Here is a 144,179-nt window from a genome sequence, read left to right on the forward strand (position 1 = left end):
TGAAAATGATGTTTTTGTTTTCCCAAAAATTGATATTAACTTTTCGGACAACCCAATATGAGTTATCATCATTTATCCTGATTTTTATTTTCATTCTCCCTGATTTTTTAAAATTATAGTTGGCAGCCCTGCCTGGACCATTGTGCATTGTGAATTCAATGAATTCACCTTGGAACCAGCATCCTCACTGTCGCATTCCTTCTCTCCTTCTTCCATCGGCAGTGGCTTCACCACTGGTATCGATTTTACTTTCGTGGTTTTCCTTTCAAAAATATCCCTTAACGTAGACGACTTCAGATCAACAACCACTGACTGGAACTTTTTGTCCAGATTTCCGAAACATATCCACAACATGCAGAATGTCTCCAGTTCTCATCGTCTTCAACGGACAAGCAAGCGCTGAGCGTTAACGAATGTATTCGTATTTTCAACTGTCAAGTTTCTGTAAGGTCAGTTACATTTTCCGTTGTTTTAGTTGTTTTGATCAATTAAATCTGGAAAATGCCGAAGGGAAAAGCCCTCACAGGGAGAGAAGAGAGACAAATCGATGCATTTCACCAAGAAAATGTTAATATCAGAGAAATTCCTCGTCGGATTGGACGATCCAATCAAGTAGTGCTCAATTATTTGGCGAATCCTCTAGTATACGGTAATAAGAAGAAAGCCCCACGTAAATCGAAGCTCTCTGACCGGGATAAGCGTGAAATAGCTAGAACAGGTTCGAAGACCTCACAATCGCATGTGCAAATAAAGCAATATTTCAACTACTTAACTCCTCGGGTGACAATTCATCAAATTTTGGTAAAAAATCCTCACATAAAGAGGGCTTAAAAGGTTGAAACTCCTCAAAACTCCACTTACACCATTTCACTTCGGAAGACGTCTGAGTTTTGCCAAAGCTCACATGAACCGACAGTGAGACATGGTATGTTGTGACAAAAAATGTTTCCAAAAGAATACATTTTGCTATATACCATAACGAAGAGTTCTTCAATGTATAGGTTATCTTCACTGACGAAAACAAGTTCAATTTGGATGGTCCTCATGGTTTCAACGGGTACTGGTGTGATTAACGGAAGAAGGAACAGTATTTTTCAACCAGGAATTTTGGTGGAGGCTCGTGCATGGTTTGGGCGGGATTCTGCGCAACCGGAAAGCTCAAAATAGTTTTCACATCATTCAAGGATTACACACATGTTCTGGAATTCTCTCTCCTACCGTTTTTGCGTGGATATCGTCACAAAAACCAGCAAGTAAACTAAGCAATGGATTAAGGACCAAAAACCTATTTTTCTGGACTGGCCGGCTCGCTCTCCAGACTTGAATCCTGTTGAAAATCTTAGAGGGGATCCTTGTACGCAGAATCTACACTGAGGGAAAACGGTACACCACGATTGAAGAACTCAAGGTCGCAATTTCGGAAAAATGGAAAAATATCGAGAAATCCGTTCAGCAGAATTTGGTAAATAGTATTCCAACACGAATTTTGAAGGTTATTAGTGGAAATGGTAAGGTTAACAATTATTGACATGTAAATCAGCCTATCGTTTTGAATTTTTCATTGATAATACTTATGAATTTTGAAGTGATCTTATAGAAACTGGACAGCTGAAAATATCATATTTAGGCACAATATTAGGCTGACAAAAAAGTCCTGCGGTATTTTTTTTGAATTTTCATTTGTTCATAAAATTATTTACAATCATCTGTTTTAAGTCAAATATGCGCCGTTTTGTTCGATGACTTGTTCCCAACGAGATGCCAACTTCATAATACCCCTGTTATAGAAGCTCGCTTCCTTATTGACAAAAAACTCGGATAGCCAATTTTCACAGGCCTCTTTTGTGGCTAACTTCTGACTACCTAGCTCGTTCGCCATGGACAAAAACAGGTGGTAGTCACTTGGTGCAAGGTCTGGACTATACGGCGGATGCAAAAGAACCTCCCATCCGAGCTCCCGGAGCTTCTGGCGCGTCACCAAAGAAGTGTGTGGCCTGGCGTTGTCCTGATGGAAGACAATGCGGCCTCTGTTTATCAAAGATGGCCTCTTTTTCATGAGTGCTACCTTCAAGCGGTCCAGTTGTTGGCAGTACAGGTCCGAATTGAGCGTTTGGCCATAGGGAAGCAGCTCATAATAGATTATTCCATGACAATCCCACCAAACACACAGCAGAACCTTCCTGGCCGTTAATGAGGGCTTGGCCACCGTCTGAGCCGCTTCAGCGGGCTTCGACCACGACCGTTTGCGCTTCACGTTGTCGTAAGTGACCCACTTTTCATTGCCAGTCACCATCCGCTTCAGAAACGGGTCGATTTTGTTGCGATTCAGCAGCGATTCACATGCGTCGACACGGTCAAAGATGTTTTTTTTGCGTCAACGTGTGTGGCACCCATACATCGAGCTTCTTTGTGAATCCAAGCTTCTTCAAATGGTTAATAACGGTTTGATGACTTATCCCCAGCTCTTGGCCGATGCTACGGCTGCTACTATGCCGGTCTTTCTCGACTAATTCAGCGATTTTGTCGCAATTTTCGACGACAGGCCTTCCGGAGCGTGGCGCATCTTCGACGACCTCTACACCAGAACGAAAACGTTGAAACCATCGTTGTGCGGTGGAAATGGAAACTGTATCGGGTCCATAAACTGCACAAATTTTATTGGCAGCTTGAGATGCATTTCTGCCTTTGTCATAGTAGTACTGTAAAATATGTCGGATTTTCTCTTTATTTTGCTCCATATTTGCGACACTATAACTCACGAACGACTTAACCAAACAAAACACTGTCAAGGACTATATTATACCTTTCCAACAAGCTATAGTATGACTCGATACAATGAATACAACTAGAACTACGCGCTTACAACGACACCTCGCGGAAATACCGCAGGACTTTTTTGACAGCCTAATAAATAAACAAACAACTCTTTTGAACGGAATTGACGTTAAATATACTTTATTCTAAGCAGTCTACAATGTATGAATGTATCTTGTTGAAATTCTAACTATTTGTGTTGCAATGAAATAGAATCAGGGTGGTTTTAACTAGCTAGTCACTTGATTTCCATTTTGGATTTCTCTAGGGTTTGAGAATTGATTAAGTGACCTTCAGCGTGAGAGGTACGGATATTATCACTACGTCAGATCGGAGGCGGAATAAATTTCCTAAATAGCTCAATAATTTTTCAATAACTTTATCATATTAGAAAAACCGTAACTCAAAATTCAGACGTTCGATCATAATATGATCATAATATGACATAATAATGTCATATTATGATCGAACGTCTGAATTTTGAGTTACGGGTTTTCTAGAATAAAGATTAATGATTTTGCATACACAGTTCACAGTATTGTAGCAGATACAGTAGATTGAAATTATTCTACATTCATTAGAACTTACTGCAATATTTGTAAAATTACTGAAATTTTTTTGAATCACTAACGTTTGCATTAAAAAATGGACTTCTTTCGGATGGTGATAAAAAAACAAAGATAGAAAATTGAGTTTGATAAATTTCCCATGGTAGGTAATTATATTAGCTCGCTTGTTAAAAAAAATCTACGCCCTTGCGAGCAGCCTTCCGGCAGTTAACCGGAACATTCGCCATGGCGGACGAAAACATGCGTGTAAACATGTTTCTGAGTTCTTTCTTCGTTTCATTTATCATTTCCTTCTCAGTTTTCGTGACAAAATTCTAGGAGGTTTGCCCAGAAATTTTCGATGGGACGCAGCTGGGGGACGTTGGGTGGGTTCGCCAACTTGGGTACCACTTCGATATTCAGCCGCTCCATCTCCACTAACGATCGCTTCGAGTAGTGGGCCGACGCCAGATCCAGAAATTTCCCCGTTCACGGCCAGTCCGGAGCTAAAGAAGAGCGGCTCTGACATCTCCTTCTCGCTAATTGTCAGCCACAGCAGCAGCTTCTTGGGGAACTTGGTGTGTGAAATAAACTTCACTTTGGAGCTCACTTCCTTCGTGGGGGAAGTAAAATAGGAAGAGCCCTGCTAGTCGTTGCCATCCAGGTTGAGATAGGTCTCGTCGTCCATCACCACCGCCACGTCGCGGAAATTTTCGCCCATTTTTTTAATGCAAACGTTACAAAAAATCAACTTTTGGCACTTTTTGAAATCGGAACAAAAAATTAGAATATTTTTTTTCGATAAAGCAACAAAGTACCCTAATATATCTGTATATTAAAAGTCCTACAAGAACTTTATAAGGATAAAATGAAAGCTGGCTATTGATGTTAAATGAGTTTGCTATTGAGCTGCAAAAAAAAATTTGAAAGAACAGAGAGGAATAGATTTTTTTATCTTCTCGACCAAGATGTGTTCGTAAAATATTCCAAAACATAAAAGTTGAAGCTTCAAAATGATGTATACTTCATCTTCAGAAGGAGAATGAACCACAAACTGGCCACTACGGCGAACCCAGCATCCAGAAAGTTGCCAAGACTGGCCGAGTGCGATGGACAGGGCATGTTGCAAGATTGCCGGACAGCAGCCCTGCAAAGATGGTGTTCGCATCGAATCCGTTAGAAACAAGAAGGAGAAGAGCCCAGCGAGCGAGGTGGTTGGAACAGGTGGAGCAGGACTTGGCAAGAATCGGTACAGCCAGGAGTTGGAGAACTGCAGCCATGGATTGGGTTTATAGGCGCAAAATTGTGAAGAAGATCTAATCTCTCAATGGGATGTAGAATCATTATAAATAAAAAACTTCATCTGCATGCGTTGATTTTTCACAAGTTTCACAGCATTTCAAAAATCACCTAAAAATTCCGATTTCGCATTGTGTTTCTTTGATTTTTTTTTCGAGTGTACATGAATTGAATTGAACCTAATCTAATTTTCAAGCGAATCCTTAACGACTCCAGGAGATGGTCCCGAGAAGATGAAGGTCGTTTTTATAAAAATTCTGAAGAACTCCAAATTTGACAAGGTATTATACAGGCAAACTTTCGACGAAGTTATCGCCTAATTAGTTTTTTTTTTTTTCGATATTTTACACGAATTTCAGTGCGAATAAAACCATATTTGCGTCTAAACTATCCACTTCTCAAATCATACCCATCCTTCCAACAAATGCTCTAATTTGCACATGAAATGATTTCTAATAGCAACAAGTTTCGACATGCAACTAAAAGCACAAAACAGCAACGCGCAACCGAAAAGGTAAACTGTCACATCGCAAAGCAGGGAAACAAAAGGAAATCAAACAGTGAACGGTGTGGATTTGAGTTTTTTTCTTGAGGGAAATTTTTTTATGCGGTCCCTATCTACCGCACAAAAAAAAGTTTTTTTCAAATTGTGTACCGGACACGATTTTTGAAAATTACTGGTGATGTTTTTACGATTTTTTCATCTGATTTTTTGTGTCCACACAAAAAAAAATATCTCCCACACAAATAAAGGATTGCCAATATATCAAGTATATCAACAAAAAAAACATAATTTTCGTTACAAATAAGACCATGAACTCGAATATATGTACAAGGAAGAGTGCCCGAAAGAATGCATCCTACCATACAACAAGGCACAGAGCAAACTTTCGGTCAGATTTTGCTAGATGCCACTACAGCCAAAACATATTTCAGACTGTACTAAATTTCCATTGATCCGGATTTCTGCGAAAATAGAACAAATCCATATTTCCGTAGATCTGGCATCTCTGTTCGCAACACAATTTCATTCGTGATATCGTCAATTTTATACAAGATAAATATTAATGGAACAAATTAAAGTTGAGCGGTCTGAAACAGAGATAACGGTGGTAAAAGAAATCGCTAAAATGAAACTGTGCGTTGTCGAGGACATAAATTATATCATTGCATAGAGGGGGAAAGCGGATCGCCGCGGAGAAGAGAGCAAAATATGATGCATAATTATAAGTTCAAAAGCGTCGCGTTTAGGGGTATGCACGGTAACCGAATCTGCTCGGCCAACATTAATTGTGATGAAGATGAACCCTCAATTAATAAGACGAATCCGTGGCATAAATTATCGTTTGCCACTCCACCGAATAACAGCTTCCTGTGGTTCGGGGTCTCATATGAATACGAGAGCTCCCGCTGATCGACTGTTTACCTATCGAGATCAATGGTTGGACACCGTTGGACAATGAGCAGGATCAATAAACGATTCGGATCGCGTTTTTGTCTGTATTCGCATTAATACGCCCCCTCGCGCTGTCCGTATGTGGATCGATCGGTGGCACCGCGAAACCAGCGTGTGTATAATTGGCTTTATAAATATTAGATTACCATAGTCGATACAAACTTGCGGACATGTTCGATCTAGAAGCAGTCCGATAAGTTCTGCCACCGCTGCTGCTAACTGTCTGCCTCCAAGTTTAGCTCCACTCGGGGGTGTCTAACGATTCGGAATTTATGGCGAAAAATCGATCACACACATGCTGGTTATTTCGGATGGAACGTTTTGCTTGAGTAAAACCCACCCCTGAAAGCCGGGAACTTGACATCAGAATTTATATGAATTAGTTTACTGTAAAAGTAGCTAAATTATACAGAATGAGGATCGTTTTCATCCCCGCGTTTTCGTTTCTGTTCTGCTTGAAATTTATTCCTCTAAAATTTATGAGTACCCCACAAGACTGGACAGACATATCGGTGGATACATTATTAAAACGTCAAAAATACATGCAGGTGTGTTGTATTTATTTTTTTGTTTTGCAGGAGGAGTGCAGATCTACAGTATGTGAAATTTAAGCCGGAAACCACTTCAGAGTGTTATCCCGAAAAGATGCTTACTCTGGATGGTTTTAATTCTGTTCATGACATTATGAGATACGGAGAGGCTGGAAGCAGTGTGGCATCGTTTTTAGTACTTAGGTGATACTTTATGAGTATTGTTAATATATTTAGCAGTGTGTTTAAAAATGTTTTATTCATTCCCTGCTTACGATGGTGGGTATTTGCAGACAACATAGTAATTTGACTTCATGACAATCATACTACTGCGACTTCAGAAGTTAGATTCATTTTAGAAGCTCCAAAAAAACGAGGATATATTTTATAAAATCATACGTTACATCCCTGAGCTTCATAACCTTATTTGGACATGTTTCACTTTTCATATCGCCTTTATCTAGGTTCAAGTTCATGTATATAGTATTTGCTTAGAGATATAGAACTTCAAATTGAAATAAAACACAGACAAATGATAGCAACTGCCTTGAATTTGACCTTATTCTCTATCATTTAATTTGGATATAATTTCCAGCATATAGCTTCCTCGGCTCGTTCGGAGAGATGTTGCAATTTATGCTTCGCCCGTTTTCTATTTATTGAGTATTTTAGCTATTCGCGATTTTACAGCGTTTACGATTCATCATACATGCAGTTTGCGACCAGACGACATCGAGGGGGGTAGTTGGACAGGTTTACATTTTACCTCGATATAACATACACATTTACAACAACATACACACCTTAAAAAAAAGTATTTCGAGCTTGAGCTTGAGCTTGGGTAGACTGTACAATTCGTAGTTGCTCTCCGTGATTGACATGAACCAACCAAATTGCACAAAGAACACACAGAATGACGCTTGGGACTAGCAAATCATTCTCGTTGTGCAATTTTCGGTGATTCGAGCTTTAAATGGTCAATAACGACGCCGGCCACATCCTTACAGTCACCAGGGGAAGGGAAGGAATGTTAGTATGATATTCGCCGCCCGAAGGCCAGAAGGGTCGCCTCTATAGCGTGGTTCCCTAGCGTTTATCATGGAAGGGATAGTTGTTAGTGGGAATGGTTAAGAAAAATCAGGATTCACTGCGGTAAGTGATGTGATTAAGTAAACGCGAATTATCGACCATTCGAAAAAAAAAATCTGAAAATCTTGTATGTCACGACACGCGGCAGAGAAAATAATTATTTGACTTGCTATATATTGTATTTTTCATCCCGCGAACTCGAGTCGCGATGAGGGAGAGTTAACTGTGGATAGTTAACCTGAGAAGGTAACCGGTATAACTCCTCTAAACCTTATCAAACTGGCGATATATTCTCTTATTCATAGCGTAGTGTGTATTTAACCTCGATTGTGGTGAGGTTACAACTGAGAGTTATTCTAGGGAAACCTGAGAAGGTAACCGATCGATCTCTTCTAAACCTCTTCTAAACCAATCGTCGATAAAGTCCGTTAATATTCGTGTATTTTGTATGAAAATTCAATTCTGCCGATTGAGAGTTACTTTTGGGAAACCTGAAAAGGTAACCGAGAAATTTCCTCCAAACCTAATCAAACTGACGATATATTCTCTTATTCAACGCGCGTGTTTATTTAAGCCTAATTACGAAGGCTAAGAGTTATTTTAAGGAAACCTGAGAAGGTAACCGATTGAACTCTTCTAAACCAATCCGATCGTCGATAAACTCCGTTAATAATCGAGTATTCTGCATGGAAATCCAAACCTGGCGACTAAGGGTTATTTTTGGGAAACCTGAGAAGGTAACCGATATAACTCATATAAACCTTATCAATCCAACGAGTTAACCTCAATGGCAACAGAGAGTTATTTTTGAGAAACCTGAGAAGGTAACCGAGAAAATTTCTCCCAAACCTAATCAATTATATATTATATTCTATATTCTTCTATATATAAATTATTTTATTCAACGCACGTAGTGTTTATTTAAGCTCAATTGTGAAGACTGAGAGTTACTTTTGGGAAACCTGAGAAGGTAACCGATATAATTCCTTTGAACCTTATCAATTCAGCGATATATTATCTTTTTCAACCGTAATCGTGGCATCAGAGATTTATTTTTGGGAAACCTCAGAAGGTAGCCCAGAGAACTCCTCTAAAATTGATGGGACCACAACGCAACGGCACAACGGCGGACAAATAAATATAAATGTTACAGTACCAAAGAAAAACATTAGTATTACATACATATTTAAGTGGAGCCAAACTATAAATTGCCATAACTACAGACGAACAGTATCTACAATAACATGTCAAAATTACTCGAATCCTTTTCAATTCAAATTAGTGTAACAATTTATTCTGAATCTGAACATATACCTCCGATTTCCACATATATTACAGATAAAAACAGACAAACACAGAATATTACCAAAACACACACATAATTCAATAAACATCATTGTTATAGAAAGAAAAACCGATTCAAGGAAAAATAATATAACTCACATACACATCTTAAAAAAAGTATTTCGATTTAAAAAAGTACATTTTCATTCATTATTTCAATTTTTGAAGCGTATTTATTCCACCTGCAAATCTACTATCATTTTCATTTCACAAATCTGTACACGAAGCTGCTGGCAAGGCGAAATAAATAAAATTAAAAAAAAATAAAAATTCTTCTAGGCTGCCATTTATATCATCATATACTTCCGGAATTATCTTAGCTATGAATGTTTTCGAGATTCTAAAAAATATATACAACAATCTGAACGATATTCTAGAAGAAAGGCACATCAATGTCATTTTTTAATTTCACTCTTGCAGGTATAGCATCCCTCATGAGTGTATCTTGGCATTGTATTGTATTGAAATTAGCACTTAGAGCTTGACAGTTATTCTCTAGACAAAAACGGTCTTAGACAAAGTTGTTACTCATGATAGAGCGCTTGTTTTTATGTCAAAAATAGGGTGACCAAAATTGTCGATGAAATAAAAAATCTAACTTTCTTATCTTTATAGATAGAGGTAAACATAGTTCGACAATGTTGTAGCTCCAATTATTTGAGAAATCTTTGTAGAAAAAAGTTTTTCTCTATCTCTTAAAATAACCGATATAGCGCCTTTTTTCTATGTTACGTTAGGGTCACCATGAAAAAAAACGGTTTTTTTTTTGCTCTAACTTTTATATTGCAAATTTTACATGCAAACTGTCTTGGAAAGACTTTAAGAGCTTACTAATACAAACAGTTTTCGATGCAGAACTTTTCAATATCTGAATTTTACTCGAAGTTATTGATATTTCTTCCCAAAAAACATGCTCTTTTCATTTGTTTGTCATTCTTTCTGAGGCAAACATAAAAAAGGTTTGTTGACGGAATTTGAAAGAACAGATTTCACTCTACATAATATGTGATTTTCAAGACTATGTTATTTTTTGTGTTTGAGTAAATTAAAATTGAAATCATGAGTTTTTGGATGAAAACCCATCAATAACTTTGAGCAGGATTAGGATATTGACATGTTCTGCATCGTAAAATGTTGGTATTGATAAGCTCTAAAAGTCGTACGAAGACCATTTTGATGTAGAATTTTAAATATAAAAGTTAGAATAAAAAAACCCGTTTTTTCATAGTTACCCTAATGCAATTCAGATAGAAGGCACTAAAAACAACTTTGTGGGAGATATTGAAAAATCTAACTTTCTTATCTTTATAGATAGAGATAAACATGGTTCAACAATGTTGTAGCCCCAGTTGTTTTAAACAACTTTGTACAACAACACTTTTTTCTATCTCTTAAAATAATCGATTTAACGCTTTTTCTAAGTTGCATTAGGGTTTCCCTGAAAAAAGTGTTTTTTCTGCTTTAACCAAAAACTCATGATTTCAATTTTAATTTACTCAAACACAAAAAATAACATAGTTTTAAAATTCACACATCATGTAGAGTGAAATATGCTCTTCCAAATGTGCCAACAAACTTTGTTTACGTTTTCCCCAGAAAGAATGACAAACAAATGAAAAAAGCATGTTTTTTGGGAAGAAATATCAATAACTTTGAGTAAAGTTGAGATATTGACAAGTTTTGCATCGAAAAATGTTTGTATTAGTAAGCTCTAAAAGTCTTTCGAAGACAGTTTGTATGTAAAATTTGAAATATAAAAGTTTGAGCGAAAAACTTTTTTTTTTCATGGTGACCCTAACGTTACTTACTAGATAGAAGAAAACTTTGTTCTACAAAGATGTCTCAAATATTGGAGGTACAACATTGTTGAACTATGTTTACCTCTATCTATAAAGATAAGAAAGTTAGATTTTTTATTTCATCGACAATTTTGGTCACCCTATTTTTGACAACATAAAAACGAGCGCTCTATCATGAGTAACAACTTTGTCTAAGACAGTTTTTGTCTAGAGAATAACTGTCGAGTTCTGAATGCTAATTTCCACTTAAATGTATCTCCTGGACCATTGTGCAATGAAATCCAGCAGTGTTTCCACTTATTCAGGTGTTTTTCTTAACACTGCTCTATACTCTAGAGGATCATCATCGTAGAGTTCTTTCAATATTGTATTTATGGCTCCTTTTTCTTGCATCCAATTCCTGGCTACCTGGATAGTACCTTCAGTTCGAAGAAATTCAGCACAAAGCCTTTTTATACACGGTCAGCGTGTATCTCGCGATAAAATTGTGTAATGATAAATGCAACTGAAAACCAGAGACTGCCAACTGCCAATAGAGAAGTCGATTTCGGATCAATCATCTGTCGAATTCGGACCTGATTGGTGTTTCTGACTATTTGATGAACATTTGAAAAATCATCTGGCATCCCTGGTAAGCCAATGCTGTAGTATCTAGTTTCTCGTCAGCAGCTCGAACTGTATGAACGGACAAGGTGACTCAACCAATTGTCAAGCGAGTTCACCGGCCCAGTAGCTACTCACTGTCAAGTCAGCTACTAGCAACGTATAAATGGGCCTTCACAAAGATTCCAAACTTTATGGAAGGTATCCGAAGAAAAGTACGAAAAATCATCAAAATTGTAAAGGAACAATTTTTACAACGTTTTATTCAGAAAAAACATAAAATTATCTATATTTTGGTATGAAAACATTTTTGTGCTTTTAACCAATATCGGGGTACAACTGGTTTTATGGTTTCGGATTCTAAATGAATCATACTTTAATCAACAGTATGGAGAGAAACATTATGAGAAAGGTTGGGTTCATCTTCTATTTGAACTTTTTCATAATTAAAGTAATGTTCCTGAGTTCTTACAGTTCGATACAACGTAAATTTTTTAAAGTGAAATGTACGTTATATTGGGTTGGGGAAAAAGAAATGTCGTATATTGTCAATATATGGCAACACTTGAACATATCTTGTGTTGTACTTATCGCATCGGGTCATACTATACGGCTATTTAAAGACGACAATACAAGTGTCGTATTGACAGTGTTGTGATTGTCCTTTTCAGTCTCAAGTTATAGTGCGTCAAAGATGGAGTCCACCACGCAAGAAATTCGCCATATTTTACGTTTTAACTACCTGCGAGGTAAAACTGCAACGAAGGCGGCCGAAAAAAATCGTGTAGTTTATGGACCCGATACTGTAACGATTCGCACAGCGTTGGTTTGATCGACTTCGTTCTGGTGTAGTGGCTGTCGAAGATACACTGGTAGGCCAATCGTCGTGGAAACCGATAAAATTGTTGAAATCATCCAAGTAGACCGGCATGTGAGCACTCGCTCGATTGGCCAGGAACTGGGTATAGACCATAAAACCATTTGGAACCATTTGCAGAAGATTGGATTCCAAAAAAAGCTGAATGTATGGGTGCCATACGAGTTGACGCAAAAACATTTTTTAGACCGAAACAACGCCTGCGATGCACTGCTGAAACGGAACGAACTCGACCCATTTTTGAAGAAGATGGTGACTGGTGATGAAAGGTGGATCACGTACGACAACCTAAAGCTGAAAAAATCGTGGTCGAAGCGCGGTGGGCCGGCCCAAACCATCGCCAAGCCCGACCTAACGACCAGGAAGGTTTTGCTGTGTGTTTGGTGGGATTGGAAAGGGAATCATCCACTATGAGCTGCTCAACTATGGAGCAGCTTGACCGTTTGAAGCAGGCGATTGACCAGAAGTGGCCAGAAATGATCAATAGGAATGGTGTTGTTTTCCACCAGGACAACGATCGGAATAAATTTTTGCGGAACGTGTGGACGGCGAAGTGTTAATATCACTCAACCGGCTGAACTAAGTGGTATGTGGTATGTAGGTTTGTTGGTAGAATAATATTGATGATTTGAATTATAGAGGCTTTGTCAGACTCTCAGACTTTCTCAGTTCATTCGCCAATTTCAAAAACTAAATTAAACACTCGAACTTGAAGAAGGTCATTTAGAAAGTCTCGCTGGCGCTGGCATTTGATCGCTAGTTAGATGACTGATAAATCGTGAATGACTTATTGGTGATTTTTTTCCAACGACCAATGATTTTCGTGAATTCGAGCATTGCTTCCGAGTTTAAGTTTTGGCGTTAAACCAGATGTGAAAAAGGTATTTTTCAGTGATGAAAGCTGCATTCTTCGGTGGAAAACTGAAGGTTTGTTCCGCAGCGGTTACTGTTGACGCCCAAAGAGTTTCATTCTTGAATTTCTATAATGTTTGTTTTTCGCCGGGTAAAATTTTGTGGTCCTACGTAAAAAATACGGTCGTGTCATTTTTTGTTTGCGGCCAGCGAAATCATGACAAGCACGTGTTTGCGGCCGATATGGAAAAAATGGTTGAGTACTGCTGGTCTGCACCATAGACGATGAGTTTTTTCCAACAGTTCCATGGTTTTCGCTAAAAAATCTGCACAACTTGCTGGAGTTGTTCAGGAGTCAACCTATTCATGATGAAATGGAGAATCATATTAAGCACTAATTGAGTGAAAGCTGTCGAAATGGTGCATATATCAAAAAGAGTAGCCAATCTAAAGTTCTATTCTTCTATATAAACACCCGTTGTTTATTTGGTTTCATTAATTACACAAGATGTTTCTATAATTTCTCATTCTATTTATTGCAAACAAAAAGTTGTAATTGTATTTTATTGTAAATTCGTAGAAATATGTAGATTCGATAAGTCTACTGATTTACACAAATAAAAACTAGCATCTGTAGTTGTGACTATCACACCCTTCCAGAAAATTACAATTATCCATCAAATCGGCGGTTCGAATACAATGGGAACACACTGCACACAACTGCAATGGAATCTGTCAGCTGTCGATGTTGATCCACAAAACTATTCAAATTTCAATCACTCTGTTTAGCGTTTCAAGTGCCAACTCGCTGTTCACGCATGTATCGCTTTCCACAGCTCTAACATAAGCGCGCACTCTTTCATCGACACCTCATCTCATCACATTTTTTCCCTGTAATCTACCGCCGTTGGTTGGTCATCAACACCTCCGGCTGGGACACTATCCTGGTGCCTGGTGCCCCGCATCCAGGTGTGGTGGCGATCTTTGTTGTGAGCATTACTTGCAGGGTCCCAGCGCGCATTGTGATGCTAATATAATAATAACAGCAATCGAAAGAAAATTAAAGTGGACGTCAAGTGAGTGTTAAGTTGAAAACGATATCGAATTTCATGTGGACCTTGTTATGATCCTGTTGTCTGGGATCGAACTTTTCGAAATATTTCTATTATTGGAAGCGACATGAGCGATGACCAATTGGCGGCCTTTTTCACGGGACTTTCGGTAGAAATCTTAACAATCATCGGCTCGTTGTTTAGTCATCGAATCAAATCAGTTTTCTTGTGTATGCTGATCGGTGTCCGATAAGTATTCTTCCTCTTCTTCCCCCCGTAAAAAAACGCTTGAGCGGCGATCAGTTGTGTTTAGAGTGAGCGTTTGAAATATTTCCAATGAATTTGAATGACATTGCGTGAACGTTCCCACGAGCATCACTGTTACCGAAACGGAGATAGTAACTACAAAAAATATTCCACCGAATTCCGGCTGAAACAATCGTCACAACACAAGATGTTTTAATATATTTTTATTTCAACCGATCGCTATCTGGTCCGGACAATCTTGGCATAGACATCTCTTTTAGGTAGTCCTCAGCTCCGGTAGTCGGTCCGCAGGATGATCATGTAGCCAGAGTCCACGGGAAAAAGAAGTGAACGATCGTCGCTTGAGGCCCGCCACGGATTGGTGTCATAAAATTAAGCAAAAATTTGCTACCCGATTTCCAGAAGGCTGTGCCGGGAGATTTCTCGTTAAGATTTGGTGTGATTAATAATTTTGGTTGGTTTATTTGTTACCTGTTGCCCGCCATTGGGAAAACAAAGTTTGACCGAGAAATAATCAGCTGATCTGTGTTCATTTAACCCTCTACAACCCAACCCCGCCTTTAGACGGGCTTCACGGATTATTCAGACATTATTTTCAATGTTTACCCCCACTAGAACGTCTTTAGAATATTTCCATCTATCACACATACACATTGGTTTTATGCTGGCTTCTTTTTGCTAGGAGTATTTTATGTTGAAATTCGAGATAAAAGTGGAATGGGTTTTTTAGACAAATAAAAAGAGGGTTAAACTACTTGTTTTGACAAAAAATATAAGAATATCATCTAATGTGAAACTTGTTCATATTTATGAAAATGTGACCGATCAATATACCAACAATATTACATGTTTTGTGATAATTTTATTCAAATGGAACATAGAGTCAGATGACTTAAGGGGTCAGTCAAAAATGAATGAGGTTTTTAAATAACTTTTCTTAGAATGCATGGATGAAAAAAATAGAAATAGGAATGAACAGTACACCCAAATTTGATTTTTAGTTCATGTTTTGTTATGCCAATTTATTACATTAAATGAGCCTGAAAATAACAGAAAATGCCATGACTCTCAAATACTGGTAAGGGGCTGTCCACATAGATCGTGGACAGAAAAAGTACGCTTTTAGACTCCCCCCTCCCCCTCCGTGGACAAGCGTGGACATTGACTATACCCCTCCCCTGTTGTCCACGTGGACATTCTTCCATATATTGTAATTGTAAAAAAGGAAGTAATTGCATTGTGCCTATATTCAATTTTAAATTAGTCTTATTTTATATTTGGTATTTTTTAATGATAAAAAAACAATTCAAGAGAAAAACATGTCCTTTTTTGTGAACAAATGAATAGAAATAAAAAAAATGATTTTTTTCGTCTCCGCAAATCACATACACCCAGGTTTTTGTACGCGGTTTTTTTACGAGGTTTTTTTACGCTGATTTTCCAGTGAACGCGGTTTTTTACGCAGATTTCCCAATTAATGCGATTTTTTTTACGTAAAAAAAGACCAGTCCCCCCCTCAGCTCACATTTTTCTCTTATGTTCCCTCAGAGCATATTACGGTGATTAGTGCTTGTAACGGAGCTTAGCGCTTAGTGCCGCACCTTATCACGATTCTTACGTGGATTTTAGGTGTTGGGAAACGGGAGCTCGCCGGGCGGTACAACGGGACGAGGTTTTTACGGGTAGCGATTCGTGAATGTCTTCCCCTGTCTACATAGCTCTGGACGGTCCAACAGTGGTACTGCACGTGCATCGGCAGAAGAGTGTACAAATTCCTAGGGAATCTTCTAGCAACAGCAGATGACCTCATTCGTGTGGAAAACCGAACTATAGCTACCAGTAACCAACGAAATTGCAGGAAAAAACTACGGGTTTTCGGAAGCGAGTAACACTTAACTTTTTACTTCCGTTATACATAAGGATAGTCCCATTTGATATCTATAATTAGGTTACATGGTTTTTTTTACGTGGATTTTCCAGTTAACGCAAATTTTCGAATTAACGCGGTTTTTTTACGCGGTATTTTTTACGAGGTACGTATCCCCCGCGTAAAAAAAACCTGGGTGTATTCAAAAAATGAAGTAGGCAACAGTTCGAAAGCTTCTTAACTGTACTTCATCCAGCTACAGTATCTCAAATTAACTGTTGTTGTCAGCGCAATACAAAACCATTCCCGTCATCGTTTGGAGAATTTACAGAGGACGCGTTTCATTCCATAAATCGACTAAGACTACATCGGCGCTTTGAAAATATGTGTTATTATGCATATGTGCATTTACTTCCATTGTGCTCGTGAGGCAAAATTACACTAGACAATTCTCGTCTGAGGCAGTGCATCTTTCTTTCGATGCAACGCAAACTGCTTTACTTTCTGATTATAATCTTAAATCAAATAATCTTTTTTGAAAAAAAAAAATAATGCAAATGGGCTTCATTAGTAGTAACGGTTGTTTCTTATTCTTTGATTCCTTCATTAACATTGCCCGAAAAGTTATTTGTATCGCGCTTCAGTTTGTTTCAAATTCTATTTATGTAGTATTTCTTATACCACTTCCTACCAATATATTTGAGAATTTGAAAATATGTGAAATCGTTGGCTTCAGGAAACTCTGTTAATTGTATGAAATGGTGAGTTAAAATTAATAAAACCAAAAATTCGTTCTTTTTCATCGCATTTGTTCGAATGCGTATGGAAATCTATTTGATTATTTGTGTAATAATCCCATTATGATAACTGCCCAAACTACTACTTCTTAAAAACGCTTTTCGAGAACATTCCAGAGAATCAACGTCAAATACATATTTGCTTTTCGAATGGTTTTGACGTAGCGATTGTTTCCAAAGCAAAAATAAAAACTGAAATTAGAAACATTTCTTCGGTGGCTTCAAAGGACAGTACAACAGTAAAACTGCACAATCAAGCGAATATTTTTACAATTAAGCATGAAATAACATCTGAGGAAACTTATTTGACAATAAATCATTCGCCTGCAGATAATCTCCGAGAAACGAGTGTCTATCTAAAAGAATTTGTCTGAAGACTTCTGCAATTTTTTAGTACAATTGAATGTTGTTTTATTTGAAACTAATCGAAGTACTATTTAAAAAAATGTTTCGAAAGCATTTACATGAATAAACAACCAATGGATTTAGGCATTCTTCTTTACTAAACTTTGACTGCAAGATACTAGTTCATATATTGAAGCGAAAATTATAACAAAGAAAACAATATTTTTAATGTTTTATTCCATAAAGCATCTTGATAGGGGATTCCTCTTGGCTGTGGTGCAGAATATTCAATCTAATCCCGGATTCAAAGCCCCTCTGGAAAAAACACGAATGTCGTAATAACATGTGCTTATTAACGGAAATTTAATTTGTAACATCACAATCTTTCGATCGGTAGGACAAAATGATCTTTAAAAAACTGATCCCGGTCATCAAATAACGTCGCAAAATGGATGTCAAAAATTCGAGAAATATTTCCTTAAATGTGATCCTTAAAATGATCCTTAAAAAACTGATCCCGGACATCAAATAACGTCGCAAAATGGATGCCAAAAATTCGAGAAATATTTGGGAACGGGGGTACAACCCATCAGAAAAAGTGGACTGAATCTGCTTCTTTTAGTACAGAGTTCTGCATATGAACTTTGTTTTTGAGCTGGTATTATAAAATTTGGATCGCACTCGTTTCGCTAAGTCCTTCTCAAATTATTTGGAAAATCCTATAATATTCCGGTCATTTCATCATATTATTGGGTTGGGGAAAAAGAAATGTCGTATATTGTCAATATATGGCAACGTTTAAACATATCTTGTGTTGTGCTTAACTCACCGGGTCATACTGTACGGCTATTTAAAGACGACAATCTGTGCTACAAGTGTCGTTTTGGCAGTGTTGTGATTGTCCTTTTCAGTCTCAAGTTATAGCGCGTCAAAGATGGAGTCCACCAAGCAAGAAATTCACCATATTTTACGTTTATACTACCTGCGAGGTAAAACTGCAACGAAGGCGGCCCAAAAAATTCGTGTAGTTTATGGATGTAACCATTCGCACAGCACAGCGTTGGTTTGATCGACTTCGTTCTGGTGTAGTGGCTGTCGAAGATACACCCCGTACTGGTAGGCCAATCGTCGAGGAAACCGATAAAATCGTTGAAATCATCCAAGTATACCGGCATGTGAGCACTCGCTCGATTGGACAGGAACTGGGTATAGACCATAAAACCGTTTGGAACCATTTGCAGAAGATTGAATTCCAAAAAAGCTGGATGTATGGGTGCCACACGTGTTGACGCAAAAAAAATCTTTCAGACCGAATCAACACCTGCGATGCACTGCTGAAACGGAACGAACTCGACCCATTTTTGAAGAAGATGGTGACTGGTGATGAAAAGTGGATCACGTACGACAACCTAAAGCGAAAAAAGTCGTGGTCAAAGCGCGGTGAGCCGGCCCAAACCATCACCAAGCCCGGATTGACGGCCAGGAAAGTTTTGCTGTATGTTTGGTGGGATTGGATGGGAATCATCCACTATGAGCTGCTCAACTATGGCCAGGCCCTCAACTCGGTTTTCTACTGTGAGCAGCTTGAACGTTTGAATCAGGCGATTGACCAAAAGCTCGGATGGGATGTCCTATTGCACCCACCGTATAGTCCGTACCTGGCTCCAAGTGATTATCATCTCTTCCGGTCCATGCAAAACGCTCTTGGTGATACTAAGTTAGCCTCAAAAGAGGCTTGCTAAAACTGGCTGTCTGAGTTTTTTTGCAAATAAGGAGGGGGTAACAGTTCGGCTGAAAAGTTCATAAGGTTGACGTCTAGATCAGTGGTGGCCAGGTACAGACGTGGTGCGGGCCGCATTTTTGGCAAAATTATTCGACCATCTCTTCTTCACGCAGAGTCAAAAACGGTAAGGCCAATCGTCAATCGCTGCAGCTTCTCGATGGGTAATTTTAATGAGAACATCCACAGGCACGCTCCTCCAACTTGGCCCAAAGTGAAAAATCCAATGAATAGGCAAATGGCCAATCATTTGCGGAGATGAAGTCTGGTAGGTTTGTAGCTAGTCTCGTTTTTTAACCGTTCTAAGAGTTTTTTGACCGTTCCAAACGTATCCGCTTCAATCAATAAATAACTCACACATCAATGTACGCACCAATTAATTTATCTTATTCATTTCGACTGATGAACGCTTTTGTTTCCGAAGAGGATTGCGTTGAACGCGTTCATGAACAACATACATAATATTGGGCAGCCGTACCGACCTCGGACGTCCCATTTTGGGCCTATCACCCACATCAGAAGTTTCCTTGTACTGTTGTTGTATACAGAACACGAATCGTTCATTGATAGAAAACGGCTTGAGCAGCTCGTAGATCTGTTTTGCCGTTTTCCCGCACTTAAATAACGTGACAGTGGCCACACGCTTCTCGTACAGATCGAACTTTATGTTTGATGGTAAACAGAACAATTACTGATGGAACCACGAAACTTGGTGAGAGTGAAGGGAGACATCGAACTACACGACTGCAGTGTTACCATTTCTCTTCGCTCCAAAGGGCCTGGCCGGGTAAGGGAGTAAAAAGTGCCCCCAAACCAAATCACTAGCTGTATAGCAAATATTGTAAAGGATATTAAATAAGAAATTTTGGCGGTTTATTTGAACCCCTATGTGGTTTGACGTAGGATCTAGAGTGAAAAACGTACTTTTTCGTTTATTTCACGCCATCCTCAAAAGATCCGAGAAAAAAATTTGAAAAAAATACTGAATGTGCATCTTACTACGGTGTATCAAAACAAATTATCAAAAAAAAATTCATCAAAAATGTTAGTACTAAAGAAATATTGAAATTTTGAAAAAAAATTTTTTTGGGATTTAGAGATTCAGTACTACTCTAATTCATATTTTAATGTGTTTCTACGGCTTTTCTAGAGATGTGTGATTTTTTTTCAGATTTTTTTAGTGTTGCGCGGTATCAAAAAAAAATTTTTTTATATTTCCAAAGAGTGGTTAGGTAAGGAAGTAAAAAGTGCCCCCAAACCAAATCACTAGCTGTATGGCAAATATTGTAAAGGATATTAAATAAGAAATTTTGGCGGTTTATTTGAACCCCTATGTGGTTTGACGTAGGATCTAAAGTGAAAAACGTACTTTTTCGTTTATTTTACGCCATCCTCAATAGATCCGAGATAAAAAATTGAAAAAAAACTGAATGTGCATCTTACCACGGTGTATCAAGAAAAATTATCAAAAAAATATTTCATCAAAAATTTTAGTACTAAAAAAAATATTTAAATTTTGAATTTTTTTTTTTTGGATTTAGAGATTCAGTACTACTCTAATTCATATTAAAATGTGCTCTTACGGCTTTTCTAGATTGATAAATATCTTCAAGCTGTTTTTTTTTAAATATCTAATAATAAAAATAAAATAATGAAAAAAATAATACACAGTACAAAAAAATGTTATAGATTTTCTGGCATTTCGAAATTTAAAAAAAAATATTACTTTGAGACCACAAATCCGATTTGTTTTTTTTTTATTCTAATCTTTCAATTGAAAACCACGAATACAATCAAATAATCAATTTCAAAAAATAAAAGTAATAATGCAGACGATGAAGAAAATTATTTTTGTGTCACACAATGATCTTAAAAATTCAGGAAAATATACGCCACATAATTTTTCTTGATACATTCAGTATTTTTTTCAAATTTTTATATCGGATCTATTGAGGATGGCGTGAAATAAACGAATAAGTACGTTTTTCACTATAGATCCTACGTCAAACCACATAGGGGATCAAATAAACCACCAAAATTTCTTATTTAATATCCTTTACAATATTTGCCATACAGCTAGTGATTTGGTTTGGGGGCACTTTTTACTCCCTTACCTAACCACCCTTTGGAAATATAAAAAAAATATTTTTTGATACCGCGCAACTCTGAAAAAAATCTGAAAAAAAAATTTCAAAATTTCAATATTTTTTTTGGTACTAAAATTTTTGATGAAATTTTTTTTTGATAATTTTTCTTGATACACCGTAGTGAGATGCACATTCAGTATTTTTTTTTAAATTTTTATCTCGGATCTTTTGAGGATGGCGTGAAATAAACGAAAAATTACGTTTTTCACTATAGATCCTACGTCAAATAAACCGCCAAAATTTCTTATTTAATATCCTTTACAATATTTGCCATACAGCTAGTGATTTAGTTTGGGGGCACTTTTTACTCCCTTACCATTAAATTGGTCGTTCTTTCAATCATCGAAAGGTTTCTACATTAATTTTAGTTTTTTCAATATAGAAAATCCTCAAATACAAACATACTCCAACACCGTTTCGATTTCATTCGAACTACTTTTCTTAAGCCATTTTATCTAAACCAGCTTGAATGTGAGATATAGCGATGCGACACGTGTTTTCCAAATGACTGTCAGTAATTTTGTCCCTTAACTTTGAATTAACTCCTTTTAGAACTGAAATAATTGCTCACAAATATTTGTGGATTCAAACAAAGAAGTAATAAAATGAACATGTTTTATTGGTTTTCGAAATCACGCTTCTGGAACAAATCTGGAGTAGAAATTCAAAACATCATGGTTTTCAAATTCGTCTCGCAGCTCTTAATCACACTGCATTCCAATGAGTTCCGTCTGCATGTTTTCAGCGGCTTGTACATCATCGAAACTGAATGGGGTAGAGGAAATTGGAGAATTCAGTTGCTTTGAAGTACCAAAATCTGCGATAAAAATCAGCATTAATCGACTGTTCCTAGTTGTCAACACTTTAGAAATCGTTAATTTCTGAAAATGGGTAAAATGAAAATTTCCCATTTTTTGTTTGAACTTGAGTTTATTTCGAGTGAAAAAAAAGGAAAATGAAACGAAGAAAAAATAATGCGTGCGAGTTGATTGATGATTTGGACGATAGCCTTCAAGACAACCTCGAATCCTCCATTCATAGGAAAGAAGATAAGCCAATTCCCCGGTAAATTCGAAATCATTCTCTCATCTATCACCACTAAATAAAATACGTAGTCGTCAGCTCGTTCTTTCAAACTCAGTCAAACTCAGCCAATTTTTCAGCACAGGATGTGGCAACAAACTCGTCCATTTTTATCGCATGTTTTGATTCATATTTTCGATTCAGATTAAACCTTCAAAACAGCAGCAGCTTCATTACAAATCAAATAAACCATTTTGTGATTTTTGCACGAAAAGAAGTATATTTCGGACAATTTTCCCTAGAATACACGTTTTTCGTCAGTCACTTCTCTTTTTTACTAGTACAGACTTCCATTTTGCTCCAATTTAAACTACACAGACCACTGTGATAAAAAAATGGTGAATGAACTCGACTGCCCTCTAATTGCGAGAGCACAGCAAAATTGAATGATTTATCTCCTGACTGACTGATGGTGAATTAGAGAGGTTTTAAACTTTTCAGTTCATTCGCCTCTAATTTATCTCCTAAAACTTCCTCTCTTTTATGTACTCACGCATACATACATTCCGTTCACTCTCATAAGACTCTTGAAAAAGTTTCCACCAGTTAAGTCGGGTTTATACGGTGTCAGTTACTCGGTTGATCCGAATACTAACGAACGTACCCATACCACGAAATTTTTCATTTGATTTGCATGTATGAGAATAACTCCCAATTTCAAAGTTTTTTTGGCTACTCGGTTAAAACTCTACGAAAAATTTAACGATTTATTAAGAGATTTCAAACGCATATTACTCAAAATCGTTTTTGCGACATTACGAAATACCATTAGACAGGAAATTTATCCAGCAATTTTTTGCTTGAAACATGAATAGAAAATATAGTAAAAAAGGTTTCGATTACACTAACCACACTAACCACTCGCTTTCCTCCCCGACGCAACGAGCAATCTTTTTGCCTGCAATCCGGCGTTAGCTCACAATGTGAGTCGCTGTGTATCACGAGTTTTTCGGAGAAACAGGCATTTATAAGTTGGCAGAATCAATGTAGGGATGATCTTGGAACATGGTTTTACTGTATTATCCCCAAAGTTCAATCAATTCGGGGTCAATTCAAGTCTTTATCGTGTAGGTCTTGCTACTAACATTTTATGGCCCAGGATGTCCTAATATTGAGCATGTTGTACGGTGATGTAAAAAAATGCAATTAATTCATTAATTAACTGGCTGCTGATTTAGAAGTTCGTAAGGGTATGCTCACGCATATCAGATTATGATGGCTTGAGTAGTCGCGATCTTGAAAGTATGTTTCCCATATATGTCAACCATAGACGCTTCACTTCCTCGAATGCACTTGCCCATTCTCCTTACCCTTTCCTATACATAAGCAGAGCTTAGCACCCAATGATATCAGTTCACTACAGCAGCTTCCCAAGAGAGGACTCATAGCCTTAGGATACTCAATATATAATACATCACCTGGCTGTAAAGTTATTACAACCCCCTAGAAACAATGTTCCGGAAAACGTGGCAACGAAGAAGAAAATGCTATTTTTTCTGTAGTCATAGATTTATTTGACTTAGCTTTATATTTAAGTAGATCTTAACTATTTAGACTTGTATTTAAAATTTATAAATGACGACTCCTTGTCTTCTTCTGTATAATTGAAAAAAAAACAGAAGAGAAGGGTAGTAATGGCATTAATTTGCATGTTCTTCAACGAAAATCGTAGAAATAGTTCGACCAATCATGAAACTAAATCTCGTCCTTTTTTGGACTTTTCGAGAAAACAAAGATCATCTGCCTGATTCCAGGCAAATTGAGATACGGGGAACCTTACGTCAGTAAAATGCAGGAGCAGTGCATCTTTCACTGAAAAATTAGGAAGTGTGTTCTACAAAGCCTCACCAGTTCTTCTTCGCAATAGCTTTACTCATGTTTCATTCTATGCTGCCATTCTTCCAATTTTTCAATTCATCTCTATGACAGCTTTCAATAAGGAATAGTTTTTTGACGTAGGACTACGTCTTACATTAAGTGTGCCAAATCAGAAAACAGGTCACGTTTTTATGAAATAAAGTTAACGTTAATAACTATTTTTGCTGCGAACGGATTTTAACGATTTTCACAACAATCTAATCGGAAATTGTCTAAGATTTGTTTGCTATACATTACAGTCCCATAGTCTGTATATGGTTTAAATTGATGAGAATTGGAAGCATTCCAATTTCCCCATACATTTGTTCTGTCTATTTGTGTGCTTTCCCGAACAGAGCTGTCAATAGCGGGCATCTTTTGCAGCCGCTAGAATAGAAACAACGAAGGGGGATAGCGAAAAGGGAATATTTGTGAAGTAAACTACACCCTTGCATAGTAAGTAGCGCATCGGCTCTGTTCTGATTCAACAAGCTCCTAGCTTTGTTGGCGGTTTTGACCGAGAGTCGAGAAGCGATTTTTCATAAACGGTCATTCTCGCGATGTTTCGTTTTAATCGCTGCAACTGTGTACATCTATTTGACGCGTGTTTAATGCTTGTTTCTCCCTAGAACTCGAGAGGCTTCTTACTCTGTACAAATTCGTATATGTTCCAAATTATGGTTGTCAATCAGTAATAGGACTACTTAGAGACCTGTTAATAATGTTTCTTTCAGCATGTGCTGTTGGCCCAAGTACATCTTTGAAAACACTATGAACTGGTAATCTACCAGCAACACCTCCTTCTTCAGTTCTAGTCCAAATAGTTCTGTCTAAAGAAATTTCAGTCTGCTGATTTGGTCATTACTTCCACCTTTATTTTCAGAACTGGAAGGTAATCGCATGCATCATCTCGTACGTTTGTTTGAAATAATTTCGCAATCACTGTCACTTGACTGATATATTGTCTTTATCAGGAATTTCCTAAAAAAAAGTAACATGAAAGTCATAAAATGCATTCTCTACTTATTGCTACAAAAATCACAACATCATTTCGAAAAGAAAATGCTATATGTAATAAGAATTTTGAATTGAAATTGCACGACCAGTCAAAATTACTGGTCTGGTAAATCTAGTGTTATTACCATCATGGAACACACTATTTTAAGGTTTTTCATTAAACATCTCATAGCTCAATTTATTGCTTTCTACGATTAGGAAAGATTGGCATTATTTAGTAGTTGTTTTGCACTCTTGTCTTTTCTCTACTGGATCTTTCTCTATTGAATGGACCAATTTAATTCAATGTAATCATATGTTCAATAACTCATTCGATTTGAATAACATGCTACCTGCCGTGGCTAGACATTTTGCTCGATAGACACAGTTCAAACCTTTTTGTAAATATTTCTGTTCGAACTTTATCGTTTCTTTTGCTGACTCATATAAAATAAGTCAAATGAACAACTCGTTTTTTATAGGAAAAAAAAACCGCTGATCCGCAAATTTCCAGCTTTCCAAACACATCACCGCGGGATTCCCACCCTCCGCTGCCACCATTCGTTGCGTAGCGAATTACATTTGTCTTAATTTTCTCATCCCACACGTTGTCAATCACCACGAGCGAGATAAAATCACAGCCAGCAATAGATCATAAAACTTTACAACGTCGAACACGTAGAAAGTGCAATAAATTGACGCAAATCAAGAAAGGTACACCACATTCCCTTTGGTTGGCAACAGTTCGAAACAAATAGAACCCGAGCTGGACAAAGACATCCCCCGTTGTGCACTGAAGTTGTATCAGTCCCAAGAGGATTACCCACCAACACAGTAGCTCGATTCTGTTGACGCTCTATGTGCTCAGTAACAGGCAAGGATGTATAATATCCAGCTAATTCTCATGCAAGTGATGGACAAAAGTGAACATTCGTTTCGGCAAATAAAAAAAATCAAATGTTGCGTGTGGACTGGATTTTACATCGACTATGACTGTCTTGAAAGAGCTAACAAAACATTGATTTATGATTCTCCAATCCTATTGCCGCGTGGATTTATTGCACATTACAGGGATCAAACCGAAAATGACATCCCTGTTACACAATTCATTATTTTTGTTCCAGTTTGTGGGACGATCTTTCGAAATGGAACTCGAGTCATCAAGAAATCCAAGATCCAATGATTCTATTCATAACGAATTTCATGCTGAATGATGGCTCAAACAAATCGTTCTCCGAGTTTAAGATTTCACCACAGTGGATGCAACAAATGGCATTAAATGGTTAGGTGTGTATTCACCCCGTAGTGGGAATAGCAAGCAAACCTCCATTCACAAGTCTCGGTGTTTAGTTGTAGACATTCTTGGAACGACCCGGGATACCAATTCTGTTTCATTCATAACGCAAGCTGGTGATGATAGTGATATGCGTCTGATTTGGCGTAACAGGAATTACATGAAGACGGAACTAAATTTTCCGGAATCTAATCCCACCTTTGGGAGTGCTCAGTTTTGTATTCCACCTTGATTTGTGCATGGGAACAATATTATTTCGAGCACTCCAAGCCAGCTCAAAACTTCCAGCAAACTCATGGGGAGCTAACTTCACAGTGGCCATCGGATACAATTTTCGTTCTTCGAACCAAATTGATAGACTCTACCAGGTCTCGGTCCAATTCATTCGCGAGTTTTACTCCAGTGAATGGCAGCACTTGGAGGCGGAATGCGAGGTGAACAATCCCAAACGGCGGCGGCGGCAAACGCATAAATGGAAAATATTTATGTTATGATTATTGAGATTTGTACAAAAAAGCTCCCGCTGGGGCGCGATTTAAGATTGTAAATTGCTTTTTTCGGCAACCTTCCAAGGCCCCGCCGGCTGCCAGGATGAGCGCGAGGGAGCTTGTGTTGTTAGCTTACGGTTTTCTCCTACTGAAGATTCTGTGAATTTGGCGTTCGTCCGCTCCTTGATCTTCTGGGGTGCATGTGCATGCTTCTTGGATCGATAATTTTATTTATGATTGCCGAAGAAATGGAATCGTTTCGATTCGGTGGGAATTTTAAAAGTTGTACGCACATGCTCGATCTAGAATAATTTTCGAAATATTCACAGCACCTCATCCTGTAAAAATTTAGTGACAAATTTCATGCGTTACTTTTATGTTTTCATTAAATTCCCACCCGAAATTTCCTTCGCGTCAATTGCAAGTAAGTCGGATAATTGGCGATATTTATGAAACCCTCCCGAAATATAAGTGTATGTAAGAAGAAAGCATTATTCCTCTCTTGCTCCTCCTTCCATCATAATTGACCTTAGGATGTCAAAAAATCGCTTTCAGCTCCTATCCCCAATATATTGGGGAAAAAGAAATGTCGCATTTGTGATCGAAATTTGGCGCTTAATTAAGATACTTAAAATTATCCAATTTAAGTCAAATATGCGCCGTTTTGTTCGCAAACTTGTTGCCATTAATCCCGGCATTTTAGTTTTCAAACGGCCGCCTTTTTGTCAAAAAATATATTTTTGACTTTCCGAAGTTCATGCGATAGCAGTATCTTTACTGAATCAGAATCTGTTCGATATTTTTGTTTCAGATAACCAGACGGGCTGGAATCGTGTACGCCATGGCAAATTTTTTTTTTTTTTGAATCCTTTCACTTCATCAGCTCCTAACTATTCTAGTTATGAATATTTTTTTCTCCATTCAATTTTTGTTTTATTGTTAAAAGATAGATGAACAAATCATTATATAATGGATAGTAAAAATATTCTTTGTTTTATTTTTACGGAGCTCGAAAAAACGTCCGAAATTCGTGTCTCTACACTAGAATACACCCTTAATAAAAGTAGCATTCAAGGAAAATTTGGTATACTAAATTATCTTTTGTAGTTTTTTGTGATCCAAAGTTAGTCCATTCTTTGAAATACATATGTTAATTGAAACTTTAACCTTTTTTCGTTTGAACAATGATTGCGAACTGTTTCTTTTACGTTATCAAAAAACGATTGTGTCACATTTCCCCGAAAGACAGATACCAGAGAGACATTCACCCGAATTCCACTTACCCGAAAGTAACAAATACCTGAATGCGACAGCTACCCGAATGTAACATCTACCCGAACTGACACTTACCCGAATGCGACATATACCTGTATGTAACATTTATCCGAATGCGACGGTTACCCGAATGTAACATCTACCCGAATGCGACACTTACCCGAAAGAATTAGGAATTCATTCCCATTCAACAAGTATTTTTCGTGGGTAGTGCAATTTGAGAAATAGTGGCGTTGAATAAAATCCTTTTCAAAATAATGTGAAGTGAACTAATGCAGTTTTATAACGTATTATGAAGTTCATTCATTCATATGGCTGACGCAGCCCGTTTACTTAACACGTTGAGTGCCACGCGGTTTTATAGCGACCTTCCCGTCAGGCCACGCGCTGATATCGTAGTACAGCAATGCGAAGAGCAACACTGGAAAATTAGAATTTACTCGATGGAAACTTTCGAACGTATTAGGGCTATCGTTTCTTATCGTAAGAAGGTATTTCTGCTCGAAAGCAGTAAAATTTCGGCGAAAAAAAAAATTTCTACCTTTTTCATCATAGTTTATACTGTTAGTCACCGATGACTGACGCGGCCTGAACGTGTTAAATGAATGCTAACAATTTTGGATACGTACGTATGGCACTGAAGTGCAATTTTTATTATGTTTTTTTTTCGCAATAAAATTACGAGATAAAAAATAAGATCAAAATACATGATATGCATAGTTAACCGGGCAAACGTAATGCACCAGGTAAACGTATGCCATCCGATGCTCGCTAACGCTCGGTCGGATCTGACTAAAGGATCGTCTCCTATGTTTTAAACAAACCGGGCAATCGGTGGGACACAGGTTTGCTTGCGAGAGGCCGCCGCTTCCTTCCGATTTTTATGGTAAAGTTACCTGCTCAATTTTCGGTAGGGAAGAAGACGGCATGTCAAGCGTGACTACACTAATTTCTAAAAATTGCATGACTTCAACATCTTTATCGAATTTCCTCATTACAATTTCTCATTCTATTTCGTAACAGAAGATTCGACTAAACTCATAATATGATTTGTCGGAATTTTCCCTTCTTCATTCGGGTAAACATTCCATTCGGGTAAATGTTGCATTCGAGTAAATGTTGCATTTGGGTATTTGTTACATTCGGGTAAACGTGTTTCGGGTGAATGGGACACAACCCAAGAAACAGGCATTCATCAATGGTCCATGAGAATCCATTTTTTATGTTACTTATATTTCTTTAAATTATGACTGATATTTTAAAATGGCAGATTCATAATTATTGATCTTTCTTTCAAAAATTGTAACTCAAAATCCAGATGTCTGATTCATCTACAATGTTTAACAAAGTTGTTAGAAAACTAATGACTATATATATATATATATATAATCTAAACATCCCCTCTTCTATATTTTTGTATATTTTTTATTGGAATACCCTTCTAATTTAACAAAGTTTGGTATACAGTGGTGCCGTGGTAAACTCACCAAAATTGGGATATGAATTTTTGAAAATTTATAAAATTTCAATACTTCGTGCAACCGTGACCATTTAAGAAATGTAACATAAAAAATTAAATCTACATGCGATTCCACATGAAAAACTGTATATAACGTTTTGTTCTAGGACTAACCGTTATCGAGGCATCGAGGCGTTATTGTGAGGTTTACTTTTACCGTAAGTTGATGAATTGCCAGGACATAGGAAGGGTACAACATAGGGAGGGTTCAACGTTTCTTCTATTAGAACTTCATCCAGTTGCACATTATCCGCTAATTATTCAGCTTCCCTCATACCTATCTGCTGGTCTGTTGTTGAAAAACATGTGTATTATTTATACAACATTTTCAAAGTATTTTAGTCCAATATATGAATCTACGCTTTGCATCCATAATAGGACTGAAAATTCACATTGCAGTATCACCAATTTCAACGGTCCGAAATAATAATCGCAGGAAAAAAGGTCGATTCAAATTACCGGCACTTTTTTGTAATTTTTTGAAGAAAAAATATATTATTCCTGATTATAGTCAACTACGGAACAAATGCCAAGCAACAACATTAAACTGATAACGAAGATGAGAACTAATGTAATACGAGAGAAATTTAAATGTTAATGAAAGGTTACATTCTACATGTTCAACGAACGTCGAACACAAACGATAATGAGTAGTAGTGTTAGATTTTTTCCTACTTTGTTATAATTCAAATGTAATTCTCACAAATAATGATGAAACCAAGGGGTTACTCTAATGAATCAATTGTGATAATAAGTTTATAGTTATACCCGGCAAACTTCGTCCCGCCCAAAATTTATTTTTCGTTATCACATCCACGTCTTCTTACTGAGCACACGTTCATGTGTCCAATCGAAGAACTGTTCATTGATTGATCTTCTAATCTACCCTTTAAAATTATTTTTACTATAAAATGACAGTACTTCTACAAAAACTCGACATTATAATATCAGATTATATTCAGACACAATTCTCGTGCAAGATTTTTCATCCACTTGCAAATAACACAAATAACAAATAACAAGAGAGGAGGGAGGAGTCTCTAACTACCATAGAATCATTTATTGCACCCTAAAACATCCACATGCCGAATTTCGTTCCAATTTCTTGAATAGTTCCCGAGTAATGTAGAAATTTGTGTTTCATTTGTATGGCAGCCACCCATAAGAGAGGAAGGAGGAGTCTCCAACCACCATAGAATCATTTATTGTACCATAAAACCTCCACATGCCGAATTTGGTTTCATATGCTTGATTAATTCTCGAGTCATGCAGAAATTTGTGTTTTATTTGTATGGCAGCCCTCCCTAAGAGAGGAGAGAGGAGTCTCTAACACATCAAATTGCATCACGGAAAAAACGCTGTAGAAATTCGCCCAGTAGACCGATCCTTTTGAAAATTTTAGACAGTAAAATAAAAACTATTAAACAACTTTTGGCATTTTCTTTTTATCCATACTTCGAGCCCAAGCCCGTATGCTCGCACCTTCCTCTTTACCCCGTCCATAAGGTTCTGTACAACGTCAGGTTGTAGTTTTTTTTAACAGAAATCCATTTTCTCTTGAAGTCCGATTTGACAACTTTTGGGTTCTTCCGGAGGGCCTGCTTCATAATCGCCCAATATTTCTCTATTGGGCGAAGCTCCGGCGCGTTGGGCGGGTTCATTTCCCTTGGCACGAAGGTGACCCCGTTGGCTTCGTACCACTCCAACACGTCCTTTGAATAGTGGCACGAAGCGAGATCCGGCCAGAAGATGGTCGGGCCCTCGTGCTGCTTCAATAGTGGTAGTAGGCGATTCTGTAAGCACTCCTTAAGGTAAACCTGCCCGTTTACCGTGCCGGTCATCGCGAAGGGGGCGCTCCGCTTTCCGCAAGAGCAGATCGCTTGCCACACCATGTACTTTTTGGCAAACTTGGATAGTTTCTGCTTGCGAATCTCCTCCGGAACGCTGTATTTATCCTCTGCGGAGAAGAACAACAGGCCCGGCAGCTGACGAAAGTCCGCTTTGACGTAGATTTCGTCGTCCATTACCAGGCAATGCGGCTTCGTCAGCATTTCGGTGTACAGCTTCCGGCAGCTTCTCAGATCGCGTCTTCCCCACCATGTTTTGCCTTTCGTCGCGGTTAGGAGCCTTCTGAACCTTGTATGTACGCAGGCCCTCCCGCTGCTTGGTCCGCTGGACGAATGAACTTGACAAATTCAGCTTATTGGCGACATCCCGGACCGAACTTCTCGGATCACGTCTAAACTGCTTAACTACGCGCTTGTGATCTTTTTCACTGACGGAGCATTTTTGCCGTTCATCACCTTCCGGTCGATGGTTAGGTTCTCGAAGTATCGTTTTAGTACTCTGCTGACCGTGGATTGGACGATTCCCAGCATCTTACCGATGTCCCGATGTGACAACTCCGGATTCTCGAAATGAGTGCACAGGATTAATTCACGACGCTCTTTTTCGTTCGACGACATTTTTCCAAATTTACGAAAAATTGACAGTGAAGCATGGCTAACGTGATCTATACACTCTTATCTGATTATAAGCGAAAGCTGGAGATATAATTCCTAAGAATTAAATTTCTACAGCGTTTTTTCCGTGATGCAATTTGATGTGACACACCCTTTAGAATCATTTAGAACACCCTAAATCCTCCACATGCCGAATTTGGTTTCATATGCTTAATTAATTCTCGAGTAATATAGAAATTTGTGTTTCATTTGTATGTCATTTGTATTTGTATGATGGATTACATGGAAATTACATACGAGAGTGAGAAGACAAGCATTAGGCCAACAGACGTTCTCCAATCACCAATATGCCAAATCGCCCACTGTAGACCGAAAAAACTGACACCTCTTTGGAATTCAAATTGACAGTGTGATAAAGGCAATTTCATTGCAGGAGGTAACTACTCCGTTCTACAAAAATTGGTCGCTGTGTGACTTAACAAGAACTACAACGGACATGCGAATACAGTCAGAGGGCCGTGATCACCTTGGGCTTCTCAAACCCTTCGAACGCTCCATGGAGTTGTGCAAGGAGTGCTAACTGGCTCATTATGATTGTCACCACTTGGATCCTGATTACAAATTTCCTGGCTACAACATGGACATCGGACATGGTAAGGAAATGAATTAGATTCGACGTTAAGGGCTGAAAGTAATGGAGCTATTCCACGCCGTTTCAGTTTTTAACACGACCCTCTCCATTTTTTTTTAAACTTTGGAGAACATATGGAGGCAGCTTTCTAAATTTTGATTATCAGAAGATCAATTTTACTTACGACTGCCTTTTTCAAAAAGGCGTATCGAGAATCGTTGAACTTTTTTGCAAAAAAAAAAACAATAGTTCGAAATCCAGATGAGTTTGTCAAACTTTGTTCAATTGAAAGAGTTTTCTTGTAAAAATATTTTAACAATATCAAAGGACTTTTTTTCTATTAAAGATGTTTTGAGCTAAAAACATCTTTAATAGAAAATTAAATTTTTGTGTAAAATTTTTTAACAGTGTATTTTAAATGTTGTTTTTCCTAAATAGTTTAATCATTTGTCACTTTGCTCTGCATCATATTTAAATCAGACATATAAGTCTAGAACTATAACTATTTTGCAAGAAAAAAAGTTCAATGATTCTAGTTTCGCCCTTTGAAAAACTCAGTCGTAAATAAAATTGACTATCTGATAATCAAAGTTTTCATTTTAGGTAGCTGGTATCATATATACAAAGTTTCAGAAAAATCGGGGGGATTTGGGGCAACGACCGGCTGATTTACCAATACACGAAAATATTACACCCGATTATAAAATGAACTCCATACAATTCACTGACAAAAAAGTGCCCACATTTTCAATCCCTGTTTACATGAAGAATAATTTTTTTTCAGGCATACTTGATTTAAGAGTGTATCGATGTCTAGCTGTCTTGACGCAAAGTCTTTAATGAAGAATGATAAGATGGGAAGGTTTATATAAACATGTTCATAATTACATAAGTTTATTCAAATATTATTATTGTCCTTATATTAACTATTCAGTGCAATTTTATCAAAATTTGAAAGAGAAATTTAAAAAATAATGTGTTTTTCAGTAATTCTTCTGATATGGTTATTAAAAATCCATGATTACCTTTGCTTTATCATTTACCCCCCATTATTTGTCATTTTTTCCTGCTTTTCGTTCTTTGAACTATTTTAACAGTTACATTTGACAGATTTAAAATTGCGAAAAAATTGCGACGAGATAGAAATTTGTTTTGAAAGAACGAATTGTGGAATATTTTCTCAGCTTTATAATTGAAGTTCTGAGATTATTGAATGACAGATTGAAGTTGATTCATAGAAGAATAAGATATCATTTGATATGTCGATTTTTGAAATCGGTTCAATGGTTGAAAAGCTATGAATTTTTGGAAAAAATCATGAGTTTTATATGTTTTTTTTTTTAATTCTTAACTTTCAAACCATTGAGCTTATTTTAAGGATCGACATATCAAATGGAATCTTATCTTTGTATGAATCCGCAAACATGCCTAGCAGTAACTTGAAAAACCTAACCAAAAAACCACAAAAGTGTCTTCTATTGTAGGATATGTAAAGATAGAAAAATATTATATGATAAAATTTAATTATATATAAAAAATAATGCACTTACGATGGTGATATCCGAAAACATATTTGAAAAAATATAAATATACATACAGTGCACATTCGTTTCTTTGCATTTTTTTAGTTGGAGTGCTTTTTAATTGGCGGTTCACTAGTTTGAGTGGAGCACGCGCCAATCAAAAATAAATCATCCTCCATAATTGTATGTCGGTTTTATTCTGTTGTTTCAATGCCAATTTTTTTAAGGGTTTTCGAATGTCAAACTGAAAAATAAAAGCGCAATATAAAATGTTTTAGTTTTGCAGTTCGTTTGATAAATGTTTCCATTTAAAATATATATAACTAGCTAACCCGGCAAACTTCGTTCCGCCCATTTACTTGATTAATTCTCGAGTAATGCAGAAATTTGTGTTTTATTTGTATGGCAGCCACCCCTAAGAGAGGGGGGAGGGGTATCTAACCACCATAGAAACATTCATTGCACCCTAAAGTTTCCATATGCCTAATTTGGTTTAATTTGCTTGATTAATTCTCGGGTAATGCAAAAATTTGTGTTTCATTTGTACGGCAGCCCCCTCTAAGAGAGGGGGAAGGAGTATCTTAACACCATAGAAACATTTATTGCATCCTAAAACCTTCAAATGCCTAATTTGGTTTCATTTGCTTGATTAATTCTCGAGTAATGCAGAAATTTGTGTTTCATTTGTATGGCAGCGCCCCCCTTTGAGTGGGGGAAGGACTGTCTAACCATCATAGAAACATTTATTGCACCCTAAAACTTTCACATGCCAACTTTGGTTTCGTTTGCTTGGTTAATTTCCGAGTAATGCAGAAATTTGTGTTTCATTTGTATGGCAGCCCCCCCTTAGAGAGGGGGGAGGGGTCTCAAAATATCACGAAAACCTTCCCCGGTCCCAAAAACCCCTACATACCAATTTTCATGTCGATCGGTTCAGTAATTTCCGAGTCTATAAGAATCAGACAGACAGACAGACATCACTCCATTTTTATATATATAGATTATAGATTATATAAAGTGAATTATATCACATACACTATTCAAGGAAGTTAATGACACTTATATCATGTTATGATTATATTACAGCTATTCCATGCCAAACCAATATAGTGGTTCTCAGATTTTTGTCAAATGTTGTAATTCTGTTCTTTATCGCAAATCATTAGACCCGTATTATTTTTGTAATAGGGTGCCATTTACATCTTAGGGTGGCCCGACAAATTAATTTTCGTCCATTTTTTCCCAAAAATGGCTGTTTTCAAAAATTCATAACATTTGAAGCACGAAACTAATTTAGATGATCAACATATCAAATTGAAGCCAATGAGCTAGTCTTTTATCAAAATATATTATTGAATTTTGAACCCACAAAAACTGATTTTAATTATTGATTGTAGTCGTTATTTGTTGTTGGCTTTGGACTAGAGGGCGCTATAAAACGGCTTTTTACGGAATGTGTTCGAAACTGAAAATAATGAGATTTATTCAGAAATCATATTTTTATGTTGTATTTTAAGCGTACAAACATTCATAATTCGTACAATTATTCAATGATTTAATTTATTGTGTTTACTATGATGATGCGTGTTTATCATGATGATACATTATATACAGTAATTTACATTTAATGCGACATGCCGAAGCATCACTCAGTGTCGCATTGGAGGCGATTTTGACCTGTAATTGGACATTGGCGATGATAGTGGTAGAGCGTAGACGTCAAATTGTTTGTTTCTCTTCGTCAGTTATCGCACAATCAAGTTTTTGTACGTACTACGATCCAGTGTCACCTCGGCCTTAGATGTAAAAATGTCCAATTAAACGTGTCGCATTACAGGTCTGTCCAATTAGCAAAATTTCGCATTAAATGCAACTTACTGTACGAACCTTCCACCTTATATATGATGTCTCCCGCCATCTTAGAGACATCTCAACATTCTGTTCAGTTTTTAGAGCATAAATTGTCAATTTTTTCACTGTTTACATTTTCTTTCCACAATTCGTTGCCACTTTTTTCCCTCAAGTTCCACTTTTCTTCTCTGCACAAAGTGTTTCCTGAAAGTAAAACGGAGAGCGTAAACTACGTAAACCTTTAACCGTTTTGCGATAAACCGACACCCTAAGGATTTCCACAAATACTTCTAAGCCTCCCATGTTGCTTCGACTTCAAATCTTCACAGAACCTCTCTTAAGTTCTACATAAACCATTCTACAGCACCTGTTGATCGTTTTTTGAGTAGAACTCGAGTTTTGATAAAATACAAAAATTTATGTTTTTAGGTGAAATAAATGGGAGTGCGGATAACCCTGTCGCCCCGATACCTTTAGACAAACGAATTAAAACTTTAAACAATAACTTCAAAATCTCTTAGTCTATCTATATACTATTTGGACACTTTAGGAGGAAGGTGGAATAGTTGCAAATGAGACGTAATTGCATTGCAATGATTTGGAATGATAAAAAACAAATCAAATTCATGTATTTCGAATGCAAACAAAAAACTGTCCACTGTTGGCTTATCGAAACCCATAGCACTCGATGTTGATGTAGTCCCAGGTTTGCGGAACGAATGGTTAGGATTCCGGTCCAGAAATCTCAGCCAGCAATTATCTCTTTCTTATTGAAAGGGTGTTTCACGTTGTTTTTTCGCCAGTTCAAATACCAGACGACGGACATCGGCAATAAGGATTTCGAAGAAACGGTTCACAAGATCGAGCAGGTAACGGAAGCATCCACCGGATATGTGGCCAATGAGCTTTTTTGTTGGTTCTAGCTGTTTTCAGCTGAATATCATTCCAGCTCTGCCGTTTTCTTTTCCAAACATAATCACGGTCTACAAAAATAAGGACGCATTTTACCTGTCAGTGAAACACAAGCCACGTGTCGATTTTTCCTTGACTGAAAGTTTGGGTTTTTTTCCTCAAATGGACTCGAAATTTTAAAACATAAGTTTTTGAGCGTCGATAAACAACAAGACTACCTTCCGTCTCACGAAATACACTGAACAATGATCTAAGATGAATTGGACTCATAAAAGGTATCGAATTTTTTAATTATTTCCGACTAAAACATTTAAATGTCACTATCTAAGTTTTACCAGAATTGTCTCATGTTTGCTGACAGGTTTTGTTTTGTTGTTTGTTTTGACAGCAAAGCGACTTCCGCAACTGTGAGGTGACTCGAAAGTATGAAATGACAAGTATGTACAGGGGACAACGGAAAATTTGCAAAAAATCTGAGTGTGTCGGTTTTACCCTCATTTCCCCTACCAACAAAAAACATGGAAAGCGGAACAGCGGATGGATCATTCTGTGTGGAATTGCCCAACTATAACAGCGTAAGATCATTGCTGGGAATTTTCTCTAGTGAGCTTAAAACATCAATACCAAGTATAGTTCATATTTGAATTTATTTCATTCATCGTTTTGTGCATTAAAAATATTAACATTGTTGTATACGCATTACATGATAAAATAGTCACTTACAAAATAAAAACGTACAATCTTATTTGCTTCATCACTCAGTTTTTGTGGTTACATAACGGTTCATCTGTACCATTCGTTTGCACAAGTATCAATCATCGTTTATTAAGGACAAAAGCAGCTATCATAGGAATAAATATTTGATTTTCGCTGTTATTTCGATCAGCGACACTCTCAAGTCGAAAAGAAACACTCTCATAAATTACAACCGGGACATTGTTACAGATTGTGGGAGACAAAACTATAGATGCACGGGAAAGCAAAAATGCGCTACCAAGGAACGCAATCCAAAATGCTGTGAATATAATATTCAATAGAATTCAGTGACTCAGTAGAAATCGTGGCTCACGTGCAACGTGCGTTTGGGTGCTTCTATTTCCACTCTTCTGTTTTCTTGTATTTTCTTCTCTGTCAGACTAGAATCTATTCTAAGCTCAGGTTATAAAAAGGAATGAAAAATCAATTGAATCATGAGAAAAATATGCCCGCTTGAGAAAACTTCAACATGTTCACAACGTACTCGAGATGAGCCGAAAAGAACAAAAAGTATCACTTAGTTGGTCTTTCCATGCGGAGGGTTTCGTTACTGCATCGGCTTTGTGTTTACATTTTTTTTGTTAACAAATTTATCGGATATAATCGGCGCGATGACAAGAATCATTCGTAAACCAGTACACGATGACAAGAGATGTTTTGTCACCCCATTATAATTTGACCATTGAGGGGAAGATCGGATGGCATCGTGTTTTGGTTTAGCGAAACCTGTGTAACAGATGATTTGACATTTCCAATGTGATGGGAAAACAATCTGAACGTTAAAGTTTCCTCACAGCAAAAAACTTCCCTAACTTGGAGAAGTTTACGGAGTGTTGGAAATAAATTCGTTATATTGGTTACTTTATTATTAATAATTACAATTTAACTGGGATACTTTTCGCTTTATTTTAAATATATGTCTTCTACCTCTAGTATAGAAGATGATATTATGTTAATAGTTCAAATATAAATTAGTCATACATTCTAAACTTTACTGAAAAGTGACCTAAGTTTTTTTTTGTTTTTCTGTGCAACACCGTAAAGCACTGCATTTTTTTAGTTTTGGTTGTAAATAATGATATAGAAATAGGACAATAAAAACAAATTTAAAGCATTTTTTCTTCACGAAGCTATTTACAATAAGAATAATTATTATTTTTCGTAAAGTAGAATTGATTATGATTGACGGTCTTCAAAGTTTAACTTTAAAGACTTTGCTCGTTTCCTCAATACAGTTTCGTTTCGATAAATGTACAATTGTTCCGTTTATTGCTGTTTTGTGTGCTATCTTCTTCCGCCCATAGAGTATGTTTCGTCTTCTTTACTCTTGCGAATTGGTATTTGTATTGTTTTTTTTTGTGGTAATGAAGAAACAGTGAGAAAATTATAAACGATATTTGTTTATGTGTGTGTTCAGTAGGCTCGGTTGTTGTTGTTACCGTTCATTCCATACGTTTGAATCGATCTGGAAAACAGCGGACAGGAGAGAAAGAGAAAAAAGAAAAAAAAGATGGATTTATTTTTCTATTGATTCTCTTAGATTGCCAATTGTTTTAATTTGGTGGTGTCTTTTTCGCTGGCCGGTCAAACATGATCACATTCAAGCCTTTGAACTGTATGTTTTCCACGAACGAAATAAACGTCATTTACCTTAATTTATATTGCAATCTCGGAAAGCGAATTGAAGAAAAAAAATTACTAAAGTTATTGTAAGCTACGAAAGTCCTACTTGTTTCTGTTTGACCAACACAAGCGAAAAGTGAAAATACTAGCTCTCTTCAAGACTGATCACAATTATTAATATCTGCTTTTGAAAGACAGAGTCTAAGATACAAATTTGTGATAAGACTTGTAAACTGTTCATGGGATTTCACTGTGTATATGTCCGACCTATGATTCCCTATGCTAACAATTTTTTGTACGTGTTTGTGTATAATAAGTCTTCCGCTGAATCCACACCAAGTCGTGTCAATTTTGATTACTGACATTTTTTTCATTTAGCCGATATGTCATTGAAACTTGTTCAACAATGAAACAGGAGAATCGCATCTATCGCATATCACAGCCTTTCCCGGAGATATATGAGGTACACATAAAAATCAGTACAAAATTTTGCATCACATAAACTGGATCTTGAAAAACGTTTCATTGTTGACTTTTACACGATTTTAAATTATTCGAAAATTCTTTCAATGATAACAGCATCAAAATTGACGGACAAATGGGTGGTTCATTGGTGACTAGTGTCCGACTGAAATTTTTCAGGAAAAAACAGGTGATGTCTAGCTGTGTGGTCACGTCTGTTTGCCGAAATAAGAAACCAAATAAAAAATCCGGGGTGTCATGCATAAATTTGGCTCTTCCATTCTTTTTCTCATCCCTTGTGAGTGAGTGTTTGAAAACGATGAACAACAGAAAAAAAATGAACCGAACATAGCACGAAAAACACTATGTCCGAGATGAAAACCCAGATTAAAAAAAAATTAACGAGAAAGTAGAGACTACATATGTACAACCTTGCTTACATACCACAAACTTCTGCTGTTCCTGTGCTAATTTTTTCATCTGTTCTGTATTATGGTTCTGATTTTTTAGGTCTTTTCTCGAAAAATCACGCACACTAGTGGTGCCCCCTCGTGCCAAGAGGGCGGTGTCTTGTTCAAACGCAGTGAATTTTTCTCGCGAAAATAAATGCTCGAAGGCAGCCGCATTTCTAAGATATTATAATATACGTATATGGGGGTACATGTTCTCATCATCGTTTGTTATTATTATTATTTTTCGCTCAACTAATTTCTGTAGTACTTTCATTTTCTTTTTTTTTTCTTCGTTTGCTATCCGGCTCCAACTGTATTTTTCTCCTTCACCTTAACAAAATTGAGACTTCTTCTTTTATATTGTTACATGTATGTGTCTTTCTTTTTTTCCTGTCTGTCTGTATTTATGGTGTACAGTTGATGTAGTGCTTACCGCCAAATACACTGACTGCATCTAGAATGAGAGAATGGGAGAGAAGAGAAAGAAAAGAGAAAGAAGAAAATGAATCAATGGTAGAAATGGTCATCAATTTATGAAATAGAGTACATATATTTGAGTAATGGTCTAGGAAAACCGATAATATGTAATCAATAGTGCTACAATTATAGTTATCGAGGTTTAAATCAAATCATTAAAACTACAAGTTTACATAAGCTACTCTAGATTTTTATGTGTGTGTGTTTTATGGGCTAGACAGATAGAGCTATTTGCGTCACAATATCAACGTCAGAACCCGAAGAAAGTATCGATAAAGTGACAGAAATATTGATCGATAATTGTGAATTAACCATCAGAGATTTGGAAGAAGACGATTTGCAGCAATGTAAATGCTGGAAAACTTGAGTTACATGAGTTTTACATCCTTGGCGTTAATTTATGAGTAAGATACACAATCCCGAAATCAGCACGAGTGATGGGTGAATTTATGATGAACTACACCCAAAGTTAATTTTTAGCACAAGTTTACATTAAATGAGCTGAAAAATAGCAGAAAATGTTCTGCTCCCCAATACATGTATATCATTAGTATAATATATATGCTAGAGCAAATATGAGCGAGCGAAACAGGAGACACATTTAAATGAAATCATATGAAAGCTTTTCGTATAGTTTGCCAAATACACGGCCCAGACAGAGAATGATGTATTCTCGTTCATGTTCTTCTTTCTCCTCTCAGAAAACACTTTCCAACTTCATTTTATGATGAGGTGTAAAATTATCACGCTTCAATATAACAGCGCTGGCAGCTATATGGATAGCGTGGTCCTGTGAGATAGCTTCGCATTACAGCCGGCCTTGGTTCGATCCCCATTGACGTCGTATGGACTTTTTTTTGGCACAATCCCAAATGAAATGAGAAAAGAAAACAGAAAGAGATGTCTGCTCGCATATATACAAAGCATTTTTAATCTTTTAAAACAGCTCATTATTTGCGCATTTGACTCTCCAGCACACGAAATGGCATCATTTCTGCCAAAGATGAAATGTTTTCTGCCAACGCTAGTTTGGGTGTAGTACCGAGAAAAAATGTGGGGTTTCACGCAAAAAATAATCTTGATCATAGGATTCACTGTTCTCATGGACTGTTGTAATCCAACACGAAAACATTATTTTTTGATCAGGTGGTTAACCAGGAGTACTTCTTAGACATTTCAAGACGGAAAATGACTTGTGAAACAATCGACGAATTTCGCTCTACGTCACATCCTCGTCATTTATATTTTTAAACAAATTTTTTTTCAAACATTTCTTTTAAACGTGTATTTGAAAAATCCGAGCGTCCCTCATTTTGCATGTTTGTTCATGCAGAATGCAGCATCTATTTTGATTTTGACAATTTTTTGCTCTCCAGTTTTCGAAATGGCGTTCAAGCAAAATAAGCGAGGCCCACAAATTTTACTCGCGAAAATCAATCCGAACTACACAGACGTCGTGTTAGCAAAATCGTTAAACGTAGCCAAATCGACTGTCACCAACGTAGTAAAGTCTTTGGGGATCGTTTGGGGAACCTTTGTCGATAGCCGGAGAACCTGAATCGAGTGGAAATCGAAAGTCAAGCTCTCAAACAAGCTACCGTTCTCAAAGAAGCCTCGGCTCTGAAATGAATGCTGAAGATAGAAGGAACTCTCACTGGAGTAACACAAACACTAACGAGTCAACACGAACGGTTCTATTGTATTCGTTTGTGTTCTTTGTGATATTTACTTCGTAGCCTACACCGGCAGAGGAACAAAGAGAAAAACTATTGAGAAGTTCGATTTAAACATACGGGCTGAATTGGTGAACAATATTCAACTCATATGTTTTTGTCCGGTCCTGCCCTTCTATCACATGTGCAGTAATGCTTTTGAATCTGGACGCTTTTTAATCCGGACATTTTTTCATTACATTCAATATCATACCAAAACATTTTTGTATGTTGAATTATGGTGACTGATAGTTACTATATTATTAATTTTAGTGTAGTGTCAAGCATTTTACCTAACTGTTGACATGGCTAAAATCAAAACAAATATTTGTGTTTCCCAAACCCGGAATAAAAAGCACATTCAAAATATGATTTGAGATATGATTCAAATCATGAATGAAAAAATGTGCTATGATATGTCAATATGTTTTAGTAGTTGAATTTATCATCGTAAGCGCCTAAGTGTCCAGATTTCAATGCATTACAACAATTTTCCGGGCTTTTCCCTACATCACAAGGTGTGTTCTATTATCAAAGTAATACTGTAAGAAAGTTGCAGTTTATTAGTTATTGTTATTTGTTAGGTTAGGTTTGCTAATCGAAACATATTTAATGTAACAGAGGAACATAAATCCGTGCTCTCAAGTAACTGTGATTGTATAAGAGAACTTCTGTGGTTTCGAAACAAGGAAATATACCCGCAATTGAATTGAGTCCACTCTCAGTGAAACAAACGATGCACGCCATCGATGGACGAATAGAAAAGGCCAACTCAATCGTCAACTTAACTGATTGATGCATTTCCAGGCGCTTTTCTAATTAGCGGTTAGACGCAAAAAATCTTAATAAAGCGATTTGGGTGTGGAGAATGAGCATGCAATTGCATGATATTCTACACATAAAATGTCGATATATAGGAACTCTACCTTACTCGCAGTTTCATCAAAGTCCAACATAATTGTTGCATGATTTGTCCATTATATCCGAGATGTCTTTATGTGATATGCTACCAGCAATATCCACAAAAAAAAACATAAATATTCTATAACACAGTGGTTTTGAACCTTTTTTGCTCAATTACCCCCTTTACGAAAATTAATCCGAGTGCTTCACCCCTATCAGTATTTTGTAAGAAAGTTTGTAGCATATCAGTAAAGTAATGTAAGAATACAAACGGTTTTCGAGTTACATTCGCAACAAATTTGATTTTATACATGTAGCGGAAGTGGGGGCATAGTGGTCAACCTAAGGAATATGCCCATTTCCAGCGTCCACATACCGCTACAATTTCCTTTTTCTAAGAATATTATAGTTCAAAATAGCATACGGCTTTTACTATAAAAATTCAAAATAGTACATTTTCGATATAGTAGGTACATGTATGAAATAACCTTGGTCTATTCACCTTGAGTCTCAATTTAAATTGTCTCATGCATACAAAAACGTTTTAAGAAACATATAACGTTCTGCATAATGAGGCTTGGTTCAGTTGGAGTGGCATATTTTTCCAGGGCAGAGTTGCAATTTGTCACAGTCACTGCATATATTTGGGCTACTATGACGACCATTGCAACATTACCACCAAACGATGTGTAACAAAACATATACCGACAGAACAAATTCCGACCTCTTTGATGCTAAATAGTTTGTCAGAGTGTTTTGACCATCAAAGCATGTTGCAAGTCAGCGCACTATGATCTTCAAGACAAGAAATACCTTGTCACCTGATGTAATGGAAGTGTACACGTTTACCAGGATGCATTTGTTCACGTTGCTACCTGCATACCATTCTTATATAAAATGCTAAAACATCAAGGAGAACAAAGGATATAAACAGTCGTCCAAACTGATGATTTGTCCAACATATCAGAATTTCACGAAAAATTCCTTCGATACCACACGCAAAGAACTACGGCCAAATGTCTATCGACAGAGCAATTTCTGTTTTTATTTATATTTTGACATGCGACATCTCTACTGAAGTACAAGGTGACCCCAAAGTCATTAAATTCTTCAAACATAAGGTGTCTATCAATACGGTGTCAATAGTCAATAGATATACTACCAAACAAGCAAACCACTTTGCCCCCACTACCCTTATCTGATTACAAAAAAAGATATTTAAAGTTTGGCATTATCATGCCGGGTGTTCGGGTTCGACTCCCGTTCTGGCCGGGGGATTTTTCGTCAGAGAAAGTTTCTTCGACTTGCACTGTGGTCACGCGTATTCCAGAGCTTGCCCCTCGGAATACATTCTAGGCGTGTGATTTGGCTTAAGAAGTCTCAACTAAGTATTAATAAACGACGCTAGTTGATGCATACGTTGAGACGGCAAAAGTTCCACAGGGAACGTTAACGCCATTCAAGAAGAAAATTTGGCAAGTCAGTATGGCACCTGCGCCTGAACGATTTCGGCCAAAATCGTAATACTTGAGAACGTTGCCAATAGGCACACCTCATGTCTTCGATATCCACTCTGTTAGGGGCTGTCCACATACCACGTGGACAACTTTAGGGTGGGTAGGGGTTACGAAAATGTCCTCGCTTATCCACGGTGAGGGGGGTGGGGGTACAGATAATGTCCACGTGGACACATAAAACAATCTTTTTTATTTACATTCATATCTGTTTTTAAAAATAAATTTTCAAGAATCTTTAAACTTTCCGCCCATTTTGAGTACTCCATATTTATCCATAAAATGGTGATTATGTCGACTATTTTTCCATATCATCGAACTTCTGAAATATGCATAAAAGGTGAACATACATAAAAGATGAACGATTAGGCTTCTATTGGTAGTAGATGATCATTGTTTTCAACTTCTAAGCTACGTCATATTTGAGCATAAACTGATCGCTGTGTTCTAGGTCCAGGTCTACGTGAGAGTAAATTTGACATGGCGAACTGCTGATACATTTTTATCTGCAGAATACATGTGGGATGTTGATAACATGGATGTTGATAAAATGACCGGTATATTTGAGGGACTTTTCAAATAATTTGAGAAGGATTTAGCGAAACGAGTGCTATACAAATTTTTATAACACCTACTCAAAAACAGAGTTTGTGCGCAGAACTCCGTACTGAAAGAATTCAGTCCACCTTTTCTAATGGGCCCTCTTTCCCAAATGTTTCCCGAATTTAGCTTCCATTTTTTTTTGATTTTTTTTTTTTAATTTCTCACTGGTGAGAAATCACTAAAGTTGGATGCAGTTCTACTTCAGGTGAATAAATTAACCGAAAACATGAATATATTCATTATAGAAGTTCACGCTAGTGTAAACGGTTGATGCGATTTCTATAAATCTCATCATATTTCTTCAGATGAATATATCACTAGTCTAAACCCACCCTTAGGTGTGCTCAGCACCGGAGAGCAGTTTTTTAAGGATCACTTTGTCCTACGAAAAATTAGGATGTTACATGTGAGATTTCTGTTAATTAGCAAATGTTATTACGACCTTTGTGTTTTTTTAAGGAGGCTTTGAATCCGGAATTAGATTACAAATTCTGCACTACAGCCAAGAGGAAAATCCTATCAATACAATCAATCTTATGGTCGAAGTCAAAAGCGATAAGTCTTCCTGCTTTATATTTGAAATTAAACTTGACAATTCTACGTTCTATGGAATTAAACGCATCGAAAATATTTTTCTTCAAATTGGAGCATTTAGGCATTCAAACTATTGTTTTCTTCGTTCTAATTTTCACTTCTATATCTGAACTGGTATCTCGCAGTCAAAGTTCAGTGAAGAAGTATGCCTAAATCCAGTTGTTTCTTCATTTGAATGTTTCGACACATTTTTTTAATATTACATCGATTAGCTTCAAATAAAACTACATTCAACTGCGATAAATAATTACAGAAGTCTTCAGAAAACCTCTTTTCGACACTCGTTTCTCGGAGATGATTTTATTGCCAAATAAATCTCTTCAGATGTTATTTCATGCTTGACTGTAACATTTTTTGCTTGATTGTGCAGTTTTAACGGTTTGAAGTCACCGAAGAAATGTTTCTAATTTAAGTAAGATTTTTTAGAGTACAATCCTAATGTCGGATGGAATCAATGGCTTTTTTGTTTTTGCTTTGGAAACAATCTCCACGTTAAAATAATAAAAAAAAAAGCAAATATGTATTTGTCGTTGATTCTTTCGAATGTTCTCGAAAGATTAGTATTTTTGGGCAGTTATCATACTGGGATTATTACATAAATGATTAACTAGATTTCCATACGCATTAGAACAAGTGGGATGAAAAAGAACGAATTTTTGTTTTAGTAACTTTAACCCACCATTTCATACAATTGCCATAACCGAGCGTTTCCTGAAGCCAACGATTTCACATATTTTTTCAAACTCTCAGATATATTGGTAGTAAGTGGTGTAATAAATACTACATAAACGAAAGAATAAAAAAAACAACCGTTACTACTAATAAAGCCCATTTGCATTATTTTTTTCAATTTAAGATTATTATCAGAGTAAAACGATTTCAATGTTGCAGGCCTCGAATGTAAAGAAGTTTGCGTTGCATCGAAAGAAAGAGAATTGTCTATTGTAATTTTGCCTCATGAGCACTCTGGAAATCATCTAGATATTCAATGCAAAATGGTCGCTGGGAATTTGTTAATAAAACATATTTTCAAATCGCTCTTAGACGATATATGGAATGGAACGCGTCCTCTGAAAATTTTCCAAACGATGACGGGAAAGGTTTTGTATTGCGCTGACAACAACAGTCATGTTGAGATACTGTAGCTGGACAAAGTACAGTTGGGAAGCTTTCAAACTTTTGCCTACTTAATTTTTTGAAAGAATTTTTTCGAAAGATTTTTAGTGTCCATTAACAAAAAAAGAACATGTTTTTTTCTTGAATTATTTTTTTATCATTAAAACACACCAAATATAAAATAAGACTAATTTAAAATAGAATTTAGGCACAATGCAATTATTTCCATTTGTTACGCTATTCGCGTATGCGCTCCTACGTCCCCAGGTCCATTACATTACCAGGTTCAATGCTGAATGGCAAGGTATGGGTCCCTCGGCAGTGATAAGAGCTAAACAAAACAGTAACAAAAACAATGGTTGAATAGTTGTGCTCTAGAAAAGGAAAAAGAACAGATTTGAATTAAGGTATAAAGGTGAATTTAATGAATCAATTCGAAATTGTAGGCGATTGTAAATTGTAAATTGGAGTATTTAGGAGAAAAAGATTTATTGTCCAAATTCAAAGGAAGTCACTAAACGTAAGTGAAATCTATTGTCTTGTTGAAGTTTTATTGATTCAACAATGTATTTATTTTACACAGGAATTAAAAATTTACTTCTTCGAGAAAAAAGGAGACTTTTATTAATTTGGAAATCGTTTCCTGGGCTCCTAAATAGAAAATCCAACAATACCATTTTTCAATTAAAATGCATGGAAGAATGTCCACGTGGACAATAGCGGAGGAGCATAGTCAATGTCCACGTTTGTCCACGGATGGGGAGGGGGGAGGCTAAAATCGTGCTTTTTCTGTCCACGTGGTATTGGACAGTCCCTTACGGTGTTTTGTTCCCATCAGCAGCATTGTAGGAAATCCAGATTCACATAAGTTATACGCAAAAGACAACCACACTCGTAACGCTTATTCCGCATATCAGGCTAATAATCGATCATTTGTAGATCGATGAGTTTGTTCTGAAACTGATCCGAAACTTCCGTCACTGCCTGTCGGGAGGCTTCTCAAACCATGTCCAAAATTGTCCTTTGATATAATGAAAGTATATTCCAAGTTTAACTTGTTGTAAAAAGACTTGACAAATGCTATACAATTTCCTTTTTTATGGTCTTCTGTACTGTTTCATCGTCTGTTCCGTCATCATTCACTGACGAAAGTCTTTCAAACATTGCGAAGTTGTTCAATTGAACATTACATTTCCTCGAGTAAACCACGAGTAATCGGTCGAAACCTACTAAACATAGATTTAAGTTGAAATTCTGTATAAACAAATCAAGGATTGAGTGGCTCCACAAAGCTCATGCAATTGAGCCTTACAAATAAATGAATTGGAAAAAAAACATTACATTTCAGATTTGGAAATGTTTGTAAGTTGTAAATTTTAGCGTATCCAATAAAGTTTCTGTGGCAATTTTTGCTAATCAATGTCATCTTCGAGGCGCAGTAAATATGCAATATTCCCTTGATCAATTCCCCCCTTTTAATGACCAAATTCCCCACCGGTTGAAAATCATTGCTCTAACAGAACCACAATCCTCAAAAATAATAAAACATTGAGTATGAGTTTAAGAAAGAGCTTTCCTGCCAAACGTATTTTTTCTCAGAGAGTTGAAGTTAGAGCATGTTGGAAAAGGAAAAAAAAAATCTGATTACATAGGAATGATTTCGTTAAATGTGTACGCACACCAAAAAAAATCCTGTTTTGACCACATTAAATTTACCACCGTTTTTCCCCGGCACATCTCTCAACCAATCGCACATATCTCACAAACGCGCCAAAATAAATCCCCCAAACCTGACACTGACCAACAAGCTTATCTAATTTCACATAACAACAAGGCGCTTGTGATTGATCTTCACCCGCTGCCACACGAATGTATCACTCCACAAGCACTTGCGCCTGGCCGATAGGGAAAGAGAGAGAACATTGAGTGTGTTTAAAAATAAATTAACAAGAGAATAAATATTTATCAACAAAATAATCATGGGAGTGGGAAAAAAAAGCACGACGACGGCAAAGTACCGACTCGCGCTTTACGCTGGAAAAGCGACGCGGGGTAATCTACAAACACTTCTCGATGCCTCGTTTTGCTTTACGTTCTGTTTATTATAGATTTGTTTTTTCTGTTCTTTTTTTTTCCTATATCCGACTGGCCGGAGCGATCTGCGGACGATCGCTTCACACGGGCTGCCCAAGAACTATGAGACATGGCAGCGATAGCTATCAATTTCCTAGAAGCGAAGCCGGAAGAATAATTTCCATATTTGAGGTTTTAAAGTTTATGGGCAAATGTTTGGGTAGCAATTAGAACCAGTTTCCGACTGATGAAAATGTCAAAGCGCATCCCTGATGGGATACCAAGGTGCGATAGATTTTTCTTATCATCACCTTCCACCGATGCCGTTGTGCCGTGTGTGTATCATATTTCATTTCGTCAACTTTCGCTGCTTTTCAACAGTTCATAGTCAAAACCTGCCAAAGCTCCCAATTTATACAATTAGAAATCAAATCTTTAACGTTAATCATTCCTCACCTGCGCGTCAGTGTGCAGTCAAGGATCATATTACCCAGCCTCGAAGACAACTTCACAGCCCAGCCCAGCCGAGAAGTCGTCCGTAGACACAAGCGTGAGAAATTTATCGCTCGATAAAAATTAATTCATTATAAACATCAAACTCCTTGACGCTTGCTACCCCGGACATTACTCTCGTCATATCATCATCGATGGTGGTGGCGCAATGCTGATCCCACAGATCAGCTCCCATGCCAAGTCATCTCACTCGATCGACCATGATGGCTCGAGTCTACCGTTATCGGCGAAACACACCACAGACTGAGATCTCGCGTCAATAAGCGGCATCTTTTTTTTCCTTTCTCTCATTTTCGGGTTGTCAGTAGATTCGTACTGTGTACCAAGCTGGACTCAATTAGAGACTCGAACGCAAGCAACTCTAGCCTAGAAGATTGCCCAAATCGTTCGATTGCAGGTAGCGTCAAAGTGGGATGAAAAACGACATTCGATCCCTGCCTTCACCAAAGCCCGCAGATCGTAACTTATATCTGGTGGAGGCCAGCCGAAACGGACAAACACGTTTTATTACTCTATTTCCCCCCTAGTCAGCCGGCTCTGTGACAGAGTCCGGAACCATGAAATTCAACCCCGAAAACCTAAAACAAAAACCCAAACGGGTTTTGTTTTATTTTAATGAATGAATAGCGGACCCGAACGACCACCGCGATGGTTGTGAATCGACTCGGACTAGATTAGAATCACAAATTGTGATCGACATTGGGTGGCGTTGAGTTCGATTCGAGCACCAGTTCACCCCTGGTACCCCGGGTTGGTTGCAAATATTTGGACCATTCCGGTGTGATAACAACTCACCGCGCCACAGTGCGGATAGATAGCGCAGATTGCAAACTTGTGTCTATACTGCCGAATGATAATATGTTGATGACGCCTCCAATTAAAAGAGGTTGAGCCGCCAGATTCAACGTTCCAGCGCGCGACTAGAGTGGGTATCGACACCTCAAATGCTGATAAAAGGAGGCAAGGAGGCCACCACAATAGGTATCTCTGCGGACGGACTGCGGTGGCGCGTGTATTTCCGCGACCTATTTGTGAACGATTGCCGCTAATTCTTGATAAAACCTGGTAGCGCGGAGACGTGATCTGCTGCATATGCAGCCTGGTGATGTAGGATGACACAGTTGCGATTGCTCTTTTTGGAATAGAGATATTAGAGTGTAAGAGTGTAAATTATTACATCTCTTCACGAATGTGAACCAAATATAAGTATACTGATTGGCTCGTTCATACTGTATGGACATAACATTCTGATCACTATTTCGAATTTGAATAGAATCAGAATAAACATTTCGGACTGATGTTTTAAATTTTCCATTAACAATTTATCCACTCTGACAGGTTCACAATCACAGTTTTTACAGTTTCAGCAATCATACGAATATTTAACCAATGGTCAGATCCAATCAGAATACACTTTTCCGATGTTGTTATCCACATAATCTGTAATTTCCGATATTGTTCATAATTACAAAAGGGTGATCCGGGTGTGCATTACCTTCAATCTCTTTCAACGATGCAGTCTTTATCTACTCCATCATTGCAAATCTCCGTGCTTCCGTAGATCTCTTCAGTTTTGAGCAGTGCCATAAATTATCAAAATTCATTCACGACAGTAAGAATTAACTTTTTCCCAGTGTCTGATGAATTCTCTTCCGCTGAAACACACCATAATATCACTCATAGTGAGTGTAACGCAAGAGTTTATTTCAATCATGTCAAGGACGCGTGAACTTTGTTTACTATATTGAATGACAACAGCACGAATGAATTTCGATAAACCTGCATTCGCGCACTTTCCTTACTGCCAATAATTTGAGATGACGAAAATGAAGTCGCAATGAAAAATGAACTTCATAGCATGTTCACGATGATGTTCATTCCACTTGATTTCATTGGAAGTAAGGTAAATGATTTTGGTTTGTCCAGTCGAAAATATGATCATGGTTTGCCCAGAACCTTCATGTGCCAAATTCGGCTCCATTTGCTTGATTAGTTTTCGAGTTACGCAAAATTTTGTGTTTCATTTGTATGGCAGCCCCCCCTTAGAGAGGGAGGAGAAGTGTCGATTCACCATAGAAACGTTTTGTGCCTCCTAAAACCTCCATATGCCTAATTTGGTTTTAATTGCTTGATTAATTCTCGAGTAATGCAAAAAATTGTGTTTCGTATGTAGGTAGCTCCCCCTTAGAGAGGGGAGTGGAGTGTCTAACCACCGTAAAACATTTATTGCACCCTAATACCTCCACATGCCTTATTTGATTTCATTTTCTTGATTAATTCTCGAGTAATGTAGAAATTTGTGTTTCATTTGTATGGCAGCCCCCCCTAAGAGAGGAGGGAGAAGTATCTAACCACCATAAAAACATTTATTGCATCCTAAAACCTCCACATGCCAAATTTTATTTCGTTTGTTTGATTAATTCTCGAGTAATGCAGAAATTTGTGTTTCTTTTGTATGGCAGCCTCCCCCCCCCCCCCTCCTTAGAGAGGGGGTGGTGTGTCTAACCTCCATAGATACATTTATTGCACCCTATAATCTCCACATGCCAAATTTCGTTTCATTTGCTGGATTAGTTCTCGAGTAATGTAGAAAGTTGTATTTTATTTGTATGGCAGCCCCCCTTAAAGAGGGGGAGGGGTCTCGAACTATCATGAGAACCTTCCCCGACCCCAAAAACCCCTACATACCAATTTTGATGTCGATCGGTTCAGTAGTTTCCGAGTCCATAAGAATCAGACAGACAGAAAGACAGAAAGACAGAAATAAGTATGGAAAAGTTCATTCGCTCATTTCTCCACACCTGATTATAAATCACCTTTGTATCTGCTTGAAATAATCATGGCGAAAAGAATGCAGCAAACAATCGTGAGATTGCACGATGAATCATTTTACACTCCCCGACCATCTTCATTCGGGACTGATAGTGAACATAACAAAACACAGAGTGGAGAACAACATTCAATGAATGAATATTCCTTTGGAAGGATCGCACGAAACAAAATAACAAGTGAGTCAAAATAGATTGAATCAGCGTGTATGTATGAGTTTATTTTCCCTTGTACTCTTTTACTTGTCAGCATTCAAGTGCACACGAAATCCACCTTCCCGCTCATCAATAACTTGCGTTAATATGGTCTCTTGCGTTGGCTTAGATCGTTTCATACTAGAAACAAAAAAAATGTCATTGCAATAGTGCACAGGAAACAAATCTATTTCAACTCTCTACCTATATTTTACTGCCGCGATCGAGGCTCAATGATTGCTATTTGAGTGAAAAACGAATGATTTTACAGACACTCGCTGGCTGAAGCAAATGAGGCAAATGAGGGAATGCAAAAATTTCTGAGAATAGAAGAGCGGAATCGAGACAGTATTTTTCCGTTCTAATCGAGAATGAACTATGCGAAGAGGATAGGTGAATGTTTTCTGTCTCAAATAAAGTGAGGCATAAACGGAGAATATAGGGGTGAGTTTTATCCGTGAATGAGTGTTGTTGAACGAATTTCGATGCGATTTTGCCCATACCTGGACAGAAAGACAGAAAGACAGAAAGACAGAAAGACAGAAAGACAGAAAGACAGAAAGACAGAAAGACAGAAAGACAGAAAGACAGAAAGACAGAAAGACAGAAAGACAGAAAGACAGAAAGACAGAAAGACAGAAAGACAGAAAGACAGAAAGACAGAAAGACAGAAAGACAGAAAGACAGAAAGACAGAAAGACAGAAAGACAGAAAGACAGACAGACATCACTCCATTTATATGTTTTAAAGGGTTATGAAATCCACCTTCTATTGGTTTCAATGCGCCCCTCATTTGAGCTAACGTTTCAATCATTCACCAGATGATTATTTGACACGTATTCAGATTCTTTCTGGATTATCACACTTACAAATATTGTAAACATCATGCTTGCACACCATTTGTATCAGATTTACTTGGCTAAACCTTGTAATTAATGCATTTCGATGACCTGAAATCTGATCGTAAGTTGTCCGATTCACTGATGTCGTTTTGTCCGAATGATTTCTATGGCAACTGCGCTGCAGTTTGTTTATGGTGTTTTTTTGCGCATAGCAAAAATAAAGTTTCTCTGTGTTGAGTGTGTTGAGGTGAAATGCCCGATAAAAAGCAAAATTCGGAAGAAAGCCTAAATTATGAATGGATCAATATGTTGACAGTAAACTCAAGCAATGAGAAATGCAACATCTGCTTTGAAATTCGATTTTTTCATTCAAAAATAGTGATTTCCTAAAACTGGAAAAAATCATGATCATTTTTCGGACAAATCATGATCAGAGATGGACAAAACATGATCATAATTTCTCTGTGACGGAAATCGGTCAAAAAAATAAACATATGAATAATTTCAAAGCCTTATGACAATATCAGAAACTAGAGACTTAGGGCTTTCCAACAAACCAAAACGTCTTGATTATATGTGGTTTTCATGAAGAAAAATCGATTTGTATTTACTAGTTGCGTGAAAACACCCTAAATTGGACAAACCAACATCATTTACCCTATTGTTTCATCTTTATCGATAATCGCTTGAGCAGTAGGTTGTCAATACAAGGTAGTGTGAAATTCGCCGTATTTGAATGGTGTAAACGTGAATATTTTCGACACTGGTTTTGAGAACAAACAAAGTTGCAAGGGACCAAATCCGGTGAATATGACGACTGAAGCATGATTCTGGTGTTATTTTGGCCAAAAAATTACTCACAAGAAACGATGGGCGAACAGGTGCATTATCGTGATGCAAAAGCCATTAATTTTGTTTTTACGTAGGATTACGTCTTCCAGAAACATATTGGGGGTACAATTCCAAAAACAGAAATCGGTCGCGTGGCGTGGATTTACGAGATGTTTGCATCAATCGATTTGGTCATTCCCTGACAAACCATTACAATAAAGAAATTTATTCCTTTTTTGAAACCGACTATCGAAAAAATTAAAAATGTTATGCATTATCTTATGCAATGTTATCACGAAAACCTTATGCAATCTGTGCTGTTTCAGTTGTTCATCCAGTGCATTTGCACTCTATAGAAATAAGAATACGGGAATGTGCAACTAAATATGCGTTCGATGCTTCATTTCCTCCTGATGCGCATCACAAGGCTAGGTTGTTGTTGTATTGAATAATAGAGGCTCCAAATTCGGAGGGTTCATCCCTAGTTTATCTTTTCCAAATTGTTTTTTTAGGCTAGAGCCGAATGAACTGAAAACGTCCTGAGCCTCTATAATTCAAAACAACATCATCATCACTATCGCCAGAAGCAAGTAGCGATGGCCCTTGTGCTTAATCAAGAGAATATGATTACGCATACATTTGTATACATCGCTAGGTGTTCAGACCCTGAAGGGAAAAGTGTCTACGGAAAAACAGACACGACATACTCAAGCATTCCGTCGTGAAATGATGGAAATAGATAAATTGCCCGTCAATTTGGTCAATTGCAACAAGTGGTACGAAATTGCTTGGCAAATTCCGAATGAAGTTCAGTTATTCTATGAAACCAGCTTCCTGCTGAAATTAAAATTATTTGTTCACGCGAACGGTTGAATCGAGAGATTTGAGACTAGCTAGAAGGCAGAAATTAGAAAAACAAAAAACAGTAGTTAACCATTTTTGAATGTTGTTCCAGAATGTAAGGTGGAATCCCCCAATCTTACATCGTCTCACATTGAGTTTCCAAAAAAAATCAATTTCTTGAGTATTCGTATTCAAAAATGTTACAAAAATGTTACTCGGAACATTGCTGACGGATCATACAACGTATGCGCAGGATTTTGTGTAGTTGGCAAACTCAAGATAGCTTTCGAATCGTTAGAAATGAACAGCAAAGAATACATCGAGGTTTTCACATGAAAACAAGGGAACAAAAAAATCGTGCACTCTCGAAACGAAAATCTCGGTCTATCCATGTTTGGAATTCAGCCTAAAACCTAAAACCCAGAACACATGCGAAAGTAGTGGGTCTCCTCGAGCGGAACCCGAAGTTATGATCGAGAAAAGCGGCGAAAAGGCGAATTTTTCGCAATCCTACATCCAAAAGGCCAAGAAGAGGGGTGGGATTAAGTAGTTTTAGGTGCCGGACAGGGATCCAAAGCAGAATATGGAGGCAGAGAAGTGCTCTAGTAAACATTACGAAAATTTGTTAACAAAATGTTAACAAAATATATCTGACAAATGGCAGGCAAGGCAGGAATTTTACACCTCAATTGAGCTGAAGAAGAAGTCGAAATTCTCTATAAAGTTCCTTGTCTGACAAGCAATCTATAGTTGAGGGCAAAAAAGCAAAATGTCTTTTTTTTGGGACCATGAACCAGGAAATTTGTCAGGAGGAGTGCCTACGGAGGAAACTACACCCAAACTAGCGTCGGTAGAAAACATGCCATCTTTGGCAGAAAAGATGCCATTTCCTGTGCATGAGAGTCAAATGCGCAAATAATGAGCTATTTTAAAAGCTTATAAATGGTTTGTATGTGTGCGAGCAGGCATCTCTTTCTGTTTTTTTTTCTCTTTTCATTTGGGATTGTGCAAAAAAAAAGTCCTTATGACGTCAATCAATGGGGATCGAACCAAGGCTGGCTGGAATGCAAAGTTACTTTACACGACCACGCTATCCATACAGCTGACGTGATAATATTACACCTCATCATAAAATGAAGTTGGAAGGTGTTTTCTGAGACGATAAAGAAGAACATGAACGAGAATATATCTTACTCTGTCTGGGCCGTGTATTTGGCAAACTATACGAAAAGCTTTCATATGCTTTCATTTAAAAGTGTCTCCTGTTTCGCTCGCTCATATTTGCTCTAGCATATATATTATACTAATGATATACATGTATTGGGGAGTAGAACATTCTATGTTATCTTTCAGCTCATTAATGTAATAAATTGGGATGCCAGAACATGTGCTAAAAATTAACTTTGGGCGTACTGTCTTTCCCAGAGCAACACGAGTTGGATTGCCTATTATGGTCGAGTTTGGAATTTGAACATTAAAACAAGTGGGAACAGGACAGATGATGAGCCGCGTACAAGAAAAAAGTTCGAGCAATGACCTATGGGAAGTAGGAAAACTGGAATAAAGGTTTTACAATAAGCATAATACCCACTAAGGTATATTTGTAACAATGAACTATGGAAAATAAAAGGCATTTCTAAACCTCAACAAGATTTTGTTTGTTCGGATTTTGACGTTAAGACAACAATCTTTAAATAAATGCTATTTGAAGTTTTGAATAATGTTTCAAAATATTGACTCATAACACTAATTACATGCGTCGCTATTTAAGATATTGAAGATGTTCTTATAGAAGTAGGTTGGAGTGTATGTCGGAATCAGATAGTTTTTTTTTCAATATTCGTTTGGCACCAAAATAATTACGGATCATGAAATGGTGAAAATATTTTATACACAGCACAATATCGACAGTCATATCAAACCTGGTTACCGTTTCGTGATCGAAAATTAGTAAATTATTATCATAATTCAGATTACCAGATTTTTGTTTAACTTTTGAACAAATAAGGTATTAGGAGCGTTATATCTCTGAATATGAATATGGCGCTATACCAACTGTGCAATACCAATTAAATACAAAAAATGTCATTGAGCTGAAGATACCAAAGAAAAACAAAAATCAAACAATCAACAATCAAATCTATATCTGCAGATAGTCATCAATTTTCCGCGTAAGGAACTATTGTATCATACTTTTTCGGCCATAAGTACCTGCGAGTCTAATTAAAAAAAAATTATCCCACTATCGAACCGATTGATGTGCTTACCTGTGGGAGCGGAGATTATCCTGCCGCTTGAAGTATTTGCCGCACACTTCGCACGAGAACGTCACCTCCGGGCTCTTGTGGGTGCGTTCGTGGATCATCAGATTGTATGGCTTGGTGAACCGGCGCTGGCAGAATTTGCACACAAACTCGCACTTTGGCCGCATCTTGCGACGGAAGTCGGACCTACGGTCGTCATTGTCAATTCGCATCACAGCGAACATTTTTGTGGATGTTTGTTTTTTTTTTGTTTGTTGTTTGTTGGTGGTTGGTGGTTGGTGGTGGTTTAAAAAAATCTGGGATGGGTGTGATGTGTTGGTTGGTTTTTGGTGTGAAAATGAATGTTGGTTTTTTGATAGGTTTTGGTTTTTTTGATAGTCTTCTTACTTCGGATTAGTCACAACCGAGCGGCACCGGCGCGGATCCTTCAAAAACTCGGAGACGGAGACGATCAATACGCGACTGTTGTCTTGTGCGTATGTGTGTAGAATTATGGCGATAAAACACTCCTGTGGATGGAAGAAATGAGGCAGAGTGTTAATATTTTTCGGCTTTATCTAAATTGCAGGAATTACTCCGCGGCTATGACGGCGATGGCGTGAAATATAAAGTATAAATATTTATACGAAATCAGTACTGTTGTGGTTGGGAGCGGAGTGGCGTCGCTAGTGTGGCGATTATGTGAACTTGGCCCACCGTTGTTGAGCTCATGTTCCCACACGTTTCCCCAGCGCAGACTAATGCGTCATCCATCGGACGCGGCATCCGAGACCAAGAGAGCAAGTTACCCCGGGATGAAAGATACGGAGCAATAATAGTCATCGTTTGCTTTTATGGTGCCGTTGATTGGGTGTATGGGAGCAACAGATCGGCCTGGTTGTGAATCATGGGAAAAATTAATTCCGGTTCAAATCAAACTCAACGTATTTCATGGCGAAACTCTCCTGTTATTATTCCATACGTTTTGATTCGAATGTGATTTTACGAATGGCATTTTTGACAGTGCTTTAAACAGAGTTGTCGCTAATGGCAGTATTGAAAGATAACCTTTGAGATCTCACCCACACTTTGTGCAGTGTCTCTTGTATCTTTTATCCAGAGAAAATGTTCCAATCTGTAGACTGTGGGAAGTCTTTTCACAAACATATTTCGCTGATAAAAAATAAGACACCACAGGGTGCAGCGGATTGTTGCTTTGTGTTCGTTTGTTGTGATCGATTTTTTTCCAACTTCAATAGGGATCCAAAAACTGGTTGCCCATCCTGCTTCGGACGCTGCATGGCTTCTGAATTTCATATGCGACCAAACAGTTCGTCTGTCCTGAAAAGGTCATCCAGACGTCTTTGAGTATTTTCCCATTCAGCCAAAAGCACTATCGCAATCCGCAAAATGGTATATTTTATAGCGCAACTTTACGCGGCTAAGTGCTGACTCCCCATCAGAGACTCGTCATAATGTTCATCGCTATCGTACCTTCTGAAGGAGCACTTAAGCTGATGGCAGATGCTGTGCGCTATCTAGCTAGAAGCAATAATCAGCCAAAAATTATCAGACTACCGAACTCGTAAAACCAGTCACCTTCCACCGGCATTGCTGGTGCGGGCGCGCGTGAAAACAAGCTTAATTACAACGCGAATCTAGCAGGAAAATAAGAAACAAAAAAGGCAAACCTTGCGTTTCCTTCTTTGTTCTTCTTTAACATTAAAAAGCATCCGGGTGTTTATCAGAAGAAGCTCTGCTCTGCGAGAGCGGTCTTAACTGTCATCATCTTCTAGAGTGCCAATAAATTGACCTCGTTTGGGTTTTCTGCTTGGGCTGGCCGTTAAATACATATCTGCTGCCAACAGCTCCGGCCAAAAGCTTCCCCTCCGGTTCGGGGGACAGCCGATTGGACACGTTCAGGGTTTAAACACAGCTAATCCAGTACGGCAATTAGCATAAGTCATTATCGTTAAAAAATAGTAACCGTGACGACAAGCAGCCCGTAGTGAGGTAGTGGAACCAGTGTAACGTGTGAGATTATTGCCCGCGCGATGACGATTAGTCAATATATAGAACCAGAACTGAGACACACACACCCATCGGGACAAATTAGAAATCCATAAAAATCAAGTTTGATATTGGTTTGGCCGCAACGGGAGCGTACAGCGTGGGTGTAGACATTCAATGACCGGGTCTGTCACAGTTGCCGGAGAAGGAAAGAAGCCGGTGAGAATAAAAACTAGGAGCTTACGAAAACAAATATTTTCGTATGAGACAATAACGGTTCATACGATGAAAAAAATTGAAGGGTGGTAACCAAGCCACGACCGCAATGTCGACGTAAGACTACGAAATCGTTACCAGTGAAATTGAACATTATAGAAATTTAAGAATGAAGATTTTTGTACGAATATTTGATGGCACTGACAAGGACCGATGGATTCATGCTTGCACTGAGGAGCGCGAGTAAACCGCAAAGTAATAGGAGGCCAATTTGAGCAAATTGTCAAATTAACTCAAGACATTTACTCGTTCCTGTCTAGAGCGACACTAAAACACTTACTTATCGGGGTTTTCGAAAAAAAAAATTTGATGCCAAGTGTCTTAAAATTGCATGAAACGTCGAGATTTAGTGTCATCTCGAAAAAAAAAATTTTTTTAAATCAACACTCTTGGACTTGAAATTTGAGTTTTTTGAAAACCGAAAAAACACCGGAAATCAGGGTTTTCAAATATTTTTTTTGATGCCAAATCTTTTAAAATTGCATTACACATCGAGTTTTATAGTTATCTAAAAAAAATTGTTTTGTTAAAAATCGACTTTTCTGACGGAAAAACGACCAATTGCCAAAAAAAAATTTTTTTTGCAAATTTTTTTTTCCAAGGTAACAGCAAATCTCGACGAGTAATGCAATTTTAAAACATTTGGTATTAACATTTTTTTTTTAAATCCCGATTTTCGGTGATCTTTCGTTTTTCAAAAAAACTAAAATTTTTACATCTGTGACACTAATAAATGAAGTTAGAATGAGCTGATATTTTGCAAAGGGTATATTAACGTGCAAATCAACATTTCGCAGTGTGGAGGCGATCTGGCGTAGTGGTAACATCCATGCCTCTCACGCTAAAGGTCACGAGTTCAATTCTCACTCCCGACATTCTTCCAAAAATGGAAGTAAAAGTGACGAACCAGCCAAATGAGTTGAAAGTCACTATAATACAGTTAAAAAAAAAAAAAAAAAAAAAAAAACATTTCGCAGCAAGTTTCGAATGAAAAATTGAGATAACTATTTTTATTGGTACCCAAAACCATACGTTTCGTTTCGTACCCAGAGTGCCGATTTAAAAAAAAAAAAATTTCGAGATGACACTAGATCTCGACGTTTCATGCAATTTTAAGACACTTGGCATCAAAATTTTTTTTTTCAAAAACCCCGATTCCCTTTACTCCCCCTTGGGTGATTTTTCGATTTTAAAAAAAACTCAAACTTTTACCGTTTTACGCCACTCTCGGACTTAAGGCGATTGAGCTAATATTCGGCATAGGGTGTTTTTTTGAAATTAGAGATGACCATTTTCATTGGCACCCTAATATACACACATTGATTGTCAGGATAAGTTTATTTGTTTACATTATGACATCACCGGAGCAAGCATGTCACGATTCGATCCAGCACCTCCGAAACAAAAATTCCGGTTTATCCGTTCGGGATTTATAAAAACTTTTTGATTGGGCAAGGATTTTATGCCACGATTGATCGGGAGTGTCCCTCGAAAGAATGTGAAATCTAGAAGAAGTCAGGATATTCCATAAAATTCCTTGTTTGGAAATCAATCTGCAGTTGTGGAAACTTGTTATGTCTTTGGAAAAGCGCTTTCTGGAGCCGCATGAGATAGATTGCTTATTCTGACCTGGCTTGGCAAGTTGTCACTACTCAAATTACACCGAAACAGAGAATAAAATGTGTTATTTGGGATTTTTACATGTTCAACTTTTGTGTGATCCAAAATCGGCTAGAGTCTACTTGGAAATTAGGAAAGATTAGGATTAGGAAGTTCCATGGTTTTGAAGTCTGTGTTAGGGAAACATTCCAATTTGCAAAAGCGCGAACGAGTAAAAAAGTACCCGCTGATTGCATCTGATTTGCAATGCCAGTATCTCCAAGCTCCATGGTTTTGAAGGCTGTGTTAGAGAAACATTCCCATTTGCAAAATCGCAAACGAGTACAAAAGTATCCGCTGCTTGTATCTATGTTGAAATGCCGATTTCCCCTAGCTCCATGGTTTTGATGTCTGTGTTAGGGAAACATCCATTCATTTCAGCGATGGTAGCTCACTCGTTGCGCAACTGAGATAACTGAGAGGATTTCCGCTTTTATACCGATTGGTGTGATTTCAATAACCTGTTTTGAAAGCAATTTTAAGGCTATTGAAACAAGTTTTTGGATCAAAAAGTAACAAGCATAGAACGCGTAGACATTTTATCTTTCGAATGAAGTGTCTATCATACCATTTCGTCTAGTTGTTTTGGAACTATTAACGCTCAACGTAACGCTTAACGCTTTCGTTTTCGAAACTTTGAACTTACACCCCAGTATAGAAATGAAAAACGTAGTCTTACGTCAAAAAAAAAAAAGAATAAGGAAACTAAACGTAAGTGAATTAGGGATAACATCTTCCAGAGTTATTAATACGAAATATTGTCTACAGGAAATTTTTAGTTTTATCAGCTATACATCATTAATTATTCGGATCCCGTCTTGTTCTTTCGTCTGACGAGTAACTATCTTTTGCGAAACGTTGAGAGGAAGTTATAGCATAGATTGAAGCACCATTTCATAAGATTTGTTTTGATTGATTTGAGTTTTAAATTAACGTTTGTTTTTTTTACGAAAATTTTATAGATATATTTTTTTATATTTTTTGATAAAAATAAAACAAAAAAGAAGAAGGAAGAATTTGCACCATTATTTTTACTGCCAGATTAATGTTAAATGAATATAATTTTGAAACCACATGCTCTTATTGCTTTTTCTCCCTTTTTTGTTATTCATCTTTCGAAGTAGAATTATGTCTTGTGGGATCATACAAATTGAGAAAATTATAGGCTATTCAAATAGAGTTAAGTTTATAATAACATCGAACAGAGTAATATTTGTACAGATGGCAAAGTATTTCCCTAGTACGGACTTCAAATTAAGCAATGTTACAAAATTGTCCCCGATTGTATCAATTCCGATTTGGCAGTCATCCAGCTAGCAACTAGTAAGCGGCAGCAATGGTGGTGAAGAGTGCGTCCAAAATGGCCTTTCTCAAGGCTGAAGCTTATATTCAGTTTTCTAAATTGTCCTTTTTCAAGGCTCAAGGGTAGTGATCTGCAAAAGTTTCACACGTCTATAATTCAAACAAAAAACAACAACAACAACAAGGGGGTCTTCGTAGCCTAATTGGTTGCGTGTCCGCTACTAAGCGAACAATCATGGGCTTATAACTCAGGGCCCTCAACTGACTATGTTTGTGTGTTATTCTAGCTACTACGTCCATGCGTCAATCATCATGTGATGGTGATCCCAGCCTCTCACTCCACATGCGATCGATCTGCTGCATCGGTAATTGGTGCTATTTATAAACACAACAATGGAAGCCTCATATCAACAATCCCGCTGTGTCAAACTGTGAACATTCGAACAATAGGAATATTCTTACGCCGAAAAATGCGATATGTGTTGGGTATCGATAAAATAGGAATACTCTAACGCCTAAACGGCTAATGTGTAATATACAACATGAGAAAAATGTACACGATAAATTCGGCTCTGTTACAGCTGAATTGCTAGATGAGCTCAATAATAAAAATAAACAGATGAGATAAAAAAACAACAACAACAACAACTGATGATACGAGCAGCCCCGAAGCTCCGAGCAAGAGAATATGAACGTGATTATACACCAACTCTGCGTTCGTATCTCGGACACAACGCATCATTTTTTTTTGGGGAAAAGATTTTCAGATTTTCCATCGACGAACTTCACCCTCTTAACGCATTATTACTTGTGTCTTTCTCATTACGCTTACATGAGATTGCTAGCTTGAGCTTGGGTAGACTATACACTTCGAAGTTGCTCGCCGTGCTTGACCTGAACCAGCGAAATTGCAAAAAGAACACACCGAATGACACTTGGGAGTACCAAACCATTCTCATTGTACAAGTTTCGGTGATTCGAACTTTAAATAGTCAATAACGGCCAGGTCCTTACAGTCACCAGGGGAAGGGAAGGAATGTTAGTATGATATTCGCCGCCCGAAGGCCAGAAGTGTCGCCTCTATAACGTGGTTCCTTAGCGTTTATCATGGAAGGGATAGTTGTTAGTGGGGAGAGGTAAAAATCAGGATTCACTGAGGTAAGGGATATGATTATGTAAACGCTAACTATCGACATCGACCGAGGAACTCGACAAAACGAGACTTCGAAAATCTTATGCGTCATAACAAGCGGCAGACAGGCAACCCGAAATCACGATTATTACTCCACTGTACATATTAAATTACATTTATCGTTAAAAGGTTACATTTTTTACTGAAATAAGTAATATTTGAAATATTAAAAAAAAAATATTTGGTTCAAACTGTATATAATCGAATCATATATAATCGAATCTGTATATAATCGAGTCCGACCTGTGCAGATGACCAGATATTTTGTTTAATCTAAGCGATTAATTCGCATAGAAACTACTTTGAAGTTTGGGGGCAAAGTGTTCAGTGGTGGATAACGAATGATAGTGTTCTGTTTACAAAACTGATATACCTTATCACATTCTGCTCTTGAAAAGGTCTCTTTTGTGGCTTTGAGTCTGGAAAAATATTCCGTTAACGTTATTTGTTTCTTACTACGTATTTGCATGCATCAGAAAAATTTGATTACAACTCTAGGTGAGTGGACCAAGCTTATTTCATACATGTACCTACTATTTCAATAATGCTTAAAACAGATTTGGACAAAAAACGCATAAATCTATCTCATTTAGCATGATATCTGCAAGTGACCACTTTGTCCTCACTAGGTGACCACTTTACCTCCAGGCCAAATAATTTTTTCGATTTTTCATCTTTTTTCCAATGATAAAAAATGTACTATTTTAATTTTTTTCTAAATAAAACCCGTATGCTATCTTATAAGTTGAACTACAATATTCTTCGAAAGATGGTTATTGAAGCAGTATTTGGACGCAGGAGAAGAGCACATTCCTTAAGGTGACCACTATGCCCCCATTATCCCTATACAATTTTCGCTAGAGGCGGGATCATGATCATACGGAGGTTCCTGATTATTCTTTAAACATGACATTCAATGTTTTATCAAAAAGTATGAATTGGTTTTAGTGATCGATGAATCAAAATTTGTCCAATACAATCGTCTATCATTACTCATGAATGTAGTTTGGAGGATCTCTAAAGGATGATATCATATACGGCTTAGTACGGGTATCCATTATACAGCACTCGTATATTTGAGGAACTCAATATGGAAAACGTGTCCGATCAATTACGCACCAAAGAGCAACGATGAAGCCTAACGTACTGCCATTGCAGCTACATTAAGATACGGAACTTGGTAAAAATTTATTTGAAATGCAATCCAGTGTAAGTTTCTAGCATCGTTTATCAGTGTATGTATCACTTCTGTTCCGCGTTAAACCTATGCATTTCGCAATGGTTACATACGTCGCAAAGTACGGGCTCACTGACAGTAGTGTTTTTCACTACGCTTGGAGAACAAAGCATGCAGCCGCCTCGTTTCAAGCCGTTCGCCGTTCAAAAAGCCTAATTAATCATGTGTGCGGTTTGCCATTAATAACAATGGCACTCAGCGAGGCGACGCGCCCTCTCCCGGTCGTCACCGTCTACCGAAACAACGGTCAAGTTTCAGGGTTGAGTGGTTGGCAGCAAAATGAGAAGGTTGAAGCAAACGGCGGCAGCACCTTTCAACTACTACAATTGGCTGCAGCTTGTTGCATTTGGTACAGCATATTACCACACGCCACAAACGTTGTCACCAGCCGTTGGAGTGGGTTGATTTTACGGTACCACTCCATTTCGCGAGAGGACACTTGGAATTTAGACATGCGTTGAAAGCTTCGTACTTCCTGTGGTTACCCAGTGAACTTTTTGGGGCTGTGTATTTTACACAGGGCCCAATTTAGTCGCGTTAGCAGTCCACAAGTAAATTGATCACATTGCATAAATCAGCTTTATACAATGTTTAAGTTTCCCTGCTGTCCGCCATGGAAATACGTTGCCGTGCGAGAAATTCGATGCCAACCCGTACCAAGCGTGTGCATTAATTCGCCACTTGACGACGACCACGACGACGACATTTGCATTGATTTGTGTTGGGGCAAAGTGAAATCGGATCGGCAAGCTGCAGTTGAGTCCGGCAGTCTGGTGAAGGTCAATCGTTCGGTTCCTACCATCGCACTACCATCATGGTCGACAGGAATTCGCAGAAAAGCCACCAATCCACGAGCGAACGGTGGTTAATGCACCATTATCCAAACTGTCAGTCACGGATGCAGTTCTGCAAACAATCGCAACGTCATCACCATCATCATAATCGCGACTGAGCGAGTGAATGTCACATTATTCGATCAATTTGGGACAACTCAAAGCTGTGTACACGATGACGTCCACAGCGCGGCATATTTCTAGTGTCAATTCTTGCTTTCCGCTGAAACCGCAACGATTTAAGCACAGGGAAAAGGAGATGGCTACGAGGCCATTTATACTGTTCCCATTCGCGGTGAGAGGGCGAAACCGCAGCACTTGTGGCGAACCATGGTGACAGCTACAGGTAAAATTAATGCTGGTCACGTCGTCACATCACCAGACAAATGTTTGGCCTAATTGGTTGAGCTATATTCGATTGTACGTACCAAAAATCAACGTTCTACGTTCTACACACTTATCAAGCTGATTTCAATTCACTCACTATTCATCCAAAAAACCAAATGCCACTTCAAAAATAATCACAACACGTTGAATCGGGACCGCAGCTGGTTTCACGCCTTTGCAATAAATTCACTAATCTCCCGTCTGCAGACACAACAAACTTATCGCAGCACACATTCAGTTGCTTTAGCTTAACTCTCCTAAACCCACAAGAGATGTTTCGCTTTCAAGCGCAAAGCCAAGAAGTGCCAAAAATAACCTCCTAAATAAAGGTCCTGATGCGTGTGATGTGGTTTAATGTTTATCTTTCCCCCTCTGTCGAGCTTTTGTCAGGATCTCGCAATCGACCAGAACCAGCAAGCAAACGAAGGACGAAGGACGATGAATCTGTTGCGTGTGTGCGTGTGATGCCCAATAGGACACACCTTCGGAGACTTCGACTCCGGTGGTGGCACCTTGAAAGTCCATCGTCGAAATAAGAAGAAAGAAAAAGAACAACCGGCCGTCAGTTTCTTAGCGTTTCAGCTTGAATCGAAACGAACAAGAAGACAATTCCGGTCGTGTGTCGTCCGCAGGATTAGAGAACCGCTGCTTCCAGCCAGGTAGAAATACCGCCTGAAATGCCGACCAAGCTACAATTAAACTTTATGACCAATCATCGCTCCGCTCGCATGTGGGAAATATGTATCCCGCGTGCAGAGTGCTCGAAAATCCTCCGAAATGGTAATTGCGCCAAACGGCAACCCCTGCAACGGTTGCATCTCACTTCAGCGGCGCAATCAGCAGCGTTATAAATAATTGCTTTATTGTTCATATATTGTATCTGCAAACACACAAACTCTCTCTCTCCCGAACATACGCACATGCAACGAATAAACATATTTAACACGACAATGGCTCCGACGAAAGATTATTAGTGATGGAGTGCTCGCGAGAGGAACGAGCGTGCGCACGCGGTCCACTTCAATTCACTTTGGCCGGGAGCTGGCCGGCGTACGCGTCACTCTGCACTGGCCAGCCAACGTCCAACAGTGCGATGTCCATATACGGCCCAGATTGCCGCCATAATTCATTGATATATTTATCCTAGGATTTCACGCGGAGCGCGGTAATAAATGCCTCACGCTGATGATCACCAGTGGTGCCATCAGCATTTTTTTGTTGGAACGTTCCCTCCAATTGAATCAATTGGATGTTATTCAAGGAAAACATATACTTTTATCAGAATGAAACTATATTTGTTTGAAGTTCTACTTTTTTTTTATCCCATTTATTTATTTTAGGCTCATTAGCATTTCAGCTGTAACAGAGCCGAATTTTAATCGTGTACATGTCACATGGTTATCATATCTATAATTAGCACATTACACAGTTGCCGTTCGCCAGTATTCCTTCTATACCATTACATATGGTACATTCACACAGTAGCCATTTAGGCGTAAGAGTATTCTGTCTGTTCTTCCATTATCCAGTTGGACCACCGGACAGCGGAGACAGTTGATTGATAATTGTTGAGTTGTTTATAGAACAGCAGCCCGATGTGTCTTGCAGAGCAGAGCAGTTGTATGGATGAATCGATCTTATTTCGACCGTGGATCGATCTCCATCGCTGATGATTGTTGCGTGGACGAAGCTATTCTGTAACAACACAAAGATGGTCAATGAGGGTCCTGAGTTTTGAACTCACGATCGATCGCTTACTAAGCTAACGCGCAACCAATGTGGCTGTGACAATGTGACAAAACGAAGTAAATTCGCGTTGACGGCATTGTGCTTCATTTGCTCGTGACGGCTTCGTGCACCCGATGGAGCTTAGACTTCGTACACCCGATGTGGCGTTCACATTACATAACGATCCGAATATACCGTCTGGTACAGGCCGATCGGCAGCATTCGGCATAATGTGGACGCGTCTCAATAAATCGTCAGGTTCATGTTTGAATGTCAGTGTTTGGCTGAGATTAATTCGTCGAATCACTGTAAACAATGAAAATTGCGCCTGAATGTTAAGGCAAGTCGTTCCGAGCATGTACAGTAGAACCCCGATTATCCGCAAAATAGTCGGGCAACGAAAACCGCGGATAACGCAATAAGGGACAAAAAATGAAGTGCAAACGCGAAAACAGACATTTCAACATGAAAACTAAATTTTATCAGTAACCCTTTAACACGTTCGTCGCCCAAAGTGATTTTATTGATTTTCTTGCGGAGCCTAACTTACGGATAAATGATTAAATGAAGATCAAACTTAGTTTGTATACAACTTGTACATGATCTAGCAATATTTAATTTATTTTGAAGATGAATTGACAACAATAACACATGCCGAAGTCGTATTATATGGATTTCGCAAAAAGCTGCAGTACAAACCATCCGCACTAGAAATGAATGAAAAGTATAGTATAAACATTATAATCATATGGTTATAATTTTATTATTTTTCCACGTATCCTATAATTACCCTTAGGTGCCTATTCTATCAAATTCCAATTAAAAATCATATTCATTTTGAACGAGGAATGTGTCACCCATATCTGGATGACGGGGCGACGAAAGTGTTAACGGCCAAGCTGTAAAAAAAATTGTTTAACGAAAACCATTAGTGTAATTTTGATTATTGGCGATATAGAAATCCCAATCTTGTAAAATTAATTTTTTCCGTTCTTCAGTTTTCGCAACAATCGCAACACAAAACCATTGGCCAATACCTACATTTTTATCATGTAAGGGGTTGAATCCGATGGTTTTCCCTACAACACAATGTGTGTGTTTATATCAAAGTAATACAGGGTTTTCCAACTTTAAATTCCGAAAGTAAATTGAAATAAAACACACTTAGAATTCGAATTTCGATGAAACTTTTATATCAAATTAAAGTTTGGTTAATGCCATTATGTGTGAAATACAACATCATTCAAATGTCCACCTAGGGCTTCCTCGCACACCTTGATCCGGAACAGGTAATTTTCGATGACTTTTCGGTACATATGGGGCGGTATCTCGGTCATAACTTCACGAATGTTGTCTTTCAAATGTTCAAGAGTTTGCGGAGAGTTGGCATAGACACGGTCTTTCGCATAACCCCACAAAAAAAAGTCTAGCGGGTTCAAATCGCATGATCTGGACGGCCAATTGGCATCACCAAAACGCGAAATTATGCGTCCCTCAAATTTCGTTCGCAATATGGCCATGTTCGGTCGTGTTGTGTGGCACGTGGCGCCGTCCTGCTGAAACCACATGTCATCCGTATCCATATCTTCAATTTGTGGCAAAAAAAAATCGGTTAACATGCGGCCATAGCGCACACCATTCACAGTTACCGTCTCACCGTCCTCTTTTTCAAAGAAATACGGCCCGATGACTCCACCAGACCATAATACGCACCAAACAGTGACTTTTGGCGGATGCAATGGCCTCTCAACAATCACATGTGGATTTTCTGAGCCCCATATACGGAAATTTTGGGTGTTCACATAGCCACCGAGCTCGAAATGTGCCTAATCGCTGAAGAAAATTTGATGCGAAAATTCAGCATTTTGCTGCTGTTGTTCGTTCACCCAATCGACGTATACCCGACGCATTCCATGGTCACCACGCTCTAATCTTTGTACCAGTTGGACTTTATATGGATGTAGGTACAAGTCCAAATGCAAAATTGGCCAAAATTATGTGTTTGACAAGCCCAATTGCTGAGCACGCCGTGGAATCGAAACATTCGGGTCATCCTCCACACTGGCAGCAACAGCAGCAATATTTTCGACCGAACGCACATTATGATGATGCACAGGTTTCACAATATCCGCTACGGATCCAGTTTGTTCGAATTTACGCACTACATTAGCGATTGTGTGCTCTGTAGGCCGTCCATGACGACCAAAATCCGTCCGTAATGCTCGAAAAACATTTGCCGGTTTTTCATCATTTATAAAAATATACAAATTGTACTATAAAGTACAATTTAACAAAATTAACACGGTGTGCGATGCTAAAACGATCCATATTGTAAAATGGCAGACATTCAACTAACGATATGACGCTTTGGTTGACAGCTATGTCAAACAGTTGTCAGCGCAGGGCTGTATACTTTCGAAAGCCCGAAATGGAAAACCCTGTACTTTAGATAAGTTTACATATTTTTGCATTTTATCCGGTTTTGTTTTTTTTGTGAGGTTATGTACATTCCGCACATAGTTACTTTGAACCGATTTTTTCACCCAATAAAGTTATACAAGATTGAATGAAATTGATAGTAAGTGGTAACTAAGAAACTAAGCTATCATTTGATGCCAAAACCTTACCATATAGTTGCTTTCCAAAGCCATGAATGATTATGAGCAATTCCAAATGGAATCGACAAATGACAAAACATTTTTGATTCGAATGAAAGTTTGTATTTGGGTTGAAGGAAATATGAGTTTTCCACAGCAATTGGGATTTTTTTGACTCAAGCGTAACTTTTGAAACGGGCGTATCGATTTTAGTAGGAGAAATTTTCGATAATTTATATCTCAAAACCTTTGAGTCGTACCGAAATAGTGTCTTAGAAAGAGTTATAGTGTATTGATGTCTAAACATGAAAAAAATATACACTGAGAAAAAAAATAGTACTCTTCTTCTTATTTACAAAAAAAATCTTTAATTTGCAATATCCAATATACATATTTTTATTTATTTATTTCATATAAAATAGAAGTCATGTAGAAAATTTAAAAAATGGGTCCAAGTTGGTAAAACTATTTTTGACGAACTTTGTGGAACATCGAATTTTTATGAATTTTCGAAACTTCGAATTTTTGTATGTTAACAATCATTTTTAGCCACAAATTATGATTCCTGATGTGATTTAAAACAAAAAAGCTCATTATAAATCTCTTTCTAGATGTAGCCATTCTCGAGATATTTTGAAACATATTTCTAATTTATTGTCTTTTTTATAGTAAATATTCGCTTTTAATATGTTTGTCGTGTTATACCATCATGTTCATGAAATTTTATGAATTTGCTTACAATTTCCAACAACTTTTCCAAATACATCATCATGGTAAAAATATATGTTTAGGTGTTACGTTGAAAATCATTTGAACACATGTGGGTTAATATACAACGTAGCGATATTAAAACATATTTTTTTTTATCTTAATACAAACTTTTATCATGTTATACATGTTGCGCCAACAGAACACAGCATTTATAAAAGGAAAAAATATAATTCTCTACAATTTGGTCATAAAATTCCTATATTTATCGGAGTTTAAGAGATAATAATAATAATACTAGAATTTTTAGCATTTATTTTTTATCAACATTTATTTTTATCAACTAACAATTTTGTTGTATATAATTAATTTTTTTCATTATTTTCTTATATTTCTATATACATTATGATAACTTGCTGCATTGTCGTTAGAGTACAACTTTGCTACTACTTCATTCTCGGATACAGGTACAAAAGAATGATACTTTTGAGTACCTGGAATTTGTATGGTGTTATCATACATGCTACTCAACTCTTCCACACCCTAATCATATAATTCTTCTGACATATATGAAAATGACAATTTTGCACCATCCGACATGAATTTTAGAATATTTTAGATTTAGAAATAAATACTTGCACAGCTATTGTGTCATGACTTGAAACTTCAGATATAACTACAAAGCTTAAATTTGCCAGAGAACCTTTTTCATCTCTATAATAAACAACGAATGGATGGATTGTTGCTTGATCATTGTTCCAGTGATGACTTTGAACTTCATCTTGAAGCACAAATGAATAATTTTCGGAATTATTTTTTGAGACTATGAAGCATAAGATTTACATTTTCATGGAATGTACTCAGCAATTTGCAATACTTCGGACGCATTGATGCAAAAGATCTAAATCCAATTTTGCAATTTATATTAAGTTCCTTAAATCTGTTGAAAGTTTCCCGTAATGATGTTATTAATAACCTTTTTTGGATGTGTTGACGCTTCCCATCTTTGGCTACAGAAACATAGTCTATTTCTCCAGGTAATGATCGACTAATATCGTCGTCATTATAAAATTCCAAAACATGATTTTTAACATCTTCACTTAAACTTGATCCATATTTGCTATGTGGTGTCGACAATACACCTTTTTCATTTGCCAGTGTTTTTGGCTTGAATTGCCATATATTTATTAACGCCAAATTCTTCTTCCATTTATTGCACGGACCAAGACATAGGTAAAACTGTTAAAATTCTAACTTTTTTTGATCTTGTTGTCTCTGTGTGGTCAAATTTCTCTTTGAGCTGATTGATAATCTCATCAAACTCTTTTGCATTTTGTTTAAAGTTCGACTCTTCGTCTTTTTCACGTGAAAAGGAAAATAGATTTCTTTTAATACCTTTAGAAATTTCTTTGAATTTTTGTTCGGGGTAACTAGCCTGTCCAAGTGTTTCCGTCATTATTGGTGAAACGTTAATACCGGCGATTCCCTTGTTGACTAGCTCAATGTTGTACGCTCGGGAATACTCTGGTATATTGCTGCTTTAGGAATCTTGCGAAGATGCTGAAACGACTGAAACTATTGATGGTACTTCTTCTAAAGTATTTCCTACTACTGTACTGATCTGCTCCTCAGTATTACACTGCTTTGGTTTGGAAGAGTATACAGATGAACGGCATGATCCGCAAATTTTTAAAGATGTATCTAAAAGGATACTGCATCCCATTGACTTAAGTTTCTGAAACATTGACACGGTTAAGAAACGTTTTTCAGATGAACATTTCTTACCGTTTTTCGGAAACGGTCTACAACTCGAAAAACAATTTTGTAGTCCATTGTGGTATACTGTTATTCACTCTATAAGGAAGATTGTTCGACTGATGAACGATGTTTGAATATGAGTAACTTTATATACATTATAGAGGTACCTTAAAGGTACCTGACTTTATACACCTGTACAGAGGTAGCTTAAAGATACCTGACTTTATATACCTATACAGAGGTAGCTAAGAGATACCTGACTTCAGGTATAATCTAGCCATAACGTAAACAAGCTAATTATATTTGTACCCATAACGTCCAGTTGAATTAACAAGGTGTATTTGTTGTTGAGATTTCAATTCTACTGTTCGTGTTTTGATTGTGTAACACGAATAATATGTTAAAAGTTTGTATTAAGATAAAAAAAAGATTTTTTGATATCACTACGTTTTGTGTTAACCCACATGTCTTCAAATGTTTTTCAACGTAACTCCTAAACATATATTTTTACCATAATGATGTATTTGGAAAAGTTGTTGGAAATTATAAGCAAATTCATAAAATTTCATGAACATAACGGTATAACACGACAAACATATTAAAAGGGAATATATACTATAAAAAAGACAATAAATTAAAAATGTTTTTTTAAAATACCTCGAGAATGGCCACATTTAGAAGGAGATTTATAATGAGCTTTTTTGTTTTAAATCGCATCAGAATTCATAATTTGTGGCAAAAAATGATTGTTAACATACAAAAATTCGAAGTTCCGGAAATTCATAAAAATTCGATGTTCCACAAAGTTCGTCAAAAATAATTTCACCATCTTGGACCCATTTTTAAATTTTCTACATGACTTCTATTTTATATGAAAAATTAAATAAAAATTAAAAAATATGTATTTTGGATATTGCAAATTAAAGTTTTTTTTGTAAATAAAAAAAAAATACTAATTTTTTTTTCTCAGTGTATATTTTTTTCATGTTTAGACATCAATACACTATAACTCTTTCTAAGACACTATTTCGGTACGACTCATAGTTTTTTAGACATAAATTATCAAAGATTTCTCCTACTAAAATCGATACGCCCTTTCCAAAAGTTACGCTTGAGTCAAAAAATTCCCAATTGCTGTGGAAAACTCATATTTCCTCCAACCCAAACGGAATACAAACTTTCATTCGAATCAAAAATACATGTTTTTAAAATCTGCATTTTTTGGTGATTTCATTTGGAATTGCACTTGTCAAAGTTGCTGTTCGATTTTTCGAACGCTCGGCATAAAATGTGTTAAAGATCTATCGAGAAACATAACTCGCTGTCGCATAATCGCTCAAAAAATTTATTTTTTCGTCACATGCTCACTTGATAGACTTTCATTCCACATTTCTACTTTTTTGTTGAACGTGGTTCTACGTAAAAAAAATCACATAAAATGCCATGATCATACAAAATGAGAATTGTAAGAACTTCACTCAAAAAACAATACTAACAATAAGCACATGAAATATGAAAAAAGGAAAACTAATTATGTTTGAGAATGAAAGTGAAATGAATAATAGCATAGATCGAAATAGTTCAAAATAGACCAAGGTTTTTTTACGCGGTTTTTTTTTCAACGAGGTTTTTTACGAGGTTTTTTACGCGGATTTTCCAATTAACGCGGTACCCGCGTAAAAAAAGTAACCAGAGTAATATTACATCTCTCACTACGCTCACATTTCGTCTTCATGCTCCGTCAGAGCATATGACGGTAATCAATGCTTGCGACAAAACTTAGCGCTTATGACGGAAATTAGTGCCGCACTCTATCACGATGCTTACGTAGATTTTAGGTGACCTGGTTTTTACTCGGATTTGCCAATTAACGCGGTTTTTTTTACTCGGATTTTCGAATTAACGCGGTTTTTTTATGAGGTACGTATCCCCGCGTAAAAAAAAACCTGGGGGTACGGGAGTTGGGTTGCACAAGCAAACAATCCATGCTATCAATTACGAAGAGATACGAAAATATTGTGGACTTTTAATTCCATACAATCGAACGATCTCCAAAATTAGGTGGAGTGCTTGATAGATGAGATGGATTTTTATTCCACCCCGGCGAATGCGCGAAGTCTCAGCATCACGTTCGAATTGTCCGTATCATGTTTGAAAAATGTATAACCTCCGACCTTAACATATATGATTTATACAGAACAATTCTTCAAATGATGGAAAAAGAACAAAATGGTCATTGACTTTCAATCGTTCTTTCTCTCGATAAGGCTTATACATTATACGAGAGCGGCACCTCAAAGTTACACGTGCGTTGACAAAAGGTCAACAAATAAAATGATAAGTGTTTGACTGATTAAATTTTATATTCATGCAGAAAAAAAATTATTCTATTTACGCTAAAATGAATGAAATTGCTCTCTTGCTAACTCAATAATTAGTGTGGTAGATTCTTAATTATAGCAGGGCATAAGGTTTGAAAAACGCTTCCCGGTCGAATCCTTAATAAACGCTTGGCAACACCATGCGATCATCACCGGATGCCGGATGCCATCCGACCAAAAGGCCAACTCCCGAGTGCATCCCATCGAGTGTTCTAATAAAACAAACAACTACTCGCCGGGCATCACGGCTGAAACGGCACAGACGGCAGATAAATGGCCACTTCGAGTTGGCGAATTGGCGAACACGGAACGGGGCGAAAAACAGCAAGGATGAGGGGATAAACCGTATCTTAAAGGATGGTCGTGTCGTGTTAAAATGTCAAGTGAAGGTGGTGGCAGTAGTGACCACATAGTAGTAAATGGCAGCCAGCTAAAGGTGCGAAAGGAAGACCCGTGAGATAACGAACACGAACTCGTCCGGCGAGGAGACGTTCTCGAGCAAGACTAGCACGGTTTGGCGCGAGGGCGCGTCCATTCTGGGGATGTAAGGCAGCGTGTTTTACATGCGGTACTGCTGGTAACACTTATCAGGTGGAAGCACACGTAGATTGCACTGGGCGACTTCGGAGGAATGCGGTTCAGGTCGAGATTATACGTCTGAGGATTCCAAATGTGGGAGGAGAAGCTCGAATAATGCAGTTTTCTCCTTCTCTTAGAGGTGGTCCCTTCTCGTAACGACGATGCATGAGTGACCTATTCATTCAGTGTGGTTGGAAATGATAAATGATAGCCAACGCCGGTTGTAGGTTATTACGAGCCGTGAACAATTTCTGACTTTCAGCTGCTGTGCTTCCATTCATTATTCAATGATCCTACGTGATCGTGATGGTGTCTCATTTATCCGAGCTACGATTGGCTCACCTTTTAGGATTCTGCGACCGTAGCGTGGAATCTTCCCACTGGCGGACAAAATTCTCACTACTCCCAACAGTCACACCTAATTACTGAAACCGGATTCTGGCCGTGGTACAAGACTCGAAATTGGTTTCTCATTTCCCACGAAAACCACCGCTACATGGTCTCTCTCTCTCTCGTAATTAATTTGCATAAACCGCAGAAATTGCTCGCTTATTAAAAATAACCAAACAAAATTCAACGAAACGAAAACAGCGCGATGGAAGGCCTAAATGGGGGATACAAATTCGTGTAAATTATGTACAAATCACCACTCATAAATTTCACTCCGTCTTTCACTGTGGTCGTCGATAAATCAACCGTTCCGAAGGTCTTCCCCCAGCCCGTTAAACACCTCTCTACCCTCCTCAATACAAAAAATTGAAAACCACCACAACGCATCTCACTCTCTCCCGGCGGTGTCCGGCGCATTTAAGCGCATCTATAAATTAACGATGAGTTTGGGCCATATCCCAGGATCAGCATGGACTTTGGTAATGTGACGAACGTAAATCATCCACTGCGCGTGCATTGTTATGCAAAGTGCGCCCACTCGAGCGCGCACATCTCTGCCGTTTTCGAGCCGGGCTTTTATTTCTCAATTTGGTCCTCTTAGCCAACCGGTATTACACACACGACCAATTAGAGGATCATCATTCTCGAATATGATTCTCCCTGTCTGGAAGTTCGGATTGAATGGAGGGTCGATTGATGTTTTGCCGCCTCACAGATACGTGTGAAAGTCGCGTCCCTTTCCACCACCCTTCCCCCTTAAAAAAAAACCGCAACCAAATCACACCACTCGAGAGGGCCCAACGGTGATGTGTGCGGAGGGAAAGTAACAAACGCATTTGTCGGCTCGTTTCCGATGTTGATTATTTGTTTGCTCATATCAATATCTCTGTGTCCGTGTCGCTATTCGTCGTTGTCGTTTTAGTGTTATTTTTTTTCTCTCTGTTTGTATAGGTAAACGCTACGCCCTCCGTCTGAAGTGTGCCGACACACTCCGGCACTCTGTCCGAAGTGAGGGGTAATCATCTAAAGCGGAAACACTACCGGTGTCACGCATGTCGTTCTGTGAGTGGTTGTGTGTGGTCAGGACCAGGGGTGGCATAATGGAATATGTGTTTTGGGCTAACCTTTTTCTCGAAAAATTTGTATTGATGTCTGTATTCAAGCCCAAAAAAGTAACAATTCAAAAGTTGAACAGCTGTCAATACATAACACAAACATAAACGAGACATGAAATTGCAATGAAGCCACGTGCTTGGGGTAAGGACATTTTCTTAAATAAATGTCTTCCTTGTTTGAATTTAAACTGATTAAAACGCTTTTACCATTTATTTCGTATCGACCTTAAAAGTAGTACAGACTTAACTATCTTATTTGTCTTATTCTATTTCTAAATGTATTTTTTACAATATTGAAGTCAAAAACGTCTGTCACTTCGTTGAATAGCCTACTGCTGGTGATCAGAGGCTCGAAATAGGCGTACTGAGTACGATGAGCAGGAACCCACAAGAGGACTCGATTCCGGAGATTTCGCACAGGTGCATGGAAGTTCAAATTCTCTACCAATAGCAACAATCCAGACGGCCGGTGATCAGATCGAATATAAACAGCCTGCGCAAATTTATCCGCCGCTTGGCTAACGTCTCTAAATCGATCAATTTACATCGATCCTCATATGCCGGTAATATTACGGGATTGGTCCAGGGTAAGCGGCGCAATGCATATTTTATGAAAGTTTTCTGGACGTTTTCGATTCGAGTAATTTGCTCTCTGTGGTATGGTGCCCAAACTTGTACTGCATATTCTAATGTGCTTCTAACTAGAGAACAAAATAGGGTCTTCAAAGCGTATACATCGTTAAAGGTTACCGTGTTGCGTCGGACGAAGCCCAGCAAAGCGTACGCTTTAGCAGTAATCGCGGAGATGTGCTCGTTGAATTTCGCTTTGGAGTCTATCAGTATGCCTAGGTCTCGAATTTTCTCAACGCGTTCCAGGTTGCTTGTGCCCATTGTGTAAGCGAAATCGATTAGAGAGCGTTGACGAGTGAAAGACATGACTTTACACTTCGAAGTGTTCACTTGCATGGCATTTGAAGAGCACCAATCTAGTAGTGAGATTAGATCCTCCTGAAGCACACAGCAGTCCAGCGACGAGGACACGGTACGATAGATCTTAAGGTCGTCTGCATACATCAGACAATCGCAGCGAAGAAGACTGCAGATGTCGTTGACAAAAATGTTGAAAATGAGTGGTCCTAAGTGGCTGCCCTGTGGCACTCCAGAGGGGATGTGGAATGTGCCAGACATGGCACCATTGAACTTAACCTTCCTTCCCTCGCGACTTGTTAAGTAAGAGTGCGTCCATTTAGTGATCCAATCCGGCAGGCCTATGCCTCTCATTTTATCAACAGCTGTCGCGTGCGGAACTTTGTCGAAGGCTTTGGCAAAATCTATATAGACTGTGTCGATCTGTTTCCGTTTCTCGAGCTTCCCAATCAGTCCATGCACAAACGTCATCAGGTTTGTAGTAGTTGAGCGACTTTTCATAAACCCGTGCTGTCTATTTGATATAACATGTCGAACGGAGCGGTAAATGACGTCATGTACCATTTTCTCTAGAACCTTACCTACACAATTCATTATTGAGATCGGGCGATAGTTGGCAACATTGTGGATATTGCCGCTTTTGTGGATTGGTGAAATCGATGCGATCTTCCATGCCTTCGGGAACACTCCATCAGATAACGACCTATTGAAGAGAATCGACACGGGGAGCGACAACGATGTGGCGCATTGTTTTAACAGCAATGGTGGTAGGCGATCAGGCCCTGCGCCTTTCGATATATCTACAGATGAAAGCGCCGTCTGAACGTCACTAGGTGACAATGCAAGGCGAGGGAGATGAAGGGTGTGAGAAGAGTTTAGTTCGCTTTCAACTAGTGTAAACGCTGCTGAAGAAGTCAGCGAAAAGGTTCGCAGACTCACAGTGATTGTTGGCTTGGTGCTCGCCGTAGAACAAATCCGAAGGGGATCCATGGTTTTCCTTCCTACTCTTGATGTAGGTCCAGAAAGATGACGGATCGCGCTTAAAATTTCTTTCCAAACGGTTGATGTGGTTGGAAATGCAGCGTTCTTCAATTCATTGTAAGTGCTTTCCGCGCTCTGGAGAGCTAGCTTGTTTTCTGCAGAACGATTCTTGAAGTAACGTTTGTGAATTTTTCGAAGTCTGTTGCGATTCGTTCCCAATTCCTTACACCACCAGTGGCATTTGTGGACAGAAGGAGTACCCAGTCCACATAAGCCAAAGCTTCGTCCAACAGCGCAGGATCACATCTTTTGAAGTCGTAATAAAAGGCGTCGTCTTGGTCTTCATTCGAAATGGAAGAAACGTCACATGTTAAAACGAATGGTCTATGATGTGCGTCGACTTTAAGCAGCGCAGTGGATGGTTCCAAGATTTGAAATGGTTTAGTGTCATTTATGAAAGACAAGTCAAGCAGGCGGCCATTGGCGTTGAGGAAATTGCAGATTTGAGACAATCCAGAGCCAAGAATCGTCTATGTAAGGGTGATTTCTGACTCAGAGGAAGCGTTAGCGGGTAAATAGCTGTCCAACTGTTACGAAGTACCACAAAAAGTTCAGTAAGTTATAGTCTCTCAGAATGATAACCGCGTCGGTTTCGTTTTTGCGATCGAGAAGATACTGAACGCTGCTACAGTGTTTCCTATACATCTCTGGATCGCTATTGGGTTTCAAGTAAACACAGCATACAAAGATTGACATATTTGCGAGACTTACTTTGACTGCAATTTGTTCGATTTCGGTTGCATATGGAACTTCGATGATGCTACACTGTAAGCATTTTTGTACTCCAATGAGAACACCTCCGCCCCGAGTCAGATTGCTGGTCGAAGAGTTGCGGTCGCAGCGATAGAGTGTGTAATTCGAGGCTAATTCAGCGTTGGAAATATCTTCGCGAAGCCATGTCTCCGTGAAAGCGATGATATCGTAGTCACACGAGCACAGGGTGAGATGGAGAGCATTTGATTTTGTTCGAAGTCCCCTAACGTTCTGGTAATATACGCTTATCGATCGGGTTCCGGCGCGAGGTTGGAGTGTTTCGATATGTATCAAGTCAGTTGGATGGGGTTGTTCGTCGACGTTGATGCTCCCGGGTCGGCTATTGGCGCTGGCTTCCAAAAATGCCGTGAGGTGGAACCATTGTCTTCAAACTCGCGAAATTCAATCCCTTTCGGCCAAGTAGAGGGGTCCATTGCTTTTGTTTTTAAGCTTTGGTTGATGCCCACCTTGAACGATACAAACGTCAACGTGTTCAGCGGTCGTCCCCTGGGGATGAGTGATTTTGCAACTACATCATGCGTCTGCAGACATTCCTTGGCGAGGTTTTGGATGTCCGCTTCCGAGACTTCGAGAGAAATTTTTGATAGATACATCCAAAATCTACTCTCTGTCCTTACGGCGGCCGCGATAGTGGTAAGTGGCAGTGGTAAAGGGGAACTGTCTAGGGTGTGGTGGGATGAGCAATAAGGCATTGCCAGTCCCCAAGAAAAACCACAAAAACTCGGAAACACTCCTTTAAGCGAATTGATGCCGCTTTAAGCGTCTTCGCCCAGTCCTGGTGGTACTCGGGACGTAAAGCAGCAGTATCACGATGGTCCTCCTGCGAGATAGTGGGGTTGGTCGCAGGCCTTGCAAGCCGCACCACTAAAACACCAAGCAACGAACGATACACAAGAAAAATAGTGAATCAAGCCATGTTGTAAACACGTTAAGCCAAAATAAATAAATATACAATGTATATTAAAACGCCATCTCTGTATGAGATTGCTTATATTATGAACAATTAATGGAACAATGCTATCTGTCAAATTTCATATTATTTTGACCGTAGGCGAACGTCAAGTTTCATTGACTAGTATTTGAGTGGAACAAAATAATAGGTGTTTTACTATACTATACATCGTACATTTTGAAAAAAATATATGTAAGTAGCCCTTAAATTTTCCAACAAGTTTTCCATATATCGGACGATGGGCACATTTACATGGAAAAAGTTTTTCAAACAACAACTTTTTCAACTTTTTGAAAAAATACAATTTTATACATTTTATATATAAAATACATTTTTATGTATAAATTATCGCAGTTGACATGCTCTGCTAACTTTTCTCTATTTAGAAACACGTCAAGAACATGTCAAACGTGAGAATTTACTCACAAAAATGTTACGAGCAAAACCTTATTTTTTCAGGAGTCTTTATAGAGAAATGACTTATATTCCAAAAACTATAAAAGATAGAAAGTTGAAGTCTTCGACAAAAGTTTATGTTTAAACAAGATCCAAAACTTTGTCGAATCCACTATATCGCTATCTTGACTTTGAACAAAACTAGGATAAGTTGTATTTTTTTCAAAGAAAATATAAAAAAGTAGTTGTTCGAAAAACTTTTTTCCTGTAAAAGTGCTCATCTTTCGATGTATGGGCGACTTGTTGGAAATTTTAAGGGCTATTCATATATATATATATATATATATATATATATATAAAGGGTGTGTCACATCAAATTGCATCACGGAAAAAACGCTGTAGAAATTTAATTTTTAGGAATTATATCTTCAGCTTTCGCTTATAATCAGATAAGAGTGTATAGATCACGTTGGCCATGCTTCACTGTCAATTTTTCGTAAATTTGGAAAAATGTCGTCGAACGAAAAAGAGCGTCGTGAATTAATCCTGTGCACTCATTTCGAGAATCCGGAGTTGTCACATCGGGACATCGGTAAGATGCTGGGAATCGTCCAATCCACGGTCAGCAGAGTACTAAAACGATACTTCGAGAACCTAACCATCGACCGGAAGGTGAAGAACGGCAAAAATGGATGCTTCGTCAGTGAAAAAGATCACAAGCGCGTAGTTAAGTAGTTTAGACGTGATCCGAGAAGTTCGGTCCGGGATGTCGCCAATAAGCTGAATTTGTCAAGTTCATTCGTCCAGCGGACCAAGCAGCGGGAGGGCCTGCGTACATACAAGGTTCAGAAGGCTCCTAATCGCGACGAAAGGCAAAACATGGTGGGGAAGACGCGAGCCCGGAAGCTGTACACCGAAATGCTGACGAAGCCGCATTGCCTGGTAATGGACGACAAAACCTACGTCAAAGCGGACTTTCGTCAGCTGCCAGGCCTGTTGTTCTTCTCCGCAGAGGACAAATTCAGCGTTCCGGAGGAGATTCGCAAGCAGAAACTATCCAAGTTTGCCAAAAAGTACATGGTGTGGCAAGCGATCTGCTCTTGCGGAAAGCGGAGCGCCCCCTTCGTGATGACCGGCACGGTAAACGGGCAGGTTTACCTTAAGGAGTGCCTACAGAAGCGCTTACTACCACTATTGAAGCAGCACGAGGGCCCGACCATCTTCTGGCCGGATCTCGCTTCGTGCCACTATTCAAAGGACGTGTTGGAGTGGTACGAAGCCAACGGGGTCACCTTCGTGCCAAAGGAAATGAACCCGCCCAATGCGCCGGAGCTTCGCCCAATAGAGAAATATTGGGCGATTATGAAGCAGGCCCTCCGGAAGAACCCAAAAGTTGTCAAATCGGAGGCGGACTTCAAAAGAAAATGGATTTCTGTTCAAAAAAAACTACAACCTGACGTTGTACAGAACCTTATGGACGGGGTAAAGAGGAAGGTGCGAGCATACGGGCTTGGGCTCGAAGTATGAATAAAAAGAAAATGCCAAAAGTTGTGTAATAGTTTTTATTTTACTGCCTACAATTTTCAAAAGGATCAGTCTACTGGGCGAATTTCTACAGCGTTTTTTCCGTGATGCAATTTGATGTGACACACCCTTTATATGTATATATTTGGGAATTTAAAAAAAATATGGCTTTGAGAAAAATGAATTTTTATTTTTTAAATAACTTTTTTGTCAGCAATATTTTTTTCCAAAATTTTTTTTGTATTTTTTTGTAAAAAATTAAACAATTTCCTACATTTCATTTTTTGACAGAATTTTGTAGGTGTCATAGTTTTTATGTTACAATTTTTTGTAACAAAATTAAGAAAAAAGACTACTTTTTCCAAAAAGTAGCCTAAATCTTTATCAAATATTTCAAGTATGCAAAGTTGCTTCAATGACCCATGTCTTCACACCCACAACGTTTTACTGCTATCTGAGATGGTGCTGCCAACTCCTAAGACAAGTTGGCATGAAATTCGTCAACTACTCAATTCCTATTTAAAAATATTCCTAATCAAACCTGTGTATTATAACAAAGGAGGTTTTGTATAGTAAGTTTGAAAAATGTTGCCGTTTAGTATTAATTGAGGTTGGAAATCATAAAGCGAGGATTCGTAAAGATTGCTTTCTACATAAGCAATCTTCATATGTTCATAAATCAATTGCTGAGTTCACTTCAAACAAGTACTCAACGATAGCTGCGGCATATCAATCGAATATTTATTATTGCTTTCGTATTCCGCACTAACAATGAAATGGTTGTCCGGTTGTCCGGACAATCAGGAAATGAAAATATTGTATGGTTGGAATAACAGATTCATATTCCATCTGGTTTGGGGAAAAATCGAGCCTACGCACAGTAAACATATATCATAAGTGTTGTTGATTCGGATAAGTATAGTTCAGACGTGAACTGTGATGTTCCATGACCGATGAAAGAACAAAAAATATGAAAATTAGAGAAAAATGGAACTTTGAACCTTTGTGAAGTATTGCAACAAATGTTCCAAATGGACCAGATACAGCTAGAACAATAATAACAAACACATCGATCAAAGGCGACGCATTCCATCAATTCAACGCAACGCAAGATAAAATCTCACCATCCCAAGAATCGTAGCAATTAGCGAAGGAACAAGTCCTTTTGTCCCCAGTGCGTCGTCTAAAATTACCGCCGGCACACTGACTCACATCTACAACCACAGCGAGACACTCAACATGTGTGAAATGATGTGGCACTTTTCCTACGCATCTAATGGTTTCATCAACCTTCCGACTGAACATGTATCTCATCGTCCCGAATCGTCGTCATCATCATCATCACCATCAATAACCGCTTAAGGGTGCCTTCTTCGTCAAGGGCATTTAGGTGAAGAGACACAATAGAAAACGGGCCGAGATCGGTCTGATGAATGAAAGTGAATTCCTGCTGCTTGTTGGTTCTTCGAGGGTCCTTTTTATTTCCACAGATTCGGAGCAGTTTAAGGGAACTGCTCGTTACGGAAAATTATACGTATCTCAACAAGTTGATCACACCACTCCAGCCTCTGTGTTAAACGCACTCCCCCGAGTCCGCGTCAGGCTCGGGCTCTCACCCATCGAAGGAGAGATGGGAACAAAGTCAGAAAAGTCACCGAAATGCATTCAGGATTCCTGGGGAGGATGGAAAAATGTACACGAGATTCCATCTAGGCCGATCAGTGGAATAACAAATCGATCGAGACGAGTGAACATGAAAAATGAATCCAATGACTTGGCGAATTTGAATTGTTTTTGCTGTCCAGAATTGTGGTTTTTGTTTATGGATTGAATTCAACGGGGTTTTTCGGGAATGCAGACAAAGATTGCCCGGAAAAGATATGTCTTTATTTGAAGCATAAGCACTTGATAGCCCATTGTGTGGGGGAAAACGGAGAAAAAAATCTCTATCGCCAAAAAAAATCAATTAGCAAAGAAAAGTTATTAATAACACTGCGACTACCTCGTTCTGTTTCACGTATTTTACGTTCACATTGTGGAACATCAATGAGTAACTATTCTATTTTCAAGATTTAGAAACGATACTTTGCGTGAAGCTTTGCTGTGCAGTCAGCTTATTGTCAGGCTATCTGATATCGTTTAGTGCACGAGTGTGACTTCACGGATTCATAATATGAGGCGAGTATCATACTGTTGTCATCAGGTTGAAGTTGGTAACACATTTATTTGAAAGATGTGTACTTCAGGTTCAGATGAAGGTACAGTTCATCTAATTAAGTTATAAATAACCATATTTTTATCACATTGTAAATGTCGAATTTCGTATCGGAAGATTTCAACGCTATTTCCAGGAAGCATTCATTGCAATATTTTTCATCTAAATAGAAGTGCAGTTGATAGTCATAAGTTGCTTGTCGAAGATTACAAAGAATATGAATATGAAGAATTTTTGTGAACATGTGTAAAAAGTAGTTTTAATGATTTTGATTTAAATTATTAAGAACACAGAGAGCCTCATCGAAAAAATACCAAGACAAACAAATGGGAACATCTAGAGGAAAAGGGGGGAATTTGAACCACCTAAGCAAATCACCTAATATTTCCAAACCAATAAGGTCTAAATAAAAAAGGTCACATTGTATATTAAGCTACACTTGTTTTCTCTCAATCAATAATGTTTAATCATTATATTAAGCTTTAAACTACGAAATATATCATAAAATAAAAGAGATGATTTTTGGACATTAAAATTTGATGCGGGGTTATTTGGACCATCTGTGGGGTGATTTGGTCCAGTGTGTGTTTCATCGAAAAAAACATACTTATGTTTATGTAAAATGTTTTGGAATAATATTACAATCAATAACAGTGTTCTGGGATCGATACCAGGTGTCTTGGCCATATTCCAGACCAGAAAAATTGGTCTGAGATCATCTCGAATTCTGCATGGATTTTTTCACTGTTGTTCGAGAAAGAAACAGTTTCGATGCTTGGTCAAAGAAAATCCGTTCTTGATGGCCTGCGTTGCTCTTTCAAGCTCCTCTTTCTTCTAACGTTGTCTGTCCATCCTTTTTTTGTAATTCAGCGGCATCTGGAATCAATTAAACCAAAGAAAAACCTCAAATCTGTAGGACCAATTCACCCCACAAAAACGTGTCCATGTCACCCCACACAACATGCAAAAATTAAAGTGCAATTAATTTCATTTATTGTTATCCAACTTACAGTTTCGCTGCATTAAATTGTTCCTCTTCTATAGGCTAACAGAACTTTACTGCCCAATACACGAAAAACCTTAAAACCACGATCGGGAAATTCACATTTTTTGACAATCAAAGTGCTTGCTGTGTTCATACTACCATATCCTTCCACCTGTCGAATTTTACCAAAGTTTTTTTACGTTAGTTACATACGGTTCATTAATGAAAGAAGATGACATTATAAAATATCCGAGTTAAGTCGTACTTTTTGTGATAATGGGGTAGTCCAAATCACCCCGTATGTCCAACTCACCCCATGTTACCCTACTGTCTGAAACTATCACTGGTAAACGACTACAATTAATACGCTCTATTCACTCTGAATGAAAAATATATCTCGCATACCTCAGACATTTCTCCGTAAAATTACTATTTGGTTCGGTCCATGGCCGCGCCCCTTTCTGAAGAGCGCTTCCGATCTCATGAAGCAATGAAAAATTTACGAGACATGGATCGCTTCAAAATAACCAGTCTTCTACCAGGGAGCGATCCGTGTATTACCTCAAATATGAGCCAAAGTTGTGGCTTCCGAAGAAGCACACTTTGAATAAAGTAACAAATAGTTTTATGTATCAAGCGAATGCCTTTTTTATCAACGTGAAGCATTATTTCATTAAAGGAACTCATTGTTTTCAATCAACATAGTACACATAATAATAGTTTAGAAAAATGTTGCGAAAAATTGTTGCGACAACGAAACAAACATGAATTGAAATAAGAAAGTTGGTGATCCAATATTATAAAAAAGATAAAAGTCAGACAAAAATAGCACGAATGGCCAACGGAAGTCGAACAACTGTACAGTCAAATATGAAATGCTTTTTTGAACCGAGAACTTGCTCAAAGAAAATGTTTCGACAATGCTGACGAGCAATTGCCAATATTTTTCTGTCTTTGGCAGGATGTGTGGTGTTGGCCCTCGGGTTGCTGCCCACGCGTTCGCTAGTGCAGTGTAGAAAATACGTCAATACGAGGCTGACTTCTGCTTAATTGGACAGTATGTACTCAGCAAAGTGAGATTGTGCGATAAAAGATCCGTGATGCCCTTAGATGTTCTGGGCGTACTTGCATTCAGAGCTTTGGGAGATACGTACTTGCATCCAGAGCTTCAAAGCTTGCAGTTGAAGTCGAAAAATATTTGTAAAGAAGTAGATGTGTCTGGACCTAGGGGCACGGGCGGGAACTTGACGTAGGACTGTGATTGTTTGTAGTAATAGCATTTGAATTGAGTTTTCTTCATTGTTCAGAAATCTGTGTAGCAACTCTTTTGCTACATCAAATGGAGGTCCTGGAAAAAAAAGTTTCTCATATCAACTTGTATCCTTTAAACGGGTAGGATAAGGTAGAATCCGGAACCACATTCTAACTTGGACACGAGTACCTCGACACTATTTGATTTGATTGTGCACAAACTACATTGAAGCCATTACCACACTTTTCTTCTATTTATTTAATTATGCAGAAGAAGACAAGGAGTCATCATTTATCAGTGCGTTTTTGAACACAAGTCTAAATAGATTAGATCTACATAGATATAAACCTAGGTCTAATAAAACTATAGACGAATTTCACGCCAACTCGTCTTAGGAGTTGGCAGCACCATCTCAGATAGTAGTGAAACGTTGTGGGTGTAAAGACATGGGTCATTTAAGCAACTTTGCATACTTGGAATATTCGAAAAAGAATTAGACTGCTTTCTGGAAAAAGCCAAATTTTTTTCTTAATTTTTTTACAAAAATTTATAACTTGAAAACTATGATACCTTCAAAATTATTGTCAAAAATGAAATGTGGGAAATTGTTTAAATTTTCACAAAAAATACCAAAAGTTTTTTGGAAAAATTAAAATTCATTTTTCTCAAAAACGTTTTTTTTTTAATTTACAAATATATATATTTGAATAGCCCTTGAAATTTCCAACAAGTTGTCCATACATAGGAAGATGGGCACTTTTACAGGGAAAAAGTTTTATATATTCCAAAACGAAAACAAAAATGACAGATCCAGACAACCAGTGAATATGAGTAAATGAACTTTTGTGGTTCAATATGTTTTGAAGTTTATTTTTCCACCCAGTGTCATTTTCATCTTGATTATTTAAGATGCCATAATTGAATTTCATTTTAGCCAAATGAATATCAGCCGACCGATTATGCTTTCTCCATACACGTGACCATCTTCATAGAACAGTCGCTACTTTGCTACACTACTGCAAAGAGCTGAATAATAAACTCTAGCAAACCTTGTCAATTAGGGGTACTGCTTAGAGTTTAATGACCACCAAACGTAAGGAATGTGACTGCGATCGATTCGAAATGTTTTCGCATAACAGTCGATTTCGTTAGCAAACGGGATTTTTTTCCTGCACGCGACTATCCTTTTCGTTTGCCACTTCGTTGAAACTGTCCCAAAAGGTGTCGTGAACTTCGCGTGTAAGGTGTAATTTATGGCTTCGTTAAATTTGATTTGTGGTGAAGTAAGTGTACCTTTCCTTTTTTCCCTGAGGAATGTTTTTTTCTGTATTATAGAATGTTCCAAGTTGAATGAAAATAATTGCCATACTCTTTCTCGACTAGTACTAAAATTATTTCAATAAATTTTAATATTCAAATAATTTTTCCAAAAATCAACATTAATATAAAATCGACATAAAAACATAATTTTCAATCGAAGCATTATAATTTAATTTTATATCCATAGTTATGTTTTACAATCTTTCACACAGCTTAAATATTCTATCCTCCAAGAACATGTTTGCATCCTCGTTGAAAACTGCTGCGAGCCATACATGTGAGAAACAGATTGCTTGGTAGTAGCTCATAATAGAGAATCCATTCCAAATCCCACCAGAAACAGTGTATATCTTCGTTCGGACGAAGACCGGATATGTAAATCCATGGTATAAATCCTCGCATAAGCGAAATTCTAGTGTTTCGCCTGACTTTTTGATCGTTTATATTTTTTCCGAAAAATCTACAGCATCACTACAGTCAGTTACAGAGAAATCAATATTCAAATAATTTTCACTGAATTCATCATCAATGCTTTGGAATTGATCTTTACTCAACAAATGAGGAAAGCATATCAGCAGTGGAAGACTTGTTGAATTTTTCCTAATTTTTATGATATTCAGTACAGTAATAGATATATTTACCATAGTCCCATCATTAAAGTTGATTCTACTTTGAATCAGACGAACAAATTACATATCAAATCTTTTTATATTGACTGTTGATTCAAAACTTTTCTCTTGAGTAATTTTATATTCTGAAATGTATTCCTACATTAATAGCGCTGTGGATACATCTACATACACATTATCCTCAATAAAGCAATGTTGTTCCTCAAACTTAATCTCGTTGTGATTCATAAATTCGTCAGACAATCTGGTTTCATGAAATTTTCTAGCACTGTTTTGGGAAGCCACGAAACAATTGAGGGTAGAGATAAAAAAGTATATTTATTACGAATAATGTAAAGAGTACAAAAATCAGGAAAAATTAGCATCATTTCAGAAAATTCAGGATAAATTGAGTGTTCGTCAGGATATCAGGGAGCGTGCTAAAAAGTCTGGGAAATTCTGAAAAATCAGGAAGGTTGGCATCTCTGCCCGTAAGCAACAAAATTGCTCGTTGTGTTGAGGGAGGGAGGGGGGGGATGATTGGTTGTTCGAGTGGCTAGTAAAATCGAAAAAACATATCCATTTTAACCGTCAAATTGTTTACTATTTTAACTATATTCACTTTTCATGTTATAATCAAAAAAATTGCAGGTTGAATTTCTTATCTAATGGTATATAACACAACATCGATTTTAAGTAATATGCGTTTGAAATCTCTCAATGGATCGTTACATTTTTCTTAGAGTGACCCCCTTTATAGAAATCAAAGACACAGTCCTATGTCAAAATATCGAAAACCCGCTATATTACGCGTACAAAAGTACATTTTACATACTGAAAACAATTTCAGTTCAATCGGTCGTGTAAATGCTGAAAAACGAGATTTCGTGTTTACGCTTTTAGAACTCGTCTACACTCTGGTGCTTTGCAATTAATGAAGATTGAAATCTCAAACAAACACGATTTTTGTTCAAGATATTTTACCATCTGCCGAAAACGTGTTACTCTACACTGCGTTTCACAACTATAGAACCACTCATTTTTTCTGAGTTTTCAGAGATATGTAAGAAGTCGATTAAATTGAATTATAGAGTGTAGAATACAATAACTATATACATTTATAAGACTGGCCATTTGAACTTTATTGTTGTGTTCAGGCGCGAAATATTAAAAAAAAACTAAAATTCCAGTGTTTCATAACTATAGAACCAGATGGAAAAACTCTCAGTCCTTTACAAAATTAACGTCAATTTAACATTAATTACGAAAAGTTTCTAATTCGTAGGTCATCTTTAGTTCTCAATCAGTTCAAATAATCCATTCGGGTGGTTACGACCAAGCTGCGCCATGTTTGTAGTATGTATCTCGTTCTACGCAGAGGATACTGCTCGTTTATGCTCTTCAAATCACTCATACTGCTTGTAAGCTGCATCTACTATTCGTACGATCACTCCTCATAAGTTCGTGACAGTTTTGATTTGGTAAATAAGCTGACCAGACCAGAATCTTCATTGAACCATGCATAACCTTCCGGATTTTATGAATTGATGCCAAATTACACAATTATCACATTGTTTCTGATGCAAAACCAGCAGTAAATGATTCTTAAGTACACCGTTGCACTTCTAACTATTCATTCGTGTTGATGGTATAGATAGCTTACCAGGCCTTTTTGAGAAAATTCTCCTCAAACCATCAAATTGCCGCCTGCAAAATGATAAAAATTGTGTCTGATAATGATTTTATATTTGAGATTTGAGATGAGATTTTAGTGAATGTGTTGTGAAATTTATAAAAAATTGTAGTAAGAGTCAAGACAGAATTCGCATTCAAATAACATTAAGGCAGTATTCTAGTCTAGAAAATAAAAATAAATAAAAATTTGTTTTCTTCATATTTCTGATGTTTAGGCATACAAGAATATACTCTAGAAAGTCCCATTATTCACCGAGTTATAGCCATTTTAGTGATGCGGTATCTCATCTAGTTCGGCCATAATTATCAACTTCGAACGCGTTTGACTCGAAACTAGTACTTTCAAACTGGCGTACACGATATCTCAAGTTCTACTGATCCGATTTGAATGAATACAATCTGTATGCATCTCTCTATGGCATGAACCAATAAAAAATTATAAATTTTTAGTTTAACTATTTTTAAAAAATCGGGAAGCGTGAAAAAACACGTATAAACGGCTTTTTTTTTGTCAAACGGCCGCCATGCGACAGCGACATCTTCACTGATTCTGAGTCTGTCCGATTCTTTCGTTTCAGATAACCAGAAGGGCTGGAATCGTGTACGCCATGGCACAACTTTTTTTTTTGAACCTCCTCGCTTTATCAGCTACTAACTATTCTAATTACGAATATTTTTTCTTCGTTTAGTTTTTATTTTATTGTTGAAAGATAGACAAACAAATAATGAATGATACAAAATCCTTCGTTTTTTTTGGGAGCTCAAAGAAACGTCCCTGTAGACCTGGAAAATATGAAACTTCGGATTTTTCATTTCTACATTTTCGGATAACTTTAAAAGTTTTGATGTTACAAAAAACTGTTGGGGACCGTAAAAACAAAACGCAGTTTATTTCCAAAAAAAATCTTCATTCATTGCAACGCACCAGAGTATAGACGAGTTCTAAAAGCGTAAACACGAAATCTCGTTTTCAGCATCTATACGACCGATTGGACTGAAATTGTTTTCAGTATGTAAAATGTATTTTCTGTCGCGTAATGTAGCGGGTTTTCGTTATTTAGACTTACGACTATGTCTTTGATTTCTATATAGGGGGGTCACTCTAAAATTTGTTTCAAATTTTTTCAGATAAATGTAACGATTCATTAAGAGATTTCAAACGCATATTACTCAAAATCGTTATTGCGACATGTGTTGTGTTGTATACCATTAGACAAGAAATTTTTCCAGAAATTCTTTGTTTGAAACACGAACAGAAAAAAATAGCTATAAAAGTGAAACAATTTGACGATTAAAATGGGTATATTCCTTCGATTGCACACTCGCTTTCCTCCCCGACGCAACGAGCAATATTATTCAGCGTAAACGCATAATGTGAATCGATGCGTATCGCGAGTTATTCTCCATTTTTCGAACAAACAATGGAGGGATGATCTTGGAAGCTGGTTTTATTCAATTATCTCCAAAGTTCAATGAAATCGGGCTCACATTTCTATAGATCTTAACTATTTAGACTTGTGTTTAAAAATGATAAATGGTGACTCCTTGTCTTCTTCTGCATAATTGAATAAACAGAAGAAAAATGTAGTAATAGCTTTAATGGTACTTTTGTGTACATTTTTGAACACAATGTGGTTCCAGATTCTACCAGGTTATCTAATCTTACCCGTAAAGGATACAAGTTCATAAAGGAAACGGTTTTTTCAGTGCTTCCATTTGATGTATCAAAAGAAAAAAAATACAGATTTTGAACAATGAAAAAACTCAATTCAAATGCAATTACTACACACAATCACAGTCCTATGTCAAGATCCCGTCCGTGTCCCTAGGCCCAGACCCATAAACTTTTTTTAGTATCTTAAGCGGAGATTTTTTGCCTAAGAAAATGAAACAAAGCATATCACCGCCTTCTTGGATTTTTTTTAAATTTTAAAAATCGCTACGCTACACGTCAGCGAATACATTTTGACGTATTCTAGTCGAATTTCAGATAAATCGATCGTGTATCGATAACACATACCAGCGCCTGGATGAACAATATTTTTATTACAAAATTTTCCAAATATATCTTCAAACATATCCCAAAAACGCCGCCAGAAATTCGAACACTTCACTAAATGTCAAATGGCATAATAAAATGTCATAAGTCGTGTTTTGTTGCCCCTCAAGTCGGAGGTTCCCCTTAGAAAATAATTTTCTTCAGATTTTACCCATTCTGAAATGCCTATAGACCAGCTAATTTGGAGATAGAGAGTATCTTTGCTTCACGCAACGATAGATATCTTCACAGAACCTACGCTATCGCGAATAGCGGCGGTCGTTGCTCAAAAGTATAATCCAGTAGCCATGCTGTTTTCAACCACTGTCCCCCATAACCAAAACCAGCCTACTTTCTCTAATACAAACGACTAGCCCAACCTTTGTACAGCCAACGCGCCAAGAAGGCACGCGCGACCTGCGGTGAGCGAAAAACATAAACTCCAGTAGCCGAAAATAAACCAACAGAAAGAGTGTAGCCAGAGAAAATGAGCACTAACTGCATATGTGCGCGTGTAATACCGGTAGCAGTGGAGTGCAGTAGAAAAAACATCCCACCAGCGCACCACCGCGCGAAAGACAGAGACGGAATGCAGCAACAGAAAATAATTAGACGATTGGTTTGTGCCGACTACCGCGTTACGGACACCCGAAAACGGGTTTCCACGAGTGGATCGCGGAAAAAGGGCGGCGCAAAAACCGGTAGCAGTGAAACATTTCCTCGATTTCTCATTCGCTCGTTTTCTTCCTCTCTCTTTCTCTAAGCCCCCGGATCCGTTCCAAAAACCACACGCGACCATTTTCGGAGTTTGCGTGTGCTACAGAAGCAAATGTTCGGGGATTAATCCCGGTGAAAAACGGCGTAATTGGCGAATATTAAGGTTCGCCGTCGGCGGAATGAGTGATTTGGTGGCCGAGCGAGCCGACGGTAGCTTGTATGACAACAACAAAAATCATGCAATGCGGGATAAAGTTTGCAGCCGTCGAGACCATCGCGCATGTGTTGGTGAAAGCGCACGACCGGTAGCCCGAACAGTAGCAATTTCATAAAGATATGAAAAGAAGATAAAAAGTGGGCGGTGTAAAGACCAGTAGCTCGATCCACGCCCGGCAGTCGGCAGATCAGTCGATTGCCGTGGTTTCAAAATGACGGATGACATTTTTTTTTGTGTATAATTGCAAGGTTTACACTTACCCGTGGAGTTCGCAGTGAATGTTTTTGATGATCCAGTTATTGGGCAGCTGTCCAATTTCGATTTTTAATTCACTTGTGGTCGTCTTCTCAAATTCGAACACTTTTTAAGGCACTCTATCACGGTTGGTATATTTGCCTGTCTGCAAAATCTGGACTATCGGTCCGATATCACTTTTTCTGTATAACGGTAATTTTCTGTACTCACAACACGGATGGATGTTAACAACGATAGTGTGAGATTAACGATTTTCAATAAATCCTGCAAAACTACTGCAGTCGAATGCACGTTCTAGACTCCGACACAGTTGACCAGAGTGTGAGAGTTAATAATATCGCAGATGTAATATAACTTCCGAACGCTTCTGTGCGTATCGCTATTATGACTAAATTGATCTTCCGCACTTGAAGGCAGGAGTGGCGTAGCTGCACAGCAGACGATCCCAGGTTGTAGCAAAGATGATGTTGATGAAACGAACTCTCTACAGAACACAGCAGCGCGCAATAATACACACCGAAATAACCACACGACGAGAGTCGCCGACCAAGTCAGCACAGGAGGCGAACGCGTCGGATCCGTGTGTGTATGCCCCCGCACACCAATCAACGGGCAGCCCGAAAAGTTTAAAAGTTATGACGAAGAATCGTAGAAGGTGGCTACCAAAAAACGGCCTGTTTAGTGCGCTGGACTTGGAACGAGTGTTGCGAGCGTTTGCTAGTAACAGAAGTCAAAAGACTTTCTGGCATAGTAGCTGCGAACTGGAAACTGCAGACATCTACTGTACTTAACCGTGTTGTCGTTCGGGATATATGAGCCCGCGCAAGTGGAAGCGAGATAGCATCACCGCTGATGCCAGGAGAAAACCTACACTAGTAGCTGCTTTATTGATGCCCCCCGTAGCACCGTAGACCCCTAGAGTGCGTACATTAAATCTTCTTCTATATACACAGCTGCCGTTGCTGGTTGCGCCTTGACTGTTTGACTCTCGGTTATATGTACCATCAAATTTTGCTGCTGACTTGACTCTTGCGCCTAGGCTCTCTTTATGTTCCATGTTCTCATTCATGCTCGCTCGCACATGGCACGACTGGCAGCTGCTCTCTCGCTCACACCGCGGCCAGCTCACGCTTTCGCCGCTGATTCACGCTTTGGTTGCAACACGTCCTACGCGCGCAGCGCCGTGCTTCAAACGTATGTGTGCCCCGATCTAGAAAAAACAGTGCTGCCAGTGGTTTGGCTCATATGCATGGAAAGAAATTTTGAAACATTATTATTATTATTATTTATGTGTGATCCATCTGAATTGTAGCCTACATGAATATAATTAAGATTAAGGTAAACAGTCAAAAACATCAAGTAGACAAATTAAAATGTTTCAAACGACACTTAAATACATCCACAGAACAACAGAAATCGAACAGGTGAAACACATAATTAAATTCACGACACATTGATACAATTGGTTCATTTCTCCCGTATTCGGTTCGCCTGAAATCTATCCGCAAGAATTCCCTTGATCGTAGGACCAAAGCAGGTGCGTTCAAATTAATCTGCCCAAGAATATGGGAGGAATCCGTTTTTCCTAGCAATACCTTTGCGACAAATAAAGCTCTGGCTGAGCTACGCCTTTGACGCAGAGTTTCTATTCCAAGCAGGCGGCAGCGATGCTTATACGGTGGTAGATCAGCGGGATTGGTCCATGGAAGAGACCTCAGTGCAAATTTTATAAATCGAAACTGAACAGATTCAATTCTGTTTATCCAGACATGCGCATATGGACTCCATACAACAGAAGCCGTCTCCAGAACCGATCTTACAAGAGCGTAGTACAGTGATCGGAAACAGTAGGGGTCTCGAAAATGGTTTGCAGCTCTCATTATAAAACCTAAGTTTCTGCCTTAGCGATTATGCTAGAGTAATGATCTCTGAAAGAGAGTTGTGAATCGAGGTGAACTCCAAGGTCCTTCACCACGCTGACTCTCTCGATGGGGCATCCTCCAATGTTATACACCCAGTAAATTGGAGATTTTTTTCCGTGTGAAGGTGATGACAGAGCATTTCCGAACGCTGATGGTCAGATGATTAGAACAGCACCAGCTTTCAAACTGGCTAGTGAGTCGTTGCAGTGTCTTACAATCCTCAGTGGATCTGACATTGTAATAGAGCTTAAGGTCATCCGCATATACAATTCGACAACCGGATGGGATGAGCAAGCACACATCGTTGAAAAAGATAGAAAATAATAACGGCCCTAGGTTGCTTCCTTGAGCAACACCTGAACAATTTGTAAAGGTTTAGGACTGCGATAATCCAAGCTTCACAGTGAGTGGTCTGTTGATCAAGTAGGAGCTAAGCCATCCAGTGAAGTTCGAGCAAGAACCTAATCGCTTCATTTTAGCTAGTAGCAGTTGATGATCCACACGGTCGAATGCAGCCTTGAGGTCAGTGTAAACTGTGTCGATTTGCGCACCGTTTTCGATAGCTCTGACGCAATATGATGAAAAATCCACAAAGTTCGTGTTGATCGACCTCCCTTTGAAGAATCCATGTTGATCTGGCGAAATGTACGATTTGACAGCATTGAAGAGCACGCCACCAACAAGAATTTCGAATGGCTTGGACCCAGCGCATAGAGAAGTTATACCACGATACGTAGACACGTCACGTTTATCACCTTTCTCATGAATAGGAAACATTACTGATTCTGTCCATTTCTCCGGAAACTTCCCCTCTGACAGTGACTTATTGAAAACAATTGCTAATTTAATTTACGAATCGCATCAAGAACGTTTTGTTCTGAAAAAGTGAAGTTTCCTATTTCAATCACGTCCCTAGGCACATTCTCTAGTGCCAGGCTTGTAGCTTGATCCGTGATGTGGTTCGTTTTAAACACGCTGGAGAAATGGTTCACGAACAGATCATAAATTGCAATACGAGACTCGGCTTAGTATTGCGTTTGAGATCATTCTCTTTGCGCTTAACGTACCTTGAGTAGAGTAGTCGATTGAGGGTTCGATATCTTTGACTGGCAGCATTGAACTGATGTTTTTCCATCGGATTTCGGTGAATGGTGTATCTTCTCAGACCAGCCGCTCTCCGGCGTTTCAATTCACGGAGCTGGTGATTCGACCAAGGAGGTTTACTTCTAGGGCGCGGTGGAGGGAGCGATGGAATAATTGGAATGATTGAATAAGTGTGCTGGTAAGCTGTGAGACAGCAACGTCGGTGTCGTGATCAGTGTTGGAAAAAATCATCTTCGCTAAGATCAAATGCATAGATTTTCGGGCTAGATTGCATCGAAAACCTATATATTCCAAACGAAAATTAAAATGACAGATCCAGGCAACCATTGAATACGAGCAAATGAAGTTTTGTCCTTCAATATGTTTTGATGTTTATTTTTTCCACCCAGTGTCATTTTCATTTTGATTATCGGAAACGTCAGAACTGAATTTCATTTCAGCCAAATGAATATCAGCTGTTCTTAACTTCTAACCTGAGGCTGCTGTGTGTGGTTGGGTTTTGCAGTTGCCGGATGCCGTAATCGGAAATATCTTATGAAATTCCCGATGTCGCAAATGACTTGACGGTAGCTAGAACCACACGTTGTATCCATTCTGCATATGCCGTTGCTGCCGTCTCGCCAAATAAAATTTATTTAGAACTTAAATTCACTGCCAGAACGAATATCGTTTCGGATGTGATGAATATCAATTTGTTGCTTTTGATATCCAAAGTATAAATAACAGCGAAGTTATGAACCCCACTCAATGTCGTATTCATTCATTATAGCAAATTTGCTCATACAACAGGGATATGAACAAAATGAACTCGTTTGTTATTGTCATCAAAATAATGAGGGCAGTGTGTTTCAAGCTGAAAATAAGTCATTTACACTGGAACAAAATCATATTCGTTTCTCGTAAATATTTGTTGATATTCTAAGACACTGGTCGTGAGCTGGACCCAATCGTAGTTAGCAATAGCACGACTAATTTCATCGAAATTTGCTCTGTGAAAATCAAATCGCATGTCATCGATGGAATCATCATAAATTACAGGTTCTGGAAAATGCACTCTGGCGACAACAGCAGGATGGAACACGTCAGCTTCAATCAGAGGTTCGGAAGGCTCTACCACGGTACACGTTGAAACAGCCACTGCGTTGATGAATATCAGATCCAAGGTACGGCCTTTGTTCTTTTGACGTCATTCATTTGTTTCAGGTTCATTGTAGACATTCCATCGACGAGATGAGCGCTAGAGGTCGAAAATCTGGACTCCAGAGGATCAGCGTACAAAAAACCAGCAGCAGAATTCAACCAGACAAGGTTAGGTTGAATTTAATCTGCAAAAAAATATGAGAATCGCTCGGCTTCAATGATTCAGTGACATTGGAAACGGACTCAAGAAGCTTTTCGATGATGTCGGCATCACCTGCATTATTATTATTTATTTCTATTAATTTCATCTGACTGTAAGTTGTCACATTGAAAATGGTAAAAAAAGAACACTTAGACGTTATACATTGTACGAAGCACATTAAAACATGCAGTAGTCAAAACAAGGAAAACTTCTTCTTCTTCTTCTTCTTATATGGCACTAACGTTCCTAGAGGAACTCCGCCGTCTCAACGTAGTATTACTTGCGTCATTTTCATTAGTACTTAGTTGAGATTTCTATGCCAAATAACACGCCATGAATGCATTCTGAGTGGCAAGCTCTAGAATACGCGTGACCACAGTACAAGTCAGAGGAAATTTCTTTGAAGAAAAATTTCCCCGACCAGAACGGGAATCGAACCCGAACCCCCGGCATGTTAGGTTTGACGCTAACTACTCGGCCACGGGAGCACAAACAAGGAAAACATCAACAACTTAAAAAAAGTTTTAAAAAAAAGTTCACATAGTACATCGCAGGAAGCGTCCGGCATTCACTCTTGATCCAGTAATCCTCGTTGAATCCGAAAACGAAAAGCTTCAGCAGAGAGGTTGAAGTCGAAGTAACCATAAAATTCATTGAACCGGACTGACATGTAGCGAATTGGGTCATGCAAGCTGTAGTTTGCAAAACGGAATCCAAGATGAAAAAAAAACTTCTTGAACGAAGTACTCTCTCAGGTGCATAAATATTAAGCTCCGCAAGAACACCAGGACTATCAATTTCGTCCAGTAACACCTTAGCTGCAAACATTGCCTGGCTAACCTTTCTTCTAGAACCAAGTGTTTCCAGTCCTAGCAGCGAACAACGGGCCTCGTATGGTGGTAGATTATGATTATGATTTTAACACGTTGAGCTTTTTGGTAGGAACGCTGACTGACTGGTACTAACAATTATAAAATGAGAAAACAAAATATGTACGGTTTGTTTCCGGATGTTCTACAAAATATGACTACTTTCTAGACGAATTTCTGACTATTTTCTATTTATACAATATCTATTTATACAGTATCTTTGGAAACTGGCACCGACACTGATATTGTACAAACGCTCTTGATGTGGGCTGAATGGAAAGCGCGCAAGAATAATTCGTGGCTCAACGTGTTAATGGTCCATCACAAATCCACCATGATTTTTTATCCCAGTAGAATTCAGTTCATAGCTCAAGCCGGCGCTAGACGATGCTACGAACACCCCCGAATGTTGGACGATCGATGATTCGACGCATCATGTAGTCGATGGACGAGCTACGAACCTCCAATGTCGAGCGTCGAATGTTCGCGTTGGAAGGTAATCCGTTCGTTGTGGGTTTTTTGGCACGAGTCAAAGCATTTTTGTTATTCGTTCGATTCGACACTTGACAGCGTTCGATACACATTTTTTTGACAGATTGGTTTGATTACAAGTTGTAGATAAAGAAACTATCGAATTGATTCGTAAAATTCAAGATATGCGAAAAAACATTGCAGTTTAATAATGTTGATTTCAGGTATTTTTAATGTTTTTAATATCAGTCGCACCGAACATTCACTTCACCGTGTAGCAGCACATTCCCACCATTTGTCGATTCATTGAGTAAAACATTCTAGTCAAACGTTGGATGAATCGTGTAGCGCCGGCATCAGTATGGATATAATGAACAGATTCCGAGTTTCAATCAAGTACATTTAATCCTTTGTGATCGTACATTTACTCTTAACCACCATAACTTTTGGCGTAGGACCACGTATTTCAATAAATGTTCCAAATCAGAAAACAGGTCTGTGCAACTTGGTTCCGCCGCTGGGAATCACCCATTGTACCCGGAGCACGAATACACGTCTTACCTTGTTGGCTGTTTGATTCTCTCTGACGCGGGGTGCGGTTGTGACAATTCATCGAGCTCGAGACGGCATATAACATATGGTGGAATATGAGACGGCACGTCTTGCCTCACACATCCTCCTTCCTCTCCGGAAAAAGGATTCCAATGCCATAGAAAAAAAATTGCATCTAGGACACGACCCCATATTTTCGGTGTAGAACTACGCAATTATATTATGCAATTCACTTGTTTACCACTTCGAACATTATTTTAGAATACATCGAAATTTTTGTAATAGATTATGTTCTAATGGTGATCTTTATCAGACTTCATTGTTCTCGGGAAGCCTACTTGATCAGCACCCCACAGCATCCAACACTGTACTCTGATGCTCAAACTTTGTATATTTAACAGGTCTTGCGATGGTGCACCTGATTGGATGATCTATTATTTGTTTACCGACATTCTAATATTCCGGTTTTCATGCAAGCTTCTTATATGGTCCGGTCATGCCAAGAGCAACGGTTTCCATACGCATTTTGGATCAAACTGTTTTACATTTCCTTTCCGGTGATTCATTACGGAACAAATTGCACATTACTTTACCCACTTCTTTGCGTCATAAGCCATTCCAGTTCACTACACCTGTCAACGGATAAAATTCTCCAACTTGGCTTTAAGTGGATGTTTTGCGTGAGCTATCCCCAATGTTTATGGGGATAGAACCGGCTGGAATGCAAAGCTATTTTACACGACCACATGGCTAATGATGCTTCAGCAGTTGTTCAGCAAATACGTGATAATATTGCAGCACCTGATTATATAATGAAGTTGGAAAGAGTTTTCTAAGAGTGAATAAGGAGCGCATGAAGGATAACAATATCTATGTCGGTCTAGGCCGTGTACGTGGCAAAGTATGCGGAAAGCTTATTTGTCTTTTGTTTCGTTCGCTCGTATTAATCATATATTACTGTACCATGTATAAAATACAAATGCTTACCAGTATTTGTGAGTCATGACATTTTCTGTTATGTTATGTCTCATTTAATGTCATAAACATGAGCTAAATATCAATTTTGGGTGTGGAAGCGTCCTCATTTTACCATAAAATTGCTCTGTTCATTTTGTGCTATCCATGCCGTCAATAACAGGTAAGTAACGTACTTCTTGGATGGCACTAACGTTCCCAGTGGAACTTTGGCCTTCTCAACGCAAGTATTAAATACTTGTGTCATTTTTATTAGTAGTACTTAGTTGAGATTTCTATGCCGAAAAACACGCCTTGAATGTATTCTGGAGTGGCAAGCTCTAGAATACGCGTGACCACAGTGCAAGTCGGAAGAAATTTCTTTGGCGAAAAATCTCCCGGCAAGAACGGGAATCGAACCCGACCTCCGCCATGATAATGTGGGACGCTAACTACTCGGCCACGGGAGTATATTAAGTAACGTTACGATGGTTATAAAAAGGAACAGATCACGATTTTGACGTAGGACTAGGTCTTTGGTTTTTATATAGAGTTTTATTTCAAATGCATATTACGCAAAAGCGTTATTGCGATATATGTTGTACTATATACCATTGGATAGCAAATTTATTAAGTTCTTTTTTTATACTGAAACACAAATAGTGAAAATAGTAAAACAAGTAAATAATATATCGAACAATGTATGTATGTTTTTCAGACCACTCGCCGCTGGTGCAACAGCAAACAACAAACAACGTATTTGCATACGATGCGGTCGTCAGCCTCCGTGGTAGAGATGGGCAAACGTCTCGCAAACGGTACGAATCACTAGTCTGGCTAGCTCACCGCGGATAACAAAAATCGCGGATAATGCAATAAAGAACCAAGAATGAGGTTTAAACTCGAAAAAAAAAGATATTTCAGCATGAAAACTATGTTTTATCAATACAGAAATTATTGAACATCTATAAAGTCGTGTACACCAGTGGTCAGATAATGTGCAAGTCATGACTGAAACAAAAGTGCATCAGCCTCTCCCTCACTGAAAATTTTCGGGAAGGTCTATAGATTTACTATGGAATTCGCTGTCGCGAATAATCCGCACCGCAGATCATCCGCTCGTGAATAATCGGGGTTCCACTGTAGATCAATGCCAGAACATGGATAGCTGTGAAGCTGCCTATGTTTGTTGGGTTTCAGCTACCATATATGTTGTTCTTGATCCCGGTGTTAATACTGAGCGAAAGACCGATAGAATGGTACAAAAGAACAGGCTCACTTAGGTGAACAGTTAGTGATTGTGCTCTACTCCAATATTCGCTAGCGATCACAGCTCGAGGGGAAACATAAAACACAAAACGAGCAGATTGAGCGATTAAGTGAGGGGATACAAAAAGTAAAGATGCCGCTATCGCATGAACCTCGGACAAGTTAAAAACATCTTTTTTGACAAAATTGCGGCAGTTTGAAAAACAAAATGCTGTTTAGAACATTTTTTCTTATGGTTCCCGATTAATTTTAAATAGTAAAATTTTAAAAATATAATTTGTTTTAGAGGTTCATGCGATACAGAGATCCATGCAGATTGTATTCATATAAATTCGACATGAATCGATTCAGTAGAACTTGAGATATCATGTACGCCAGTTTGAAAAAAACAACTAGTTTCGAGAAAAACGCGTTTGGAGTTCATTGTAATGGACGTAGCAGGTTAGATACCACATCACTATCTCTGTAAATAATAGCATTTTCGGTACTTACGTATTAGCGTCACCGGAGACGAAATTTGATAGATAGCAATTTTATTTTTCGCAAGGGTTTTCATTTTTTTTGTATTGTTATTGCCTTGTTGTTTGCACTGCTTTGTTATTTCTAGTGATAGAAAAATGCCTATTTACGTATGAACGTCACCGGAGCATCAGTTATATTTCGAAGGAAAAATTAACCGCTCGCTAAAGCTCGGTCGGACCGAACTGGAGACGATCCTCCTATGTTTCAAACTAGCCGGGCAATCGGTGGAACAAAGAGTTTGCTTGCGAGAGACTTGGGGCCGCCTCGGTTCCTTATTTTCGTTAGATGGAGACTTCGTCACCCTAACATTGACGCTAGAATGAATTTCAATATGAAAAAATAAATTTATAATGAAAATTGCGCTCCGATGGCGTTCACACGTAAATACCGCAAATCTCTAATACGCATTTTCGTAGCACTCAAAAATGGAAAAAACACTGCAAACAACAAGGCAACAATAATACAAATGATAACTGAGTGCCCGTGCGAGAAATAAAATTGCTATCTATTGAATTTCGGCTCCGGTGACGCTAATACGTATGTATGTGTATTTTCGATAAGTCCTTTCTATGTTATATTCTTGAATGCCTAAACTACTAAAATATGAAGGAATTTTTTTTCTCAAATCTCTAAACTAGAATACTGCCTTAAAAAATAATTCCTGGTATATATTTGACAGAATGCATAGGAACTATTCGAAACCACGATATGTAATGATTATGACTAGGACTAGGACTAGGGAAACTTCGATATAACGTACATTTTACCTTGATATAACGTACACATGTTCAATGTGTAGAAATTCACTCCAGAATCGATACTTAGAGTTCCATGCACAATCAATTAAATAATCATGTCGATCTTACAGTTCCACACAGGTAATTTAGTGGCCTTTGGGCACTGGAAGTTTCATAAAAATAATCTCGTGCTTTGCAAGGTGCAAATTGTGGAGGAATGTTAGTGAAGTCAAGGAGTGTTAGTTATGCCAATTATGCGGCAGTACAACATCAGATAGTGTTAAAAAGTCAGCAACATTAAACGCGCCAGGAAAGACAATTTTAATTCATCAATTGTTTTGCAGTAAACCAAAAGTGTTTCAAAAAGGCCTAGCATTCGCTGCACGCTGCACGCTGCACATCTGCTGAATATTTTGAGTTTCCTCAAAAACGCGAAGGTACTGCAAAGTTTCGTTCTAAAATGGTTCGTGGGTACGTTGACAAATTTATCAAGCAGTATGGCTTAAGCCTACTTATGATAAACCGGGAATAAGTTTTCTAGTCGTATTTGGGTTATTGGTAGGTATGTGGAATACTACTCTATGGAAATGTGGAGCCCGAATTCCTAACCATGTCAAATATTCAATGCGTACGAGAGCGGCTTATGCTCAAGTTATTCCGTCGTCAACATACAGTGACTCAAACTCGTAATCATAGCATACAGATCTTGTTTCACTACGTTTGAAAGTCGAAAACAAACTTTCGAAACATTCTATTAAGATAATGATATATACATCATTTTAAAGCTTAAGCCTTCAGGTTTTGGAATATTCCCCGAACATATTGTTATCTTGGTGTTTGTAGATGTAGTGTACAAAAATATCGAGAAGTAATAAAAAATCGATTTCTTTCTGTTTTTACAGGAATTTTGTGTATTTACGAATTCAATTAACCTTACAAACCAGCTTCCCTTTGGTTAGTATAACGTTCATGTAGGACCTTTCCATACTCAGATATTTTTGTTTGAATGAAAAATTACCCCTACATATTTGATGATTAATAGTTCAAAACTTCATGATCGCACTGCAAATCGAAAGGTAGTTGCAAGTTTAATTTGTTACTTTGACGAAAACAAATTTATTTTATTTTTTTGCGTTTTTAAAAACTGCCACCAATATTAATTAGAAAGTTCTACAATCATCGGATTTTTAACAACCTTAACGATCTGCCTGTATACGACAAAGCATCGATAAATCCGCGGATGGTGCGAGGTTTGTTCACGGGCTGGTTTATTAATCAACTTGTCTCTCGGATGATTCATTTTTGAAGCCTGATTAAGCCGCCATTCTTGTTCTCAACAAACTCTCAGATAAAGATCCGTAAACCGAGATCCGACAGTGCAGAGAAACTACGAACAATTGATGGAGCCATATTTATAAGTTTTTGAATTTTGACATAACTTGGCCCGGAAGATGAAAATCTCAATGAAAATGTTGTGGTTAAGGACGATGAAGAGCAAGTTGGTCTCTAAATGTGCGGTTTGCTTTGCGAAAGATCAACCTGACTAACATTGCATGTAGAAAAACTCGAGAAGTGGTCTGATAACATCATTAGGGATGGTTGCTTCCATTTATCAATTCTATGAATTGATTTACTTGAAGTCGAAAATTCTTATAGAAAAAGGTTTTACTTTTTTGACGTAGGACTACGTCTTTCATTCCTACACTGGGGTGTGAGTTTAAAGTTTCGAAAACGAAAGCGTTACGCCGGAGAACGAGATTTTGAGCGTTAATAACTCCTAAACAACTGAACGAAATAATATGATAAACACTTCATTCGAAAGATAAAATGTCTACGCGTTATATGCTTGTTACTTTTTGGCCCAAAAACTTGTTCCAATAGCCCTAAAATTGCTTTCGAAACAGGCTATTGAAATAACACCAATCGGTATATAAGCGAGTGACGCCCGGAAAACCATTCAGTTACGATTGCGCAACGATTGAGGTACGATCGCTGGAATGGGTGGCTGTTTCCCTAACACAGACTTCAAAACCATGGAGCCTGTGGAAATCAGCATAGCAAATTAGATGCAAGCTGCGGGTGCTTTTGTACTCGCTTGCGTTTCTGGAAATTGGAATGTTCCCTAACACAGATTTCAAAACCATGGAGCCTGAGGAAATCGACATTGCAAAATTGATGCAAGCTGCGTGTACTTTTGTACTCGCTTGCGTTTCTGGAAATAGGAATGTTTCTCTAACACAGACTTCAAAACCATGGAGCCCGTGGAAGTCGGCATAGAAATTTAGATGCAAGCAGTGGGAACTTTCGTACTTGTTTGCGTTTTTGTAAGTTGGAATGTGTTTTCCCAATACAGATTCCGAAACCAAGAAGTTGGGAGAATCGGCATTGCAGATACATTCAAGTCGGCAATACTTATATACCCCCAAATATTTTAACACTCCAGAATTCGTTTTGCTATCACGGTCTACAAAAGCGGGTACAAATGCAACGCTTTGGCTCGGTTTGTCGAGACTGTATATACCTTCATGCCGCCAGCTCACTGAACTTCTATGCATACCGTTTGATGATTAGGCAAAACGTTAATAACTGTTTACTGCGATAACTACTACCATAATGCATAAATTGACTTAAATTGAGATTTGTTTGCAATTGAATCCGTAAATAGCTTCATTCATTCACTATTTTAATCAATAATTTAATCAATGCACAAAAGATAGCACTGCGCAGCGACAAAATCGCACCCAATGAGGATCATCCAAGGTGGGATTATTGCTAATTGAAGAAATACAATTGATTACTAAGCCAACGGCAGTCCTACGTCAACCTTACGGTTATATCGTAGGTATAACCCATCCATAGTTTTTGTATATGATAAATGGAATTAATTTTGATTTCAATGTGTTTTTTACAAGTTTATTTTTTAGTTACTTATCGATTTACCTTCAATCAACTGTATGAAGGAAAAATGACGAGAAAAGTTGGCTTCACCTAATAGTTGCATTTTATCACAATTTTTTACTAAACATACTCAAACATCTTCAAAATATAGTATATTTTTGAATTTTTTATGCTTCGAGATAACGTACAATTCGATACAACGTACAGTTTTGAAAGTAAAATGTACGTTATATCGAAGTTTCCCTGTAAACGTTCTTCAAAATGAGAGACTATGACAAGTGTAATAATTTAATTCTAATAACGAAGCTTCAGTTTTTAGTATATAGGATATAGATGTTATTTATGCCGCTCAATACATTAATGCTATAGAAACCGTTGCAAGTGTCAAGAACTCAAAAAAATGCGAACTCATCCACTTCTAATTCGATTTTTCGTTCCCTAAAAAGAATTGCATCCTCTTCTACACAAAATAAGATGGCCACACTGCTCTGCAGCTTAGGGAATCCGTCGAGCCAGCAGCTGCCTACTGCGTTTTACGCTTTACCTTCTTGATTGTACCGCACTCCGCCTGAGTCAACAGCGCACCTCGGTGTACCTTTCCTCTGGGCTTGTTTAATCCCAATAAGACGCTATGCTCAAACCCCACCCATTCACAAATGATCTGGCAGAAAGCTGCAGCAGCAACGATAGCTTTATCTCCGCCCACTTTTCTCTGGTGGTGCTCCGCTCTTTCTCACGCTTACGCTTGTGCTTGGTTGGTAGTTGAACGGCTTCTCATTCAAATTGCTTACACATCGCAAAGAACTCAATGAGGTACCTCTAGCTTCTTTGTTTAGCACAGAAAGCAGCACACCAACACAGCGTCCGAAGCCGAACCAACACAAGGCGGGTTGCTCTTCTTCGAACTCTCTCACGATTTCCTTATTCCCTATAAGGCACACAAAAAAAAGCACATATAGTCTCCTTTATAACGTTATTAATTTTAATTCCATTCTTCGTCATTCATACTCGGCTTAGTTCCTTCTCACCGCACGCTTTCCCATGATGCACATAAACTGTGATCATTTCTTTCTCCTTGCCGCGTAATCTTCACCTCCTCTTGATACATCTCACCTGAGAAGCGATCTTCAACATTCCATTGTATACCGCTGCGGTTCCTAAGCGAAAGATCTCTTTTCTCTCTCGCCCATGACTCGGTCTAACATTTCTCATTCTCTTTATTTTATGTTTATTGTATAAATTCTACCGCTACCGTCGTTACGCGCGTCAAGATCGTTTTCCTCGGAACAACCGAGCCGTTGAAGATTGCAGGAAGCCCGCGGAGGAGGAAAAAGACGAACCGTCTCGTTTCTCTAGCGGCCAAAGCGGGACAGAGCATTGATTAACACGGGCAGCTCGGTTGGCAGGTCACGGCACGTTGGCAGCATCAATGTTCTCGCGGCTGCCTGTCTTTAGGTTGAGTTTTGTACATAAGCCACCAGAGGGAAAAAAATGCACCAACACCACTTTTGACCACTTGCACGGCGATTGGAGGCCTCGATTGGGGTGTGTGCAGTGCTGCACATAACCACCCGTATCGGTTGGATGGGATACGAGAGTGTGCCGAAAGGGCGTCAGCACATGAGAGCGATTGCGCGGGGAAGATAATTTCGTTTCGTTTTAGCCCCCGCTGCCAGTTACGCGAAAAGGCCGCGCTACCCGCTCCGAAGTGCGGCGTTAAAATATAGCCACTCGTATCATCACTCTCCGGTGGACCGTTCCGGGATACGTTGGCAATAGGTTTCCAAATAAAACATTAATAACGACTCGGCACGAGAGGATTTGGATGAGTCCAATTAGAGAGACGCATTCAAGCGTTTTATATTTTGTTTTCTATTCTTATTGGGACTTGCATGTAATATTTTTTTATTTTGTAGAAATTGTGGAAAAGTGAAACGCTGTGCAACAAAATGTTGTTTTTCCCACCGTCTTAAATTCCCGCAAATACATTCAGCTTCTTATAAACTATAAACATAGATATTTAAAGAATTGTACAAAAACACAGTAAATCAAGATTCGATTTGCCACAACTGAGATCGATTAGCCCATTCAGATACAAATTGAGGGTCTCAAAATGAAAGAGGTGTAGGTGACATCATCGATTTCTCTACATCGACTCTCTCTTTTGGCCATAACTTAGCTGCAAATACCCTCTATTAATTTTGATTATAATAATTTAAAAATATTTGTTTTTAAAATTTTCACCATAGTTTCCGAATGATGGAGTACCAAACATTTATGATGTATACATTATTATATATGTAATTAAAAAGCATCGTTCTCTAAACTAATACAATTTATGTATTTTGTGTACAGGCTCTTTCAAATTAAGCGCTCACGCAACAAATTTTAATAACTTCTACAAAAGTGAACCGCCTTTTATTTAAGAAAAAAAAGTCATAGAAGGATTGTGTCCGAGACACGACCGCATAGTTGACGTAGGATTCCGTTAGGCTATCTGTTGATTTTGGATATGTTTGAAGAATTATATCGTTAAACTATTTGATGATGATTTGGTGGCCCTGAAAAAGGCCGTTATGTTTGGTTGTTGGGTATTGTTTGTTCACTCCACCAGTGTCTACCGAGTGATGATGACAGACGGATGGTAAATAGTTTTTGGATGGTGCGTATCTGATAAAAGATACCGAAGGGGAACGAGATATGAGGAAAACTGCTCTCTGTGATCCTAGACGAGATGCCTCCTGTGTTATGTATGGATGAAATAAAGAAAAAAAAATCACCAATGTAATATAAGATAATTATCAATACCGAACACAATTATCAATTTTTCTCATCAGTAAAAACATGTTACTTTAATATGCAGAAAACATATTTGAAACGGAAAAGATAATTTTCTTTTATAATTTTTACTTTCTTAGTGTTTATTCAACCCAATACGAGTTTTAATTGGAGTAACAACAACTAATACTATATGTAGAGCATATGAGAAATCACTTTTTATAATATTACTTCAATTTTTCAATTTTTCCTGCCGTATAAACCTCCCTTGAGTGAAAATGAACACAACAAAAGAGAGAGCTTAAACCAAACGACCCGTTCTCAAGCGGGAACACACCTTGATTTTTTTTTATGAAAATTGAAATAAATCGTGTCATATCAAGTCATTTTTAACACTACTGTTACCATATACAATTTTCCACTTACACTTGTGCTAAATTTTTCACAATACACGATCGGCCATTGATATGAAATTTCACGAAGCAACCAACATTAAAGTTCCAAATTACAATTTTATTTGCTAGAATTAATCGTATCACTCACCTTACTTGCAATATAAAAATGCCCCCGACTAGCATATATTTGCAATGTCGATTTTCCCGGGCACCTTGGTTTTGATACCTCTGTTAGGGAATACATTTAGGTAGGAACAAAAGCTTCCCCTACTTTCATGTATTTGCAATTCGCATTTCCCCCAGGCAGCAAAAATTCCCCCTACTTTCATGTATTTGCAATACCGATTTCCCGCAGGCAGCTAGGTTTTGATGTCTCTGTTAGGGAACACATTTCAGTGGGAGCAAAAGTTCCCCCTACTTTCATGTATTTGCAATGCCGATTTCCCTCAGGCAGCTTGGTTTTGATGTCTCAGTTAGGGAACACATTTCGGTAGGAACAAAAGTTCCCCCTACTTTCATGTATTTGCAATGCCGATTTCCCTCAGGCAGCTTGGTTTTGATGTCTCTGTTAGGGAATATATTTCGGTGGAAGCAAAAGTTCTCTCTACTTTCATGTATTTGCAATGCCGATTTCCCTCAGGCAGCTTGGTTTTGATGTCTCTGTTAGGGAACACATTTCGGTAGGAACAAAATTTCCCCTTACTTTCATGTATTTGCAATGCCGATTTCCTCCAGGCAGCTTGATTTTGATGTCTCTGTTAGGGGTCCGCCGCATGTGTCGTCAATTCAACCAATCAGAAGTGGGTATTTCCGATAGGATAGGAGTTGAGATTTTTCAATTGTTCGATAGTTAGTTTCATGACATATATTATTTTCTTCAATATAATTTTTTTTTATGAAGTACCGAAATCGATTGACGCAAAAATGTAAACAATCCATCATGAAAAGACTGAGCAATAAGCGTTTGAAATTGGACAATTTTCACGATGTGCTCGATTTTCGATTTTTAATTTGTACCCCAATATGTTCCCGAAAGACGTAATCCTACGTCAAAAAAGAAAATAAAGCTTATTTTAGGACATTTTCGATGTAACCACCAGGGTTGCCATAAAAAAATCTGTGTTTTTGGTCTCAAAAAATCTTTTTATCTGTGTTTTTTCGCAGGAAATCTGTATCGAAATCTGTATTAACTATTTGCGGTCATTTGTCTGCTCTCAGCCAACACAGCAAAGAAGTATACTAATATTAAAATTTATGCAACAATGTATCAGTTCACACTTTTTTTAACCGACTTTTTATGTCTTGTGAACTTATCCACGAACCAAAACGGTGCTACTATGAATAATAGATAACGGTACTCAGTATAAACAAAAGTTGTCATCCGTGCTCTGGGAAAGGATTAATGGAAAACTCCATGTAATGCGGCACTGTATAGATGTAAAGAGCATTGTTTTGTAGGTTCAAACAGAAAGATAAAAGGCGAAAGGCGACAAACTGATTATTTCGGTGATACATGCGACTGATATCACGCGCAAAAGAATTATACCAAATATTTTTTTAAAAAGCTGACTGCCACGTCAGTCACCGGAGACTGACACCGAGTTTTCGCTCAGGCTGCGTTAGTCATCAGACACTGACAGTATAACATGTGATAATAAAGGTAACTAATATAAGCATATAAGTTTATAAGCATTCCCTTTCGAACAAAAATACCTTTCACTACGATAAGAAACGATGTCCCCAATATGTTTAAAAATTTCCATAGAGTCGCTATAAAACCATGGCACTCAACGTGTTAATCATAAACATAAAAACATTGTTTAGTAAATACTTATCAAAAGTTTACAAAAACAAAAGAAATTTTATTCATCTTACACAGTTTTACATCACTGCTTCTTCAGGTAAAAATAATTGCGATCAGTACGACATACATGTAGAAATTTAAGACCACCGCAAAGGGTTAAATTTATTAGTTCATTTAGCTGACCCGGCTAACTTTGCCCTGTCCAAAATTGGTTTTTTGATATGAATACTTCTGAACATTCACGTTCGAACGCTCGTGGCTTGAATTCCAGAAAATTAATTGAACAATCTTTCAATTGGCATGTGTTACTGCTAGACACGAATGAATTTTAAAGTCTAAAATTTTATAATAGAAAATAAATATCAATCTCTAATTTGCAATTAACTCTATCAGATTACCAAGCTCGAGAGCATTTTCAAACTGCTCATTTTTTCCGATTTTTTTCCCTTTTCCTTAAAAATTTTCAAAAAAAAATACAATTTTTCTCACCATTACATAGATCTACGAAGGGATCTCAGCTCAAATCGGACAATCTTTACTCGAATTTGATAACCACATTCAATTTCATTTTCCACCTGAAAATCCATTAATATTTACAAAATGGTGAATCGTAAATATCAATGTCGTCAAAATAAATTCCATTTAAATAAATTAATTCCAGTCGGACAATCATTGCAGAACAAATGCGTAATCATTTTTTTCGATTTCACTTTTCACTGCAGTACATATGCGTAGCCCTTCTTATAAATTTTCCCTTTTAAAAATATTCTTCGAAGCATTCTATCATTCTAATTTGAGTGGAGACAGACACAACAGTATATAGACGACTCAAATCTGATCAACCGGTACACAGGAATGCCAAAATGACTCTCATTCAGACTGAATCGAATGTTATAGGAATAAAATTGGTGAGTTGGGAAAAAATATTATTGTGATCAAGTCATAACTGATATTGGATCGTTATTTTGAAAAATCTGTAAATCTGTATGGAAACCTAAAAAATCTGTAATCTGTATCTACAGATTCTTGCTTTCAAAAAGACTTAAAAATCAGTATAAATACAGATTATTCTGTATATATGGTAACCCTGGTGACCATGGTGACACCCCTTTTTTTCGATAACGCGTTTCAAACGGTGAACAAAATTCTTCATGCACAACTCTAACATTACCATTTACGACGAGAAATGTTTAAATTCCTACCATAAGAGGACAAAGTTTCATTGAGGCTTCGGTTACTCGAGTAATACGATTTCACTAAAAATACACGTTCTTGTAAATTGTACATCTTGACACTAAAAACCATCCGATCAGACTGAACGAGTACACTCATACCTCGCTATACGGCCGCTATTTATACGGCATTTCGCTATAACGGCCCTCTTCAATTCAGGCACATTTTCGATTTTCGATTTCGATCAAAAATCACTTTTGTGCAGAAGTGAAAAAATATTTACGAGACAATAACTTAAGCAACAAAAAAAATTAGGTATGTATACATACACATATTCCATGTAACATGAAGTTGATTCAAATAAAATAAAAATAAAAAGATAAAAATTAGTGGGTTATATCTATGATATAACCGAAAGGTTCACGTGGAACTACCTTAGCTTAGCTATCATTCGTTTGTATTGATTAAATTCTTGATTGAATGAAACAGTTTCCAAATTCAATTGAGTTCAATATATTTGCTCTGTGAGTGAAAAAAATGAACAAATGCCGTGTAAAGTCAATTCATTTATTGTGATTGATTGTTCATCGGTACAAGTAAATTTAATGACGGGCCTTTTACGTTTGGTATGATGACTAGAACAAAATATATATACGGAAGAATTATCAAACGTTTGATGAACCAGCCTAAGGCTGAAAATCTTTCCAATAAAGACAAAACAAAAATTATCAAACGATTATTTTATTTTACATTTCCCTCTGAAGTTTACATCCCAAAAGTGTACATACTTCTCGAATCTCGAATTTGCTTGAAACTGGGAAGTTCATTCGCTTCTAGTGGCTGCACGATTTTCCCAGGTTCCTAAGTTTAGAAGATCATGTTAGGACAGACATATTCCACTCTGCACAAAGGCAAGCGAGGACAAAAGTACTCGCAGTTTGCATTTATTTGCAGAGCCGATTTCCCCAGAAACCTCGGTTTTGAAGTCTGTGTTAGGGAAACACATTTCAGTCGGAACAAAAATACCCCCGACTTGCATGAATTTGAAATACCGATTTCTCCAGGCACCTTGGTTTAGAAATCTCTATTAGGGAACACATTTCGGTGGGAACAAAAGCTCCCCCTACTTTCGTGTGTTCTTTTTCTCCTTTTTGGCTTTAAGAGGGTTTAAACTTTTCAGTTCACTCGCCTCTAGGCTCTTTCGTGTGTTTGCAATGCCGATTTCGCTGCTTGGTTTTAAAGTCTGTGTTAGGGAACATTTTTCGATGAGAACAAAAGTCCCCCTACTTTCATGTATTTGCAATGCCGATTTCCCCAAGGCTGCTTGGTTTTGATGGCTGTGTTAGGGAAACTGTAAATCGGGCCAATCAAAACGATGCAGTTAGGGCGTTTAGATAACGCCTAATATTTTATAGTTATTCAATTGTTTATCTGATGAAAAACAACATTTTGTTAGTTGCGATAGATGCGTAGAAATATTCCCTATCAAGTGATGCAAACATCTCTCCTATCCAGTACGAAATGTTCGAGCTATAAGCATTCGAAATCTTTCATTTTTTCCTGCATGTTCTGTGTTTAGGTTTTCATTTTACCCTCCATATATTCCGGTTAGACGTAGTCCCACGTCAAAATGCATTTTGAATGATAAACCATGTTACATATTTAGAAAATTTGGAACCGATCTGATTGAGTTTGTATGAATTTGTATTAGAATAGTTGATTACTTTATACGGCTTTTCGCTTTGCGGCCAAATTTCGTGGAACGTATCTAGGCCGTACAGCGAGGTATGGGTGTAGTCGAATATCATCGTCCCAAAGTAGGGAATGCAGTGTTACCACCGGCAGAGCGAAAAAAATATTATAAGGAGCTATTCGATTTTTTTGCGTGAGTGTTTAATCTGAGAGACCCTGTATATAGATATAAGAAATGTAATTTGGACAATTATTTTTTTTATTTACTTTTGAACTGTCTATCGAATCGTCTTGCTGTTCAGAATAGAACTGTGAAAAAATATCACTCACAGGGCCCGAAATCTTCGAAGGTGGAAAATGAAGACCAACTCTACTCTCAGTAGCTTCGCTTCGACTAGAACTGCTTCGGCAGTCGCCCACACCAAAAAGTGACTTGACTAGAAAATGAATTGACTAGCGAGGATGACTGGTGAACTAGTCCAGTCAGTGGTTATTTTAACTGACTCGACTAATGAATACAAATCTGCCTCTTCATTAATCTGACTTCAATCCACACTTCTACTCCTCTAGGAACGAATTGTATATCTTATTTTTGCATCCATATAAAGAGGAACGAAAACATGATTTATGATGCAAAAATGAAGTTACCCCGTCAATGGACGGGTTATCGTCTACCCATCGTGAACTCAAGCCAACGAACTTAGACATTTATCAAGTATGCTTTAACGGTCCTCGCGTTAGTATTAGTAAACAGCGTGCAAAATAGCGCACACACACTGCACGCTGTTTTATACGTGTGAGTAATTTTCGTGTACGATACAAAAGAATGTAGCTCACCTGTAGCGTATGTCAAACCACGTTGAACTCAAACATCGATGCATGCACACGTACATGGCAGAGGGAAAGAGAGGAACGAATTCGTTTTGGGGAAAGTCACTTCAAAATGCAATGAGGACAATTTGACTGGGAAGAATGAAATGATATAGTCGAGTCGGTAGAGGGAGATAGCGACTAAACGCCCGACTGACTGTTTAGTCGTTTTGGCGGAGAAACTGCGCGAAGAAGCCAAAAATGATTACTAACTGAATATTGATATAGTCAGTCAGATAGTCAGCTGACTATCCTCAGACTATGCACTATGCAGAGCTATGCAGAGCCTTGATCACTCATTTCGAAAACCTATTGTTATTGCTAGAGAAATTCGAAATATTACACTATCGAAATACGTTTATTCTTGAAATAGTTGCTATTTAAACAATGTACTACATCTGCTTCGTTGATGACGTAGACATTGTCGGCAGAACATTTGAGACGGTAGCTGAACATTACACCCGACTTAGGCACCAAGCAGAAAGAGAATGAGAATCAATGCGTCTAAAACCAAATACATGCTGGTTTCCGGATCCGAGCACGACAGGACCCAATTAGGTAGTAGTGTAGTGATCGACGGCGATGGGCTCGAGGGAGAGGACCAATTTGTCTACCTTGGCTCAATGGTAACGTCTGACAATGATACCAGACTAGGCTTCCGCACAAATCTAGTCTAGTTGCATAGGAATATTGAACGAAGATTGGAAAAGAATTTTATTTTGAAAAATTATAACTTAAAAACGAAGAAAACACCTTTGATTTTTACAGGTCAACAGCACGAATACAACAAACCTTTCTCCATGGACGAGCTGCTCTGGGCCCTTAAAAGGTCCAAAGGTAAGTCAGCCGGCCCGGATAATATCGAATACCCGATGATAAGACACCTGCCCCACCATGCGAAAACCCTGCTTTTGCAGATTTTCAACGAGTGCTGGACAAACAGATACTTTCCAGATTCATGGAAAGCTGGCATGGTAATCCCGATACCCAAAGCAAAGGAGGACAAACGTGATGTGAATAGCTATCACCCTATCACGCTCCTCAGCTGCTTAGGGAAACTTTTTGAAAGGATGATTAACCGAAGACTGATAACAACCCTCGAAGAACAACAACTACTAGACCCCAGACAACATGCTTACCGTCGAGGAAAAGGCACAAGTACATATTTCTGCCATCTCAACCAATTTCTTCATGACTCCACACAGAAGAGACAACACAATGAACTTGCTTTGCTTGATCTTTCCAAAGCATTCGATACCACCTGGAAGCATAATATCATAGATCAACTCCACCAATGGGGATTCGAAAGTTACCTCTTCGAAATCATTCAAAGTTTCCTCCTCAACCGAAGTTTTCAAGTTTTCTTCGGAGGGTCAATATCTGAAAGCCGAGTTCAAGAAAACGGAGTACCACAGGGCTCTGTTCTTTCGGCAACTCTCTTCTTAATAGCAATGCAATCAGTTTTCGATGTTATTCCACCAAACATCGAAATACTGGCATATGCTGACGATATACTGCTTATGGCCCGAGCATCATTCACTGAACTTGCACGCAGAAGACTCCAGACAGGAATCTCTGCTATCAGCAGCTGGGCAGATTCAATTGGTTTCAAAATTTCAGCACAAAAATCCAATATACTTCATTGCTGCAGTCTAAAAGGTCACAAGAAAAAATTTAAACCATGCATAATTAATGGTGCACTTGTGAAACGAGTTAAATCAGCTCGAATTCTAGGTGTTATAATAGATAAAAATCTTTCATTCACAGACCATCAAAAAGACAAAAGCAGATATCAAAAAGACAAAAGCAGATATCAAAAGCCGTATCCGGTTAACGATGGTAATAAGTGGTCGCAGCCGCTTAAGCGCGCGTAAAACCATTTATAAAATCGGTAGAAGTATCGTCTTCACAAAAATGCTATACGGGATTGAACTCTTCAGCAGTGCATCCTGGAAATCAATTGATCATTTAAAACCTTGCACCATAGCGTAATCAGATATGCCTCAGGAGCCTGTAAGTCCAGCCCAAGAAAAGCTTTGCTTGCGGAGGCTGGCCAAGTTCCCTTCGAAATGTTCATCACCAGAGCCTTGGCCAATCGAGCCATCCGAATCTCACAGAGATATCCAAATCTCACATCAACCACCACGAGAGCTAGCAAATGGCTTCAAGACATTTGCAATATCACTCTCCCGGGAGCCGCTCCTCTAACTAGAGAAGGCCCTCGACCATGGTACGACCAAGGACCAAAATTTGACTGGACTATTAAAAACTCTGTTAAAGCTGGTGAAGCCAACAGTATAGTCACAGCTATCTTCAACAATCACATACATAAACAGTTCCCCTTCCATCGCAAAATCTTCACAGATGGATCTGTTGATGGTGATAAAGTAGGATTTGGCATCTTTTCCGACAATGCTCAGATAAAATTCCAATTACCATCCATTTGTTCAATTTTCTCAGCAGAAACAGCTGCCCTCCTCGTTGCGATATCACTATGTGATGATAACATGAAAACGGTGATTTTCTCCGATTTCTACAGCTCCCTGCTTGCACTCCAGAGTGGCGAAAATAAGCACCCCTGGACCCAAAGCATTGAAGCTGGAATCAAGGGAAAGGACATCATTTTCTGTTGGATCCCGGGACACTGCGGAATTCAAGGAAATGAATTAGCTGATCGTCTTGCCAAAGAGGGAAGAAATTCTGAACTATGGACTGATATCCCCCCGTCCGAAGACATCATCAGATGGGTTGATAACAACCTACGATCGTGTTGGGATATAAATTGGAACAACACTAATGACTTCTTTCTAAGAAAGATAAAGAATACCACCCATCCTTGGATGGACAGTACTAAGCGCCCCATTCAAGTATGCCTGACACGCTTGCGTATCGGGCATACTCTCTTAACACATAATTACTCGATCGCAAATCAACCGCGCTGCACATGGTGCAATGTAAGGCTCACAGTAGGGCATTTGTTAATCAATTGCCCAGTTTTTAACATCTCTAGAACAAAATTTCAGGTTGGAGACAGCATCAGAACTGCATTAGAGACGACATCGAAGAGGACCGGACCATAAAATTCTTAAAGGATACAGGTTTATTCGACAAAATTTAATAATATAATATCGAGATGAATACACATTAAAAGTATTTTCCTTTTCTGTTCTTTTCTTTTCAGCAAAAGATGAGCAGGTTTTTACGCCCATTTTAGAAGCAAGCTCTTCAAGCACACTAAAATGGGCTTTTTCCCTGCTCCAATTGTTTGGTTGTGTTTTTGGCCCCAGAGCCGTGTAGGGTGCGGCGATACGACATACATCCATAGCGGTCACTAGGACTGAGTCGAGCGAGAATAACGAATTTTGCAATAGTTTTTCTTAGTTTTCCTTCAGTTAAATTTCCCGCCCTCAAGGGCAAGAGGCGAATGAACTCTCAGAGTTTAAAGTCTCTCTAATTCAATACCTTCCTTCCTTCCTTTGATTTTTGGATTTGTTATAAAGAAAATCCCCAGCTTTTAAAAAAATATAAAGACAGTATGGCGCTCTTTATCTTTACAATGTAAATTATAAAAAAAAGACGGGTGGGTAATGTCGGGGACATAACCGGAGTGACGTAGGACTATACAAAGGGGATAGCTTTTGTTAAATATATGTTTTAAATATATTGTTTTATTTTCTTCTCCTACGTGAATACCTACCTATCTACCTGAAAAATGGATTAGTTTACTGTTTACTCTTTATGAATATGTTGATGGTTCTGAAAAGAACCTTTGGTGTTGTGTTTTTGTTATCACTCGATATTCCCATCTTGTTCGGTTAAACCTTCCTGTTTAGCTATTGCGTTTGCCACTCGCCACAGCTTTCACAGTTGGAAAATTTCTTCCCATCCAGCTTGTGACATATTTTACAGTAAATTACATTCAATGGCACGTCGCATTACCACCACTCAGTATCGGATTAGAGGTAATTTTAACCTGTAATTGAACATTTGCGATGACAGTGGTACAGTGTCGACTTTCAATGTGGGGTCATAATTTGGACCCCGAACTCTATGTTTACAAAAATGTCCAACTAAATATGTCGCATTACAAGTCCGTTCAATTAGCTAAATGTCGAGATAAGTGTAAATTACTGTACTTTCAATCTAGAAGCAATTTAAGAATTGGTGAAAATCAATAAGCTAAGAACAACTGCCAAATTCACATACTCATCATATCCTGGCAAACAAATTATGAAAAAATCAATTTGTGTTTTATTATTATTTTGGATATTGTTTTAGAAAGCATTGAACTGTATTTCCTAAACTCTTTTTTGCAAGGTTTAATGGCCCTGAAAAGCGCCTTGTTTTATGGAATGGTTCCAATTTAGAAAACTTAGTACTCGTGGTTTTGAAAAAAAACCATTTCGAACGCCCTCGATGCCGCCTTGTTCTGGATTTGCCACCAAAGCAGTTTGTATAAAGAACAAACTTTTTTCTTCTGCTACCTGATGCCGTTTTGCGATTGCGTTTGCCACTCGCCACTCGCTGCAATTGCCTGTTGTCTTGATGTCCACCGAACCGAATGTGTTCTGTTCTGAATGCGGTTTTTCTTATCGTCACGAGCAGCTTTATCAGCCAACTCGATCGGCCGAAACGGCGGCCGAAACTATATAACGCCGGCTAGGTGGACTGGTGCACTGGTACTAACGCGCTCGGCCTAGCTACCCTTGCGGGGAACTCCAGATCAACACGGTTCGAGCGGGATTTTGCCTTTCCCTTCACTTTTCCTCCTTTACCATGTCCAGACATGGCTGCTTGGGTTGGTTTGTTGATGTGTTGTGATGCGAACCGATGTGGTGTACGGTTTGAATGAGAATAATCGTTACGGCAGCGGAGCGGGGATTTTTAAGCTGACTGGCTGGCTCAAGAATTACGCATGTGTGAGACTGCGACCAATGTGTCGTTCATATTTTTTCTTTTTTCTTTCCAATCGTGCTTCATTCTATTTCGCTGCTGCTCTGGTTGCCCGTTTTGGTCGGTACGATTTGAGGAGCACAAAATGGACCAATCAAAAATGGGCACATAGTGCATTTTGACAATGCTTGATATTTCACAATTATTCAATTATTTATCTCAAGAAAAATGAAATGTTATTCGTTATGATAGATGCGTAGATATATTTCCTATCAATTGATGCAAAAACCTTTGCGATCTATTGAGAAATGCTCGAGTTATAAGCGTTCCAAATCTTGCATTTTTTCCTACTTGTTCAGTGCCTAGATTTCCATTTCACCCCCTATATCTTCCGGTTAGACGTAGTCCTACGTCAAAACAAATACAAATCAGAAAAAATCAATAATTTCGAAAGCAAAATCAATTTTTTCACAAGTGCAGTATTTTGACGTAGGACTACGTCTTTCATTTCTATACTGGGGTGTGAGTTTAAAGTTTCGAAAGCGAAAGCGTTACGCCGGAGAACGAGATTTTGAGCGTTAATAACTCCTAAACAACTGAACGAAATGATATGATAAACACTTCATTCGAAAGATAAAATATCTACGCGTTATATGCTTGTTACTTGTTAACTTGTAACTTGTTTCAATAGCCCTAAAATTGCTTCCGAAACAGGCTATTGAAATCACACCAATCGGTATATAAGCGAGTGCCGCTCGGAAATCCATTCAGTTACGATTGCGCAACGATTTCGGTACGATCGCTGGAATGGGTGGCTGTTTCCCTAACACAGACTTCAAAACCATGGAGCCTGTGGAAATCGGCATAGCAAATTAGATGCAAGCTGCGGGTGCTTTTGTACTCGCTTGCGTTTCTGGAAATTGGAATGTTCCCTAACACAGATTTCAAAACCATGGAGCCTGAGGAAATCGACATTGCAAAATTGATGCAAGCTGCGTGTACTTTTGTACTCGCTTGCGTTTCTGGAAATCGGAATGTTTCTCTAACACAGACTTCAAAACCATGGAGCCCGTGGAAGTCGGCATAGAAATTTAGATGCAAGCAGTGGGAACTTTCGTACTTGTTTGCGTTTTTGTAAATTGGAATGTTTCCCTAACACAGACTTCAAAACCATGAAGCCTGTGAAAAGATGCAAACTTTTGTACTATATACCCCCAAATATTTTAACACTCCAGAATTCGTTTTGCTATCACGGTCTACAAAAGCGGGTACAAATACAACGCTTTGGCTCGGTTTGTCGAGACTGTATATCCCTTCATGCCTCCAGCTCACTGAACTTCTATGCATACCGTTTGATGATTAGGCAAAACGTTAATAACTGTTTACTGCGATAACTACTACCATAATGCATAAATTGACTTAAATTGAGATTTGTTTGCAACTGAATTCGTAAATAGCTTCATTCATTCACTATTTTAATCAATAATTTAATCAATGCACAAAAGATAGCACTGCAAAGCGACAAAATCGCACCCAATGAGGATCATCCGAGGTGGAATTATTGCTAATTGAAGAAATACAATTGATTACTAAGCCAACGGCAGTCCTACGTCAACCTTACGGTTATATCGTAGGTATAACCCATCCATAGTTTTTTCGAAAAAAAAACACTAGATCACATGATTCAATTTGATATGCCGATCATCTCAATGGGTTAAGTGGTTAAAAAATTATATTTTTTTCATTTTTGGAAAAAAGAGAAAATTTTTATTTTTTTCAGCCCATCGGTTAACCTCGAAAAATCAAATCATAATATCATAATAACAAAAAAAAGTTACATCTTTGATTTTTGGATATGGTATGTAAAAAAAACCTCAGCTTTCAAGAAAAAATATTTAAAAATATAGCGACCTGCAGTCCAAAGCTACGAAAACAACAAAAAACAAATACAATCCATAATTACGAGAACAAAATACAATATTTGTGGCAAGTGTAATATTTTTCCAAAATTTTTTTAATTTGATATGTCGATCATCTTAATCGGTTCAGTAGTTCAAAAGTTATGAACTTTCGAAAAAAAGGCATTTTTGGTAAACAGACGAAAAAATTTACTTGTAAAGCATAGTCGCGTAATATATCGCAATGCATAAATTGACCCAACATTGGATTTGTTCAATCTATTTACTTACAAAATAAATATGTTGAATTCAATTGAATTCGGAAATTGTTCAATTCAATCAATAATTTTATCAATACAAACAAATGATTACTAAGCAAACAGTAGTCCTACGTTAGCTTTGGGGTTATATGATAGATATTACAGCTATCAACTTTTACCCCCTTCATAAACCATAGTTTACATGCTAAATTACCTTTTGTTCGTGTATGTACCTCATTTGCGGATTAGTATTGCATTATCCAGTCGGAGTTCCACTGTACATCAAATACACTTTTACCCAGCAGCGTAGTGTGAGGGTGGCAAATCTGTCATTTTTCGGGGGAGCTGACCCTTCGGGGCGTCAAAATCCAAAAATCCAAGAATTTTCAATAACTATTTTTTTCTCCCTATATTAAGGTAAATGATTTTGGTTTGTCCAGTCGAAAATATGACCATGGTTTGTCCATTTTGTTGAATGCTCTAATTCAGCACACCTTTGTCAAATCAGATATTCGAATGTTTCCAAACATATAAATAAAATTGTCTTTTTCATGATTTACAGTAGTTTTATAGTATTCAGACACGTATTCAGACCTTTTCTGGATTATAATACTTAAAAATATTGTAAACATCATGCTTGCACACCATTTGTATCAGATTTACATAGCTAAACAATTAAATTAACGCATTTTGATGAACTCAATTCTGATCACGTTTGGCCAATTCAATAATGTTGTTTTGTCCACATGATTTCTATAGCAAACGCTTGGCGCGCTGCAGTTTGTTTATTGTGACCTTCGCGCATAGCAGAAATAAAGTTTCTCTGTTGAGGGTAACACTTTTAAAATGCCCAAGAAAAAACAATATTCTGAAGAAATCCTAAATCATGAATGGATCAATATGATGACAGTAAACTCAAGCAATGATAAATACAACATCTACTTGAGAATTCGAATGTTTTCATTCAAAAATGGTGATTTCTAAAACCGGACAAAGCCTGAACATTTCTTGGACAAACCATGATCAGAGGTGGTCAAACCATGATTATAATTCTCTTTGAGGAAAATCGTTAAAAAAACATAAAAATTTGAATAATTTCAACGCCTTATGGTAGTAATAGCAACTAGAGGCTTGGGGTTTTTCAAAAAACCCAAACTCGTATCGATTATATGTGATTTCCATGAAGAAAAATCGATTTGCATTTATTTGTTGCGTAAAAACACCCCAAATCGGACAAACCAAGATCATTTACCCTATTCCAGCTTTCAATTGAGAAAAAAAAATCCATCATGAAATAGTTGCTTCTGTCCGAACATGGAACCAATAACCTCTCTTCGGTTTTCGCGAAATTGAAATACCCAACATCACATTACAACCAACTTACTAAGCTTCGTATCGACTCTGGTGGACAAAATGAAGAAACGGCAGCAAGTCGACGCTATGTATGTTGAATTCGCCAAAGCATTCGGCAAAGTGCCACACATGCTAGCTGTTGAGAAGTTCAAGAGGATAGGAATTCCAGAGTGGCTAACACGATGGATTCAACGCTAGTAGAATGTTGTGCGTTGCAGTCGAACGCCGACACGATTTTGGAATGGTGCCGTTTGAACGGAATGGATGTTAATGTCAGCAAATGTTGTGTGATTTCATTCAGCTGCTCACGTCCACCGATTGTCTTCGACTATAAAATGGCGACAACAGGATTGGAACGTACGAGTATCGTAAAGGATCTGGGAATTCTCGTAGACAGCAAACTAAGGATCACGGAACAGATTGCTTCAGTCACTGTGAAGGCATACTCCATGCTAGGTTCCATCAAACGAAACACGAAATGCTTTGAAGATATTTATTGTTTGGAAACGCTGTACTGCTCATTGGTACGTAGCATGTTGGAATACGGGGTACAAATTTGGGCACCGTTCCATGTAATCCACATAAATCGGAGAGAGCGAGTCCAAAAACATTTGATTGGATATGCTCTTCGGAACCTCAACTGGAACGACAGGACGAATCTGCCAGTGTATGAAAGCCGTTGCTTGCTGATTGACCTGCCAACATTAACAAGCAGACGAGTGCTTCTTCAGCGATTACTCGTCTTTGACGTCTTGACAGATCCCATCGATTGTTCAGACATGTTAGCGAAACTACGTTTCAACACACCTCTTCAAGTGACGCGGCAATCAGAATTTCTCCGCCGATCGAATAACCGCACCACCTATAGTATGAACAATCCGTTGGACGTCTGTTGTAGCAAGTTCAAAGAAGTGTCTTATATGTTTGACTTTGGTATATCAAAGAATGTGTTTAGGCCTACACTTAAAAGTTAACACTAAACCTACCGATTTTTCATGTATACCTATTCCTACCACAGCGGGTCATATGACCATTTATAAATAGTTAGTGAATAAATGGCTCGATTTATATAGTTTTGTTGAGAAACGTGGCACACCATATGACATTTTGGTATAACAATTATTAGCAAAATGATGAAATTACAATTTTTGATAGCAAAATAGCACTGCAGCTTGGAATGGTTACTGTTAGCTCGCTTGGATAGTAAGCAATACAATCAATTCTGATCATTCAACCACACATACAAATCTTTCTGATATCATATGAATGTTTGCAAAGGTCAAATGACCCGTTGCGGTAGTTAGGGCAGGTTACATATATTTCTCAATAAAAAAAAATAACAAGAGAGGAGTAAACACTGAAAAATACATTCGATGAATGTTTTAAAAAAAGTAGTGTAGACAAATGATGTTGTGACAATGTAATTTGTAAGAACATTTGGGCTAAATGTTCAAAATAGGTCATTTGACCCCTCGTGGTAGGTTTAGTGTTAATTATATCGGTACGATTTTTATGTCGAAGATAAACAAACAAACAAACAATATATTAGACCAATACCCTTTTGATTTTTCCGCTACGAACGCCTGGGCACCGTACCATGCTATGCGATGTTTCATACCAGTGCACTTAATAATTTTAATAAAATTTATAGTTTACACCAGTGCACACATTATCATGCCGGGGGTTCGGATTCGATTTCCGCTATGGCCGGGAGACTGGCGTCAAAGAAAATTCTTTTTACCTACACTAGTTCACGCGTATTCTAGAGCTTTCCACACACAATACAATCAAGGCGTGTTATTTGGCATACGTAATCTCAACTAAGTACTTATAAAAATGACGTTAGTTGATACCTACCATGAGACGGCAAAAGTTCATTTGGGCACGTTAGGGCATTTACGATTTTCATGCCGTCTGGTGTTCTGTATTTTTTGTACCACATCATTTCTACATCTGTACTGGGATGTAAAAATTTCAAAAACTAGTGCGTTACGTTAAGGGTGCAAGGATTTGAGAGTTAATCCCTTTGTGTCGGCTGAACGAATTGGTATGCCCATCACTTTCAAAAGATGAAGGGTGTATGAGTAATGTTACTTATGTTACTCATTGACTAAATAGAAAGAAAAAGAAGTAGTAGAAAAATATTCTTCCATAGCTAAAAAACTGCTTTGAGAGTAAACTATTGAAATCACAAAAAATATGAATAAGCTTGAAAGACCATTGAAGAATTATTAGTGTTGCAGACCTAAAATTTTGAGTTTTTCGAAAACCAAAAAATCACCGGAAATCTGAGTTTTAAAAAAAAATATTTTGGTGCCAAATGTCTTAAAATTGTATGACACATCGGAATCTACAGTTATCTCAAAAAATGTTTTTTGTTAAAAATCCACTTTTCAGACGGAAAAACGAGCAAGCGCCAAAAAAAACTTTTTTACAAAATTTTCTTTCCGAGATACCAGTAAATCTCGACGAGTAATACAATTTTAAGACATTTGGCACCTCAATGCGGGTATGTAATGAAAGGACTTGACTAGTAGGACACAATAATTTATGTAAAATGGAAATCCAAGATTGCGGTCGTTAGAAAATGACAGACTATTAATTTCGTCAAAACCCCATCAATATGGGTATCAAATGAAAGGGCTGGACTAGTAGATCACAGTTATTTATGAAAAATTTAAATCCAAAATGGCCGCCACCACAAAATGACGAAATATGTATTTTTTTTTCGAAACCCCTCAATACGGGTATGTAATGAAAGGACTTGACTAGTAGGACACAATAATTTATGTAAAATGGAAATCCAAGATTGCGGTCGTTAGAAAATGACAGACTATTAATTTCGTCAAAACCCCATCAATATGGGTATCAAATGAAAGGGCTTGCCTAGTAGATCACAGTTTTTTATAAAAATTGTAAATCCAAAATGGCCACCACCCTGAAATAGCGAAATATGATTTTTTTTCAAAACACCCTCAATATGGGTGTCTAATGAAAGGTTTTGACTAGTAGATCATAGTTATTTATGTAAAATGTAAATCCAAGATGGCGGCTGTTACAAAATGGCAGACAACTGATTTCGTCAAAACCCCATTAATATGGATATCAAATGAAAGAGCTTGACTAGTAGATCACAGTTATTTATGAAAAATGTAAATCCAGAATGGCCGCCACCCCAAAATGACGAAATATGTATTTTATTTTCAAAACCCCCTCAATACGGGTATGTAATGAAAGGACTTGACTAGTAGGACACAGTAATTTATGTAAAATGGAAATCCAAGATGGCGGCCGTTAGAAAATGACAGACTATTAATTTCGTCAAACCCCCATCAATATGGGTATCAAATGAAAGGGCTTACCTAGTAGATCACAGTTATTTATGAAAAATGTAAATCCAAAAATAGCGAAATATGTATTTTTTTCAAAACCCCCTCAATATGGGTATCTAATGAAAGGATTTGACTAGTAGTACATAGTTATTTATGTAAAATGGAAATCCAAGATGGCGGCCGTTACAAAATGGAAGACAACTAATTTCGTCAAAACCCCATTAATATGGATATCAAATGAAAGGGCTTGACTAGTAGATCACAATTATTTATGAAAAATGTAAACCCAAAATGGCGAAGTATGTATTTTTGTTCTAAGAGTATCTAATAAAAGTACTTGACTAGTAGGACACACTAATTTATATAAAATGTAAATCTAAGATGACGGCTGTTATAAAATGACAGACTTCATATTTTGCCAAAATCTCATCAATATGGGTTGCAAATGAAAGGACTTGATTAGTAGAACACAGTTATTCATAAAAAATGTAAATCCAAAATGGCGACCGTTACGAAATGACAGACTACATTCCTTCTGAAACCCCCATCATATGGGTATCAGATGAACGGGCTAGACTAGTGAATCACAGTTATTTATGATAAATCCAACCCGCATATGGGTATCGAATGAAATGATTTGACTAATATAATATAGTTAATCATGAAAACATTCCATTCGAAATATTTTAAAAACGTTTGGGATATAAAACGGGGAGAAAACAGTGTCGTTATCGAAAACTGCTATATTCTCCCGACTGATAATTCGACATGATCAACATTATATGGATCAAGTGAAATCAGTTCTAGTGATTATAAAAAGGTTCGTATGAATTGATTTCGGATCTGATAAGCGATCTATAAATCTTGAGTCAGACGAATTAGTATTCTAACAAATACTGCTAGATCCTCGCTTCAAGCAGAAAGGTTTTGGGGATAACAGAAAGTACAACTATGCACACCAGCCATTGATAAGGATGCTAAAAATTACATCCATAGAATAAACACCTACGAAACTACCACAAATCGTTGGTGATGAAGCGCTGTCATTTGCAATGGAGGAGTTGGATGCATTGGTTGGTAATCTTCGATCTCCACATGATCCAGAAGCTGCTGCAACATCTATTGTAGATGAACATTTAGCGAAACCACATTTGCTGAGACTAAGCGACCCTTCGTTCTGGTGGAATGAAAGGAAATCTATCTCTCCGCGGCTCTATCTTTTTTTTTTTTTTTTTGAAAATATTATGTATTCCGGCGGCTTCAGTACCACGTGAGCGAGTTTTTCCGAAAGCAAGACAAGTTTGCAGTGAAAGATGTAGTAGACTTTCATCAGATAACATTGAAAAGATAATGTTTATAAATAAAACAAAATAAAGAAGATCATTGTGATGGAAATATACACATATCCGAATAAACCAGTTCTTGAAAAAAGACGTCGAGCCGATCAAATGAGCCGGCTCTTTTTATTGAGCGCACGGCTCTGAGCCGCTCACTGAAATGAACCGTTTTGCCCATCTCTAGCATAGGGTGCTTTTTCGAGGTGGTGAACATTTTTTATGAGCTAACATTTTGAAATTAGAGATGACCATTTTCATTGGCACCCTAATGAGCACCATAAGAAAAGATGTCACAAAATGAAGGTTATAATTTATTCATTTGCTTAATTATTTTAATGGGACATCTGTATTTACTAACAATTGAACCAAATATTTGAAACAACATTCATAGTATAATTGATGTATTATGGTACAATCATTTCTCATAATAGATTACTCAAACATGATACACTGATTGCCGATTTCACCGCGTTGGCAGGCCATATCACCTGATGCGTTTCCATCCAATGACCCTATCATCCCCGCATTCCGAGAAAGATGAGTGGACGATCGCCCGTCCAGATATTCAAATGAAGAGATTAAGACTGTTAATGGGAGCCTCTCGGAGGAATCGAGTATGATCCAGGCTGCGAGTTCATCGTTAAGTATGATAAAATTCTGAAACAGGGGTAACTTGATCCCGAAGAAGCTATTATAAATCTATTTCAACAACGCTGATAATATTTATGAGTAATAGCTTTTGTCCGTTCGCTAGCTTCCGATGCTTCTGGAGATGGAATTTCTGTATAATTTTCATATTGAACAAGCGAATGGTATAATAATTTGATGATGAATCGATCGGTATTGTAGGGAAACTATGACATTTATCATATAGCTGGAGGTGTTGCCGAGCTGGATACGAGTCAACATATGCACCGTGATATCAACAAATGCTATCGATTTCAGAAGCGTGAGTCATAGAATATGCAGTGAGTAAATTGAGAAATAAATTAATCATTTTATGGTGTTTATTTTATTTCTAGAGGGTATCAGAGACAATTATATGACATATACTATTGAAGATGTCTGAAGAGGATGATAGACAGCAGTGGAATATTCAGGCAGCAGTGAAGAAACGTTGAATATAATCACAGGAGAGAAGTGCAGTTGATTCCAGTAAAGATCACCAGTTCTGTTTTATAACATCATAAAGAGTGGATTATTTTATACACGAAATCGTACTGAAAACTGCGTGATTATGTCAAAGCTGACGTACAATGTCAATCTAAATTTTAAGTGTGGAATATAAGAAAATACATACTTTTAACATTCTTCTTCTTCAACGGTACCAACATTTCTGAAGGAACTGTGGCATCTCATTGTAGTCTTACATTTTTTAAGACATCTTTGAGATTTCTATGCAAAATAACATGCTTTGTCTGTATTCTGAGTGACAGCCCCGAGAATACGCGTTTCGTCTCATCCGATCAAAGTATATTTTGCCACTGCTTTTCTCCTCACGGACAAGTTCAGCTCGTCCCTGATCTTTTTCGAAGCCTTGAAGGGAGGTTCGCTTTATGGTAGAGTCATCCTTTGCGGTCGTTTCGGATTTTTCGCGGTCGTTTTAAACACGAAGGTTTTGAAGTACTCTGCTATTTCGCGTTGGTTGCTGTCTGCATTGGACATTTTGCAGATGACCATCCGCTGTGTTTCCGTGCAATTATGCGCGCGACTCATTTTTCGTTGACTTGAACTAGAATTCGAGAATGAAAAACTTACATACTTCTTGTTTACATGATAAATGCTTACTAGGATCCGAAAAACACAAAATACCACCGAGAAACAATCAATTTTTTTCAAAAATCGGTCGAAACAACACTCGAATTCCGAAACGAGGAGCTGGTACTAATTTTGGTGGCGTCATTTTAGTTGTTAAGTATACTAAAAACGCATTTTTTAATGAATGACTATTGTTTTAACTACAGATGTAATAAATTTCTTCGAACAATGCAAATAAATTATTATAAATGAATTGAAGCACTGGATTGTATTATTTTTTCTCAAAGTTTTGTCACTTTCTTTTTTTTTTGCTTGATCAGTGGTCTTAATGTTTTGTCCGACACTGTGAAGGGATGAGTACATACTCGTAGGGTGTATTGATTAAACATGATTATTGCAATCGAACTTATATAAAATAATGAAGGTACCGCTTCATTCTCCTACATAGGTTTGAGTTGGTTGATTATCTAGTTGATAATTATTGAATACATAACCAGTTTTACAAATAAAAACGAACTGATTTAATTTGCAGATATGAAATCACCTCTTTGTGATATCGGTATTTCACTAAGCTTCGTCTATCCAAAAGTTTCTTCGGACATGTTTGTAAGAAGTAACAGCAAATCTTTCAGTTCCGTCAAATCTCAAGAAAAACGCTTGCTGTCAAGCTAATCCCATAGCATCTTCTGAGTTCACTGTAACCTGACTACCAAAATTGTCGAACTATTAACTCTTCAGATTAATCGAACATTTGACCCGTTGGATGAATTTCAGGTTGTAGCCCATCCCTTCATTCTGACGGTTGTCTGCTTGATCCTTCAGAAATCGCTATTGAGCCTTCTTTACTCGACAACATTCGTTCTCTCGATCTTAAACAAACCCCAATCATAGCTGTGCTCCTTTTTAACGAAACTAACATATCAATTCCACAATAAGAACAAACTCTACGATGTTCCAATCGCTATCACAATCCAGATTTGTCATGGCTGGATTATCTCGCGCGTGCTCAAACTTATATAGACTACTTTTTTTTTCCTCTTTTCATTTCTATAAACATACAAAAAATCCTTCATTATAATTAAGACGAAGATGGAAGTTCTTTCTTTCATACACATACACAAACACAATTCGTTAAAGCACAACTTCGTTAATTACAATTTAACCACTTAAATTACATTTTTGATATATGAAATACACTGTCGTTTAAAATCCACTAATGTGGTTGCTCTTTTGATGTGCCTAGGCATCGAATTGAAATAAGTAACACATTTAAAAAATAGGGAATTCTGTAACACTCTACTTAAGAAGTTAGGAGTTCGTGCTTCGTCTGCATTTCTGGTATTATATCTACGAATATCACTTCCTCTTTCAATTCGATCACACAAATATCAAGGCAGCAATCCATTTATAATTTTGAAATCGAACACCATGGTTAAATATATAATCCTTTGCTTCACAGATAGCCATTGAAGCGTGTTTAGCATGACAACTGAGGAAGTGAATCTATTGCAACGCAAAATTAAGCGCATTACTTTATTTAGTAAACGTTGTAACCTCAACATTTGTGGTTAATAGCAAAAAAAATGAATGAACAGAAGTCTGTGTGGCGATATAATGAAGCTCATGATCAGGATTATTAGGTGGAGCAGATGGCAGAATTTGTGAGTGTAGTGTGCGTGTAACATGCGCTGCCATAGCTATTTTTCACATTGTGACGTCAATATTTGTGTTTACACTCAATTGCCTTCCCCATCCATGTGAAAACGCTTTTTTCAGCAAGTTTTTATCAATAAAAAACAGATCTTTCCGTGGAGTTCCCACTGAATACGCGTATAATGAGATAGTGTGCAGTGGGTATTTGTGAAATGATGTCGGAAAAGACGAATCAAAACCCTTCATAGAAACAAACAAATTTTCGTTATTTTCGCGATGATATGACATTTTAAGGGCTTGCGGTACCAATGTATGTGATTTGAGAAAAATAGTGCACAATTAGGCATTTCATTGAAAATTCCGCTATTTTCAAGGACTAAGAATACGACTGTTCTCTGGACGTTTCTGCTCCTCAAAAGGTGGACAGTAAGTCACAATACAATTATCATCTTTTAAAATACAATCAGTTACAAGATTTTATGAGCATTGGCATCTTCAAATTGTGAGTTATTTAAACATTGTTTTGTTTCTTCCATATATATTCCATATTGATAATGACGAATAATGACGACACCATATTCTGTTTACCAATCCAAATATACTCTGCCTACTGCTCCACCTCATATGGATCTCATTGTAATGAAGCTATGAAGATACACTGAAGTAACATTTAATGTAAATCCTAATTTAAATTCAATTCGAACTTTACTTCTGAAATCCAATTATCGGTTCTGAAATGAAACCGATGCCATTGGAGTGAAGCAGTGAAATAAATCGAACAGTCATAATTTCGCTCAGCGTTGTTGTATATAAATCGGTACCATCTGGATGCATAAAGAAGCCAAACATCGGTGGAGCTCACCCAATCTGCTAACCGGCGGTATAAAATATTGCTTTGTATGTTAATGCGGTCATTACTATTTATAGAAGTATCAAAATATTCACCTTCTTCTGCTTAATTAGGTTGATTTCGGATCCCCCTTGATTTTCGCCGTCATCTCCCCCCGAACGAGAAGAAGCTGTGTGCCCTCGCCAGGGGGTGGTGACGTGTAGCGACTTGTTAGGAACTTGTTGTTTCAAACGGCCCGACCTGCTCTCGCCAGTCGAACTGTTTTCGTGATTCTGGATCAGCCCAAGAAATCCAGCGAAGCCATCGAATTTCTTCGGTAAAACTTTGCGCGTTTGGTTTCCCCGCCACGGCCGGGGCCAAAAACCATGCGTTCACAATAAGCACCCACCTTAGAAAAAAAGAGAAGTCCTCGAAATTTGAGCCAAATCACGGTGGAGCTTTTCGGAAATTAAATATTATTTACGAGCGTTTCGGCTGATTTTAATGTATCAATTAGTTTGAAAATTTTATTTTTATTGCCGCCTGCTTTTCATAAAACGGAGGGCACACAAAGAAACAACAACAAAAATTATTGAATATTTCTAAAGCTTGTGTTTGGACGCGTTCTTGTTCGCTTGAGATCTTTTTTTCTTCTCTTGTTTCTCGTTTTGTTGATTGTCATTTGACCATTCTTGTAAATTTCAATTATTTCAAACGATTATGTAAATTTTCCGTTGCCAATCAACCGAAATGAGAAAAATGAGAAGGGGAGGCACAGAACAATAGGGTGCACTCCTTTTTTATTGTCGGCTTGATTGAAGGAACATATTCGACTTTGAACTCGGATGCCGTCCTCTGTGGGTGTGTGGAAGACTATTACCAAATTGTTGAAAGGCTGAAATGTCAAACGATCCTGCTTCCTAATGAGCTCTCCGCTCGACTGTCGTTTGTGTAAAAAAGCATTAGCTAATTTTGAATAGTTTTTTTTTCAGTGCTTTATATTAAATCCGTGAAACAACTCATCGAGAGTACTCGACAGTTCTCGGGAATCGGAGTGCTCCAACCACTCCCACAATTTCAGTAAATAAACTTGCCTCAGAATGTCGTGGTAATACAATAAATTTGCTTTATGATAAACATGAAAAAAATAATTTTACCATCAGCACGGTGAAACAAGCACTAACGACATTTCCCATAAGGACGCTTAGCGCAAACATGTCCATTATTTTGCCAAATTGTGTTCATATTTTCGTTGCCATCGTCGTCATTTTGCTCCATCCAAAAACCATTAATGATCGCACAAGGTCCAATTTTGGCAACACGACAAAAATTGTGGAGTGAACGTCAACCGCCGGGCTACATGGGAGAAATGCACATCTCTATCATCATAATAATCATAAAGCGGACCTTACACGGTCAACTTTATTGTAATGAGAATCTGGGGAAGATACAGTTACAGTAGAATCCCGATTATCCGCGGAATAGTCGGGTAAACTCACCGCGAATAACGAAAATCGCGGATGACGCATTAAATGACCAAAAAAGAATAGCAAACACGAAAAAAGATGTTTCAACATAAAAACTATGTTTTATCAATACAGAAATCATTAAACTATCCATCTATAAGGTCGTGGCTAAATAATATAAAAGCCATGACCACAACAAAAAATCATGGGTCTACCACTCACTAACAAATTCCGGAAAGGCCTATTGATTTACTATGGAACTCGCAGTCGTGAATAATCCACACGGTGGATAATATAACTTGCATATATTTTCGCAAACTAAAATAATCCGCCATCTCTGAAACTGAAAGGAACAGTCTGTATTTGTGAAGCGAGTATTGACGAATTTACGCAAAGCTGAATCAGCTCATGCGACATCTACCTTAGAGCTCAGAACCACAAAAGTGAGGGTGTTTGTTTATGTTACGCACTGAAAAGCAAGATTCGGTGGTGATTATTAATTTTATTTCAATTTAGATTCATTTCAGTCATTGAATGTCGTCAGTATATGGTAAAAACATTGGAGTTTTGTATATTTACGATGGTTTCAACACGCGATTTGACCAAAGTCATAGATAATCTTCGAAAATTTTAAGTTTGATAATGCATACCGGTTATTGATACTATGGATAATTGCGATGAAATCGATATTACATCAAATTGGCTGATATCATTGACTATACGAGAAGGATTTGCAGTATTTTTAGCGCAGATCACCCTATTCATCGTTTACTTAGTTGAAAAAAAAGAAAGTTACCGTACTTATTGGCGATCTAACGTACAAATCTACACCTAGGCGGCGCTGCGGTGGAAGTGATGATGATTGAAAATTTTGCAATGTGAGTTTATGGAAGGTTTGTAGTTCTTTCCATAAATACCAATGTTCTAATCATTAAAGATTATTTGATTGCGATGAGTTTGGAAGAAATTTAATTCTGCGTAATTTTATATATAACATGTTATTTATTTACCTCTTTCAGTAGTGAAAACTATAAAAATGATGACAATGGTTGAATTAAAGAAGGAAATTCGAGAGCACAATCAAACATAAGTAGAAAAATGCACGATTCCTGCATGTGAGAAATACCCTGGAAAGCCCGGAAGTAAAATATACGTGATTTGTTTTTGAGTTTTAGGTTACATTAGCATCATTTTCTTAGTTCAAAAACAAAATTCAGATGTCTTACCGATCGTTTACGTTTTGCGTTAGATCGCCAATTGACGAATTTACGTTGGATTTACAACCAGATGGCGCAGCGAGTAAAATGAGGATGTTTTGTTTTTTTGATATGAAATTCGTTCAATTTTTCTAGACAAATCAGAATTTATCTTCAAATTTAGATTTAGATTCATTTCAGCCATTGAATGTCGTCAGTATACGGTAATAAAGTTGGAGTTCTGTATATTTACGGTGGTTTCAACACGCGATTTGACCAAAGTCATAGATAATTTTCGAAAATTTTAAGTTTGATAATGCATACCGGTTATTGATACTATGGATAATTGCGATGAAATCGATATCATATCAAATTGACTGATATCATTGATTATGTAGGGGCCGATACGAGAAGAATTTGCAGTATTTTTAGCGCAAAACGCCCTATTCATCGTTTACTTAGTTGAAAAAAATTAAAGTTACAATACTTATAACAAGCCATTCCTCGTAATAATACATAGCACATTGTAAAATGATGATTTTCTAACCTTTTCAGCGTGGAAAGTATACATGAAACCGGGAAATTTGAAGATAAATTCTGATTTTTCTAGAAAATTTGAACGAAGTTCATACCGAAAAACAAAAACATCCTCATTTTACTCGATGCGCCATCTGGTTGTAAATCCAAAAAATCTCACTATATGTAGAGTTGAGTATGCCCTTTCAAATGCCGTCAATAAACATTTTTTTATGTTTGCCCCAGAAAGAACGCCAACCGAATGAAGAGAGCGTATTTATTGGGAATAAAAAGCAATAACTATATGTAGAATTGAGATATTGACAAGTTCTGCATCAGAAAAAGTTGATCTTAGGAAGCTCTAAAAATCTTTTGAAAACAGTTTGTATGTAGAATTTGAAATATAAAAGTTAGAGAAAGAAAAATATATTTCTTTCCTGGTAACTCTATCGCAATTTTATCGCAACTTAACGTTGTATCGGTTATTTCAAGAGATAGAAAAAAAACTTTGTTCTCAAAAGTTGTCTCAAATAACTGGGGCTACAACATTGTCGAACTATGTTTATCTCTATCTATAAAGTTTTTTTTTTATTTCATCGAAAATTTTGGTCACCCTATTTTTGACAACATAAAAATTAGCGCTTTATCATACACTCAAAAAAATCTACCCGTTGATGTTACGTGAAAACGTATGTGATTTTTCTCCATCGAACTTTTCACGTAATACTGACGTTAATCAGAATGAACACACAAAATGAACTCATGAAGTAATGAATTTCACGTTGTAGTTACGTGACTTTTACCGTACCCAATACCCTTTCAATATGATCGGAATTTTATTTAATATTGATTTAATTTCATAATTTTATTTATATTTAAAAATTGCATTATTTTCCAATATTTCTATCACTAATTAGGATGACTAATTGAAAGATAATGCAACTATTATAATAAACATATATAAAGGCAATAGAACAAACAATGCACAACATTTTATTACATGTTATAACTTAGCTTATACATTAAAACTGTTTTTAACTCGGAAATACATGCTAGACTGAGAACCGATTTTATGTACTGAAACGGGAAAACTATCAAATAAGTCGACTTTCAGCACATCTACTATAAGTAAACATCTTGTTACTTCATATGCCAGAAAATGTTCGGAATAATTTCCAACTTGCCAGTGTTGGCATATAACATGTAACTCGGTATTGTGCTTGATGAACTCAATTATTTCATATAAGTACATTATATGATTGTTGAACAATGTCATGAAATATCCCGCCCTATAATGAGTTCCTTTGTATTCAACACTACTCGCAAATAGCATATCAAAATTTGAATCTATATTCAACGGCTGTAGTAGTTTGCCGAAATAATTACGCAGTCTCAAATCAAACATTTTAAATACTCCAGAGACGGAATCTTCGAAAAAACTTTGATGGAAAAAATCGTAAGCAAATTGTAATGACGCTTTTATGCAAAGAGTATAACACACATTTCTCCTCGAAGGCGTGATATGAGCATACTGCTTGAAAGCCCTATGTTTAGATTCATATCTAAAACACATCATATCTTCCACTGGTCCTGATGCAGTAATAATCGAAGGATAATGCACAATAAAATGATGCTTCGGTTTAAGTTCTTTCTTAAATAGATCAATGTACATACTGTGATGCACGTTAATCAACCTTCGCAATTGATTAATTATATTTAGTGAAAATGAACTCCTCAGACAGAACTCGGTTAATTTAACTAGCGTTATGCAGTACTTCCAAACCATGTCATCGTTGGGTACATATTTGCCAAGGATTAAAGTAATGTAATGCATCAATATACGCATTTCATTAGAAGTTACTCGTATATGAACGGTTTTTTGCTTTTTCTTGCTGTTATATCCTTCCGCTATATCTGGCATTCGAGATAATTCGCTGTCTATACACATTTTCCCAAAACATTTTCTGTGCATATTGAAATCATTGAGAGTGAAATACTTTTTGCTATAGATACAATAGTTTAAGATTTCCACTAAACCAGATTTGCAAATACCTGAACTGTACAAGTCGTGCATCGCATCAACACTCAAATTTTCCATGACATGGAAAGATGGAAGTTCGTTGAAAACCGTGTTACCACATATCCCTGTTTCGCTAGGCTGTCCTATTTCTAAATCTAAAGCGTAGTCTTGACGCCGACGAAGGCAATCAGCATGTTCTTTACAATCCGATTTTAAAAGTACATTAGGTCGTCTGCAAAACCGGCAATAAAAAGTAGCATTAAATCCATTTACGAAAAGTAGCATCGAGTGGACACCCAAATTGTCGCCTTGTATTAAACACAGCACAAATCTAACTAGTGTTGTTTTACCATCGGAAACAATATTGATTCCTTCACTCTCAATTTTTTTGAATCTATCGACTAGAGCGCGCATAAACTTATTCATTCCTACTTCTTTGATATCTGATTTCTGCGCCATTCCGGCTACAAAAATGTTGCATAATCTGGATTGGTATTCCTTGGGTATTGTTGGAAATTTATAATATATTCCAAAAATACTGTGTCTATTACTATGTGAACTTTGCGAATCATTAATTTCATATTCGTCGGCATATAACCATACTGGGACAATGTATTCATTTTCATATTTGTGTTTAATACCTTTCCATGTACTTCCATTTATGTAATTTGAAATTTCGGTCGATTTGTATAGCTGTTCTATATTTTGTAATGTGGATTTCAATACATTAGTGCATTCAAAAAAGGCTTTGATTTGAAATTCAATAGGCATTATTATCAAGTAATTATTTACATGGACGCTTTCGTAGTCGTTTTCGCCTTCTAACAATTTAGAAGCAATATCGTCATTTTTGTCTATGGTGACTATGGTTGGCAGTTCAAATCCTACACAACTTTTCATATATTTAAAGAACTTATGATCTGTATTTATAAAATCAAATATGGTTTTCATCTTTTCGATTTGATTCTGATAGTTGAAACTGTTCTCTGAATCAGTTACGTATTGTTTAAACTTTTCTAAATTATTTGCTATCTCTGAAAACATAAGGCTTATTTCATTTTGAATTTGATACACATCTTTTCGGGTAAAGTTATTATGTTTATGCATGTACAGAGTTAAGTTTAGCGCCATTTGATTAAGTATATTGATTGGTTCTCGGTTTACGTGTTCAGATTGATTATCACTGCATTCAATACGCCTGATTTTTGACGAACAACCTTCGGAATAGCATGATGAAGCATTTGCTACATCTAGCGAAATAGATAAATTCTCCTGTGATGACATATCATGCTGAGTTCTACTGCTGTCATTGTGCAATCCGGTATGATGACTAACATGTTTTTTGAATGGATATACCTTAGAGAACACTTGGTGACAACCCGATATCGTGCATCTATATTGATAAACGGATGGAACTTGATGGTAATCCTTAAGATGTGTAAGGTATTCTATTGGTGATGCAGAGAGAATCGTACATCCAGATATCATGCAGGTGATCCGAGTCATGTTCACAATGTGCTATTTGCCTTTTTCGTCTCGAGATAAGTCCGAAGTCTATTGATGGAAGCATAAGACTCTTGTTGATTTATGCCGTAAATGTAACCACTGAGAAAGTGCCAAACCAATTTCGAAATTTTCGAAAAAGGGAGTCCAAGGATTGCAGTCAGTTTAATTAGTACATCAACTGCTCTTGATGCCGATTGAAGCTCATAACACACATCGTCATACCAGACAAAGAATGTTCCCTGCAATTGGTCCAAGTTTTCACCCACTGCAACTAATTTAGGCACGATTGGAAGATCCAGCTCTGTGTAACTTCGGTAGATTTCATGAATTTTTGATTGAGCTAACTCTTTAGAATCAACGAAAATGAGTGTATCCTCTTGCCCAACTAAAATGGTAGGTTTAAAATGAGGTGCGGCCGTAATTGGGGGCAGCACAGTGTTTAGAGCAAGCAAAAGTGTACAAATTTGCTTATCTGTAGAAGAAAATAACCACATTTATATCAATTCATAATATATCTAACAGCTGAGATGCTCTTTACCGTTATTTGTTGTATCATCAGTCAATCTTTCAAGTAAAGATACGGCCGATGGGTCCACGGCTTTCTTAGAAATATATTCTGTAACCTGTGGTGCCAGCTGTAGTAATTCCTTCAATCCATTCTTCGCGTTGGGAAAAGCTTTCTGAAAATCTATGTCGATCTAAAATTGAATTAGAAACAAATTTTATACACCACGTTATTTTGTGTGTGCCGATTCAATACGGCATTATAGACAAACAGTCTATATTTTAAACATTATTTAAAACATTAATTAAAACATAATTCAAAAACTCATACCAGTTGAAAACCATGCTGACATTTGTATTGCGGATATGTTGTAAAAATCTTGGTGATGCACTTCCGTGACAATAAGTGCCCTTTGCGTGCTTCGTAGCTAACTCTCCACCGTTCTAGGACAACAGACCATGGCTCACTATTCAGCATCAACCACTCAGCAGCTTCTTCGGCAGCAACATCCCGAGTAGATTGAGAATCGATTGTTGTTTGTGTGGATGCTTGGTATGCGTTCTCTTTAGCTTCACATTTGCGTTTTCTTTGTTTTAAGTTACCTATTTTGTTGGCAATTTTTCCGCCATGGTTCTTCCGATCCCCGCTCCTCGGTATGAAATAATTCTCCTGTCAAAAGAAACATGATTTATCACTGATTGATGTTTTCTTATTGTTCTATCTTTAACTTACCAGTCGTTCAAACTTAAAAAGTGACGTCACTGCTAGGGCGTATGTTCGAAGGTCTTCAGTTAAAAGCTTTTTTCTGGTATTCAAGTGATGCTTTGCAATAATGCTTGATAGTACTAGCTGTCTGGCCTCGGAAAGTTCCGTTTTCGAGGCGTAGTGTAAAATTTCTTTCCCTTCTTCAGAATGTATCAGCAACTTTTCTAAGAATTTCGCTGTAAAAACATTTCTGTCGTGCGCTGGAAGCGTGAAAGTGACAGAGGAGAATTCAGTGATTCTGTTAAAATTTATCTGTTCAATTGATGGAAGAGTACCTGAATTCGAAGTACCTGGGTAACTTTGCAGATATGGTTCTGCTTTGTCCAATCTGTTTTCAAATTCTGCCGAACGAGAACCGTTTGTTGACAGTTCTTCTAGTATACTCGTATTGCTGGTGCACGATGCATTGGATTCCTGTGGGAAAGTAAATACAGAACTGAGTATTTTTTTCCGCATGAACAAGGGATTCATGTACTTACGTTTTGCGTTGATTTATAGCGTTTGTTTTGGTTGGATTCTATTGATCTACAGGAAATCTCGTCTAACGTATCAGTTTCACTGATAGCCGTAGGTGTTGTGGTTTCGATTGCAGCTGTTAGTTGATAGAACTGAATACTTGAATCTGTTAGCAGCTCTTGCTGTTTGTTTTCAACAGACGCCATTGTTGTTCACATCCGATTACATCACATAATGAACACGAAGAGCAACTGTCAAAATGAATGCTATGGAGTACGGGATTTTCACGTAATAGAGATGGGACGACTGCAGTGAAAGTGATTGGTGCCTAATTTTATATTTACTTTTGTCATATAACATCGGCTAAAAATGAATTTTTCGAACTCTACGTGACTTTTCACGTAGCATTGACGGGTGGATTTTTTTGAGTGTATGTTACTTCCCTGGGGAACTGCTATGTCAATTGGGCGCAAGCTACTGCGAACACCGTTGATTATAACCGGCCTTAGGGCATCCATATACTAATACACAGCATTTGACAGCGTCAAACATGTCCGGGTCGCAAATGCAATTTTCGTTTTGTTTCGAATATGTATTCTATGTAATACAGTATTACATAATATTGAACTGGAATTGTGTCTGATGATGATTGTATATTATAGTGGCGAGTTTTTGTAAATGTTTGTGTTCTGAAATATATAACCAAATGGTTAAGAGAGCGTCGTGTTTTAAGTAATCGAATAACTTAAGAATCTCCATTCAAATTTTAAGATTGCAAAACGGCCTTCTTTAAAATTTCCGCGAATTTGACGGTTGTTTCGAGTAAATATGATTAGCGAATAAACGCACCTTGTTCCATAGATCTGCCTTGAGCTCACCGAGTAGTTTAAGAGTCCCCGCACACTGCAAACTTTTTTTCAGCCGATAGTTTGATCGGGTTGTGTTGCTAGTGCGCACACTGAGACAACCAAACAGACGAATTGGAGAAGAATGCGCACACTCGCCAACTGTCGGCCGAATATTCTCGAAAGACTATATTTGATTCGTGTTTGACAAAGACGAAGAGGACGGTGAAGGAAAATCAAAAAGAGATTCAGTGAGCGTTGGGCACATCCTATTCTCAGTGATTCGCACGGCACGTATATCGGATGCTAAAATTGAGAGCGAATTGAGAGCGAATCGAACTATTGGCCGATAAACAATCGTCGTGTGTGCGTAGATCGATGCTAGCCGGTACAGATTAAACGAACGGCCGATAGTTGACCGATCGAATAGTTTGAATGCAATCGGGAAGCCTAACAAACTTTTTAATCGGCCGGTACTGAATCGGTGTAGTGTGCGTATATACATATCGCTCCATACTGATTAAGTCGTCCGGCCAATCTATCGACCGACAAAAGTCTGCAGTCTGCGGGGGCTCTAATAGTTTGGCAATGACAACTAAATTTGCAACACATCTTGACTCGTGGATCATATCCTCTTGGCCGGGGCCTGATTATAACGAATTGTTTTCGATCACATAGATAGCTTTTTATCAGATCATTGGCAACTCCTCTAAATATTGCTACCGGTCTGAACAGAACGGAAAACAGAGAGCGGAAAACGACGTATCGATGATAATTTTGAACAAAGCGACTATCCTATCGAAACTGCAAATTGTGCCATTGGCGATAGAGAATGCGGACAATACGAGATGTTTTATCATTGTTCGTGGTAGAGAATAGTTTACCATGTCAAAGAATCCGTCGTGATTAGGGATTGCATTACCGTGCCAAAATTTCAATAACCGGTTACTCGGTAATGAAAATTTCATTACCGGTAAAACCGGTAAATCACCGGTAAACAAAATACTTTGAAATGAATCCATTCCATGGCTTTTATTGTTACTAATTAGATAACAAACAAACAAAACATTTAGCAAGTTTTTGCTACTCAGTTTTTTGGCTAAAATAATACTTGAGGACACTAAGGATGTTAATTGTGTCGTCTCCTAATCTAGATCGAATCTTATTAACGAAATTTCCAGAAGCGGAGAAGGCACGTTCAGAGTCCACTGATGTTGGGCGTACAGTACGAAGA

General features: G+C 37.8%; 2 protein-coding genes across 6 annotated transcripts; both read right to left on the reverse strand.

Annotated features, from left to right (window-relative positions):
- Positions 1-38,016: 38,016 nt before the first annotated feature.
- Positions 38,017-96,173, reverse strand: LOC129778168 (protein drumstick). Of its 5 annotated transcripts, XM_055784905.1 has the most exons (5): positions 95,011-96,173; positions 58,346-58,467; positions 57,962-58,254; positions 41,084-41,104; positions 38,017-39,578 (listed from the first exon to the last, which is right to left on the reverse strand). In XM_055784905.1, the coding sequence occupies exons 3-5, from the start codon at positions 58,180-58,182 to the stop codon at positions 39,527-39,529; spliced, it is 294 nt and encodes a 97-aa protein (XP_055640880.1). In that variant the 5' UTR covers positions 58,183-58,254; positions 58,346-58,467; positions 95,011-96,173; the 3' UTR covers positions 38,017-39,526. The 5 variants fall into 5 exon arrangements, 4 of the variants coding, with proteins under 4 accessions (XP_055640880.1, XP_055640879.1, XP_055640878.1 ...); XR_008743385.1 differs by having other exon boundaries at positions 40,643-41,104; positions 57,962-58,467; positions 95,011-96,068; XM_055784904.1 differs by lacking the exon at positions 95,011-96,173 and adding an exon at positions 66,931-67,219 and having other exon boundaries at positions 57,962-58,467.
- A 43,434-nt stretch (positions 96,174-139,607) lies between these two features.
- On the reverse strand, positions 139,608-141,356 carry LOC129773585 (uncharacterized). The gene is made up of 3 exons (XM_055777214.1): positions 141,210-141,356; positions 140,913-141,072; positions 139,608-140,846 (listed from the first exon to the last, which is right to left on the reverse strand). Exons 1-3 carry the CDS (start codon positions 141,354-141,356, stop codon positions 140,377-140,379), a joined length of 777 nt encoding a protein of 258 aa, XP_055633189.1. The 3' UTR covers positions 139,608-140,376.
- Positions 141,357-144,179: the final 2,823 nt, after the last annotated feature.

This window comes from Toxorhynchites rutilus, chromosome 3, assembly GCF_029784135.1.
Source record: "Toxorhynchites rutilus septentrionalis strain SRP chromosome 3, ASM2978413v1, whole genome shotgun sequence".
Classification (NCBI taxonomy): domain Eukaryota; kingdom Metazoa; phylum Arthropoda; class Insecta; order Diptera; family Culicidae; genus Toxorhynchites; species Toxorhynchites rutilus.

Coding starts and splice junctions, on each gene's coding strand:
- LOC129778168 (XM_055784905.1), bottom strand. CDS start 58,182: ATGTTCGCTGTGATGCGAATTGACAATGACGACCGTAGGTCCGACTTC. Junction 41,105..57,961: donor GATAATCTCCGCTCCCACAG/GTAAGCACATCA, acceptor CTCTCATTCTAG/ATGCAGTCAGTGTATTTGGC. Junction 39,579..41,083: donor TGCAGTCAGTGTATTTGGCG/GTAAGCACTACA, acceptor GCTGTTTTCCAG/ATCGATTCAAACGTATGGAA.
- LOC129773585 (XM_055777214.1), bottom strand. CDS start 141,356: ATGCTGAATAGTGAGCCATGGTCTGTTGTCCTAGAACGGTGGAGAGTT. Junction 141,073..141,209: donor GTCAGCATGGTTTTCAACTG/GTATGAGTTTTT, acceptor ATTCAATTTTAG/ATCGACATAGATTTTCAGAA. Junction 140,847..140,912: donor TGATGATACAACAAATAACG/GTAAAGAGCATC, acceptor TTTCTTCTACAG/ATAAGCAAATTTGTACACTT.